General features: G+C 40.4%; 1 protein-coding gene across 1 annotated transcript; it reads left to right on the forward strand.

The window, feature by feature from the left end:
• The first annotated feature begins 5,129 nt into the window (after positions 1-5,129).
• TTC6 (tetratricopeptide repeat domain 6) lies at positions 5,130-115,243 on the forward strand. The gene is made up of 33 exons (XM_075193637.1): positions 5,130-5,309; positions 10,399-11,502; positions 13,045-13,137; positions 14,671-14,769; positions 15,908-16,108; positions 19,494-19,609; positions 29,275-29,490; positions 33,564-33,723; positions 34,500-34,604; positions 36,595-36,699; positions 39,246-39,320; positions 40,580-40,974; positions 43,913-44,387; positions 47,250-47,379; positions 48,901-49,076; positions 54,103-54,239; positions 58,075-58,244; positions 58,685-58,805; positions 61,767-61,917; positions 63,227-63,309; positions 67,580-67,656; positions 72,163-72,314; positions 75,746-75,877; positions 77,158-77,307; positions 80,150-80,290; positions 82,719-82,832; positions 85,099-85,218; positions 88,278-88,351; positions 94,026-94,236; positions 100,999-101,151; positions 109,196-109,366; positions 111,510-111,735; positions 114,502-115,243. Exons 2-33 carry the CDS (start codon positions 10,414-10,416, stop codon positions 114,636-114,638), a joined length of 5,955 nt encoding a protein of 1,984 aa, XP_075049738.1. The 5' UTR covers positions 5,130-5,309; positions 10,399-10,413; the 3' UTR covers positions 114,639-115,243.
• The last annotated feature ends 6,653 nt before the right edge of the window (positions 115,244-121,896 follow it).

Below are 121,896 nucleotides of genomic sequence, written 5' to 3' on the forward strand. Positions count from 1 at the left end.
GCACTAACTTTATAGCCAAGCTGAGCGACATCACTGAAGCCCTTATCAGGGGCGTAGGAACGAATATTTTTATGGGGGGGGTGGGACTACTATAGGGCTTGGAGACCCTTTTTCTCGTGTTTGGTATCTTGTTTTAACTACAGTTGTGACTGCAGATATACAAAGACTCCCAAACCTATGTTAATTTTTGTCAGTGTTTCAGGGGTTGGCCAATCCCAGTTTATTTTACTGTTAAAAAGTATTTATACATTATTACATAATTATAATTAATATTAATTACCAGTTAGTACAATAGCTGATAGAAAGATAGATACATTCAAATGTCCATCTTAAAAATGTACATTTTTCATAGTCATTAACCTAGTTTTTATTCAGATTTCTTTGACAGCCTAATCTCATTTTGATTGGGAGTATTTTTAAATCTATAGTCCCTGCCTCACTGGTTATGGTACGTGCTATAAATTTAAATTGCTTTATCTCATGTTTGTTATTAGACACACTGCATGAAATTCAGGGTAAAAGTAAACTAAATAGTTGTTTATCATCAGTACAGGTTAATTATTAAATGTTTATGAACGGAACACTTAGAGATTTTTTAAATAACAAATCAATCAATCTGTATTAAATCTATACTAAGGAAATCTATATTGAAGAACATTTGGTAGTTATACTAAGATAATCTATCATTTAAAAAAAGTTTCACAAGTTAGAACAGAGTCTATGACTTCAGAAAGTAGTGTGAAGGCTTTTGTGTAGAAGTTCATGGATGGGGAGGGTGGCACAGTCTTGGTCCATCCAGCAGAAATCATGGGGGGCATCTGCCCAGCCCCCCCCCCCGCTTCACCCACCCTAGGTTCCTGTACCCCAGGATGTAAACCAGTGACATGTTCAGCCTAGTCACAGCTGTTCAAAAAACCAGACTAAAACTCTCAGCCTGATTCATTACAGAAAGTTAAGTAAAACAATTGAGTAAGTAGTCTCCTGGACAAAACCATGTTACAATGCAAGGGGTGCAAATTAGTATTCTGTTTTGCACATAAGTTAAATACTGTCTGTTTTTTCAAGCAGCACACAAATACTTGGTAGCTTATTTGTACACTGATATAATATCAGTGTACAAATAAGCTATCAAGTATTTGTGTGCTGCATGAAAAAACAGACAGTATTTAACTTATGTGCAAAACAGAATACTAATTTGCACCCCTTGCATTGTAACATGGTTTTGTCCAGGAGACTACTCACTCATCTTACTTATGTTTAAAAGTCTCTTGCTATAAACAGGCAGTAGTGTTGTTGATGCCTCTCTTCTCTCCTCCCAAAGATTGGTCATAAGCAGGAAGGAGCTGGGGGCCACAGGTTAGGGCCACATGTAGCCCATCACAAAGTTAAGCACTTCTAAACTATACTCATCTGCTTTTCATAACCGGTTCATCTTTTCTGATTTGATCATGCTGCTTATTTTGGGGGATATCACTTTTTAACAAAAGTAAATGTATAACTTACAGTTTTCTGACATGGGACATAATCCTAAACCTGTCTTGCAAAATTACAACATTACACTAAATTTATAACCTCTTGCTTTGTGTTAACCTACATGTTTTACAAGCTGCAAAAATGTGAAACTGATTTCAGGCTGATGATACCAGTTGGCTGCAGATTTTTTAAAACATGTCCAGACTCTGTGGATTTCAAAATGAATTTGAAGTTTGCACACTTTAAACTGGCTGGACCACTTCTCGTGCTATAAATGGCATTTCAAGGAGAGGCTCGGCCTGTTTATAATTTTAAATCTTACTACCCAATTTTAAAAGCGTAGCCTGGCTGAAGCAGTTCTGTTTATTTGCAGCCAGGTGGAAACATTAAACTTGATCCTGTCATTTCATAAAGTCTCCCTGTGCCGACTTCATGTAAGAACACAATGGCCCTATTCAATATCTAAAGAGTCAGAAATCATAAAAATAATATTTTGCGTAAGTTAGCAAATTCCGCTTGTACATGGTGACTCTCTAATCATCAGCTTCATACAAATGTCTCATCTGGGGAGATTTTAACTATATGTGTTTTATATTTTCTGAATCTGCAAAGGAATAATTTCATGCCAGTCATACTAGTGGGCAGACATTTTTAGTGAGTATGTTCAGACCGTTGTCAACGGTCCCCAATTTTTAGGGACAGTGACTGGGTTTAAAGGTTTGTCCCTGAAAATGACCCTATTTTGTTTTTACTGTTGACCAACTACACAATAAAATTCATGTATTTCTGCATGATAAATGCAATTCTAGCCATCTACTCATATTCTCTATAAATGTTTATTGAAGAGGAGTATTTAAAACACAAAAAGCATCTTCTAATCAATTTCAGTAAATGTGTCACGATTGGATTTGTAGTGCTCCAAGGCCCACCAAGAGGGTGTCTAGCGTAGCATGCTTAGACTTACAGGGCCTGAGTCATTAAGGAAAGCTAAGCAAAAACAAGGAGTAACTTTGCACCTGGACAAACCATGTTACAATGCAAAGGGGGCAAATTAGTTTATTATTTTGCACAAAGTTAAATACTTGCAACACTTATAACACTTGCAGAGGTTATACCAAATACAGGTAATTTAGATCAGAAGAGACGTTTCTAGTTGAATACAGGTCTAAGTATGCACTGCCTGTATGGCACTAGACACAACACACTACACGATACTCAGAATGTGTGTGTGTGTGTGTGTATAATGACATTGTATTCAAATACATATAATTTAATACGGAGTTGGTCACCCTTTTGCAGCGATAGCAGCTTCCACTCCTATTGGATGGCTTTCCACAAAATGTTGGAGTGTTTCTGTGGGAATTTGTACCCATTCAGTCTGTAGAGCATTTATGAGGTCAGGCACTGATGTTGGACGAGAAGACCTGGCTCGCAATCTCCATTCCAGTGCGTCCCAAAGGTGTTTGGGGTTGAGGTCAGGGCTCTGTGCGGGCCAGTCAAGTTCATCCACACCGAACTCATCAAACCATGTCTTTGTAGTCCTTGTTTTGTGCACTGGGGCACAGTCTTGTTGGAATAGAAAAGGGCCTTCCCCAAACTGTTGCCACAAAGTTGGAAGCATAGTATTGTCCAAAATGACTTTGTATGCTGAAACATTAAGATTGCTCTTTACTAGAGATAAGGGGCTTAGCCCAAACCCTGAAAATTAGCCCCATACCATTATTCATCCTCCACCAAATTTCATAGTTGGCATAATGCAATCAGGCAGGTAATGTTCTCCCGGCATCCGCCAAACCCAGACTCGCCCATCTGACTGCCAAACAGAGGCGTGATTTGTCAGTCCACAAAACATGTTTCTACTGCTCCACAGTCCACTGTCGTTGTGCTTTACACCACTCCATCTAACGCAGGATTTGTAGAGGGGGGTTTCCACACCACGCCGCCAGTGGGCGTGACCAGCATGCATGGGGACGTGGCTGTAATTTTAGACAGTGTTTGGCTGCTCTCCAACTCTTCCTATCCCCATAATATACATGGGCAACGCTGCGTGGACTACTGTTAGGTACATGCAGCTCTCCCTTTTCAAGCAGAGCCGTGTGAAGCTGGGGCAGGGTCTAGCCACCTCAATTATACAGTGCCCCAGGTTTGGAGGGGGGTTTCCGGGCACTCGAAAAACCCCCTCGGTTTGCCTATGTTAAACGCTTGGCATTGGTCTTGCATGCAGCTGCTTGGCCATGGAAACCCATTCCATTAAACTCCTCCCACACAGTTTTTGTGCTTACATTAATGCCTGTGGGAGTACGGAACTCTTGAGCTATAGAATCAGCAGAGTGTTAGCGACTTTTACGCACCATAAGCCTTAGCAGTCGTTGACACCGCTCTGTGATTTTACGTGGTCTTCCGCTTCGTGGCTGAGTTGCTGTTGTTCCTAAATACTTCCACTTTCTAAAGATATCATTTACAGTTGACCAAGGAATATTCAGCAGGGATGAAATTTTACGAACCGTTTTATTGCAAAGGTGGCATCTTATCACAGTACTACGCTTGAAGTCACTGAACTCGTTAGAACGACTCATTTTGTATCACAAATGTCTGCAAATGGAGACTGCATAGCTAGGTGCTGATTTTATACACCTCTGGCAACGGGTCTGATTGAAACACCTCAATTCAATAATTAACAGGTGTGTCCCAATACTTTTGTCCATTTAGTGTATATAATACTTTTAAAAAATGTTTTATTTTTTCGTTTTAGTTTCCATTAAATACATATATCTGGATGTTATTAATGCCTACTATACATAAAATAAAGTTTTACAGTTGCTCTTAATTGCAAACACATGTTCTGGCATGCGTATGCGACCGTCATCTATAGGCTCTTACATCTGCCCTGTTGCTGGTAGCAGTCATACAGCTAAAAATGACGTACTTGAGAGAGACCCAAAGCTTGAATCGGACGGATGTGCGTGCGCTGAACCTTGGCATGCCCTTAATGTACATTGACTACGTGCACATGCCCCTTCCCTCCCCCGCTCCGCCCTTGAAATATTAGGCTGTCGGAAGTGTCCTTTGCGTTCAAAGATGAAATGGATGCACTTGCGTTCACTGGCGTATAGTCTTTTTCTGGGCATGTGCAGAGCAATTTTACACACACAATACAGCATATATCGACATTTACGCTCCTTAATGAATCAGGCCCAAAATGTGTAAGCACACTGGGCTCATGGGGCATACGCAGTTTTACTGAGCATGCTCACAAAGAAAAGTGTACGCCTACTCTTTTTCACATTGCGCAAATACTTTTATAGATCTGTCTTGCACCACTTATGTGTGTATTCATCTCCCAATAATGTTTTGGAATTAAACATACATTGTGACAGCAGCAAAAATGTTTCAACACATTTCCCTGTTTGTTTCCTAATATTGGCCAAATATTTACATTTGTTTAACCTGGGCCAGGCAACCTGAGGCTCTCCAGCTGCTATGGAACTACAACTCCCAGCATGCTCTGTCAGCCTTACTGCCCCTGGTTTATTTCCACAGCATCTGTCCACGGGTCTGCCCCTCACTAGGGTGGGACAGGGAGCACGGTGTACACAGCGGGCAGCGCTTGTTGCCATGGTGATGAGAGCTGTAGCCAGGCACACAGGAGAGAGTGTACTTGGTTGCTAAGCGATAAAGTTTGTGGTCGAAATGGTCCCGGACGTTGCTAGGGAACGGGACGACTTGCACCGGGGAGGCGCGTGACTGGGATACCGGACCCGGAGACATAGCTGCGGGCCTGAGCACGGCACTAAGTGTGTAACTCTGTCTGCTCGCCCAAAGCAGTGTCAAACTAGGTACAACTTTGTTGTGTTGTTGCAATGTGAAGCAGAACTCAGTGGGAAGTTTTGGAATGCAGCCTGTATCTGTCCCTTCACTTCATTTCTGTGTCTTTGTACACGCTGCCTGCATTTAATTTATTTAAGATTTTAGTTTTTTTGCAAAATGCTCATAATTATGCGGGAGTTTTAATGCAGGAAAGGCTGTACCACATTAAATGTTTTCTTTGTCATTTACTTAGTTAAAATATGTTTCCACGAATTGCATTTATTTACAGTACTTTTAGTACTTGGATATTAGATGACATCGTTGACAACTATCCATAATTTGTAGGGACAGGCATTCCCCCCCCCCCATTGAGCTGGATGCAGTGTTTGTCCTTATTTTCTGTACTGTATACACCAAAATATATATTTAAGGACAGTAAATATGAGTTTAATAGAATGAAATGATGATCATGTGCATTGGTTTGATCATGCTTAGTTGGAAACAGTCCAAAAGTTAGAATTGTCTCTAAAATTTCTTGTTCTTCATAGTGTGTTTGATTTATAATATCACCCAATTGCACAGGTTTGCCTTTCTTGTTTTGATTGGTCAGTGCAATACTCATTATTCTTTCTTATGCTGTATAGATAAGAGCTACTGTATAGTATTATTAGCCTCCTAAATAGTGAGACGTGCAGATGTATTGCTAAAACACAAACTTTGAAGAATGAGAAGACAACCGTACATGGCTAATGTAACACTGTATAACATTCAGCACCAGGGGAGGGGTGGCAAATTTCAGCTCAGGGGCAAGACTCGACTCTAGCAGCTTATTTTAAAGGAAAAAATGCAGGTGGCCCGGTGATCCAGCCCATGGTAGCCCATTATGGGTCCGACCTGGGGGGCAGATGTCCCGCAGCCCAGCCTGCCCCTTTTCAGCACATAAGGCTAATTAACAGCCTATCCAGGAAATCCCAGAAGGTGAAGACAGTGATATACAGTTTAGGAGGCTAATTCCAAGACTGAAGGGGCAAACGCAGGATTTTTAGAGGGGGGTTTCCACACCACACAGCCAATGGGTGTGACCAGCATGCATGGAGGCGTGGCTATAATTTTAGACGTTGCTTGGCTGCTCTCCAACTCTTCCTATCCCCATAATAAAAAAGGGGAAATGCTGCGTGCACTACTGTTAGGTGCACACAGCTCTCCCTTTTCAAGCAGAGCCGTGTGAAGTGGGAGCAGAGTCCAGCCACCTAAATTATACAGTGCCCCAGGCTTGGGGGGGGGGGGGGTTTCCAGGCACAAGGAAACTCCCCTCGGTTTGCCTATGGACTGCTCCCACACAACATTGCCCCACCACTCTTCACATGCAGTCCAGATATTGTCCCACACCAACCTACTTTCATCCCATATTGAGACACTTCAGACCAGACAGCCTCCGTCTGTTCCCCACCATCCTCTCCTCGTCCCAGTTGGTTTTGTGCAGTTTGGTTTACTGTAGTGTCTATGTAATGTGACTTCAATGGGATATGTGCATTGTGTCTGGCAATAGGATTTCTGCATTGTCTCTTTCAAAAAAGTCTGTGCAAAATATCCTGTACAACAGTGGTCAGGGAACAGGGGTAAATTACCCCAAATGGGGTAAAAATGAAATTCCTGAGGGTAATGCTGCCGATTCACATGCTGTCAGTTGGATTGTAGACCCCTTTAAATGTGAAACTGCTGTTGTACCAGAAGAGCCTCAAGGGTTGGCAGAGGCAGTTCTTGAGCTTTGATGCAATAATGAAGACCCCCTATTGCATTTGAAAACAAATCAGATATGTCATATTTTTGGATGTCAACAGCTGCAAAGGCATTCAAAATTGCACATGAGGAGGCAGTCAAAAAGTTGCTGCCTTCTGCAACAACCTACCTTTGCGAACAAGGATTTTCCACTCTAACGAACATAAAAACAAATCAGAGAAATCGATTGGACGCTGAAGACGGTACCCAAATTGCTCTGACACCAAAATGCCCCAATATTGATGCTCTCGTATCAAAAATGAAGCACCATCATTTCTCCAAAACCTGAAATTTTGAAGTAGAAGCTTTCAAAGAAATTTTGAATAGATTCAATAAAATTTTGAATTGAATAATTAACAATATATGATTTCCTTCCTTTCAAATCAAGGGGGTAATGTCGGTGTATTTAAATATATTTGGGGGTAAAGGGTAAAAAAGTTCCCTGACCCCTGCTGTACAATATAGCTCCCAATGTGGTCTGTGCAAATTTGCCTAGTGCAACATGGTTGGCAATAAAATCTGTGCAAATTGGACTATTCAATTTGGATGGCAGTGGGGTCTGTTCATGCTGGCTGGTGGCAATGTTTGTCTCCAATGCAGATGTCAATGGGAACTGCAAAGTTGTTGCCAAAGGAGCCAGCACAGCAGAGTCTAGTTATGTGTCTGTCAACGGGGTTTGTGCAATGTGACTGACTGAGGAATGTGTATTGAGGCAGAATATAGGGTCTGATTAAGCAGTAAACAGTTATAGCAGTGGAACACTGGACTTGCGAACAATCTATACAATGCAGGTTATGGGTTTATGTGTCTGTGGGCTTGTGTCTGTTTGCTTAACATAAAATAAAGCAAATTTGTACTGTTCATGCCCATAAAGAGATCTGTCCATTTGTAGATCTGACAATTGTGCCCCCTTATGCTTGGAGATGAGGAATGGGCGAGGGGAGAGGCAACCACAGTCTAGGTACAGTAAAGGCGTGTTTGTATAATTGCGAATTAAGGCAGACCTGCATGGAGACGCAGATATACCATACCTCTTGTGGTTGCCTGAGGACTGGTGCAGATACACACCGATAATTATGATGGTCAGCAGAACTAGCTAGATGCTGCTGATTGCAGCTTCACCTCTGCAGCTTTCTTCTTTGCCCGTGCTTATATTATATGACTTTGTGTGTGTATTTTAGAATTATTGTTTTGCTACTTTCATTTGTACACGAGAAGGAAGATTATCCCTCTTGTATTATAGAGAGGTTTTTTTTAGTTTTAAATTTAAATCAACCTAATGGCAAATGTGTTTTTGTGTATGTGTTATCAAAACTAATGTTAAAACACTTTAATGTTCTTTATCACCTGGTTGGGTGTAAGTGTATCTGGGTGTAAGTATATGTTAATGGTACATAGTTGGATGCATCTTGAGATGTCTTAGAATGAGCGTAAATACACAATTTTTACATGTTGCTCTTTAGTTCCTTTATTTCTTTATATGCAGGCGGGGCTAGAAACTTTTGGCCAGCACCACCCACAAATTGGCATGGTTTGAGCAGTCTACTAACTTTGCAGCCACAGTTCATGAAGGTGCCTGGTGGAGAGACAAGCAGAAAATGCTCCGCTTCTGGTCCGCTGCTGTTTACTATAAAGCACACATCCGGAACGGGTGTGGGAGCATCTTTACCTGCCCCTCTGCCAGGTGCAGCCATGAACTGTGCAGATTGGCCCAAAATAGTACAAACTGCACAGGCTGGAGGCAGATGCCCTTCTGTCCCCTGGACCAGCCTGCCCCTGTGTGTATGTCAACAATGATCAACTTTTATTATTAGAATGATAGGGTTGGTGACCATGACATGTACAGATTTGCCCATTGAACATGCCGTCCTGATTTAAGCGGAACCATCCTCATCGGGGCAGATTTGGCAGAGCAGCGGTGAGCGGGTGCGCACACGGCTAAGAAGGGCTTGGAGGGGAGGTCAGAATGGGGCAGCCTAGCGACGTCCCCATCCCACTGCCAGAGGGACAAACTTGGGATGTATGATAGGATGACCACAGATCTGCAGCGTACATGATAACATTGTTCCTTCTAGTAGTGCTTAGCAGTTTTTCAGCATTAATGCGGCTGCAGCCACTTATACTTAGCTGTGGCTGCCACGTTTTTTTGTCATTAAAAAAATTAGCAATTTGGACATTTAGCTGCCAATGTGGTTATTATTAAAACTAGATCTCTTAAGAAGAAACATGTATTTTCGGCTTAGTCGTCTATTGAGACTGGTCAGGGCTGGGAATTTTTAAGATACCATTTTCTATTCTAATTTCAGTGGTCCATTAGTAAAAAAAAGGTAGAGCATGCTGTTGTCATTTTAAAGTTTCAAAAACAGCATTTTATAAGCAACTCTTTTAGTCATAGTTGCCTAGTCCAAACTAGGACGAGACCTTCTGGATTCCTCTCCCTGAAGTGCGGTTATCTACCTACAAGGTGTGTGGGGATGTGACATCATATTGCACATTGTGTCATCAAGATATACCCACCTCGGTTAACATAAAGTGGACAGGGTTGTAATGATGCAATTAGTGTCATCATACACTGATCCTCACGCACTTAATGGTGCAACGTCATCATCAAGTCACGTCCATCTTTTCTTTTCATACTTCTCCACCACATCTCCCGTAAGCGAGGTGTGAAGAATAGGCAAGTATTCCTTTAACAGGCGATCCTATGTTTTGGTCCTCACAGGACAACCTGTCCATGTATAAAGCACCCTTCTTCTTTGCAGTTCTGGAACTAAGGGGTATATTTACTCAACTGCGGGTTTGAAAAAGTGCAGATGTTGTCTATAGCAACCAATCAGATTCTAGCTATCATTTTGCAGAATTGCACTAGATAAATGATAACTAGAATCTGATTGGTTGCTATAGGCAATAGCTCCACTTTTTCAAACCCGCAATTTAGTAAATCTAGCCCTAAGAGTCCCACTTTTGGGATGTTCTGCAGTAAATGTATTTGGAATTACAGAAATGCTGCTATCTTCAGCTAAATCATATTTTCAAAACCCACACACACCAGGGATAAGGCTGTTAAAATAATTCACAAACAGTGAAATAAGATTGACCTGCTAAATTGAGAAATCTGTGACTGGAATTAATGTAGGATGAATAGGATTATCCCATCAGGGCAAGTTCCTATGAGATGATAAGCAGTAACTGCAAGGAAAATTAGATTTAACAGTGCATTAAATTGCGTATTTAGGAAGCATCGACCAGTAGATTATTTCCAAATACCGAGTCATGCTTCTGAAAATGAAAAGCAGTGCTGGTGGAAAAAACTAATGCTCTTGTTAATTTATTATACAGGCAACCACAGAAGAGATGTCAGACAGAAGAGACCATTTGCATTTTAGACTCAATTATGCAGAGGAGCTCAGAATCAGGAAAGAGCTGGAAAGATTGCTTAAGCTTCCTCAGAGAGCTGTCAGGCATGATACCGTGGAATCCAGGTCCAGCAGTAGCTCACCCATATCTCTGAAGCAAGACCCTAATGCCCCCCAATCAAATCAGTGCAATTCTCTCTCACTTCCAAAGTCTGGGGTTACAAGTAGGCTGTCTCCACATGCTCGTCAATCGGCTCCTGGTTCTGCTCTGTCAAAGAGAGACCCTGTTTATGACAATATAGAGAAAGAACATACAAATATAGTCAGTATATTATCAAAAGGTGCCATATCTTCTAGAGAGTTCACAGAAGAGTCAAGAGTCCAGCAACATGACCAGGTGATCATAGATGCAAACGTCACGGGGACTGACCCCGATATAAAGAGGCCTGCCATCGCATCAATGGTTGGGACAACCAAGCCCATTTCCGTTTTCATACGACCAGAACCACCTTCGAAGCCTAGATCTTACATGCCACAGGGATCAGTCAAGACGCGTATTTCTACGAAGCCTCCTGCAGCGCAGAAGAAGGTGACAAAAATGCAAAAGGGGACAAGAGCACCTTCCTCCATGATACGGAAAGGTGTTAAAGTTAGGGCTACTGAAGTCAGTGAGGACAGTAGCTCTTCCTCTAGTTGTTATTCACAGGATAGCGATGACTCAAGCAAAAGAGCAAAAAGTACTAAGAAGAAAAAGAAAAGGCATTTAAAGACCACACGGGCCTTGACTACACCAGAGCAAGAGAAAGTTATGTGTGTTGATCATGTAACCCCTGCAACTCAACGAGAATTATTTGAAGTTGCTGATATATCTGCTTCTCTTTCAAACAATGAACACGATAACAGCACTTGGGGAACCATGGTGGGAGCAAATGCTGCTCCTCCGATGCCACCTATGAAGGCCACTGCTAGGACGGTAGAGGAGATAATAGCCTCACTGCAGTCTCCAGAGTCACTCACAGCCTCTGACTTGATGATAAAACAGTTAATGGAAAGTGTACTGGGCTTGAACTATAACGTAACATTTGGGGTAAGTCAATTTCAGAATCTCTGATGTATTATCTAATATAGACATACACATTATTCTAATATTGGTACAATTTATTAGAATTTTTTCTAAATAAAATATTTGGTAAAAATGTCTAAATTACCATGGAGAATAGAAGTAAAAAAAAGGTATTTAAATGTTTTCTTTTAGATATGTTTCCAGAACAATTTTCTATTTTTTTTAATGTTTTAAATGCATAATGCAGTTTTACAAAATCCCTGATTTCAGCTATGATTTTCCTTGATTGCTCCATTCAGCTCCATCTTTACCTTTTCAGCTAATAAATGTTAAGATTAACCTCTCCAAGGTATTGTTGACCATACGCACTGCAGCGTCACATGTCATATTGAGCAATTGGCCTTATACCGCCGTGTGATTGGCCCGAAATGAGAACAATGTCCAATAATATAAAAATAATGATCCTATCAAAATGAATAGGATTATTACTGGGCTTATTGACAAGGACAGCTGGAAGCTGGCTGGTATGTCATCATCCTACATGTGTACTATCATACCCCAGTGAAACCGGAAGTACAACTGCTCAGCACAAGTGATCGAAATGGACAGAGCTCAGACCAGTGGCTGTATCAACCCATGGGTGGCCTTTGGTACATTTACCCTCATACTCTTGTTTACTGTTAACTGGTAAACATGACATGACTCAGTGCTTGTACTCACATGCAGTTTGATATCCACTTGTGGTAGGGGTGTCCTACACTGGTATGGGAAAGCTCCCCAGCTGTGGAACGATCTTCCATGTTCCATCAGGTTAGCATCCACTCTCAAAGTTTTCAAGCGTGCCCTTAAGACTCATTTCTTTATTCAAGTCCATCAGTCCTCCTCCTAACTCTCTCCCCCAGTCAGTACCACCCAATTTGTGTATTCCCCTTTCCTTTAGGATATAAGCTCTCAGGAGCAGGGCTCTCTATCCTTGTGTGCTCCTTCTATTATTCCATCACCCTCTGTACCTCTTGGCCTGCTTCCCTAGCCCTGTTTTCTTAAGCTTCGGCCTACTTCTCGCTGATTTCTACCATCACTTTCACTCATTGTCCCAGTAATAATTTGATTTGCATTACCATGTTACCTGTGTCTGTGTATATATTTTTGTTCATTTTTGTTCTTTCTGTATCATGTTGTGTCATGGCTCACTGTTTTTGGTATGTTATGTACGGCGCTGAGAACCCTTTGTGGCGCCTTATAAATTAAAGATAATAATAATAAAAATAATAAGTGTAAGCGGACCTTAGAATAGTAATCTGTTGATCACTATAAGGAGTGCTTTGTTTATACTCCCTGCATGATAGATCCCGATCAGATGTTGAATAGTATTATGGTGCTTTTTGCTCCCACCCAGGCTATAATTTGTGGCCACTAATTAGCCTAAGTGGCCACAAGAATCTCTATATTTATTGTCAAGAAAAAAAAAGCAATCAACCATATTACAGGCAGACTACTACACACTTCTGCTGTGAATTGCACAAGTGAAAATAAAAATAAATTGTAATGAATAACTTATTATTTCAGGAAATTGCAGAAGAGAAATGTGAAGTACAAGAGGAAGAGAGACAGCTGAAATATCAGGAATCATCATCTGCAGAACTTCTATCTCCAGATCAGGTCATCATCAGCTACTTACTGTATTGGTGTAATGGACCCTCACTATAACTAGGAGGTGTCTCTTTATATTAGGTAAAACATATAGCATAGTGTCATCTGCACAGAGAGATACATTTCTTTGCATATTCTCACTTATTAGAGTGAATCTGCCATATTAATTCCTCTGGTATAAATTCCAAAAGGGAAGAGCCTATCCTCTGAGTGACATGATAAGTTTATTTCTCCTGCTCTCCTGGAGTAGGAATCGGCAAATACAACGCACTAAATGACAAGTGAGGCTTTTTAGGTCAACGCACTTAAAGAGTGCCAGGATTTGTAACAGAACGAACACTTACACTTAAGGGTTAACATCAGGGTGGGGCCCGACCAATGGTAACTCTGGTGGGAGGGTCCTGGTTTGATATAGCTGACTGCATTTCCTGGTTTTCTTCACTCTTCAGCACGAGATCCCACCCACCCGCTCCTTAGTTATGGTTACGTTAAACATTTTTGCGGTAGGAAGGCACTGCGTTCAGCGGCTGATTAGTGAGCGCTAACGGTAGTTTGCCGCAGGTCACTGTCCCCGTAGTGGCACAAGTAATTCCTTGGTCCTTCGGTGAGGAGGGTCCCCTGTCTGGCTTGGTGAGGGAGGGCAGCATGAGTTTAGAAGGGGTACAGTCACTCTGACGCCAATTCAGAGCATGGTAGTTTTTGGATGAGATCCCCTTGTTTGTGGATGTACGGCAGTTTCGCCAGTTCCCACGTTATCTGGTTATCTGCTTGGGAGCTGTCCTGCAGTGCCCTTTCTCCGCCACCATAGGTTAGTTAAATGTAACTAATTAATAAATATGTCCTTCATTTTTCGCAACTTAAACATGACTCTGTGTGTTTATTTTATATAAGTGGTTAAGTCATAAAGGTGTTGTGAAGGTGAGGGGGACATATCCGGAGAGCCCTTTATAAATGGAAACACTCAGTGACCACTTTACTAGATGCACCTTTCTAATACTGGGTAGGACGCCCCGTTGCCCTCAGAGTAGCCTGAATTCTTCCCGGCATGGATTTATTAAGGTGCCGGAAACATCCCTTAGAGGTTCTGGTGCATGTTGACATGACAGCATCAATCAGTTGTTGCAGATTTACGGGCTGCACTTTCATGCTGCCAATCTCCCATACCACCACGTCCCACGTATTGCAAGTCGCTGAATATCGGCGATTTGCAGAAATCACTCCTTAATACATTTACCCCCAACAATCATTCCATGGTCAAAGTCACTTAGATCACATTACTTCCACATTCTGGTGTTTGGTCTGAACAACAGTTGACCATGTCTGCCTGCTTGTATGGATTGAGGTGCTGCCATTTGATTGGCTGATTTATTACAGATATTTGCATTTAATGAGCAGGTGTACAGGTGTACCTAAATAATGTGACCACTAAGTGTATTTATGACTTTAGGCTAAATTGGACATCTCACTTCTGTTTATTTTTGCAAAAGCGGGGCATTACACTAGCCCAAAAAATAAATTGTAATGAAAAACTTATTATTTCAGAAAATTTCAGAAGAGAAATGTGAGGTACAAGAGGAAGAGACACAGCAGGCAAGGCTGAAATATCAGGAATCCTCATCTGAACTTTTATCTCCAGATCAGGTCATCATCAGCTACTTACTATATTGGTGTAATGTACCCTCACTATAACTAAGGGCTAGATTTACTAAACTGCGGGTTTGAAAAAGTGGAGATGTTGCCTATAGCAACCAATCAGATTCTAGCTGTCATTTTGTAGAATGTACTAAATAAATGACAGCTAGAATCTGATTGGTTGCTATAGGCAGCATCTCCACTTTTTCAAACCTGCAGTTTGATAAATTTACTCCTAAGAGTTTTTTCTTTATATTCGGTAAAACATAGAGCATAGCGTAATCTGCGCTCAGAGTCTCATTTCTTTGTATATTTTCATTTGTTAGAGTGAATCTGTCGTATTGATTCCTCTGGGAGGGTAAAATGCTGCCATTGCTCCAGAAGCACAATGGCAACTAATAGCCAAGTTACAATGCAGTACATAGATGAGTGTCATTCCTTCGTAATTTCTCTTTCAGAGAATGTTATTAACACAACCAATGTTTACTCTGAGAATTTTGCTGAAATACCAGCAAATCATTCACATTTCCCCTGTAATTTTGGCTTATTACACTGAAGTGAATGAAACTGCTAAGTTGTGAAATAAAAATTTGTCACTTGTATTTTGGAGTATTTCAGTAGTATACCTGTGTCTTGGGATCAAGAAACTTTAGACTTTAGGATAAATTAAACCTATCAATTCTATTTTTTTTTTGTATAACTTCATAGCACATTCCCTTTTAATAAATTGCAATAATTAAAACGAGATGAAGGATAATAACACACTTTACATTTGTTTAGAGAAAGCAAAACGTTTTGGAGGTGAGGGACAGTGATGGATGAGGATTTCATTTCAAGGAGTCACCTAGTTTCGACAGATGATGGAATAGAACAATACAAAGGCACTTTATAGAGCCTAATGTGTGTTTTTACATGTAATTGTCACCATGAAGTTACATTTTCACAAAGGTTCATCCCTGTCTTTAACAAACACTCAACTAGACAAATCTTTATTTGTGATTTTAAAGACACTGGAGTATTTTTGTGGGGAAGGCAGATCCCATCGAACCAATAAAATTGTGGGACGTATTTATAATACACTCTGTTATATTATAACTTACTGGTGCATGTTAGATTTTGATGTCATTTTATCCATTAAATTCCGCAGGGCCTACATATTCCAGGCATAGATGACACACTGACTGATGAGAAGCAGTCTCTAGGATTCTATTCTCCGTCCATAGAGAAATATGAGGGAACATCACATAAGCACGTGTCCATTTCAGCACAGGAGGAATCCATCGCAGCACTACAGGAGGAAGAAATGACAGAAGAGGAAGCTAAAGAAGTCCTGAAATCTGCTGCCCAGGTATTACCATCCGCAGCCTGAGGCTGGCCCTATATATGCAGTTGTTTTGCCATATACCAGAGAGCCAGAATCTCACATCTGCCCATTTTGCTGTTGGGCCCCATTCATCCTGGTCAGCTCATCTGCCTAATCTAGCATGATCACAATTCCCATGGCAGATTTGATTTCACTTTTGTTCTATAAATGCACATTAAAACATATATATGCACTGATCAGCCACAACATTTTACCACTGACAAGTGATGTGAATGACATTGATTATCTCGTTACAATTACACCCATTATGCAGTAGTTAGTAACTACCAAAGTGGTCCAAGAAGGGTGAACCAGCGACAGGGTCATGGGCGCCCATTGTTCATTGATGTGCGTGGGGAGAGAAGGTTTCAGTCCCACAGAATAGTTACTGTAGCACAAGGTGCTGATAAAGTTAATGGATCACAGCTGTTTGGTGGCACGAGCTGGACCTACACAGTATCAGACAGGTGGTTTTAATACTGTGACTGATTGGTGTATATATCATAAATACTCCATTTGCTTCTTTTAACAAGAGTAGGAACTGTCAAATTTTTCCTTTTGTGGTAGTTGTGATATATGTGCCATAGATATATATGTGTGATATATATTGCCCGTATTCAATAGGTGGTGACACCGTATTCAATAGGTGGTGACAAACCTGAAGCGTGTGGGGGGTGTGAGAGCGCTGTTGTGGGGCGATTGTGTGTAGTAGAGAGGGACTAGAGGGAGAGAGGTGGAGGGGGGGGGCAGTTGGGTGTTATCTGCATGGAGGTGGTACTGGAGGCAGAACAAGCGTATGAGCTTGCAGAGTGAGGAGGTGTAGAGAGGGAAGAGCAGAGGAAGACTCAGAAATTAAGACACCGAAGAAGCAACTGGAGAGGTAGGAGGCGACAGAAACCAGTGGAGTGAAGGGTGTCAGAGATGAGTGATCGACAGTGTTGAAAGTGGTGGAGAGTTCAAGGAGTATGGCAAATGAGAAGTGGCGCTTTGACTTAGCAAAGAGTAGGTCATTGGTCACTTTGTTGAGGATTGTTTCGGTTGAGTCAAAAATGTGGAAGCCAGATTGAAGAGGGTTGAGTAGAGAGTAGGAGGAGAGAAAGTGTGTCAGTTGGTTTAAGTCAAGTAATTTTGGAAACAAAGAGGAGCAAAGAAATTGGGCGGGAGTTGGAGAGAGAGTAAGGATCAGGAGACTGTTTCTTGAGTATAGGGGAGATAAAAGCATGCTTGAAGGTGAAGGGGGAGACACCGGTGGCGAGGGAAAGGTTCTAGAGGTGAGAGAGGTGTCTGCAAGCCTTGGGGGAGACTGAGTAGGGTAAAGAGACAGGCTGAAGAAGGAAGATACATACACATATTGGGCCTGATTCATTATGGAAAGTAAGGCAAAAAATGAGTTTTCTCCTGGACAAAACCATGTTACAATGCATGGGGTACATACTAGTTTATTATTTTGCACATAAGTTAATTACTAGGTGTTTTTCATGTAGCACACAAATAGTTGATAGCTTTATTTTTACACTGAAATTTAAAGTTGATCTAGGATATGCACTTCCCAAACTATAAATCTGTCCCCACATTTTAAATTTAGCTCCCCCTTCAATGCAACATGGTTTTTCCAAGATGCAAAGTTTTTTTGCTTTACTTTCCTTAAAAAATCAGGCCCATTATCTTCCTTAAGACCATTAATTAATAGGGTAATTGGTTGGGTGGTATGCAGATTTTTTTATCGGTTAAACAGTTGTGGAAGGATCGATCAGAACTATTATTTTAGCCAAATGAACATTTCCTGCACACCGCTACATTATGACCATGAAACTCTACGGACATTATTGTGAAATAATTATTTTGCAAAATAGTTTATGAATTCCTCTTATTATGTATCTTGTTGCGACACAAGGTTGTGTTTCTTTTTCCAGCCTATATTACATTTTGGGCAGCAACAAAGCTCTCTCCCTCTGGTACCATACATCTATGCAGAATGTGTAATTCTCTCCGTATAATGCAGTGAAATTAGAGATTTGTCTCACCTGTGAAGCCTTTCCCTTACGTTGCATACAGAGATCATGCACACTGTTCATACTACTTGTGGGAGGGCTTAGGCAACTAAGTTAACAAGGGATCAGTTTGTGGACCAAAGGCAAAATTAGTTATTTTAGCATGTTTGCCAACCATGGCAAAATAGCATTATTTTACTAATAAGTGTTACTAGCCACGGCGGTGTCCATAGCCGCCGCGACTCGCTCTCTTCACTGCCTGCCATCCCGGCCCTCTCCTTGATGACTGGGACGTTACTTCCGGTTCCGGCCCGGCCGTACAGGACAGGGCAGCCAGACGCATGCGCGGTAAATTAAAACAACCTGCGGGTAATGAACTTTTGTATTTATTAATTAGGCAGTGCCTGGGGCTGGTTTCAGGGCAAGGCCCTGATTGGCTATCTTCAGGCTTAGCCTCCCTGCCGGTTATAGCGTTCCAGTCCTGTGCTGTGCTGACCTGCTCTTGGATATCTATTTGCCTGATCTGCTATTGTGACCCTTGCCTGTACCTTGGACCTTGCATGTTTGCCTGTGACCCTGTCCTTTTGGCTTGTATTCTGAACTTCGCTGTTTTGCTACAGACCTCTGACCTCGGCCTGCCTCTGACCGCCTACTCCAGTCTGGGCCAACAGCCCCGGTTCCATCTGCGCTGCGGCCATCTTGGATGAGCTTTTACTACTCTGAGCCTAACTCTTGGGGGCATCTGAGTACCTGTGAGCACATAAAGCTCTACATAAGCTCTACAGTAAATGCGGCTTCTAAAGGTGAAGATCTCTACACTACTGTTCTAAAAGCTCATCCTGGTGGTCGTAGGCCATTACAATAAGCCCCTGTTGTTTTCAAAACATTGCTGTTTTATCATTTACAGTATTTTAATAATTAAATATAAAGTATATAGTTCTGATTATATTTCTATAAAAGTCTGTTTTCTTCGTAAATATTTCTTATTGAATAAAGATGCCTGATAAAATGATTCTACAAATGTTATGACAAGTTAAATATATCCCCGAAGGATCTAAAGTTAATCTTGCAGGTACAACACTATCTTAGATCAAACTTATATATGAGTCATAGCTGCATGTGATCATATTTAGCTATAACCATTACAGTCCATCTGTGCCCCATGATAATCAGAGTATGTACTAAACATGCACTAAGAGTCTGATCGCTATTGTGATCAGTGGCGACTGCCTGGCTGTGTTCTCAGGGAGGGGCACGGGTGAGATATCACCAGGCGTTGACAGGACAACTGTTTGTGTTTTTACTGACTGGAAAACTCTTGTTTTTCCCTTTTCAAACCCCTGAAACGTTTTGTCTTGGTTTTTTTTGTTTTTCTCCAGCTCACCATCTCGGACATCATTCACGTTAAAGGAGACACAGCGCCACTGACAAGACGGGAGCCAGCAAAGACACGCCCTCCCGCAGCGCTTCTCGCCACCTGGAAACCAAGAACCGAGTAATTATTACAAGAGTGACAAAAATCAAGGGATAAGTAGATCCACTGACCCCTTATGCCTAAACTGTGTTTAGTGGTATTATATTGTTATCTAAAATAGTGTTTGCACAGTTGACATTTTTTAAGAGTATATAAAAAGCATTGCATGTTCATGTACACATGTATGTCACTACATGCATACCTCCATAAGACGTCAGTAATTTGTTTTGCTTTTAAAAAAAAAAAAAGAAGTTACATGTTGTACAAGCCTGACAGGATTGAGTGCTGGGTCTTTATTTTGGACAGTCCCAAAAATATGCAAACACCTTCCCAGCAGTCTTCAATAACCAGGGTATTCATGGGTATTTTAAAATAAAATCAATGATGAGTGTATTTTTAGGTTCATTTTCATGGCCGGTGATGTGCATTAGGTGTAGCCTAGCATAGAAGAAGCAATAGTTTTATTTTTAGGTTTATTTAGGATAACTTTCTCTGCTGGTAATTATTATTATGTATTCTTATGGTTGATGTGCCCTAGGAGTGAGCATTGGAAGCAGTATGAGCAAAGACATTTAATTTCCCTATAAACTAATTAAAGAGGAACCCCACCTTCAGTGCAGTCTATTGCCCAGGCAGATTAATACATTTTGTTGTTTTCCTTAGATATAGTGTATGTTAGGGAATGTAGACTGTAAGCTCCAATGGGGCAGGGACTGATGTGAGTGAGTTCTCTGTACAGCGCTGTGGAATTAGTGGCGCTATATAAATAAATGATGATGATGATCTACTGTGTAGATATAGTTGTGATAAATGCATAGACCTGAGATTATCTATTGTTGTGTTCAGAGGCATGTAGAATAGAATCCTTTGAAAGTGGAGATTCCCTTTAAATGTCGTTGCTGGTGGCTTTACATAAGAAAGATTAATCGGTCACTCTTCATGTTCTTGAACAGATATAAACAGCAATCTTTCAAGACGACTTTGGTCTATTTCCAACTTAAATTCCATTTCCTTCCCTTAGTTTTATCCAGAGTCAAATAGGTTCAATTAAAGTAGTAACGCCTGCCTTACCTAATCCGCCTCATTCTGTAGGCCGGTTTGGCAATAATGTGGATTGTTTAGGTGCTTAGTGAGAATGCAATGCTGCCATCTGCTCATCCGCTTCCAGGTTGAGCAATGTCCCCAATACACGCGACTATGGGAGTCCGTAAAGACTGAGATTGTTGAACTGGTTTATTTGTGGTATGTTGGTATTATTAGTTTGGCACTTTTACATGCACTTACTTTTAGTATTTACATATACAGGTAATGGACTTTTTTTATCATTCTCCAGGAAATTCAACGAGAAAGAAAGTAAATTTGCTGCTCAGTGATTGTGTCTTGCACAGAGATTTGATAACGGAGCTCTTCTTATAGTCATTACGTGCAGGGTTTGGAACTCTCCCCTCCGCAGGGACAGTGGGGGGTAGTTTTTGACTATAATTTAGTATATTTTGGGTGTGATAAAGCTTCTATACAAGAAAATCCCACACATTACTAATAAAAGAGTCCCTACCTGTATATTAACATAAGTATTATGATTTGTTTTGCGTTTAGTTCTGGTTAAAGATTCCCATATCATTAATTTAAAAAAAGAAATTAGTTTTATTGTATTATTAGCTGGTACGGGGTCAATTGCAAATATGTCCTGACTCAAACAGAATAATATTTTTGAGCTATAGGTATTTGACCTTTATGGACCAATAAACTGCTTATATGATGTAATTCCGAGGCTGCTTCACAAAAAGAGCCCTGATTTTGAAAAGCAATCACCTTGGCATTTTGGTGACCTCATACATGTCCTTACTTATTTGCAGTCCCCCCAGAGCTTCTTCAGCCAGGCGAGCTTATCCATTAGAACAAATAGCAGTAGGAGACAAAGGGAGCCCCCTCCCTTCAATAAACACTTACTGTCAGATTACAAATGGCACAGAAATGCGCTGACATTTTCTTGCCTCCATTCCACACTCACAAAGCAAAAAAAAAAAGATTTTTTTTCGCTGTGCATTAGGCAGACGTTGGCCACACACGGAGCTTCAACACCCCTCTGTCTCCCCACATAAAGAATGATAAATAGCTGGAGTAAGGAGGAGACGTGAGGCTATAATAACATGCACCTTTTTACCTGCAACATGCCAAAGACAACTTGTTTCTGCTGATAGACTTCTGGGAATGTTTGCCAATGAGGAAAGTTCCCGGGGCAGCTGTCAGGAACGATCGTGCCAAACATTGGCTTTCTTGCATGTTCATTAAGAGAAAGGACTGCAGTGACAGGGTGACATCCCTGCAGAGGTCAGGTACATGTTTTGTAATCTAGTAAAAACACTAGACATTAGTGGAATGCTTCAAGGTCTGTAAATTCTACTCACCATTGAGCTTTAGAGCTTTGCTTGTTTGTGTGCAGGGCACCGTGCCTTTTACTGGCCATCTTAATGGTCTCAGTCCTAGGGCCTGATTCAATAAGGCCAGCAAAGCAAAAAAAAAAAGAAGATTTGCACCCTGGCTAAACCATGTTGCATTGGAGGGGGGAGGTAAATTTAAAATGCGGGGACAGATTAATATTTGGGGTAGGGCATGTCCTATATCAACTTTAAATTCCAGTGTAAAATAAAGCTATCAAGTATTTGTGTGCTAGATGGAAAGGCAGCCAGTATTTTCCTTGCGTGCAAAATCATAAACTAATTTGCACCCCTTGCATTGTAATATGGTTTGTCCAGTAGCAAATTTACTCATTTTTTTGCATTGCTTGCCTTAATGAATCAGGCCCATTATGTTTATTGCCTGAAAATGGCGCATTGTAGCCTAAAAAGTTAATTGGCCTTGTTTATAACTACCACAGAATAGATATTTATCCAAAATTCATACATAATAGAGGAGTACAGAAAATCTATTTAGTCTGTACCACTAAATATTTATTTTTATACAACACAGGTAAGCTGCTAGCCCAGCTTTGTATAAATATACACAGAAAGCCTCATACTCACAATATGTTTTTCACAAAACAGCAGGAATGTGAGTGAGGAAAGTCTGAGTCCCCTCGCAGCCTTGGACCATATCACAAGCACCCAAAACGCAGATGGTATAGTTAATCCACTGTCACAAGGATGCTAGTAAACTAACGTAGTACGTGGGTCATACTTACAGGACTGCATGTATATAAGATCGTGACCAGGTTTAAAATGATTTAAAATCTAAATTTTAGCTACATTTTTAACATTTATAACATTTGCAAACAAATATATAATTTTTATAATACGCTAATGTACAATCCCTTTTCTTTATATTATTGATAAGTGATTGGATAATAAAGTTCCGAACCAACAACCCACAAGTGCTTACTAACATGCCATTTAGGTGCAACAATTGCAGTAAACTACTTCAGCCTTTCTCTTGCATCATATAAATTCCCCTAGGTGGGAGCAAGGGATTTTTCCTGATCATCATCATCGCCATCACCATTTATTTACATAGCGCCACTGATTCCGCAGCGCTGTACAGAGAACTCGCTCACATCAGTCCCTGCCCCTTTGGAGCTTACAGTCTAAATTCCCTAACACACACACACACACACACACACATACACAGGATCCATTACAAGTGAGCACAATACAGCCAATTCTGGCTTGCCAGAACTAGGGCCGTTTCTGTAGAGAAAGTTTTATGCCACACAGTCATTACACCCACTATTATGGGTCCACGCATACTTTCTATTGAGTACGTTCATGGTACATCTATATCATCATATTTTTAAAGGTGAGGTTCGAAAAACCTTTGTAAAACCTCACGACTAAGCACTGCTTATTATTACACTTTAGATTTTCTTGCAATATACTACATGACCAACATTTATGTTTAGTTTTATAATACAAGAGGACATCAGAACTTCACTTGCTACAGGTGCCAAATTTTTCATTTGCATTTTTCTTAAAATAATTTTTTAAAAACATAATAAAATGATCCGTACATTTCTGGGGTTTGAGTATTTATGACGGCACTATTTACACACTGGTATTGTGTTTTAGAAGTAGAGTGTTACTTCTTATTACAAATCATATAGCTTTTTACAGCTTTTATGTGACAGACTAGATCATTTTACATTACATCAATTGGCCTGGATTTCAGCAGCTTTTTAGATCTGCTAGGTGAGGATGCTACACGTAAAAAAGGCAGAACCCATAGATCAGCGCTGGCAACAGGCTGCCTGGCGAGCTTTTACTTGTGAGCCCACAGCCGGCAGCTTCAGATCTTATCAGAACGAGGGCACAGTGCAGGGAGGTAACGTGGCATACCTGACGGAAAAGGGAGTGCACTCTGCCCTCCCCTCTACCTCTATGCGGCCCTCCAGCTATTCCATGTTGCCCCTCACTGCCATAGACTGTTGTGGCATAAATTAACAACACAAATCTGCTGCTTTTTTGTCACATAAAACACTGCTTCCAAGAATTATAAATAATCCATAAATAATATCAAGAGCTTCCTAATTATTTGTTTCCATTGATGAATTATAGATACAACCTGCTGATAGTGTCAGTCAGGTTTACTGTAAACCTGAAGAGTGGGTATTAGACATCTAGCACAAAGCGCTATCACTGCTTGAGTGAACTTGTGGTGTAATTACTAAGCAGTGAGATGACCCTGCTGCTGTGTGACCTGATCTGTCTGCTGACACAGTGTAGGACTGTGCAGATCACAAACCATTCTCACTGGTCTAACCCCTGAACATTAATGTGAGAACCCTTCTGCTGTATTGTCTGCTCGATTTGCTGACAGTACAGGGATGAGATTTAACTTATGTGCAAATAATAAACTAATTTGCACCCTGTAAAGGGGGGGCTACGGTGTGCGCACGTGTGCCGACTGCAAGTGACTCGCGCATGCACAGTACATACACTGCTCATGCCGATCTCGGCGTGTGCATGGTCACTCCTACTGCACAAGCGCTGTCACACCAAGGAGGCCCACTGTGTGTGCCGACACGCACACAGTGGGGAAAGACACCAGGGATGATGACATTTTCACCCCTGGCCGACACACACAGCGTCCACATGTGTGTGGTGAATTGCCACACATACACACGTTGTCGCTGGGGAGGCTGGGAGTTTCCGGGTCTGGACTATAAAAGTCAGACCCTGGACTTCCCCTCGTTCTCTCTGCTACCTGCCTGCCCCTGGCCAATGAGCATACACTACACTACAGAAAAGAGTATACTATAGAAATGCACTATTCTATAGGGATAAACTACACTACCGAAAATATATAGTATACTACAGAAAAGGCAATATAGTTTAGTAATACACTTTTCTATAGGGATACACTACACTACAGAAAAGGACTCTATACTACAGGAACGTTCCCTACATTGCAGACAAAGAATTGGATTCAGGATACAAGGCTTTGATAAGTATCATTGATAATAATATATATCTATAAAGCTATGTGTTTGTAATGTTGGTTTAACTATTTATATACATATAACGGTTAGTTATTGTTTGATATATATAATAGTTAAATCTATATTATAAATGCTAATTATTATTAAAGATACACATGTAAAGAAAATAGTGCAAGGATAGTGTAAGGAATAAAGGTGGTGAACCTAGGGTTAATTTTATATTGATATACTACGTTCTGTTGAACAATGTTATGATATATGTGTGAACTGTGAATGAAGGGTTTTCTGTGTTATCAGTAAAGTACTTTGATTTGAAATCATACATATGTTGTGAGTATTGATTATTTATAGCAATTTTGCAGCTCAGTGGCCTAGTGGTTAGCACTTCAGCCTCACAGCGCTGGGGTCATGAGTTTGATTCTCGATCATGGCCTTATCTGTGTGGCGTTTGTATGTTCTCCCCGTGTTTGTGTGGGTTTCCTCTGGGTGCTCCGGTTTCCCCCCACACTCCAAAAACATACTGGTAGGTGAATTGGCTGCTATCAAAATTGACCCTAGTCTCTGTGTGTGTGTGTGTGTGTGTGTGTGTGTGTGTATGTTAGGGTATTTAGACTGTAAGCTCTAATGGTGCAGGGACTGTACAGTGCTGCGGAATTAGTGGCGCTATATAAATAATTGAAGATGATGATGTTGAAATATATATTGTGAAGTACTGCTGAGATACAGTGGTTATTAGATAAATAATTCTGTAAAGCTTAAGTGTTATTTAGTGTGGTCAAAAGACTGAGTAAGGCAACATTGTTTAAGGAAAAGTCCATAAAAGTTTTATCTCAAGTGTATCTGAGAACAGAATAAGAGGATAGAGTGCGCATTTAGGGCATAACCACTGGTCCTTTTACACACTCCTTGCACTGTAACATGCTTTGTCCTGGAGAACATTTACTCCTTTTTTTACCTTACTTTCCTTAATGACTCCGACCCCAGTATGTCTAGGAAGTAGAAGTAGTGTGAGACCACTGCGGCTGTGTGGTATAGGATCATTACTGACAAAGTAGTGTGACTCCAGTCCTATGCAATAACTCATATCTAGGAAGTATAATGAAGCGCTGTAAATGGAGATGAGCTGTTGCAGTCTAACCAGTAATTAACTCTCAATTAAAATTAGTTGTGGTTTTAAAGCTTTTGACTATTCCTGCACTTTGCACCATTTTTTTCATAGCTCGGTGAAAATCAATGTCATTGATTTTTTGCAAATTAATTCTTTATATATCTGTGCACGATTTCCCCTTCAGTATTGTTAGGAGTGTTGCTGTAGTGTTTGCATATTACTACTAAACGCAGGGGGGGTTTCTGGTTCTCCAGAACCCCCCCCTTCTTCCGCTAACTAAGTGCCCACCATAGTGGCACTGTCCTATACAGCAGCTGCTGTATAGGACAGCGCTGCCGAAACGGAGCTGCTGTGCATGGGCGGACGCATGCGCAGCAGCTCTCTCGTGGGTTATTTTTTGGTTCAGGGGGGAAACTGACAATCCTGCGTGCGCCCCTGCTAAACTTCTAGTTATGAAGGTGGGTCTGATATATTTTTACTTAATTAACATTTGTTGTGCTTTCTTCCTTTACAATACAAATTTATATTTTACAATTATAGGAAGATATTGTTAATGTAAATTAACTTTACTGAAGTTTACATAGATTTATTTTTTGTTATAACTTATCATCATCATCATCATTTATTTTTATAGCGCCACTGATTCCGCAGCGCTGTACAGAGAACTCATTCACATCAGTCCCTGCCCCACTGGAGCTTACAGTCTAAATTCCCTAACACACACATACACACACACACACACACACACACACACACACACACACACACACAATTAACCTACTAGTATGTTTTTGGAGTGTGGGAGGAAACCAGAGCACCCGGAGGAAACCCACGCAAACACGGGGAGAACATACAACCTCCACACAGATAAGGCCATGGTTGGGAATTGAACTCACGACCCCAGCGCTTAACGCGTTTTGTCTCAAAAATAGTAATGGTGATAAATAGTGGAAAAGTGCTGTACTGATAAATGATCATCATAGTCACTTATTACACCGAGCTTATACTATTTGCAAGAATTTGGGGACTACAAAGTTGCAAATTGTTCTGTTTACTGCTCTTTGTGGGTTTAACTCCAAAGCTGATATATGTAAGAAAAACAATCTCGGCAGAAATCTGCAGCCAAAATGATGTATTAATGTGTAGAAATAGTGAGTGTCTTACATTCATCTTCCAGTTGTCACTGTAACTATGACTACACTCACCTAAAATAATACTGCTTACCCCAGTTGTTATGTCAATAACCTGTTTTCTACCACTGGATTTATACTCATTGCCTGAAGCATTTTGAGTCATGTTAAAATGTGCAGTTTAGCTTGCAGCTTCCCATTGGATCACGGGATCCAAAACACCTCTGGCTGACATATGCGGCTACTTTTAATTAACCAAATAAGCATTAACGGTTTCACAGACACGGTAGAGCCCCAGGCAGAACTGCTTGAGTGTGCAGTTTCTAGGCCTAGGCTAATGGGAAGGGAATGTGTATGAATGGAGTTGGAGGGTTGGCAAAGCTCGTTAGACACTAGACACACCCCTCTGTGAATTTAGCCACGCCCCTGCAGTGGGATAGTTTATGCCCAACTATGGATATCCCACAGAACCTCGCAGCTGCAAAAGCCCTAGGTGTGGTTATACATGTTTGAGAGGAGATCAAATACCCCTCCCAGTTGAACGTCAGGCTGTATAGACATTATTCCAATATTCGGAATAGATTTTTAAGGCTAAATAATTTAGAACTTATTTAGAAGCTGTCACGTCGCAAATTTGTGTCTCGGTATAAATTAGAACACATCCCTAGATATTCCTTATTTTAAAACACCATGTATGGATAAATATATTACCGTAAAGTGGGCAGTACAGTTCTGTACATACAGAGAGAAAGACATTTATGTAATCTTGGAAATGCATTGCTTCTAATCCTTTTTGGTTTTTAAAACAAAATGTACACACTGCAAACAGAGCAGACCAGCGAGTAGCAAATCCCATCGGGAAATATGTAAAATTCTTACTTAAACACTTGAAAGGTGTTATAATGGAAGTAAGAGGTGGGACCTGTGAATGTTATTAATAGTTTTCCTTGTCAACCAGTAGTATATAAATTTCCCTAGGATGAGTGGCTATATAGTATATTGCACACTATTGGTCTGCTTTATAATTAGATTATTATTATTAATTTTTATTTATAGGGCGCCACTAGGTATCCGTAGCGCCGTACAGGGACAAACAAAATTACAATACAAAGGTGAGACAGCACGATACAGTAAACAAAACGCACAGTAACTCAGTGAGCTCAAAGCACAGCTAGAGGGGCGGGGGAGGGGAGAGGGGAAGGTCCCGCATATGGCGGAGCCCAAGAGGGCACGGATGGCAGGGAAACCCCCAGAGTGGAGAGGAGGGAGCAAGAGGGAACGGGGAGAAGAAGGTATTAGAGGAGGAGGGCAAGGTAGCTGGAGAGCAGAATTAAAAGTGGTGAAAACAGGAGGAGAGATGACCCTGCTCAAAGGAGCGTACAATCTAGTCTGTCTAGATGTTAGTCTGTTTTTGCCATGCAAAAAGGAAACCGTCACACTGTGCATGCACACAACTTGCATCTGTATTTGGGCTGTGGGATCTTGCATTTGCAGACGCTTTGCCCTGATGTGGTTGATCAGAGACATTCCGTACAGTTGGTGGCGTGGAGAAGCAAGACACTCGCGCCCCCTTAGTGATGCGTCTGGTTTTGACTTAGACGGACCTTTAATCTTTGAACATTCCATAGGCCTGATGTAGTTTTGTTAGTTGATGATAATGATGGTCGCATGTTTGTCACAAGCACATGTATATGCTGTCATTAAAGTTGCCTATATTTTAAGATATGTGTGACTCAATATACAGATAGATGCATATTTACACCTTAGCAACAGTTTTATGCTCATCTGTAAATTAGACATTGTATCTTCTGCTGGATCAGTCTTCTCTTTACTCTCATCTACATAAAAATATGTTTGTTGTATTTTGTTTGGACGGGGCAGGAAGGATGTGATGGACCTATTTAGTGAAGTGGTCACGATTCTGCAGCCTTCATATTAATCTGGCCCTGGATGTAAAAAAAAAGAAGAAAAAAGTGTCTGACTCATCAAGTAGTTTGTTTTATTTTATTTTTTCCAGATTTGGTGCACAACCAATCACCCAAACAATCCACCATCTCTGCACAGTGTCCCCCAGCCATGTATTACCAAGCTATCTACAGCTGTCTTCACGGTTGCATCACACAGTGGACAGAAAAGGCCATATGCCACATCTTACCATCATGCAGGAAGAAGACTATGCAGAGGACGCCAAACTGGAAAGCGTATTGCTGGATGATGGCGAAGACCAAATGGGGTAATCCTGTTTTATTTCTTGATCCACTGCTGGGGGGGCTCTGCAGTATTGCTAGTTTGGGAGTCGGAGGTTTATTGCAGTTTTTCTTTTAATAGAACTTTTTAAAACAATATCTTAGTACCCTCTTCAGGGGCGCACGCAGGGGCGGTTTCTGGGTCTCCAGAAACCCCTCCCCTCCGCTAACAAAGAGCTCCCACATAGCGGCACTGTACTATATAGCAGCCGCGGTGCTGTCAAAGAAGCGTCTGCGCCGGTGCTGTATTGTATGCAGCACCGTCGCGGACGCCTCTGCGCGGGCGCATGCGCAGCAGCTCTCTCACCCCCTAAAAATCCTGCGTGCGCCCCTGCTCTTCTTTCATTCTTTTTTGACACTTTCATTCCCATGATCACCACCACCTGTAGTGCACTAACACTCTATATATACATTGGCTGCTCAACTCACTGGGGCATATTCAATTAGCTTTTGGATTCACGGTAATGCGCCGGAACAGCCGCGAAACGTAATACACGGTACCGCAATAACGTGGATTTTCGTTCGCAGCCCATAGGGTTGCGAACGAAAATCCGCGTTAATGCGGTACCGTAATACCCGCAAGAACGCGAAAGCTAATTGAATATGCCCCTCTATGTCAAGTTTCGCAATGCCAGCACTTGCACACTTTAGCTTCAGCACTCCCCAGCCACACTGCAGGATCACCCAGCCCAGGCCCCTACAGCGAGTAGTTTAGCGAGCAGTGTTGAAGACAGGTGTAATTGGTTGACAATCATTATCTCTCCTGTTGGAATGTGGCCTCTCTTAAGAAATCACTTATCCATGACAGCCCCTCCCACATGCACAAAGAGCCCATTACAGAAAGCGTGTGTGCAGGGGATGCTCCGTTCCCAGTGTGTCAAGAACGGCCATCAGTCTTCATCAAGCTGGCCCACACATGTCAGCCGTCCAGTGACTGATGCCTGTTTACTCTCGTCAGTCACTGTATCCAGCCTGGAGCCCTCAGTAACTTTCACAGCAAATGAAAAAGATGGAACATTAGGAATGAATTTCTACTCACCTGCTGCTCATCAATACCTGTTCATACCAATCTGCAGAATACATGCACTTTATTGCAGTTATAGACCTGACTATCATATTAATAAAATAATACATTTGATTTTATGTTGTACTGCAATCAGAGATGAAATTGGCAGGTCGTTTATGATTTATAATATATTGTTAAGCGCCCAGACCGAAGGGGGTTAATTTAAAGTAGCAATTTTGGAAAAGTACAGAGTCCAGTGTCGCTCCCTGTCTTGGGGCTGCCAATCCTTAAAAACAACCAAGTATCAAAAATACATGGACAGGTGCGCCATAGGACTGAATAGATATTAATGCAAGAAAACAAACATGCTTTAAAGGTGTTTGAGTGCTTTACCTTGTTTTCCATGTATTGCTATTTTACCAATACAATCATTTATGCTGGTAGTGCACATTAATGCATGAAAACAGCTAACGCTGCATTCTAAACTTTTGAGAGCAGCAAAATTGTGGAACACAGTGGTGGAAACAACACCATGGACACAAATAGGTGTGAACGAACCTTCTGCGTTTACATACGTTAGGGCAGTTTAAGCAAGAAACTTTTTAATGTACTATAATTATTATTTACTGAGTCTGTTGAAAATCTTGTAAAACTGCCCTATTGAAAATAGGGGTTTGCCCCAGTTCCGGTCTGGCGCTAAATATAAGACATTTTACCCAAAAGCACACATTGTAGCTTGCCGTGTGTCCACCCTGTATGCTCCTTATACATTAGTCAATATACATGAGAAACCAGTGCTGGAGCTAGCATTGGTGCAGCAGGTGCGGTGCATCGGGGCCAATTAAAATAATGGGGCCCGCTGTATGTGGAACTAGCGGGCTGTGGCCTCCGATTCCCTCCTCCCCGCTTCCCTGCACCGGGGCCCACAGCTCGCTAGTTCCACCTCTGTAGGAAACCATCCAGAGCAGTCCGGCATGACCCTGTAGAGGTTTCCATTTTGCTTTTGAAAGCCATGTACAGTTGCGCAAAAGTAGGTTTGTAACATCACAGTAATGAAACCCCTATATCTATAAGGATCAGTTGACCACTAACCTGTCTGAAAAAAGAAAGTTGTAGCCTGTTGGTAATTTGTCAGGGCTGATGCAATGTACACCTGCACTACATCAGAGGGTCCCAGTTAAAGTACTCCAAAAGACAGGCTTTAATTACACTTGTGCCTGAGTATCAGTCACAATGTCTGTGTCCACAGTGCAAACCGCTAGAACAATGGTTTTCAATTACAATCTTCAGTGACCCTTAACCCGTCCAGGTTTTATTGGTATCTCTATCCAAATAAGGAGCAATCCAAGCTGACACTGCTTTACTTATCTATGGATATTATCCAAACTACCAGATCAATGGTTTCCAGTTACCAGCCTCAACGGTCAATAACAGGCCAATGTCTGAACGACTACAAGAGATAAACTATAACGGGAAGATCCGCTGTGTATTTTTCAATTCACATTTCATGGAATGGATAGTTTTTGAATAGAGCTGTGTCATTGACAGTCACCTCATTCTGCTGTGAGCTGTGGTTGGGAACACTTAAGGCCAAATTCCACTGGCGGAATGTACAGAATTTCATGGACAAATATGGAATGAAGGATATATTTCATGGAGGAGTTAAAAAAAAGTATCTCATCTCTAATGACTGCTTTGCCCAATTAAAAAGAGGATAGAGGGTGATGACTATGATAGTTTAATTGGACTTTCAAATATATAGAATGAGTTTTATATTGGTTCTTTATGACAAACATTAGCTATGGACCAAACTGATATGGTAATCTTTGTGATTTACTATTAAAGATATATATATTTTTCCATATTCAGTTGTCGTACATTTTAGATACGTAGGATGAGCTTTGTTTTATATAGATGTGCATTTGACACCACAATCTGCCATTGATTGTAGTCTCGCATCACTGCTCTGATACACCCCTGCGTCTTCCCCTACCTCTCAGTCTTTGTCTTCCTCCTTCCATTTCTCTCTTCACGTCATGATACTACATTGATCTTAGGTGTGTGTGTGTGTGTGTGTGTGTGTTAGGGAATTTAGACTGTAGATTGGAATGAACGTCAAGAGGTGGAGGCTGTGGGAGCCATTCTTGGTTTAGTCTGTGTCTATGAAGCATTTTATTATCCCTGCAAAATTACTTTATATTCTACTTCCTCCAAGGTGGCGGCAATGGGTTGTCTGCCGCTCTTTTAGGCACGTTTGATGCAAGAAAGCGCATATAAGCCAATGTACATACATTAAACTACAAACATCTATGTCCCCTTACTCTTATGACTTAATTAAGGCATGAATGAGGCTTGAACAAGCAGTTTTTAAGAGAAGAAAAGGAAGTGTTGTAATTAATTAAGAGGGAGGCCTAAAAATGAGGCTAAGGAAATACTGTAAAGTGACTTTGTACCATTTGCCTTCATACTCATTCCCATCACGGTCGCTCAAATGAACTATACTTACTCACTTAAACACTTGGAATGGGGGCACCCATGTATATATGCGCACAGCAGACCGATAAGTGTATTTACATAATTAGCATGCTCCATGTATGCACATTGTTCAGTTACCGAAGTGCACAACTAAGGGATAAAAGAGATAGAGAGAAGCAATCATATCTTTTACAACTTTAGACAATTTGTTAAAATGACAACAAATTGCCGCTTAGATTTTGTAGAGGTACAGAGATGCTAAAATGCATGGATACTGTGTATCTCCTGAGCACTGAAGACTTTGTGTAGCGGTTTCCAGGATGTTCCTTAAAAAGTGTCCAATATGAGGACAGTATCTAGCCATGTAAAGAGATTTGGGGTCCATAAAAAGCTTCATATATTTGCCATAAAGTGCACTGCCAGTGGAAAGTTAGAACATGGGGGGATGGAGCAATAAACAGTTTAGAAACAGTTTAAAATTACGCCCCCCCCCCCCCCAAAAAAAAAAACCCCACAACATATATGCACACATACAACACATATGTTTGCTATCTTAACTAATCTACCTGTATATTACAGAATTCTGCAAGATGGAGTCCCGACCTCAACATTGCAGTCTCAGCCCCAGAGGGGCAGCGTTGTTACTCTGCCTCCCCGCAGTACTCGGAGCTTAGATTGGTGGCAGAAGATTGCAGAATATTATGTGGAAGGAACACGAATGGAACTGGTTGGAGACAAGGTAGCATAGCTTTCAACATTCAAAAGGCTAAAGTGAATGGGCTTGTTCAAACAGATGGTCTTACACATCATGATATGCCCTTGGATGACCTTTTAAACACTGACCAAAAATACAATGTAAATAGCTAAAAACAGCGCTAGCGGCCACAAGCCCAAGCAGAGCCTATATCACTTTCTTGAAGGGCACATTTTTTATTTATTTATCTATTTATTTTTAATATACATTATTAATTAGATGATGATAACTGGTCTCTCTTGTGTGCAGCCACACCAAGATAACGCATTTATTGATGCGCTTTACACATATGTAGCACATTATGCTGAGTTGATTGTATCTTAAGATATATGCAACTCAATATAACCATGTAAAAATTATTTTTGGGGCACGTATTTTTTATGTACGTTTTGGACACAAATGCGTACAACTCTGCTGTACATGAGGCCTTAGTGTTGGTAGTAAATCCAGTTAGAAAGTGCAATTTTGCACCTTGGCCAAAGCATGTTGAGCTATGGGGAGGGGGAGAATTAAAGTGTACAGGGGGATGTGTCCTAATTGCCCAGTATTTGAGTCCATTTAAAGAAAAGTGCATTTATTTCCCTTGCATCGCAGCACGGTCTGTCCAGGTGCAAATTTGTACCCTGTAGCTGAATTCCCTTCTAAGTCTAAATGGGGCCCTATCTGCTATAGAGTGCATATTTTACTGAGATTAATAGACATTATTACATAGAAACACTTTTAGCCATTCACGGTTATATTTTTCTGTTGTTATTTCACAGGCATCTCTGAACCCAGGGCCCCTAAAGATGTTCTGGGCCCCGGCTCCTCCTAAATTCTCTGCCCCCCTGTCACTTATGCAGAAAACCCTATTCTCAAAGTACGAGGTAATGCTATTGGTGGTAAAAATTCTAAGAGGTTTTACCGCCTTTTTATATACTATGAACTGTGATATCACACTGACTGTAGTTATGACAAAATGATATATGATTGAAAATGAATTATTCATTATATAATTGATATATTGTATCCACATTCAAATGTGCTACTACGTTAAATATTGATTTTACAGTTCTTTATTTTAGTTCCATTTGACACTGTGATGCTCAAACTGTGTGAAGGCCTAGTGCTAAGGGGGGTAGGTGGTCTAGGGTGCCATTGGTGGGGTCTTGGAAGGATGTATAATTACTTCTTGCACCTCAATCATGCATGTTTGAGAGTGTAAGAACCTCTTATTTATACTCATCCTTTGTACGGAGTTGGAATTTTAGCTATTTATAAAAAAAAGTATAATAACAGTCTACTATTTGAATGTAAGAGAGTGATTTGAATACATTAATATTGTTAGACACACAATTCCTATAGTGGTACTGCCAGTAAATGTTTACATTATTATTTTTACAGTTGCTCTGTTGAGAACATCTTTTTAAATGCAGTACCAGCAATGTCCATATGATGTCATAACTGCAGTAAAGTTTAGTGTGCAGGACAACTGTCCTGTCAGTTACTGTCAGTGAAAATTTAAACGTGCACAAAACATTGGAACACTTGGGTATATGAGCAATGCCAAAAATACTAAAAAAAACGAGGCTTTTCATGCCAGAATGTTTTGGGAAATTATGTTATTCAGCTCTGTTTATATATAGTTAATGTCTGCTGAAAATTCAATTAGGAAACATAATAATCACGCTGGTCATTACACGGGTGATTCCATTTTTTTTGCTTTTTACTTTCCAGTAAATTATTCGATGTGCTGGTCCAGTGACTTTGATCAGTTCTGTTTCTTTTGGTCCAGTTTGGTCCCTAGTAGGGGCGTTTTATTATTTTCTTAAACTGATTTAAAGCTATTTATTCTGTATTCCTAAACTTTCATGGAAACTCGGCAGTAGCAAAACTGCAATGAACAGAAATGTCCTTTGTTAGTAGTGTCATTTGCAGCTTGCATCCCCTGGGCTGTCTGATATGCATTTATACCTGTGTATATTAGAATAGGGATCAATGATATGATTGCTGCAGTTAGGTCAGTTTAGCCTGTTGGTCTGATATTGAGTTGTATGCGGGTGCATTTGTACAGCTTTACCATGTGCATGTGAACAGATTTCGGGAACGTATTCAGCCGCACATATCCGACACTTCAAAGCAATAGGTGGAATTTACATGCGAGCTGAGAACTGTAAGGCAGTATACACACACTTACACTCACTAAGCCCTTTGAAATGTGTCAGTATTTGGGTTATATGCAGGGCTGGATTAAGGGAAGGGAGGCCCCCGGGCTAAGGGTACTGTGAGGGCCCCCCCCGCCCACTCATGAGGCCCCAGCCCGTGACCTTACCTCCGTCCGTTGTTCCACTCCCTTTAGTGCTTCTACGGCATGCTGTAATCTCCTTACTAAGGAGATTACTGCATGCTGCGTAAAGCTGGGTACACACTACAGAAATTTCGACCAACTTTTTATGCCGAGCAATTTTACATGCGATCGATGGTCCGATCGCTCGGTCCATGGACAACATACACACTAGCCTTGTTTAGGACGATAAAGGGAAGAGCGGACGTCCCTTTAGCGACTTTTTACAGCCATGTTGTCGTGAGCAATGACTGTAATTTCGTACTCACTGTTGTGGATCGGTCGGAAGTTTATACACACTACACAAGATTGGAGCGAAAATATTAAAAGGTACGACCAACCAAATGAGGCGACAATCGTCCATCTGGGCAGACTTTTTTTTCTTTGGGTCGGAGGGGGGGGGGGGGGGGGGAAATGCCAATGATGGACTTCCCCTTTAAATCCTTATTTCGTGTAGATTCACCTTTGCTCACCATAGTGTCACTCGCCATTGATGTTACTATGTGTTAAGTTCTTTTTCTAATGTCTTGCAGAGCTGCTTAGATGAACAGTATGAAGCAGAGGGATTATCGTCAATGGAGGTTGATAGTCAATCATCAGATGAGGAGCATGTAGACCCGGAAGACCTAGCAATGCTGGTAAATTCAAGATTATGCAAATTTAGATGCTTCCAAATTAATATACATATTTAAATGGGTACATCAATATCTTTAAAAAATATTGGAGGTCAAGAGCACAGTCAGTGATGTGTGATTATCCATTCAAATGTAAAAAACGAATTAAGATTTTAGGTACCTCTATAGGACATTGCACCATTTGTATGCATTCTACATCTCCTGTGCATTCATCTGTACCCAGTTTTGAAATAGGCTGGGCTAGAACAACCTGTATCCAGATATCAGACTTTTCATAGCAGCACACATTATTTCAGGAGATGAATGTGCTGATCATTGTGGAGGCAATGGCTCATTCACTTGTGTTATTATGTTAGTGAGGACAGATTTGCCTGTGACGGGGGAAGTGTCATGATCTGAGGAAGGGAATGGGGGCAGACTAGAAGCTGCAGAGTAAGTTATATAGTTGAAGCAGCAGTGTGAGGCACCTGTCAGGTGTGGGAAGATTGGGGCGTCAAATACATCTGTATATGAAACAAACTTTAATCTGGTCTTTGTTTTATATCCTGTATATGTCAGGAATTCCACAACTGAGTTGTAGGGCCTGATTCATTATAGAAAGGAAAGCAAAAAAAGGAAGTAACTGTTTATCTTGGCAAAAACCATGTTGCAGTGGAGGGGGAGCTACATTTGTAATGTGGGGTCAGGTTTATAGGGATACGGAATATCCTAGATCAACTTTGAATATCAGTGTAAAAATAAAGCTATCAAGTATTTGTGTGCTACATGAACAATCAGCAATTTTCCTTATGTGCAATATAATAAACTAATTTGCACCCCTTGCATTGTAACATGGTTTGTCCAGCAGACCATTTGCTCCTTTTTTTTGTCTTACTTTCCTTAATGATTTAGGGCCGTAGAATTTAATTAATGTTCCTCTGCTGATTTTAAAATCATACTTTGATTATTGCATCCTTTTCCAATGAGAGTGGACCTCATTACGAAGGGCAAAATGGTGCTCCGCACTCCTGCACCTAGATTCCTGCCAGAGTATATTGGTTTGCAGAGCAAAATGATGCATTTGCAGAGGGGGAGAAGTTTTCACCGACCAATAGCAGGAGATTGGTATGAGCGATGACATTCCATGCTATGTACAGATTGTTAAAATTAGATGAAGGGATGGAGAGGGACATTTTCAGGGGACTCTATGACTTTCTCTCTATTTTCATTTTGCAAAAACATTTAATTTTTTAACCAGCTCTGAGCTGCCGTACATCAGGTATTGTATTATATTTACAATAAGTCATACTTGCCAACTCTCCCTGAATGTCAGGGAGACTCCCTGAAATAGGGGTGATCTCTCTCACTCCCTGAAGAGTCTGGCATTCTCCCTGATGCTGAGTCACTACAAGACGTGGTTGGCTTCACCATCTGTGTCATGATGACACAGTTCAGAAATGGTGTCCTATGTCCATGTATTGATGCCTATGGAGGTGGCCATTTTCATGGAGACCAAGATTTAATCAAAGACTGACAGGTAAGACAACATGACTTCAGTAATGGAGACAGAAATGTAAAAGACACTTCAGTCTCTAGAGATTCATTAGCTGCTTTTCTTTAACGTATAGTTGCCTACTTTCCCGGAATGTCCGGGAGACTCCCGCATTTCTGGGAGACCTCCCGGGAGAGCAGGGCAACCTCTCGGTTCTCGCCCCCGCAGTAGATAAGTGGCGGGGCTTATTGACGCAAATATTGTGTCATATTAGCCCCGCCCCCTGCTGTAATTGGCCAAACTTGTGACAATCATTTAGTGGGTGGTGACAAAATTATGTGATTGGTCAAGCCCTGCCCCCGCACGCCCACCTCCCCCGGGATCTCCCTGAAGCCAACAAGGAAAAGTTGGCAAGTATGCAATAAGTTGAATGTTACACCTCCCAGTAGCTCTTAAGCTAATGAGCAAAAAAATGTACATTTTTAATTTTGCAGAGTGGAAATGGTTATGCCCCCTCCAGACAGCAAGGAATGCCCCAAAAATATGTACTCTGCCTCTCATTTCACTAACCAGGTACGCCTACCCCATACATCGCAAGAATTGGCCTCACTCTGCTGATCTCCTCCCATTGGCTGGTGCTAACTTCCGCTCTTCCACAACTGCTGCCATCTTGCACTATAAGTGGCGGAAATTAATTGCTATGTATGACCTTTGTGGCCGTTTTTCCATTTGGTAAATTAGGCCCACAAAAGTGTTACATGTAATAAGACAGCTCACTATCAAGATTAATTAGAACTACATATGAGGCAGTACTGAGGAGCATTTTAGGACAAAAGCTGAAAGGTTTGATTTAATGAAGGGGGTGATTACGAAGTGATAGGAGGTTAGGTTTTGATGTGACGCTTACACTTTGTACAGTGCATTCTTGCAGATTTTTACACCCCCCCCCCTCAAAGACTTAGGTGCACTTCTAGGGCCATGTAGGGCATTGGTGCCAAACCTGTGCACTTCATAAGAGAGGTTCAGTGTCTAGAAGTCATGTGAAACATTTTTGTTGTATATTCCTTTCTGCCCATAGGACAGAGTTTTATCTCGGAGACATACTTCTTTGGCAGACATCACTTGTTCATCTTCATCAATTGAACCACTCAAGGTAAATCAAAGTGTTCATTTGTTTACTTTATACCTAACAGTTTAACCATGTTGGAGCCAAGGTGATGTCATATTGCAAACATTTCTGTGACATCATCAGGGTTGACATCACAAGTGAATGAAAGAAGTGCTTAAAAGCTCAAAAATGTCAAAAACGGAAGAATTTGAAACACATTTAGAAATGCTGACAGATTGTATTTCTAAAAAATCATTCTTTGTATCAATAACTTCTCCATATGTCATTTAAATATGTTAAATACAGATATTTACCGCTGGAGACAGAAAAATGGACATTACACAAACATCATTCGTTCCTATCAGCATTTAAAAGTATAGAAATTCCCCAAAGAGATTTTTTTTTTTACAAAGCTGTGCAGAAGTAAATAATGAAAAAATGTGTATGAGCGTCACAATCTGATTGCACAAGTAGAACTCAGCCAAGGAGATAGACACCAATGGCTGATACCCCCTGTAACTTTATGCAGCGCCAGCATGAAGAATGCGCCCACTAGTGGTCTTAATGTAGAATGCAGAACAAATAGTAATGTGTAAAAGAACAATTGTATAGTTCAGTAGTGTGAGTTCATGCAGTTAACTGTAACACAGCAATTCCGGTAGCAAATAGTAGCCGTGGGCGCAGTATGTACTAGTTAGATTCACAGCAGGTCTCTGGTTCACAAGCGCGGTTGAGTAGTAGTGAGAATATAACGCCAAGGTCTGATACTCAGGAGACACAGTATTAGTTAGACTTTCAGCTAAGGCCGGTACTTCAAGCAAGGAATTGGCAACGGTAAAACTCACATCCAGTATCCAGTTTACAGGCAGGAATAAGCAGCAGTCAGAATGCAAAGCGTTTATCTAGCCAATGATCATAGATAGAGTAGGGGTTCTATTTAGAACATAAAATAAAAGTCCCCCGAGGTGTATTTATCCTTTAAAGATAACTGATTCTAACTTCTTTGTAGTATATGTAGCAAGTTTACCATGTGATATTGCTTCATTTTAGAGACAAATGTCTGGAGAGTTATGAAACATTGGGTGCTCATGGCTGTAGAACAATAGGGGTAACAATTTTGGACACTTACTGTTCTGGTAGTTGGGGTAATATTTTCCCTTTAAAAAGTGTATTTTCTGTGTAAATGAAGTAATGCCCTTTAAATCAATGAAAGGCTACATACACACCACAAATGTACAGCAAAATAGACAAGTATTGTGAAGGTTTTTTATTTTTATATATATTATTTTGTTTATCACCCCCAGAAAACACTGTCAACCTCTGCTCCAGACTTATCTGTCCACATGGACACTACATATCATCTTTCAGCTGACTTTCAAACAAGTATGAAAGAGCTTGAAATGTGGAATCGGCAGAATCACAAGTCAGTAAAACCCCTAGCAGTAAGTCTTGATGTGCACATCGAAGCGGCTGACGTAAAAATCCCCAACACTCTGTCAGAAGACTCTGCAAGGACGACCTTGCTGATTGAGAAAGGCAAACAATTATCTCCGTCAGAGTCTGGAGTTGTCCCAAAAACATTCTTGAATCATGTCATTCCTTATAAGAAGAATGCTAAGAGCAGAAAACGACTCTTAGATCCACAGGAGCTGCAGATTATATTGCAGGAGCTGAACCAACCACCTCGGGCTATTAAAAGGTTAGTTATTATAATGTTGTGCTTTTATGTCTCAGAATGGGGCTCAGGGATGAATGTTTTGTTCCTGAGATAAACTATTGCAACACAGAACATTCTATTGTGTTATCCCACTTGAAGTAAAGAGATAAGGTACTTGCCCAAAGCCCAAGGTCACAAGAAATTTACTAACTTCAGCAGAGTTCCCATTACATGACACTTTCTGTGCCGCTTAACTGTTTATTTACTAGGACTGACAGTTAAGTTGCTCATACAGACAGCAGTTTGGACTAGGCTATGTGTGGGCACAAAAGGACTAGCATCCAGATCACATCTGGGGGTGAATTTATCAAGCTGCAGGTTGGAAACAGTGGAGATGTTGCCTATAGCGGCCAATCAGATTCTAGTGATCATTTATTTAGTACATTCTACAAAAATACAGCTAGAATCTGATTGGTTGCTATAGGCAACATCTCCACTTTTTCAAACCCGCAGCCTGATAAATTTACCTCTTGATGTGCATTAATCAGATTTTAGTTGGGACTGCTGGAAAAAAAAGTTTGCAGATGAGCATGATCTGCCTGTATGCATTCATTGCATGATTGCACTTAAAGCACATGAGTGATACAGTCGGTCAGCCTGAGTGCCCAAGTGGATCCATCCAATTTGGGCACAATATGGAAGGCTAAATTGGATGAATCAGTTGCTCTGCTTTCAGGCTCAGTGTGGATCTTTTTCTATATGCGCTATTCCCGTAATTTCAGAGATCCATGTCCGCTGTGATAAACTCCATGCAACGTAGTTTTAGAAAATGTTGAACTGACCAGAAAAAATGGTATAAGCAGCATTTATGGTCTGTGGAACATTTTCTAAAAATTTCATAATCTCTGTAAAAGCGTTTAATATAGTCATCAATTTACCCTACTTTTACAGGCGGTCACGTTGTTGTCATGATGCACAGTACACCATGGGCAGAGAGTGTGTTGCGTGTAAGGCCTTATACTGTTTTCTGAGATTGATTCACCTTTGCTAGCATTGATATAAAACGTAATATAGACAAAATTAACTTATTTTAAAATGTTTGTGTAAGAGTGTGAGATCTAGTCATAATCTAGTCTCTTGTCAGAGAGGCTAGCAGGCCCCCATACCTGAGGCATGTAAACGGACACCGCCCACATATTACCCATAACTCACCTGGACACTTTTAAGAAATAATAAATACACTGCAAACGGTCAGAACATAAATTATAACTAATTCCCAATCTTCATCCAGCGCAAACACATTGTCAACCCATTGAATTGGTAGTGATGTACAGCGCAATTGTGCAGAGGGTATATAGTCCATGGCAGAGCTGGATTAAAGTTTTGGGGGGCCTGGGCCCTTAAGAAAGGAGGGCCCTGTGGTCTAAAATTAAGAGCACAGTGCCGTCATTCAGGGTGAGAGTACTTACTAAACCAATCTGAAGTCACACAGTTCTCAAGATACTACACTATTAGGCCCTTTGATGATCTAAATGAATAATGGTGCCCTCCTTATGATAGAAATAAATAATAGTGCCCCCTTAATGATTGTAATTAATAATAGTGCCCCCATGATGCTATAAATTAGTAACAGTGCCCCATGATTATCTAAATTAATAATAGTGCCCTCTTTATGATAGAAATAAATAATAGTGCCCCCTTGATGATTGTAATTAATAATAAAGCCCATTTAATGATCGTAATTGATAATAGTGCCCCCTTAATGATTGTAATTAATAATAGTGCCCCCATGATGCTATAAATTAGTAACAGTGCCCCCTGATTATCTAAATTACTAATAGTGCCCCCTTGGTGTTTGAAATGAATAAGAGTGCCCTGTTAATGATCTAATTTGTAATAGTGTCCCCTTGATGATTTTAATAATAGTAGTGCCCATTTGAGTGTAATTAATATTAGTGCCCCCTCGATGAGTGTAATTAATAATAGTACCCCCTTTATGATCTTATCTAGTAATATTGCCCCTTTGAGTGTAATTGATAATAGTCCCCCTTGATAATTGTAATTAATAATAGCCCCCCTTGATGATATATTTTTCTTAGGGCTTCTTCTTTCTTCTCTTGCCTCTGCTCACATTGCGGCCGTGATGTGACAGCACCTGCTCCCGGACAGGTTCACCCCTGGCCGGAGGGCCCCATGGGAGAGGTGTCTCCCCTTAATCCATCTTTGACTTATTGCCCACAGGCCCCAGGGGAGAGAGAGGTCACTAGCGGGTTATTCTCTTTCTGTTCTACAGCTCATGATTTCCCTACATAAAACCGTTTTCTCTTATTTTTTTTCCCTTCGCAAACATTTCCTAACTTTTATATTCATCATGGCTGGCCTTTATATCCTAATGGCTGTATTGAATAGTCTTAAAGTATGTGTCCGTGTTTAGTGTATATATCCATCATTTTGTCTACTTATTACATGTATATATCTTTAATAGTAGCTTTTTCATAGGAGGACCGTAAATATGATGTCTGATGGTGCTATAAAAACAATAATGTAATCTTTACCAGTAATAGATTGTTCACCCTTACAAGAGAGTGTTTTCTTCATCAGCATTTATATTATTACCAAATATTCCAGTCTGTTACTGTTTAAAAATATGGCACAGTAACATACTGTCATAGCGAGATGCCAACAGTGCTACAATACATCCCACTCTTCATCAAATAATTTACCTTACTGTGAGAACAATACAGACATAAGGTAAATGTGACCTGTCTGTAGTTGTTTTGTAAATGAGGTTTTAGTCACACAATTCCCAAAATCATGCAGGTGATCAAGAGTGATGACCATTGTACTCCATCAATAGCTATGGACAGTGCTGGGCACCCTAGTTGTGTAATGGATAATCATTTATTATAACTTTATAATATGCCCACTTAAATGTGTATTTGTAATTATTATTAAATACAACTATTTCATTCATGTATAGATCTATATCACTTGTAAGATCACCAGTCCGTTTGAGTTCCTCTCAGCACTTACGAAGCGCGAGCCTCCCACGCCAACCAGACTTTTCAAGCTTCTTGAACACACATGGTGGTAACCAGACTGGTCAGAATGTTCGTGAGCGGGTGAGAGACGTATGGAATCAGTGGTTTGATGAGGTTTTTCCTCCGAGTCGGGCTTCAGTGGAAGATGAAGTGCAGTACTTTCATAGGAATGACACCATCCATGCTGAGCAAACTACAAAGAAGGAAGTATCCTGGGCAGTAGGCTTGGATTCAATACCCCCAGTGCTGGTAGAGGACCCAACAGCATCAGTGCAAGATGTGGAGAGAGAAATCTTATGTCTGAGCACTCTAATAGAGGAACAAGAGACACCTTCTGCATTTCACTACTGCAGAAGAGGTGCACTCAACAGAAAGCTTGGAAATATAACACTTGCCCTCCAAGATTTAGATTTGGTGAGAAGACACAATATTGTCTAAGTAGTCTCTCTCTCTCAAATGCTGAAAAACCTGTCGTCCTATCAACCTTTCCAGGGGCTCACGGAGGATTTTTATGGGGAGGTTCCCCTCCACCCCCAAAAAAAACAAAACGCGAGAGAGCTGCCGCGCTTGCGCGGGTGCATGCGCAGCAGCTCTGTTTTGGCAGCACTGTACTATACAGCAGCCGCCGCGCTGTCAAAGAAATGTCTTTGACAGCGCCGCGGCTGCTGTATAGTACAGTGCCGCTATGTAGGGCACTTTTTTAGCGGAGGGGAGGGGTTTCTGGAGACCCAGAGACCCCCCCTGCGTGCACCCCTGCTTTCTGCGAAACAGTTCTTCCTTATGTAACCTTTTAGTCTTCCTTCTTCATTTTCTTAACCTTTCCTGAACTCTATTAATACCTTTCAGACAATGCATTGCTACTATAACATCACCTCTGTCCGTTCTGCCCTCTAAGCTGTACATGTTCAGCCCTTGAAGTCTTCTGAGGAGTTTGTTATGTAGCCCATATACCATTTTAGAAGCATTCTCTGAATTATTTCTATTTTATTAATGGCTTTTTGGACATAGGGCAGAACTGTATATACTACTGACAGATCACAAGTAATATCATTAATGGATCTGTAAAACCAAACAGGAAGCAGGGTTGATCCAAGTGATATTCCACTGGTTACCAGCCCTTCCTCTGAGCTTACACCATTCACACTCGACACGAGTAACGCGCCCCGCACACTATTACCATTAGTAAGGTCATTTTAGCGTGGATTTCTGCTTGTGGCTCTCTAGGCTGCGAGCAAAAATTAGCGTTGAAGTTACTGTATTAACTGTAATAATGCGCATTACTGTAGTAACAGTATTAGTGTGCGGGCCTCGTTACTCTCACGACGATCAATTGAATTCCCCCCTCTGTCTCAGATTCCATAGACAAACTTTTATCCATTTCACTATCTTTTGGATAAATTCAAGGATTTTCTGTTTCTGAATCAAATCATTGTTGGATATCTTATTGAATGCTTTTCTAAAATCTTAATGATTTTACAGTAGCAGAGCCTCGGATCTTGTAATTTGTTTGACTTTGGATAGTTAACAATTCATTGTTTTTTATTTTAAATTAATGGAATAATTTTTTTTTATTGATTCAATTAATTTCCCCACTATTGATGATGCCAGGCGCACAGGTCTGTAGTTATCCCTACTGCCCCTTATTGTGTAATGGAACTACAATTTGCCATTCTAGAATTATCTTGAATAATACCTGTCATTAAACCTTATGTTTGCTTAATAATACAGCAAGCGCTGCTCCTTTAATGCTGAAGGATATAATTCACCCATTGTCTTAACTACTTTTAATTTGAAAAAATCAACTAATACCTCTTCTGTAGTAAATATATTGGAAAGTACAGTATTTCTTTCCCCTCTATTGTTGGTGACTCGTTTTGATTATTTAACATTATCTATAAAGCAAACATAGTTATTTAGGCAGTTCGGAATTTCTTTGCCTAATCCATATGTTTCTAAAGAATGTTTTGTTGCCTTTTACTGACTGCACAATTTTTTTGCTGTTTGCTCGTTAACATGCTTTGTTCTGTGTTTAGTCTCTTAGGTTTATATTCTTTTGTTATCATCCTTTGATTAAGTCTGTTTATATTGTCTATATGATTTTAAATATACTTTATATTTCTTAGTACTTATTGTAACAACTGCCACTTCCACCATATTTTTTCTTTTACTAACATAGCACAAAGCTATCTTGCATTTCATGTTTCCGTAGTTCTAGCACTCCACCGATCAATTCCTCCTATCAGAGATTCACATAAATTATTCCTCATTTAGCTAATGTCAGTCTCTCTAATACCAAAAACCTTATTTTGTTGCGGTTCTGCTTTACTGATGACTAAATCTAGGTTTGCTTCCTTGAGAGAGCAAACAATCCAGAATGCCACTAATTTTGGCTAGTTTAGTAATTGGCAGATTCAAGTTCACATCATGCATATTGAAATAGCCCATAATTATTACCTCACCCCTCATTCACATCTATTAATATATTATTCCATTGCTCATATTTCCCTGGTGGTCTATAAATAGTTCTTACTCAATAAATGTCAATCACCACTTTCTAGCCCACTTGACTACACACGTTCGATGGAAGGTACCATCAGGGGCGGATCCAGACTTTTGCTATACCCCGGGCGATTTTAGGGGGGGGGGGGCGATTTAGGCCCCGCCCCCTTTCTAATTTCCAAGGCTGCCGGCGGCTGCACAGTATGTGCAGGTCCGCTCGGCAGTGACAGTGTGCTGCCCCGCTGCTCTGATTGTGTTTAAAACACAATCAGAGCAGCCGGGCAGCACACTGTCACTGCTGAACGGACCTGCACAGTGTGCAGCCGCCGGCAGCAAGCCCCTGCTAGGGGGGGCGATCGCCCCGATCGCCCCCCCCCCCCCCCCCCCCCCCCCCCTGGATCCGCCACTGGGTACCATCCACCCTAGTGAGAATAGCGCTTTCATGCAAGATCTGACACCACCTGGCAGAGCAGTGTTGGGGGCTGTTCTCAAGAAATGTGCCCCCCAAACTCTAATCTTTAAACAACGAGGTCTGGAGAATTTTGCAGGCAGTGTAATTTTGATCTAGTAAAATTAAACAGTTCACCCTTTGCAAAATAGCTCAAACAGCCTCACTAGTGTTCTGGTTTCTGTATGAACTAAAACTTTTTATGTTTGTGTGCTTGGACAGTGTGTGTTGATGACTGTCCACATCAACACACACTGTAAGGATAAAGAGTATATAACAAATTCGTCGTATATTATCTGTGATATAACATCACCTGTTCTTCTCTGCAGGTTATAAAACTTGAGCCGCAACTACTGGATGCGTATTGGCACAGACATTTAATTTACCTTCTGCAAGGGAAGACAAATGAGGCTTTGGATAACTTGAATTTTATTATTAAATATAATAAAACACATACAGGTAAGATAGTTCATCATCAGTGTTACTGTTCTAGGGGAAATAACCCTTGGATCCCCTAACTTAACTGGTGAACTTTTAAGGCTTTGATAGTAAAGCACATTGCTAACTATCTTTTAGCTGAATTTTGCCTACGTTTGAGCTCTGCACACACTTAGGTTTGTCCCCCATCATGCAATAGAAATATCAATTTATTCAGATGTTTTGGACATTGTGCTCTACCCTTCTGTGCACAAATGGCAAGATGAAAAAGTCAGATTAAAGTACTTTATATTACCTTTCCAAACTCCACTAATTAAATCAAACTTTTTTTAAGTTTCTTCCTATTGACTGCTCATTTAATTCTCATACAGCGATTAACCTATTATGGAAAGTAAGGGGACATTGGAGCTGTCTTTAATTCAGTTGTCCTATTTGGAAATATGTAGAAATATTAAATCCAATGGCACGATATGACTGTACTGTGGACAGTGAGCATCTTTGTGCCTAAGATGAGCAAACTGCCTGAATAGGAAGTGAAACTTATGCGACCTTGAATTCGCATTAAAGATAAAACTGTTTCCTCATAGAAGAAACACCGTAGGGTGAATATCTTCTATACCATCCCTTATAGCTTAAAATATATGAATGTGAGGTGGACACAGATATATTTTGCAATGTATTGCAACACTGGGTGCATATAGGTCAATAGACTTAGTTAACAATCACCATTATTATCATCACCATTTATTTATATAGCGCCACTAATTCTGCAGCGCTGTACAGAGAACTCACTCACATCAGTCCCTGCCCCATTGGGGCTTACAGTCTAAATCCCCTAACACACACAGACAGACATAGACGGACGCAGACAGACAGGCACACACAGACCAGGGTAAATTTGTTAGCAGCCAATTAACCTACTAGTATATTTTTAAAGTGTGTGGGAGGAAACCGGAGCACCCGGAGGAAACCCATGCAAACATGGGGAGAACATACAAACTCCACACAGATAAGACCATGGTTGGGAATTGAACTCATGACCCCAGTGCTGTGAGGCAGAAGTGCTAACCACGTTGCCACCGTGCTGCTCCTGAGAAATTCTGTACGACAAAAGCCAACTGGTCTCACAAATCCATGACCAGCTTCTCCAAAGTGGGTGCAGAATTATGCAAAGATACAGTAGAACTCTTGTTTCTTTCACCAAGCAATAACCTTTATACAGTCTTTTTACATACCCCTAGTTTACTCTACAAGAACAGATTTACATAGTATATATAGTTTTCCAAGACCTCTGCCCTCTATTCACTGGTTAAAAAAATACAAATGAAATGCAGAGTGGGTGAAGTAAAAGCACCCATGTATACTGTCTGTTTAGGTGGACACAGAGTATCAGACCTCTTTGGAAAATTGGTACTTGCTGCTGAATTTTGGTACAAATGGTAGTTCCAACAGTGCTACCAAGGTGATGTAGTCTAGAATGGTAGGGAAGCAGACAAGAGACAAGGATTGAGTAGAGAATAAGAAGTTTTCTGTACGTTACAGATGCCTACCTGTCCAAAGCGGAGATATACAAGCAGAGGAATGACTACACTATGTCTATTGTGAATTACACACAAGCTCTTAAATCCCGACCAACTGATGATGACATATATTTCCGCAGAGCACAGATGTACGAGGCTCAGGATGAGCTTATAATAGCTATGGATGACTATGCAAAGGTATTAACAGCTATATGTTCATTGGAAGTCTGATTCCAGGTTACGTGTCTTTTTAATATCAGAGATATTGCACTACTTACGACACCAGGCTGGTCAGTGTGGGCCTGGAACCCCTACTGGGGGAGGTGTACCCTTTCCCTCCCATGCTGAATATGAAACAGGTTCTTCCCAGTACCCCAGGGCAGTGGGTACTAGGGTAATGGAAGACGATCAGGACTTCTGGAGGGGTTCCAGTATAATGGGATCGGAGACGCCAAGAATTTTCCACCACTGTATACTCATAGAGTGCAAATAGGTAAATAATACACTGAGGGTTAATTTTTTTACTTCCTGGAAGCCCCCATTCTTCAATTTATTATAAAATAAAATCTTATTTCTTCTGTCTCATCGCAGCACAATGGGAAAGTTATAATCCAGTGGGAAATAAAATGAAAAACCAAGATGAATATATGAGGCTGCTCCACTCGGAGCTCCACTGCTGATTGTCTGTGAACTGGAATGACACTGAGAATTCTTTGCTACTCAGTCAATCACCAGCTTTTTGCCATATGCCAACCAATCACAAGCAGCTAGTATGGGAACTGTTAGTGATTGGCTTTACATCTGTTGACCCTCCCGTTCAATTAAAGGCACAGTCATTTCTGCATTGGAGCTCCAAAAGAAGCAGATGCCATTGTGTAATAATGGTTTTATTTGAATAACACTGGATGGTCAAGGGAAAATTCCCATTGGACTACATCAAGAAAGAACATTTTTATCATCATCATTATCAACATTTATTTATATAGCGCCAGCAAATTCCGTAGCGCTTTACAATTGGGAACAAACATTAATAAGACAATACTGGGTAATACATACAGACAGAGAGGTTAGAGAACCCTACTCGCAAGTTTACAATCTATAGAATTTTTATGTTTTAATAAAGTGGTGAAAGAGGGGTTCCAAGGATTTTTCTTTCCGTTAAAGTCTTTTTTTAGAACGTATCAGTGTTTTTACTTATTAATTCTATATTCGTATAATGGGAAAGAGCTCCCGATGACCCATTCCCATTATCCCAATAGGGCCAATGAGGTGGCAAAGTTTCCACTACAGGGTCAAAATTTTTTCCCTATTACCTTGGCCCAGGAGTGCCAGTGCTTTTCAGTGCAGGATTATTAGTCTTTTGATGGGAAGGAGACACTTGTTTTTCCTGGCCCCACTCCTGCCCAAGAAAATAAAGACCCACATTGACCAGGCTGATGGTGGATCTCACTGTAACGGAGGTCAAATGCTGCCAGTTTTTCGGTTATAGTGTGACCGGACCACCTTGTCTACCCTGGTGGTGGATTCCAATTTTTGCAGGTGGAACCCGTGCTCTTTGTCATACTCAGGCTCGTCATTTTACAGCGGGGGCAGGGCCAAAATGCTGCTCTAATTCTGCCCACTTCACTAAGTAGTGGGCAGATGCGGGAGGTTGACCTACTTTCCTGGGAGTACAGGAGTTAGGGAGTCTCCCGGACATTCACGGAGAGTTAACAATTATGGACTCTGGAGAGCCTTTGGGTCATGTCACAACCAGTTTCCCCCAGGACAGGGGGTAGCTCCCTGGTACTTACAAATTCTTCCATTAATGGGAGAGAGCAGGGGCAATCTTACAGCCGACGTTACATGGGAGATGCGATATGATCATCATAAGAAGCGCCACTTGCGGGTCTTACACTGGTGTAAACGGCGATAAATTTGATTTCGTGCTGCAACATCAGTGACGGTGTGTTACAGGGGAATTGACTGGACCTTTCCCAAAAAGGCTAAAAAGCACAGAATCGCCATTAGTTATTGTGCTATTATAGTTTTTTTTAGAGGAGAGCGTTAGATAGTTATACTGTTAGTACTTTTATGGACCCTGTGGATAAGAAGAAGGTCTGCAACCTACTGATTACTCGTCAGTGATTGTCAATGATTTTGTTGTCAGTGACTTGGATCTCTGCTGGAAGTTAGGACCATTACTCTCTTCTAATTCTCCTGGATCTCTCTGTTGCATTTGACACTGTTGAACAGTCTCTTCTCATACAAATGCTACAATCCCTAGGTCTTCAAGACATTGTCCCTTCCTGGTTCTCATGCCATGCAATCGCTCCTTTAGTGTTAGTTTCTCTGGACCCACCTCTTCTCTCTTATTAGTTGTAGTACCACAAGGCTCACTACTAGGTCCTATGCTCTTCTCCATCTATACCACTTCTCTTGGAAAACTAATAAGCTCCTTTGGATTTTAGTATCATCTCTATACGGATGATACACTAATTTTTCTATCCTCTCCGGATCTCTCGTCATCTGCCTTGTCCCACTTTACTGACTTTCTGCCATTTCATATTGGATATCCTCTCGCAAACTAAAACTCAGTCTTTCAAAAACAGAGTTAATGATAATCCCACCCGCCAACAGAAGTTACCTTGTAAGTTTGGAAAGCAATTATACATTTTCAACTTCTCTTATACTAACGCGCCTCTCAATATTATCTCATATTATGAATTCTGGACTGGTCCATCAGCTATGCATATTGCCAGTAAAAGCAACATAGTAGCATATTTTCTCAGCTATTGTCAGGTACATCCCTGATACAAAGATTTGGTTTACCACAAATATATTTAATGGCATCAGCTCAGAATATCAAGCAGAGTCATTTTTTTTTACCTGAAACAATAATTCCAGAGTTTAGAGAACAGATGCTGGAATTTTCATCTGGGATAGATATTTCCTCCCTTCCCTCTCATTCCGCAAACTTTGAAAAAGATCAGGAAGGAAGCAGTAGAGGTAATAGCAGCTCCCCCTTTCTGGCTTCGGCGACCATTGTTTGTCATAGCTTGGGAAATGCTTCTAAAGCCACCGTGGCCTCTAACACTATGTCCGGATCTCCTGTACCCGAGGCCACCAGATCCTGAATACACTCTCTTTAATAGGGTGGAAATTGAATGGCTATAATTTAGGAGAAAAAGAGTCTCTAGTCTAGTAATTGAAGTTTTGTTGCAAGCTGGAAAACAAAATTATTCAACAATTTATTGCAGAATTTGAAAAAGGTTTATCTGCTGGTGCAAACAGAAATCAATTAGACTGATGGCAGCAGGTATCCCACAAGTATTGGATTTTCTGCAAAAAGTTTTAAACAAAGGTTTGGCTCTTAAAACTCTGTTTTTTCAGCATTAAGCATTCTTTTGGATACAAGGTGGTGTTGAATAGCTCAGTATTACATTTTTTACAAGCAGGAGAATTTGTCTGCACAGTAGCCCTTTTGTAGCCCCATGGGATTTTAATCCCGTATGGGACTTAGTCCCTTTGAACCTTTACATGAAATGTCTCTCACATGGTTCACTCTTAAAGTTATTTTCCTGGTGGTAATTGTTAGAAAAATAGGAGCAATACATGCGCTATGGTGCTAGGCACCATTGCTGAATATTTTTCCAAATAGAGTTATATTAAGGACAAATCTCCTGGCTAAAGCTGAGTACACACTGAAGAATTGTTCCGACCGACGTGCTATCTCAAACGATTATACCTATGACTGAAGGTCCGATCAGTCTGGCGATTCATGCATACACACTGACACGATTTACCTTCAGATCTGTGTCCTTCATCTGGTCCTCTAGTCTGGAGAATGACAGCACAATATTCATTCATTCACTACTGTCACACTGATTAAAACCGCCTTGTTATAGCTATCCACATGTCCTTACGAATTTCGTTAGCTTCTGTGACTCTGAAACAAAATATTCTGTCTCAGAACGAACAAATGAATTATTCCTTCTACAGCACTCTCTACATTTATTCACTCTGACATTCAGTGCTAACATCGGCTGAAAAGAGCCCGACTCTGTAAACTCTATGGATCGTCAGCATGAGTCCATACACACTACATGATCATTAGGTGATTGATCAGAAAATATTGAACAGTACGACCAAAAAAATGAGGCGATAATCGCCTATTTGGGCAGACTTTCGACCATCGTGACACTACACACACTGACCCGACTTTTGAACGAGCGGTCGTATGTCGGCTGGTTGAGCCGATTATTGGACAAAAACCCTGTAGTGTGTATCCAGCTTAAGGTAGTGTCTAATTTCGACATAACTCAACGAAATTACAAGCGTTTTTCTTACAAGCAGAGAAGGAAGAGGAGAAGAGTCTAAATACACTACATGCGGTGAGTGCAAACTCCATATATCGTCAAAGAAACTTAGAAAGTCTGATCAGCCCTTTATCATGCCCCGTCAACAGATAACCCTTTGCTAAATGGATCCTTGCGGTCATCACACAGTCATTTAAGGAAAAAGGGTCTAAAAGTGTCTAAAATTATAAAGACATTCAATAGAAGCAGTGGCAACTTCTTGGGTATGAAGGGTGCAAGTACCGTCAAGTGAAATGGGAGTGACGCCAGTAAACGAAGCTCAGTTCGGTAGGAGGATCTTTCAGTCTCAAGATGAGGAAATAATTTATTTTGTGCATTCAATATGGTGTCACTAATTTTGTTCCACTGTATGTTATTACTGCTTGGGCCACTTGTCAGGGCTCCCAGGGAGTCCAAAGAGGAAATAAACAAAATTCTATTTACTCATTAACTTTGTATCGATCTAAGGACTCCATAGCTGCCCTGTTATTCCCACCCCTGTTTGTTATATTTTTCAAAAGCAACTTGGGAAGTTACTGAAAGACACAGAGGGAGAGGAGAGGCTGCATTATATAGGCTCAGAGGTATTTTCTCTCCTATCTATGTTCAGCGGAGTAGAATATAACCATGTTGTCAGGGCTGCCATGGTGTCCTTTGAGGAAACAAAATTAACAGTTAAACTTAATTTGTTTATTTTATGACAATGAAATATATGATATCATTATCCTCAACAAGCAGACCTGCACCAGACCGGACGCACATAAAATACAATGCCTAAAAGATGCATCTAAAGATGGCTTATAGAGTATATACAGCCCTGAGTGTAAGATGTTTTATTTTCATCCCTTTTATGTATAGTAACCACTGTTTATCGTCCTTCTGCCCAGTGCTATCTCCACAACCCCAGCCGCACTGATGCTCTTATGAAGCACGGTTTGTACTGTTTTGAGAACAGCAACTGGAGTGCAGCGGTGCAGAACTTTACTGCTGTCATCAAACAGGAGTTTGCCAATGTTCAGGCCAGGTAAGTTCCTGTGGTTGTAATATGATTGGTGTTAATTCCTATACATAACGTGGCAGATATAAACTTATGCTCATACCTTTTTATGTGAACCACTAACAGATTCCACCAGAGAGGAGAAGATTGCTTCAGACTGGCAGGTTTTTTAGGACGTTGACAATTATTGCTCTTATTCAGGGCTGCTTAAGGCTGACAGAGCATGCTGAGACTTGTAGTTCCACACTTGAAAAGCCAGACCTTACCTAAATCTGTCACATCTGTAATACAACCCTTGTGATGAACAAGCCTCACGTCTGTCACTGCCAGGGTGCACTTTCTGTGCTGCTTGGATTTTACAGGCGGTGGGTCCGCCTTGATAAGAGAACATAAGCACTGGATTTAGATGCATTTTTTAAATGTAATAAAAACACAAAACAAATGGAAACGTGTTTTGATTTGAGTTTTCCAATGCATGGAAATACTGAAACACATGGAAATGGAGCAAGTACGGTTTTCGAAATCAATGAAAACACAAATAGTCATGGTCACACCAGGAACAATGATCGCTAGTGTTAGATCCATTAACACGCATTTTACGGACTTTAAAGCACATGCAAAGTGCTAATACCCTACAGCTCACTTGATGATAAGTCTAATTGAACAACATTATGAATACAATTCTGTGTAAACGTTGTTAGGGCAGACACTGGTCCTGGTGGCCGCAAACAATATGACCTATTTCTATGGGTCATAAATTAGAAAGTAACTCCCCAGCTTTAACTGGGATCCATCTGACTGCTTGAGAAACCTGAACCAAGAAGTAGAGCATGCTGATTTCACTGGGTGCTATGATCCAGCTACTGAAGGAACCATCCAATACACAGAGCAGGATGACTCTGTCCTACACAACAACTTAGCTGAGCAACGTTCTACTACTATTTTAAAAGCAGAGGCCAGGAACACATTTAGTACACTTCAACATCATCATCATCATCATCATCTATTTATATAGCGCCACTGATTCCACAGCGCTGTACAGAGAACTCATTCACATCCCTGCCCCATTGGAGCTTACAGTCTAAATTCCCTAACATACACACACAGACAGACAGAGAGAGAGAGACTAGGGTCAATTTTGCTAGCAGTCAATTAACTTACTAGTATGTTTTTGGAGTGTGGGAGGAAGCCGGAGCACCCAGAGGAAACCCACGCAAACATGGGGAGAACATACAAATTCGACACAAATAAGGTCATGGTCAGGGATTGAACTCATGACCCCAGCGCTGTAAGGCAGAAGTGCTAACCACTTAGCCACCATGCTGCAAAGTTACTTTCTGTAAAATACAAGATAAACATAAAGGAAAAGGCCGATAAGTGGAAAACACTATTAATGTAGGGTGTGGATGACATTGCAGACATTTGAAACATGAGGTATATTTACTAAACTGCGGGTTTGAAAAAGTGGAGATGTTGCCTATAGCAACCAATCAGATTCTAGTTATCATTTATGTAGTACATTCTTCAAAATGACAGTTCGAATCAGGTCAACTTTTTCAAACCCCCAGTTAAATATACTCCATGGAGTGTATTGTAATATTAGGTTTGAGAGTGAAGGGTCAGCATGTGATGTGTGGGGTTTAGGCGTGTATGTAGGGGCCTTAATGTGAAGAGTGGAAGACACAGTGTAATGTATTACTGTATACAATGGGGAATGTAGTGTTTGTTTTAGGTATACGGATAAGTGTATTACTGTAGACAGTGGGGAAGTTGGTGTAATGCAGCCTATGGGGTGTGATCGCACACCATTAACCCTCCAGGCTGCACCCTAAAGCCGGTGCTATGCACACAGCCTAGAAGGAATGTTGATCATTCAGAAAGTATTGGTCTGCGCAGACACATTACCAGGCGCGGGCTGACGGACGTCAGCCCGGGGGGCACACGCCGCACAGGCGGCCGCATCACAATTATATTACTTCCAGGGGGCGGCCGGCCCTAACAGCCGTGATTCTGAGCAGCCCGCCCCTGCACATTACATAGCTTACAATATAGCATGAATGAGTCCAGAGCCCCATCCACTGCCACTGTGATCAACACCGCTGGCCCCAGGTACTTTGTATCTGTCCTACGCTCCTCGGTGTGTGGAAGACTTAGGGCCTGAGTCATTATGGCAAGTAAGGCAAAACAAGGAGTAAATGTTCTCTGGGACAAATCATGTTACAATGCAAGGGGTGCAAATTAGTTTATTATTTTGCACATAAGTTAAATACTGACTGCTTTTTCATCTATCACACAAATACTTGATAGTTTACCTTTTACACTGAAATTTAAGGTTGATCTAGGACATGCCTTACCCCAACTATAAATCTGTCCCCACATTGACAGCCCCCCACCCCCCTGCAATGCAACATGGTTTTGCCCAGGTGCAAAGTGACTCCTTTTTTATGCTTTGCTCTCCTTAATGACTCAGGCCCTTAGTGTAGAGCAGGAGTGTCAGACTAGTGTTTTGGGGGCCACATTTGTTCCCTACACCCTTTTGAAGACTTTTAATTAAATGTATCTCCGGGCATTTCAGACTGTTCTGTATCACATTAAGGCTGAAGTTGATTACATTGCATTGTTATACAAGTTGTTTTGATGTTTTTATTTGTGTTTTTGCCAAGATTTCCTCCAATGTATTATGTGTAGCTTTCCATAGGTTTGATCTGGCCCTCACTGAGCCTTACCCACTCAATACCCTATATTTTTTGTGTTTGGCATTGATGGTGTACAAAGAGGGAGTCACAGTGTAGACTATGTGGGAAATGTGTGATACATGGGGTTTGATGATGTTAGTAACGGGTGCAGGTCTAGTGATCTGTGTGAATTAGTCACGATTGCCATCCTTTCCCTGCACTGACCCCATCACCACCCACCCCCCCCCCCCCCCCGGCAATCACCCCAACACACGCCCCACCATTGCACTCACCCGCTTACCAGTCCCCTCCTCGCACCTATGCCATCTCCAACCCTCTCCATTGGCAGCACAAGTAATGAAGTGGGTCTTGCCGTGAGACCCACAAGGGGGGTGTTTGTACAATGATATGACACCAGGATGTTTATTCTCACTACCTTGTTCCTAAAAACAGTTCAAAATTATATTAATAATTTACAAGATAAAATAATTCTCATATTATATAACAGTATAGTCACGACTCATGATCTGCAGGTGTATGGTGTTTATATAATAAATAATACAAAGATGCTTGAAAAAGAATGTATATTCAAAACATTGCAATAACCCGTATCCTGTGATACATTTAAATACAATAAAAGTAATTGTTTGTGGAAGAAAGACGTGCACCAGTTCCCATGTTATGCCTGGATCTACTGTGAAGCATTTTGCTGCCTTTGCTAATGTGATATAAGTGTATAATTCCTGCATAGATCTGGCACCTGATTGTCTATTTCTTGCATTTCAGCACTGTCTCGCTTGTTGCATTGCAGTTCTATTGCTATTAATGTATTTTCTCCTACTAAAATACTATTTGTTTGTTTTTATCAGAACTGATACACATTTTATCTATATCTATAGTGAACATGTTTTCTTTGCTCACTGATCTGCAGCATGCACCTGGTAATCAGCTTTTTTATATTTTTTGATGCGTTCTGTCTTTCAGTGAACATAGGAGATGTATTTACCATAGAAATGGTTATTCTCTATAATAACAGTTGCTCTAGGTGTGTTCAGCATGTGGAGGACACCACTACCTGCCCTAGAGGTAGAATTGTTTTGCCTAGTGTGTATGAGGCCTTTTTGACATTATGTTTGATGAAGCAGCAGTTCTAGTGGATTACAGTTAATGTTCTCATTGTCTAACAGAACGTACCGTGGAAGAGCCTACACTAAGCTAGCCCGCTACAATGAGGCAGCAGAAGATTTTTCATCTGTCATTCATTTGGATCCCAAAAACTGGATAGCTTTTTATTATCGGGGCTGCTTGCTGCGCAAATGCTATCCGCAGCACGCACTGAAAGACTTCAGTGTCTCTGGTAATGTATTTGTCTCATTTTAAGAATACAGTGTATAATGGACAGTTACAATGTAAATGAAAAACAATTTTATAATATAAAAATAAACAACCCAAAAAACAAGGTAGCATATGAAGCTTCAATGAAGTCTGTGTAACTGCTCATCTAAACAGTGAAATGTATTGTAAATATGAAGGATCATACCATACAGAAATTTTAATAAATTTGTCCAGGCACACCTTGGGGTATATTTACTAAATTGCGGTATGAAAAAATGGAGATGTTGCCTATAGCAACCAATCAGATTCCCGCTGTCATTTTGTGGAATGTACTAAATAAATGATAACTAGAATCTGATTGGTTGCTATAGGCAACATCAACCCAGGTGTCAATTCAATGCTTGCTACTTCTGTAGATCATTAATAATATTCTTTAATGATATCCTTTTTAATATTCTATAGTGCTTCTTCATGATGGATTTGAAAATCTGAGTGCCTTTCTTCACCGTGGTATTCTCTACACAGATCTTGGCCTATGGTCTGAGGCTGCATTTGACTTTGAACATGTCCTTGCTTGGGATAAGTACGTTAACACTTAACTAAAAACATGCAAACTAATATTCCCATATACAGGTTAAAGGTAATTTACTAAAGTGCATAATATGCAGGTATACAGAGCTTTTCACATTGCAAACCTAATTGTTTAGCTAGAACATTTCTAGGTGCACGCTAATATCCCAGGGTTTGGAGCTGCCCTAGATAATCAGTATTGCTTCTAATTTTACAGTATTGCGGATCCAACTAGAGATTACATGGTAGAATGAGTGAAATCGTTATTTCAACGTCCAGCCTACGACCATTTTAGTCCCACCAACTTCATTAATTTCCACTTTTCCATATTTCTTCTAAAATACCGCTAAAGTTTGTCTCATTTGTGTCTTAAACTATAAGGGAACGTTGACACTGTCTTTATTACATCTGTCTCTTTTGTGTGTGCGCAAATGTTTTTATTACATTTATTACAAGTTAAGTAAAAAATTGAGTAAGTAGTCTCCTGGACAAAACCATGTTACAATGCAAGGGGTGCAAACTAGTTTTTTATTTTACACATAAGTTAAATACTGTCTGTTTTTTCATGTAGCACACAAATATCAACTTTAAATTTCAGTGTGCAAATAAGTCATCAAGTATTTGTGTGCTATATGAAAAAATAGACAGAATTTAACTTATGTTCCAAATAGAAAACTAATTTTCACCCCTTGCATTGCAACATGGTTTTCTCCAGGAGACTACTTATTCAATTTTTTGCATAACTTTCCTTAATGAATCAGGCCCATAGAGTTTTTTTCGTTGACCTTGGATGCAGCACAGTTCTGCTCCATGCTGTATGCCAGTTTTGCAGAATGAGATGTTCTAGTGAATTTAAACTGGTGGAGAGTACTAATATAAGGAGGTGTTCCTGTTTTCCCAGTTGGCTGCAGAGCTTTTTTAAGGCATTTAAAACAGCCTTGTTTGTATGTCCTCTGACTTGGCAGAGAGGGCGCCAAACATTGCAATGAGACACGTTTGGCTTGATATAGGCACAACTTGGGAAAGTGCTTTTATATACACATATAAACCAGTGGATTTAAAACAGTAAAATGTAGAGACATGACATGTGAAATGAAGACATTCCTATGAGGTTCCACCATGCAATTATTTAGGGAAAATTCTTATTAATTAGGGAGGTGGGATACAGTGATATTTGGCAGTACTTTAAAGTAATGTTTTTACTTTAGCCAACTGTATATTCCATCCATGGACTGCAGTCCCTCAAAATGTCCTAAAAAGCATCTGTAGGCGTTTCAGAAAGCAGATTGGAGTGCGCTACTGTGTGTGCGCATAGCGGACTAAAAATCTGCATTCAACTCTTGCTCCAAAACAATAAATATAATCTTGGAAGGACCCTGAACTGAATCTTGGGCTTGTGTGAATGTGTCCATCTATAACACTTTCTGGTAACATTTATTTCAAGAGAGGAGATTGGGGGTTGTTTCGTATTGCAGTAAATATGGTAGATATATACTACACAAAGCACTGTGGGCCTGAGTCATTAAGGAGATCAAAGCAAAAAAAAAGAAGTAAGTTTGCACCTTGGCAAAACCTAGTTGTTTTGGAGGGGGAGGTATATTTAAAATGTTATGGCAGATTTATAGCTGGGGTAGGGCATGTCCTAGATCAACTTTAAATTTCAGTGTAAAAATAAAGCTATCAAATCTTTATGTGCTACATGGAAAACAGCCAGTGTTTTCCTTAACGTGCAAAATAATAAACTAATTTGCACCCCTTACATTGTAACATGGTTTGTCCAGGAGCAAATTTACTCCTTTTTTTGCCCTTGCTCTCCTTAACTACTCAGGCACTACACAATATATTTACAGTGTGCTTCTATCACATGTACATAGAAAGGTATTAAAGTACATTATAACCATCCTGTACACTACAGCTTTGGTGTCGCAAACTATTTGTTTGTTAAAGTACAGTGAAAGGTAAGTTATATTTACATAATAATATTAATTGTGCAGTGCAGCAAAAACAGACTCAGAATGGGATTTTTTCGTTTTTATTACCATTATCTATTTTTTGCTTTGTTAGTTTATTTTTTAATCATTTTTTAAGTCCTCATGAAAACAACCTAGTTTGGTTGCTAAACTTCCAAAAGAAGATTACTGTAATTTATGAAAACATTTTAGGGCTCCAGCTTAACGCCGATTACATGGAAGTTGTGCTTGTTTGCAACAAAAGACAGTTATTGTATGATAGCTCAGTAAATACAGTTGTATTCAATGTACACAGCAGAGGTGAGCTGTGCGGAAATCAAGGATAACTAAAATAAACTAACTCAGCCTCGGCAGTTATTGTATACAGACATATAGAGCAGGGCCGTCTCTCCCATTGGGCACAATGGGCAGGTGCCCGGGGGCCCTGCAGTCCAGGGGGCCCGTCAGAGGCAGCGCAAAAAAAAAAAACCCTGAAAAAAAAAGAAGAAGAAAATACTTGCCTTGCGGTCAGCTAGCGATCCGGCTCCCTCAATGCGGCGCTCGCAGTGCATATCGGGTGTGAGGTCATCACGCCCGCCCGACATCCATTGCGGAGCGCAGCACGGAGGAGGAGACCGGGGAGGGAGCTGGATCGCCAGCTGACCGCAAGGTAAGTATTTCCTTCTATTTTTTCAGGATTTTTTTTTTTGCACTGCCTCTGACGGGCCCCCCTGAGCTGCAGGGCCCATATATATAATCACTTTTTTTTTACGGAGATATATATATATATATATATATATATATATATATATATATATGGGCCCTGGTGCACTGCTTTGCCCGGGGGCCCTTAATGTTGTTAAGAGGGCCCTGATATAGAGACATACAGATGGAAGCCAATGTATTAAGTAAGCCGGTAACTTTAATTGTTTAATTGTCTCTGTGTAAAATAACACAAATAAGATCACATAGCTTAAATTGACAGATTGTGTATTTTTGTTACATTTGTTGCTGTCTCTCCTCAGAACTGTGCCTGTGGCGCATATGAATCTGGGTTTAATCAGTCTTCTACACCTAGACCAGTATCCCCAGGCGATTCGTCACTTCTCTGCAGCCATAAAAGTTGATCCTCTCTGTATTCGAGCATATCTCTGCAGGGCTCAGGCTCACAGACAGGTACCTTTACTTGTATTAAAAGGACAAAGGACACAAAGTATCAGGTCACACTGGCATTCAAACAGTGGTTAGATCATCATCATCATCATCATCATCTATTTATATAGCACCACTAATTCCGCAGAGCTGTACAGAAAGCTCACTCACATCAGTCCCTGCCCCATTGGGGCTTACAGTCTAAATTCCCTAACACACACAGACACATAGACTATGGTCAATTTGATAGCAGCCAATTAACCTACCAGTATGTTTTTGGATTGTGGGAGGAAACCGGAGCACCTGGAGGAAACCCACGCAAACACAGGGAGAACATACAAACTCCTCACAGATAAGGCCATGGTCAGGAATCAAACTCATGACCCCAGTTCTGTGAGACAGACTAATCCACCCTGCTGCCCCATATACCAGCATGTCTCAGTATCAGACGGTGACATTATTAAAAAACAATAAGGGACAGGTATGGAGAGCATAGAACTTTTTTTATGCACACATATGCCTGTTTGGTCATCAAGTGCATTTATAATTGTATATGCACATTCCAATTTTAGGGTCTGCAGCTGTAAAACACGGATGTAACTACTTTTGAAAGTTTTAGAGTGCGCATCAAAATGCACAAGGTAGAAATGTAAAAAAAAAAATCACTTAAAAGTCCTGTTTCCTAGCATTTTAGGACCATCCCCTTCATTAAATGAAAACCTTCTCCTAAATTCAAGTTTAATGAAGTATAAATGACCTGTTGCATGCATGACATTTAATAGACAAATGCACAGATCAGTATGACTGAGATTGATCATTTTGAGCATCTAAGCAGGACGTATCATCATCATCAGTTATTTATATAGCGCCACTAATACCACAGCGCTGTACAGAGAACTCACTCAAATCAGTCCCTGCCCCATTGGGGCTTACAATCTAAATTCCCTAATATACACACACATACAAAGACAGAGAGAGACTACGGTCAATTTTGCTAGCAGCCAATTAACCTACTAGTATGTTTTTGGAGTGTGGGAGGAAACCGGAGCACCCGGAGGAAACCCACGCAAACACAGGGAGAACATACAAACTTCTCACAGATAAGGCCATGGTCAGGAATTGAACTCATGACCCCAGCGCTGTGAGGCAGAAGTGCTAACCACTAAGCCACATAAAAGGTGATTAAAATATGTACACCATACATAATATAGTGATACCTTTCTTTATTAAATACTGTCATGTGTCACTCACTAATCCAGTATCTTCTGCTTCAAAATAAAAGATTGAGATCAGATACTGCATGGATAAGATATGTCTGTTTCACAACCCGCAGATGAAAGATTTACACAGTGCCTTGAAGGATATAACACGAGCCATACATCTGTGCCCTGACTCCACTGAACCTTATATAATTCGGTAAGTACCATGAAAATGAATGTAGGTAGCAATGTAGTTTTATATAGAAATAGATGCAGCAATAAAAACATATACCATACTCGTTTCTATTTATGCTCAGTAAAACATATGGAGAGATTTAAATCTTCCCAGGAAATCTGTCTATATTTATTTATTTTTTTTCTAAGATGAGCAGAATTGGAGCCTACCACAGCATTAGCTTGTCAAAGGTTAATAAGATAGCACGTATAAACACCAATTGGACATCCCCCTTCCCCCGGTGGCAAAGTTATCTTGAAGATATGACAGCTGTACTGAGCGATAACTTTTTTCCGTGTATGTACAAACAGTCATCATTATCATCATCATTTATTTATATAGCGCCACTAATTCCTCAGCGCTGTACAGAGAACTCACTCACATCAGTCCCTGTCCCATTGGGGCTTACAGTCTAAATTCCCTAACACACAGAGACAGACGGAGACTAGGTTCAATTTGATAGCAGCCAATTAACCTACTAGTATGTTTTTGGAGTGTGGGAGGAAACCGGAGCACTCGGAGGAAACCCACGCAAACACAGGGAGAACATACAAACTCCACACAGATAAGGCCATGGTCAGGAATTGAACTCATGACTCCAGTGCTGCAAGGTAGAAGTGCTAACCACTAAGTCACTGTGCTGCCCAACAGTCATAGCTGCCATTAGAAATAATATATAGTAAAAGGCAATACTGTCAAAATAAGCAGACACATACTTTTATAATTGAATACTTTTGTAATTTTTCTTTTGTATGCATATTTTGCTGCATTTTAATACATAATTGTTATGTGTGCCAATGAGCCTGTATAAAATTACATAAACAATTTTTAAAAGCTGCATCAGAGGTGACCTGTGGCTCTCTGACTTTGATAGAACTATAAGTCCCAGCATGAATCTTTCGTCCCAGCATAGAGACCTACGACTAGTCGTCATAATTCTGATTTTCATAAAATGTTACTGCTTTTAGGATAAGGAGGCGATGCAAAAGTTTTACTTCTTTGTCTGCAGTTATGTTAAATCACCACTAGGTGGTGACTGAGGACTGTTATTTATGTCCATTGGTTACTATTTGAATTTCAAGTAGGTTCATAGATCAGTGGATCCCAAACTTTGTCGGTTTGAGGCACCCTTAGAGTCTCCATTATTTTTTCAAGGCACCCATAAGCCAAAATAATTACCAAGTATTTGCCTGCCTTGTTTACCACCGGCCCTGGCCGCGGCACCCCTGGGAGATCGCTGCGGCGCACAGTTTGAGAACAACTGTTATAGATCATAGGAAACTCAGGCAATCCAGTTTGAACACGATGGGTGGATTTAGAGTTAAATGTAATAGTCATCTGTTTGTATTTGTGCAAATATACAGCAGCGCAGTTATATCTCCTTGTTTGTATTTTATGTTGCACACATCCTAAGATACATGCAACATTAATTAGCACATAGATGTGTCCAGATGAAATATATAGCAATCATCATCTGTTTGAAAACTGCACCCGTCTTGTGTAGGCACAGAGTTTGCACCTGCGGTACGAAATATGTTTCAAAGATACATTACATGTAACTTAAAATAAGACACTTCTCAAAGGGGCGAACTTATCTTGTGTCTGCACCCCCTTACTGTACTGAATGCCTCTGATCATCCTCTCCAAGCACAGGGACTGCAACTCAAAATACTGTCAAAATAATTAGGTTATATAATGGTAATAAGGACCCTGTTTATATAAACGTTATATTCTATAACATATTGTGGTTAGAATTTGCTTTCTGAAGTTCACCAGGGAACTGGAGAGAGTAGTAGTAAATTCTTCACTGCTGTAAACTAACCGGCATGAATAGAACTTGGTCATTAAGGTTATCCAGTGCGGAGATTCCTGTGTTAAATACAATGTCAGCCACCATATTCATTCCCCTTCATTGCTGTTATTTATTATGTGTTTATGAACTTTATATAAAGTACCCCAAAAATTGTTATTGAATGGGAGTAATCAGTAAAATATAAATATATTATTTTTGGGTAATTTGCCATCATTTGCAAGACTATGACATTATTTTGCATGTATCAGCATTGTTTTGTTAAATGTTTCTACTGTACATTTTTGTTTTCTCATTTTAAGGCAGCTGAGGTTATGATCTTTAATTTAGACACCATATAGGTCATGAACGTAGCTATATATTCACAATTGTGCGGTTTGGGTCTGCACATACACAGATCCACTCTCCCATTGAACAAGCTCATAAGTTTCCAATGTGTATGTGATCAGGGAAGTAAGTAGACGCTGCTGGGTCCTAGCAGAATTATGGAGGGGCCCATCCCTTTCTGCTATTTAAGTACTGTGGCAATTGACCTCTACTAGATTACTTTATGCAGAGAAACTCCATGGGCAGTTCTTTAAAACCGAGTGCATAGTCCACAAATGCTCTCTCATGACATCAGTGGTGCTTGGGGGCTCTTCCACTGCACCTACAGCTTAGAAATAACCCTTAATGTACTTTTTAGACAGTCCAATATGTTTTGAAATGTTAAATTACGATCAAAATCGAAAAATATGTATTTAAGCCATAATCGCCTACTTTTCATGCCTGCCCTCCAGCAGATACAGAGGGCGGGTTTGGAAAGAAGAGAGAGACTTCATGATGCCATACGTGTGATCCAATTTGGGAAGTGTTAACAGTGACGCTAATTGCTGTTCGCTGAGGTGCCTGTGATTTGTTTATGCCGTTTGCAGATCCTCACCTTGAAGCCTAGCAGGAGAATTACCTGTTCTCTCAAGAAGTCTAAGGGCTAGATTTACTAAACTGCGGGTTTGAAAAAGTGGAGATGTTGCCTATAGCAACCAATCAGATTCTAGCTGTCATTTATCTATTGTTTTCTACAAAATGACAGCTAGAATCTGATTGATTGCTATAGGCAACATCTCCACTTTTTAAAACCTGCAGTTTAGTAAATATATCCCTAACATTAATAGTAAAGACCGAGTAAAATCTTAATTGCATTGTGGATGTAGTAATACAATCTGATTTTAGGGCGACCTCCAGGACTCATAGGAGAGAGGTGACAAGCTCCCAGCAGGGCTCTCACCAACACGCAATGTGATGCGTTTGCATCATCAAGTCACGCCCACCTCTTTTAAGACCTGGCCTCTGCATGATTAATACACATATCCATCGTGAGAAACATTAGCTTTAAAACTGTGTCCCTCCCTCTGTGTAATAAATGTTCGTGTGACACTACATTCGGGGCCTATTCATGTAGGAGCTCATTTTAAAGTAGCATCTCTTTATTGCCGATGATCAGAGTGATGAGAGATGCATTTTCAGCCCGTCTGATAAGAAGCTGCTCCAGCGAAGACCTTTCCGATGAGAATACAAACGTTTTCTCATTCTGTCCCCTGGCTGAGATAACTGTGCATGCACCAATCACAGTGCACACTGTACTGGCATATGCGGTACAGTGCCGATAGACTTCAACTGTTAGCACCATTTTCATATGGCCGTTAGCAACTGACTACATCCTCCGAAAACCTAAGCTTTTTGGAGCTTGGTAAATTGACTGCAGTTCACAGTCCCCATAAAAAACTATATGGATGCTGGTACTGGGCGTTAGTTTGGATATAGCAGGAGATAAATACGATATCTCCTGCTTTAGCCTATAGTTAAACATCCCCAAAACTGTAACCCCCAACTAAAACACCTTTGGCAACATCAGTCTGGCTCTTATTTTAGTTATGCTTTAATATTAAGGTTTTGTTGTTAAACAAATAGGACATTCATGAAAACATTCTGTATCCCCCAGCAACCAAGCAGATTCTAATTGTCATTTTTATCGTATATCGTTTTATTAATATAGTTGAGAAAAAATAAAGCAAGCATCTGAATTGTTGCTGCAGTTAAAGAAACTCTTTCTCCTGCCTCAGTTTTTTCGTAAATGTTTCCAGGGACATACGGCATTAACTTACGCATCCATAATGAATTAGGAAGTTGATTATTTTTTTAAAGCACAAGGAAATTGTGCCAGGACGGATATGCTTTGTTAGGAATGTGGCTCAAATGTAAACTCTATCTACATAAACAATTTTTTCACTGTATCACATAAAAAACAATAATCTGTTCCCCATATATGTTTTCTTTTAATGAGAGCCACAGGGTACAGCCAACATAATCAGTTCATGAAGGTCACATTTCATTATAATGCTCATCATTAGCAGATAAAAGGTCATGTTGACCATTAGTGAATATATTGTCTGTCTCCTGCAGGGGGCAGTATCTGTATGAGATGAAGAGATATGACCTTGCCAGCTTCTGTATTCACCACGCAGCCAAGATGACTGAAGGTATGGAGCAGTATCCTATATAGTGTCTACAGCAGTCTAATGATGTATGTGTTGGTTATTACATTACATAATTGGTACTGCAGCAAACATCCATAGAGGGGCATATTATGTTTCCCAGCCAATCCCTTATACCTCTTATTTAATACATCAAATATGGCACCACAGTGGAGAAATATAAAAGGAGCAGAATAGCATATGGTATCACGGAGCAGATAGGAAGGCAACAAGGTATGATTGTGCCCAGTAAAGGTGAACTTGATAGCAGTCATGTAAGGCCCTGGCACTTATTGCTCAGTAACCTTGCCCTCTCCATTAAACACATTTTTAGCAGAACTGTGAGAAGCCTTCCATTGCCTGTTGTTGTGATTGCAAATTTTAAGAATGAATATGGATTGTGGACTAAATTATTGCATACTACTTATTCTTTCTATAGAATGCCGTAGTTCCCAAAATGTGAATACAATTTCCATATTTTAATATACACATACAACATGAACAGAGCACTGGGGTTGTGACTTCAATTCCCGTACCATGGCCTTATCTGTATGGAGTTTGTATGTTCTCCCCATGTTTGCGGGGGTTTCCTCCAGGTGCTCTGGTTTCTTCCCACACTTCAAAAACATACTGGTAGGTTAATTTGCTGCTAACAAATTGACCCTAGTCTGTGTGTGTGTGTGTGTGTGTGTGTGTGTGTGTGTGTGTGTGTGTGTGTGTGTTAGGGAATTTAAACTGTAAGCCCCAATGGGGCAGGGTCTTATGTGAGTGAGTCCTCTGTACAGCGCTGCGGAATTAGTGGCGCTATATAAATAAATGGTGATAATAATAATAATAATTGAAACACAACTTCAGCTAGTCTTCCGTTACTGAGAAATTCATTCAGAACAAGAGAAGTCATATTGCTCACTTTGTCATTATTAGAGGGGACAACTTCATGGATAAATATTCCAAACCACTGGATGTGCCGTCTAACTGGATAACTATTAGATGGAAGTTTCTACCATTTTTGGATTTTACTCTCAGATTTGATATTAGAAACAAATCAGACACAGATTTCGTTCTTACTGGTTTCCAAGGGTTTTAAGGACCCATTCTCACAGCCATTTGTCATGAGAACTCCACGCTTTGCATCAACCATAGCACTTTTATGGTTTACCGAAAAGTCTGTTTACCTGGTGTGCTGTAGACCTGTTCATCTATAGTCAAAGTGAGGACAGCACATGCATTACATGAGACCTATGTAAGTAACAGCCACCATACGCAAACTTAACTCAAAGTTAACCCAAACTTACCCCAGTGAGCATGCCCTAAAATAGGTCAACCAAAATATACTTTGAAGTTATTTTGTGATTATTTTGTAAGTGTTTTCACATCCCATTTAAATAGTGCTTGAATCCTGCAGAGTCAAGAGTTTTCTGGAAGATTATAGAACACGGTGTGATCCATTGGTAATGTTTGGGAAGCTGAGATCTATCACCTCAGTGTCAGCAGGTCTCCCTAGCTTATTCTCCTGCACAGGTCATTAAATACAAACTTCTGTAGCCAGAGACCATGAGGGTTTTAATGCTTATACACATCATTTAAATGTATTTAGTTGGCTTGTTTTTTCTAATCTATTTCCCTAGAAAACACCCAATAATTAAAAAGCATTGGTAACATACCTAACTACCATTTTTGGGGCAATTACTACACCCCTCCAGGCTACCATGCATGCTGGTTTCCCAGATCAGTCATGACATTTCCAGCTGTAAATGTATAGCATTGAACTGTCATATTCTTAGAATTGACATTCATGATGCAATCAGATTAGTAGAGTTAATGGTAATAACTCATTATCGTTGTCTTCATCGCCACGCAGAAAGAAGCATTGGATTGTTTTTTAAGTACTGAGCAAATGTCAGGTCACATGGGTGTCCCATTTTAATGTTTCAGAATTAAATTGTGCTGGCAAGGAACTGGATGCATGAAATGTCCTGTCACCTGTTTCTGAACTGCCAATTTTTGTTCACAGTAAGCGACTTCCCTTATTCCTTCAGTGACAGTCTCAGAATATAATTCACATTCTGTGAACATCACAGATAATGTGCCTACTGCAGTGCTTCCCAACCTTGTTCAGTTTGCGGCACCTTAGGGTCTCCATAATTTTTTCAAGGCACCCCTCCAAAATCATTACCGAGCAGTCCTGTTTTATAAGTAGTTGGGTCAAAATAATGTATTATTATAATAAGTAATATTTAGGTCAGGACAGAAATACTTATTAAGTTGTTTTAAAAAATAATACACATAAATCCAAGGGAAAATTATATTTTTATATATTTTTTTTCAATTATATTTCTGTCAAAGAATATACAGCTATTATTTAGAGGAATAAGATCAGTCAAAATAAAACAACAATTTGTACAGAAATCATCACACTGCCCCTTCACCATTACACTGTGCCCCTTCACCCTCACACTGTGCTCCTTCACCCTCACACTGTGCCCCTTCACCCTCACACTGTGCCCCTTCACCTTCACACTGTGCTCCTTCACCTTCACACTGTGCTCCTTCACCCTCACACTGTGCCCCTTCACCCTCACACTGTGCCTCTTCACCCTCACACTGTGCCTCTTCACCCTCACACTGTGCCTCTTCACCCTCACACTGTTCCCCTTCACGCTCACACTGTGCCCCTTCACCCTCACACTGTTCCCCTTCACGCTCATACTGTGCCCCTTTACCCTCACACTGTGCCCCTTCAAGCTCACACTGTGCCCCTTCACCCTCACACTGTTCCCCTTCACGCTCACACTGTGCCCCTTCACCATTACACTGTGCCCCTTCACCCTCACACTGTGCCCCTTCACCCTCACACTGTGCCCCTTCACCCTCACACTGTGCCCCTTCACCTTCACACTGTGCCCCTTCACCCTCACACTGTGCCCCTTCACCCTCACACTGTGCCCCTTCACCCTCACACTGTGCCCCTTCACCCTCACACTGTGCCCCTTCAAGCTCACACTGTGCCCCTTCACCCTCACACTGTTCCCCTTCACGCTCACACTGTGCCCCTTCACCATTACACTGTGCCCCTTCACCCTCACACTGTGCCCCTTCACCCTCACACTGTGCCCCTTCACCTTCACACTGTGCCCCTTCAAGCTCACACTGTGCCCCTTCACCCTCACACTGTGCCCCTTCACCCTCACACTGTGAAGAAACAGCGGCGGCACCCGGCTGCCGCTGCACCTCTCTCCCACTTCTCTCCGCTGACTAGATCAGAGGCAGCGGCGCCCTGCAAATCCCGGCGCCCTAGGCAACTGCCTAAGGTTGTCTAATGGGAGCGCCGTTCCTGGATAAAACCCACCCTTTTTCTAGCCATCCTTTTTACATTTTTTGTCCCTGTAGTCTTTTCTCCAATTTTTGGCTTCGCTTTGCAAATCTAAAGGTTACTTCCTGTAGTGCCAAGAGTTAGGCGTCAGCGTTAAGCTTATATCCATGTATCATCGTAGTTCCCAGAGGTCAAGGTGTTGACATTATGGTCCTCAGAGAAAATAATTTGCCAGTACATAAAGTAAAATAACACACTTTTTTACAAGTGTATGATTTCCACATTTCGGGGTATATTTACTAAACTGTGGGTTTGAAAAAGTGGAGATGTTGCCTATAGCAACCAATTAGAGTCTAGTTATAATTTTATAGTACATTTATCATTTATTTAGTACATTCTCCAAAATGACAGAATCTGATTGGTTGCTATCGGCAACATCGCCACTTTTTCAAACCCGCAGTTTAGTAAATATACCCCTTGGTGTCAGCATTTGATTAGAACACAGTCTATAATCAAACTAAAGAGTATTAGGGATTTAGTTGAGTCATTATGTAGTCCGCATCTCCTTGAGTACAAAATGCTTGTGTCTCTCTATCTCTATGCCCTGTATGTATCACCACAGCAACACTCTATGCAGCTCATGCTACCTGCATGCAGGGCTACACATTTGGAATTGACATATGACAATCCAATATTTGCTATAGCAATCCATGATGGATAAGAAGGGAAACTATGTAACACATAAATATATAAAAATGTGCCTGTTACCTTCAGCTCCACACAACAAACGTTCTCTTGCTCAGAACACACAGATTTAACAGCTGCCTTGAAAAACATATAAAGTCAAGCTCATGTATGTATTTTGCATTATGTGTGTTTATTAAGTATAATTGCAGCATTTTCTGTAGCATCACAACTTCAGCCACATTTTTCAAATAATGGCAAAAATGAGACGTGTCCCAAATTATTTATAAAATGTCTGGGAATGCAAAATGTTTATAATAGAAAGAGCAAGACCTATGTCCTCATAATGTCATGAGATACAGGAGGAACATAACTCCTGGTTAATCGCAGATTGTATGTGTGGGCGAGGAAGGTCATAGAGGACAGGCCAAAGAACGAATCAAAGAAAGTTCGTTTTATACATTCCCAAACCATGCATAAACACAAGGTGGTAACATAGGTTATATACTCACCAGGTTCCTCACCAGTGCAGCAGGCCTTGGTCCAGTCCTTTCACCAGCAATACAACAGTGCAATTGAATGTTTGGTTTCTGCCATTGAGGTAAAACCTCTACCAGCCTTGATGATCCTCTTAGGAAAAATTCAAATGAAGGCAAAGAAAAACAAGGTGAGATGTGGTATGACTGGGCACAGTTAATGTATGAAAATCCAAAAAAGATGTCTATCTTAAATAAAAAATGCTTTTCCTATTGTAGCAATATAATAGCATTTGTCATTAGTTCTATGTACATAATTCCAGCTGTTTTGCCATTTTACATCTGTGAAACTATCCCACATGGAGGGCTGGCCGCTAGCATGAAGGAAAGACAGTGAGCGCTTTCTTATGATGTCACAGCCAAGCCCTTAACTCCTGGTCTGAGGAGCAGAGGATGCCACTCCTCTGCAGAACGCCTGGGGGAAGCGGTTACCACCCATGGTCCCCCCAAGGCTTCCGATGACCCCGAGGATCTAGATGTGCTATGTTCTGTATGAATTAAACGCAAGTGTGAAAAGTTGATAAACTATATTGCGGTTTGCTAGACTGAGTTAATTAACTGAGCTGGTTAGGTTGGAGAAGGAGCATTTAAGGAGGTATTGACAGTTTTGTAGGTGGGCACACAGTATATTTCTTCCCTGTAAAAAGACCAGACTTTTCTACCTGATTATAATGATGTAGTCACATACATTTGATGTAACACGTTTTGTACTTTCCATTTGCACTGTTGCAGAAAAGTGCATTTCTAGGTGTAATAAAAACCATCAAACATACAAATGCGCGAGATGTAATAAGGGCAGTCCTGATGGTTCATTTAAGGCAGACGTGAGACTAAACCAAGCTTCATTTAGGAGAAGAATGTAAGAGTTGGAATGAATGAACAGTGTGGTCATAAAGTGGGAATAGGTTAGACTTTAATGTAATGTTTTTACTATTTCCATCATTTTGGAGCTTCCTCAAATGTAGCTGAATCCCTTTGTTAGAATGGAAGGTGGATTTTCACTTTTAAAATGCACTTGGCAGACATATAGGTGCAATTTTGCAAAGAAAAAAGTAGTGTTAATCAATACTTTTGTTAATGAGCCTTATCATCTACTGCCCATTTCCTTGCTGTTTATATGCCTGGTCCTCTGGTTGTCGGTCTGAGTTATTTGCAAACTTAACAGCAGAGAGAGTCTGGTGCTTGACACCAAAGAAGTGTGTGTTTGTGAAGTTGTTGCAATCAAGATATAATACATTGAAACTTGTGTAAAGTGTGATATACAGTAGACTCTGGTAGTGCAAGAAAGAATTGAAATGTATAGAGAGAAAAGAGTAAAACATTATTTGAATTAAAACCACATTCAAGACAGTAATAAAAATAAAGAGTATTCATAGTAAATGGTGCAGTTATAGTGAATAATAAATACTATTATCTACTATATAAATCCTAGTGGCGTGTGTGGAAAAAAAAAAACCCAAACTGCAGCGCCACCTGTTGGGCAGAGTTATACACTGACCTATATATTTCTTGAAGGAGAAGTGACAGTTGGGAGTGGTTGCCGGGGGTGACAGTGGGGAGTTTTTAACACCTTAAGTAGCTTGATGAAGGATGTGGCGATGAAGATGAAGGATGAGGTGATGGAGAAAAATGAGGAGGTGGTGACATGTGGACAAAACCACGTTAAAAAAGGGCGCTTGCGTCGGGAAGTAACGCTCTTCCCCTGAGGAGGCCTGGGCTAGGCCCAAATGCATGACAAGAACCTTTTTATTACCCTAAGTAGCTTGACTTGACTAGAATGCATGAGTATCATGCACGGGTTAACTTGTAATATATAATGATTTAATATATAATGTAGTTTGCATCTATAAGAAAGTGCTTGTATCTAGTCCTGGGAAGTGACCAATGATGTCCAGGATTCTTATGGTAGACTCCGTTTGGGATCTGGATGCTGTGCATTTAATTGATAAAGATGATCCCTTCTCCTTCCCACTATGTATATGTACATAAGCATAAAGCAGTGTGTAAATAAATTATTACATTAATTAGATTGAAACAAATTAAAATTTACAGTTAAGTCTCTAAATTGGTCAGTTAATAGTAATTGAGGCTTCACCCTTTGAGATGAACACTGCTTAATTTATTTTACAATGAGCCCCCGTAAGAACAACTACTGGTCTAATGGTTAGTTAAACCCATGGCTTTGGATAGTATTCGTGCTGCCACTTACCAAAAGTTGGATGTCATTGGGCAAAGGCTTCAATCATTTTAAAAAGTACTAAGATACCTAAATCCTGAGATCCATGTGTATCAGTGCTGGTGGGATTTTTTTCTAAGCTGTTCAGCAGTCAAGTAGCACCTACATGATCGTGAGTGCTCTCTTATGTATAGTGAAGGGGGAATTATAAAAAACCTCTCTCCTAATTAATGACCACTCCATCTCTGAAAGCTCGTGTTGCAAAACCACCTCCCATGCAACTTGGTTTATACACCTTTGAAAGGAGCTTTTTACTGAATGCCTCAGCTGGAGGTATGGCAGTCTGTCAGATTTGCGGATAGAGTGGTTTATCAGGATGTGCTGAAAAGGTACAATTTGGGCGTTTGAAGTATAATAATCCCAGTTGTGAGTCTAGCAAAGAACCAGTTAGTAATGGACCATCAAGTCGTGTAGTACGTGCTAGCTGGTTGCAGAGATAAGTGGCCTTTTGTGTGGCCAGATAAGAGCATAGACATTCATCTGTGAATGTGTGAAGTGCAGGCTGGCACTTGGATAAGGAACATGTGAACAAGATACATCAATCTAGTGACGAATGTTGTTTTGAGCACAGTTACAAACCCCGGGGGATGGTATGATAACTATCTCATACTGACAGTTATTTTAAGCTATGCAATCACAGGGGGTCTATAGAGGAAGTATAGTTGGAAACATATAATGCCTAAAGTGTCCGGTTTATTCCCAATAATAGAAGTTTGTGTTGGGCCCAAAAATAGATAAAACTTCACCAAATGGGAAAAAGGAGATGTTCAGTGCTTGTGGCTTATATGTGAACACAAAAGCCCATTGTCCTACCAAAACGCTTTAAAAGAATTTATTAATTTGTGAGAGACATTAAGTGACAAGTTGACGTGAGTCCTGCAACTCTAATGTCTAGTCCCTCCAAGTATCTCAAACACTGTAGAAGGATGGCCCACAAAGCTATCCTAATAGGTTGGTGTTTATAAAGAAATATGGTGGTCTGAATGAAGGTGGAGACTGAGCCAAAAAGTTTGCAAGCCCTCAAAAAGGTGCAAGTGGTTTACCCCATCCCCATGCTTTCTGAGCATCTAATGGGTAACATAGAAGTGACTATCTGTTTTTGGTAATTAATCACAGATTGTTTGCAATATGTTATCGGAGTCCTGCCTGCCATGAATAAAGACAACTTGATCTTTATTGATTAAGCTAGTCTGCAAAGAAGCTAACACAGAATTTTTGTGAACAAGCTCTGTATTAATAAGACAAATGGGCCTGTAACTTATTTTTTATTAAGTGTAGTTTTACATTTATTGTTTGATTCATAATACTGTATTCATTATTTAATAGGACGCTTCTAAAAGCTTCAGACAGGCTCTGGACATATTGAGCCAATCAGATGAGAGGTCATCTAACTCTGACAAGGCAGAAGTTTACTACCTACTGGGACTATGTTACATGGAACAGTTTAAATTCTTACAGGTGGGTGGATTACAAAAACACTTCAATATTTTATGCTTGTGTCTCTCTTCCTTTTATAATAAGGCAGTATTGAGGTTACATAGCTGCATAAGTCACACATTCACTGTGAAGCATAGCACTTACATTATTACACTTAGAACTTGAGGTTTTTTTTTGGAACACATTAACTCTGCAAACAAAAGTTGTTAAAAACTAAGAACTTCAGTCTGTAAAAATGTAACCCATTCATAGCCGGAGATTTGGGAACATTTTCTTACTAACTAGGCTAAGCCGATTTTCAGGATTTTGAAACACATCAGTTTACGCAACATTCCTGTGAACACAGTCCTTCACACACCCTCATCCAGAACTAATTTAGTGTTCGGATCAAATCCAGCTAAAGTGTGCAGATACGCACTTGGACAAACCATGTTGTACTGGAAGGGGTGCAAATGCAATATTTTTTTGTATACATGGAAAATACTGCCTGATTCGGCGTGGAGCATACAAAGACTGTGTATCTTTAATTTAACACTACAATTTAGAGTTGAGTTTGGATGACCCCTCACTCCTAACTCTAAATCTGTCAGCATATTTTAAATTGGACCCCCATGCAGTGCTTGCCAAGGTGCGACATTGTTCCTTCTAGTTGAAGTGAGTGCTGACTTTAAATGATGGGTTGGGGGAAGGTAGAGTTTCTAACTCTACATCCAGACTACACATGGAGCTAACCGCTTAATTACTGCCCCATGTATGTACTCTGGTGACCTGTTGGGAGAGCAGAAGTGCCATCATAGAATTTATATGGAGCGTCACTGTAAGTTAATTGGCAATATTACTAGTGCAGAGGGAAAACTTGGCAACAGTATCAATGTTTACCTGTGAAAGTTCCTTTGTACTACATACATTGATGGGCAATCCATGCACAAAGTTTGAGTTCAGACTTATTTCAGCACCGTGTAAAGCACGGTAGACTTTTTTTTTATATTATCCACAGTTCCAAAGGTTTTTGGGGAACAATCAAATGTAAAACTTTAAATGAGTGCTTTGTGCTTTGCTAATAGATGTAATGATGATCAAAGTGGTTATGTCGCTCTTAAAATGTTCACTACTCGTATATAATTTACATTTGTTGTTGTAGGGGGAAATTTCAGTTGCTTACTCAGGCAGTAGTCATACACCTGACCACATCACATATATTCATTGTACTTGTACATTGAGATAACTCCTTCTGGAAGACAGGTGTTTGTACACTCATGCAGTACTTCCTCGCTATTGACATAAACCTTGTATGTTTCTAGGCTGTGGAGGTTCTGACGTCTGCAGTGAAAGTCCGCTCTGGGTTCTGTGATGCTTATTTTCAGCGTGGGCTGTGCCGTATGCATCTCCAGCAAGCTAAGTGTCTGCTGGATTTCAACAAAGCGCTTGAGATCAACCCTGAACATTTACAGGTATTCTAGATATTATTTAACAAGCAACTATTGCAGTATGGGTGTGGAGAATAAAGTTAAACATTGTGGTTCTTCTTCCTTTGAACTGTTTATATTTTTTTAAGCATATGATTACCAAGAACTGAGGGAGGAATATACCTTAGAGAGAAACTGGCCTTGCACCGTTCTGCGTGCTATGATTATTTTATTTATCCAACAGGGATAAAGAGTTACATTGATAAGCAAAGGAATATAATGCCCCTGGGCCCTGGCACAGAATCTGAATCAGTCCCCCGTTGTCCCTGAGAGCAACACCCTATCCCCCAACCCTAATAGCATAACACAAGCAAAGCATACGTTTCCACAATCTATCTTCCCCTTTTCAGGTCCCTCATCACCAGCTGGGCTGGGGGGCATCTGCCCCCTAGGTCGGTCCTATATTGGCTAACTTGGGCTGGGTCACTCGGCCGCCTGCATTTTTTTCCCTTTAAAATAGAATGCTGAGTCGAGTCCTGCCCCCCGGGCTGAAATTTGCCAGCCCTCCCCTGCTCATCGCCTTTACTCTATTCTAAAGTTACTCATCCTCAATCTTTCCCCAATATCCAACACTGCAGAAATTTCGTACATCTGCACCAGTCTGACACAGGTGAGACACTACATTTAAATCTCTTATCCTCAGTGGCTGACTGAGTATATCTATATAGATTCAGACTGAGGCGGTCCATAGATTCAATGAGCGAGGGATTGCTGTGGACCCAGGGCATGCTTTATGGCTAGGATCCATAGTATGGTCTATAGTAGTGCTTGGACTACACTTACACTTACAGTTAGATAATTTACAAAAACACTTGTCATGAAAAAATCATGGTTATTGGCGAAAAAGTGTAATTCACAGATTTTTGACTTGAGATATCAATACCTATACAATAAACACATATTGCTTTTTATTCATAGAATACGTATTGATCACCCTTGTTCTTGAAAGTGTTGAGAGTATTGTGTAGATTAATACATTTTCAGGTAACGGATGTTAGAAATGTTCAAGACTGAAGAATTTTTCTAGCTATTGACATATTTCTCCAGTTACAGATATTATCCAATAGGCTGACTAGGCTGCAGCATAGGGCACAAGGCTTTTGGGGATGCAAAACTGTGACAGGAAGGGGTATAAACTGAAATTAATTTTAAAATATAAGAGAACAGTTGTTCTTCAAAGTTAAAAGAAAACATGAAATAAAAATGGTAAAGGCAAAAGACAATAAGTCATCTTTGGGCGGTTGCTTGACCCTTTTAAAAATCCAAGTGGAGCTGAGTTTCGAAAACACGGGAACATAAACATTTTGCCAGATGAGGAAGGCAAGGGGGTGCTACCAGCATATTAGCCTAGGGCGGCCTGAACCCTTTATCAAGCCCTGCATAAGTCCGTAATTTGCAACACTGCAAAGTATATACAAGCTAGATTATATATATATATATATATTTAAATTAAGAACCCTGACACTTTAGAATGGAAATCCACATATTTGATTTATTTTACTACTGTCATTCATTTGATAGTGAGATTTTATTTTACAAAGACTAGATGATCTTTCATGCCTTCACGCCTTCACTTTCCACTGTTTCTCCTCTATACAACCATGCCACCAATGTCTGCTTAATATTGGTTGCTGATAATACACATACTTTCCCCACCAACAGCTACAATTGTTATTCTACTACCTTATTAATCAATTGCTTTCCATAACTCTTAGATAGTAAGCTCTTTTGGGCAGGGCCATCTTTACCTTCTCTTTTATGTCATTTTAATAGTAATTTGTTTATATTATGACTGTGTAAAATATATCAACACTTTATAAATAAGCTATAATAATTAAACTAAGATGATATACACTTTATCAATAACTTTTCTGTTCCCTTCTGGTTGAAGAGAAATCATGTATTAAAGTGGATTCTAAACTTTTTATTTGGGCATCAAGTGAGTTTTAAAGGTGTGCATCTCTCTCTTCCATTTTCATTACAACAGAACCTAACAAGTAATCCTGTTCATTTTTTACTTTATTGAAATGTTGTGTCATAGAGCTGTAAAACGGTTAACATTTTACCCACCGGCGTCAAAATACATACATGTGCTTGTCTTGCAGCGGCAGGTTTTGGGCACTGCATGCTTAATTTACTTGAGTTTGCTGCAGGTGAGCACATGGTTTACAATAGAGAAGTGATGGCTAACCTGTGACACTCCAGGTGTTGTGAGACTACAAGCCCCAGCATGCTTTGCCAGCTATCAGCTAGTTATCTACTGGCAAAGCATGCTGGGGCTCGTAGTTTCACAACACCTGGAGTGTCACAGATTAGCCATCACTGCAATAGAGTCTCCTCTATTTACCCCCTCAAGTCCCAGACAGAAAGTGCAGTTTAAATACCAGTATTAAATCTGCCTTAATTTTACAGGGAATCTGAGTTTCAACTACACAACAACAAAAAATGAAAGTCAGAGATGATCTTGAGGAGAAGGGAACATTCAGGCTTGAGAAACCCGCTCCAGTTTGCTAAAATGCACAAAAAGACCATTTAAAGTGTTGTCTTAGAGTTAGTCCGTTGTGAAAAAACTTGTCTTACCCGTGAAAACAGTGTCAAACTTTTGTAAATCATCTTTTATCAATTAGAGGATATGAGCTAAATAATATTGAGTGACATCTGCTTTAATGTAGGATATCTGTAAGTTTTGTGCACATGTTGTGTGTGTTCTGTACATTAGGTTTGTGAGTAGTTGCTGCACAGTATTTGTCTGCTGATAAGTGCTTAGTTCAGCTGTTCCTGTACAATCTACTCATCCATACCTTGATAATGTGTCTTTCTAATGCAGGCCTATTTGTGCCGAGCAGCTTTCTACGGATTTAGAAAGAGATACTCCAAAGCCATCATGAATTGCAATGCTGCAGTCAAAGTACAGCCAAACAGTGTAAGAGCTTATCTGTACAGAGGAGCATTAAAGTACTACATAAAGGTGAGACCCTGTATCTTTGCAACATCCTTTTAACCACTCTAAAACCATGAAGCTTTTCTCTGTAAGTAATTGTGACTCGAGAGGATTTTAATTCATGTTAGTATTTGCTGTATGTGCACATAGGTACCATAGACTTTGTTCATGTAATCTGAGTTCTTAAATAGCCAGTAAACCATCCAAGCCATTACTGTTATCAAAGGACACTTTTCTGGGCTTTACTTATTTACCCAGGTAGACCATAATGGTCATACTTTATAATTGAGACTCCTAACTAGTTTCATTAGTTAATGAAATAGAACACTTTTTCTAGTACAGTCTATCTCATGCAAAGTTTCTTAACTGCAGTCATCACGCACCCCCACAACAGTTTATGTTTTGAGAATTCCTGTCTATGGAAACCAGTAGGATAATTGCTGACCCAATGTGCGTGTGTATGTTATTTGTACACAGCTATTTGTACACAGCTTAACAGTGCATTAAAACTTGTGTTTATTATATTATTGGGTTCATAATGTTGAATGTAAAAGTGCCATTGCCCTATTTGAACACAAACACAAGCACCTAATGTTTGTGTATCATCATCATCATCATCATCTATTTATATAGTGCCACTAATTCCGCAGCGCTGTACAGATAACTCATTCACATCAGTCCCTGCCCCTTTGGAGCTTACAGTCTAGATTCCCTAACATACACACACACAGACAGAGAGAGAGACTAGGGTCAATTTTGATAGCAGCCAATTAACCTACTAGTATGTTTTTGGTGTATCCTATGCTTCTGTCATGCGTACATACACACACTGGTATGCTTGACATACACTTGACTCAACAGACTTCTTACCCATGCAGCTAACAGTATTTATCACCTAATATCTATTTCCAGAAGTATAGTAATGGAACGTAAATTCAGTAAGTAATCTGCACACTCTGCCTTTTCCATCTTTTATTATTATTATTATCTTTGACTTATAAGGCGCCACAAAGGGTCCGCAGCGCCGTACATTACATATACAGAAAACAGAACCAAGACACAACATGATACACAAATATATACAAACACAGGTGACAGGGTAAAGCAAATCAGATTATATCTGACAGATAGTGAAAGAGATGGTAGAAATCAGCAAGAAGAAGGCCGAAGCTTAATAAAACAGGGAAAACAGGGCTAGCGAAGCAGGCCAAGAGGTACAGAGGGTGAAGGAAAAGTAGAAGGAGCACACAAGGAAAGAGGGCCCTGCTCATGAGAGCTTACAACCTAAAGGGAAGACGGAGACACATAAAGGGTGGTACTAACTGGGGGAGAGAGCCAGGACAAGAAAGTTAGGAGGACTGATAGACTTGAATAAAGAAATGAGTCTTAAGGGCACGCTTGAAGCCTTTGAGAGTAGATGCTAACCTGATGGAACGTGGAAGATTGTTCCACAGCAGGGGAGCAGCCAGGGCAAAGTCCTGAAGACGAGAGTGAGAGGAGGTGATCAGTGAAGTAGTGAGGCGGCGGTCAGAGGCAGAGCGGAGGGGGCGGGTAGGAGTGTAGGTAGAGATGAGATTGGAGATGTAGGGAGGGGAAGATTGACTAAGAGCTTTAAAGGTGAGGGTGAGGAGTTTAAATTTAATTCTGTAGGGTATGGGGAGCCAATGTAGTGACTGTTGGAGGGAGACCGCAGAGATAGAGCGGCGGGAGAGAAAAATGAGGCGGGCAGTAGTATTGAGGACAGACTTGAGAAAATCAAGGCGAGAATCAGGTAGGCCAGAGAGAAGAAGATTACAGTAGTCAAGGCGAGAGATAATAAGCGAATGAACAAGGGTTTTGTGGCTTCCATGGTGAGAAAGGGACGTATCTTAGATATATTCCGAAGGTGGAAGTAGCAGGATTTTGAGAGGGACAGAATGTTAGGCTTAAATGAGAGGGAGGAATCAAGGATGACCCCAAGGCATCGGACTTGGGGGGCAGAAACGAGGGTAGTGTTATTAACAGAAATAGAGAGGGGGGGGAGGTGGGAGAGTCCTGCCAGGGGGGAAGACTATAAGCTCGGTCTTGGAAATATTGAGTTTAAAGAAGCGTTGGGACATCCAAGATGAGATGGCCGAGAGACAGGAGGAGACACGAGACAGAAGGGAAGGGGAGAGGTCAGGGGATGAAAGATAGATCTTCTGGAACAAATTACCAAAGGCATTAAAATCTTCCACCTCTCTCAGATACTATAACAATTCTGCCTTTCAGCTGTATAAATATGTTTGTAATTGTAATGCTTAATGCTTTAGTTACAACTGTATATGATGTATCCAGAACATACTTTAAACAAGATGTATTTCTGCATATTTCTTACTCCTAAAATACTTTATAAATATATAAATTACACAAGAGTTTCATATTTGTGAATTGGGAGCCATTACACAGGACTTAATCAATATTTTGTTCATTCCAGGCATATAAATTGTCAATTCAGGATTTAACAAAAGCTACCGAGTTGGATCCGTCATGCTCTCTGGTATATTACAACAGAGGAGTTTGCTACCATGAGATCAAGATGTATGAAGAGGTAAGAAGATGGAGGTCACCTGGGATAAAACCCTGGATTAGAAAAATCTTTAAGCAAGGAACTTATTCATGGAAAGCTTCTTTGATTGAATGAAACTGCCCCTAGGGATATTCCTGTACAATTTGAAAATAAACATTTGAACAACAGCTCTGGGTTCTATTGTGTGAAAAAAGATGAATAAAAATAGACATTTATATGCACGTAACTAGAAAGAAGATGTTAAAAGCAGATGTATGGATATTTGTGCAATTCACAATTTCAGGGCAGGACATAGTCTAAAATATCTCCCACTAAAGGCTCTTTCACTCAAGCAGCAAAACATTTTTTGTCTAAAATACTGCCCTGATTAGCCTCCTTTATGTCGTACATGAATTATACATGTGTTGTTTTTTTTGTGCTTTGCTCTATTCTTTATTACTTTGGGCAAAGTGTGCCTAGAAATGTACTTATCTACTTAAGAGCAATTGGAAGGTAAAAAATGTTATTAAATAAGCATAATACAAGAGAATTGAGAATTATAATGGCTGTCATCCTTTCTGTAGAAGCTTGGACTGCCTCAAGAAATGTGCCCTCTCCATCCCATTACCTAACTTTGATAAGTTTGCTCCACAAATTAAATCTCATTTTTAATGCTCTGCAAACCTAGGAGCACTGGTGCCAGGGGCAAATGCAGGATTTCTAGAGAGTGGTTTCGATAGCACACCATCAGATGAGCATGACTATTATGCAAGGGCTGTGGCTATCATTTAATCCAGTGCAAGACCGCTCTCCAACCCCTTCCTATTCACTTCAAAGAAACGGTCAAGGTTGTGTACAGTGTTGTTAGGTACTCGTAACTCCCCTTTCACAAGGAGAGCAGTGTGAAACGGGATATATCTCCCAACTGTCTTTGTAGTAAGGACAAAGTTCAGACTGGGCAGGACAATCACCCAAAATCAGGACTGCCCCACCACAAATAGGGCAGTTGGCATACTGTTCTGGTCTTTCCTATCTGTTCTTGCAGATTTCACTACTTACTGCTGCTTGTGTCTTCAGCTAAGTTGCTGCTCGCCTGGAGACTGGAATGTTGGGGCCCTGTTTGGAAAAAGGGATAGATACATGAAATATGGAAAGCCTAGCAGTGAGTGAACCCTCTAGGCCTCCCTCCCCATACAACATTGATGTTAAATCAAGCACTGATATTTAATAATTAGGACATCTTACCAGTTACTAAACAACACAATACATTAATAGTATTCACATTTAAGAAATACATCTATTTTCCCCCCAAACAGCCAGGACAGTAAATAATTAGTTAAAAAGCTAATTGATGCTGGCGCTTAGTTACTGTAAACCAGTATAAGAACAAAGAGATGGCAGCTGCCCTTTAAGTGCCCGTTGTTTGTTAGGTGTAATAAACTGTGAACAATAGAAAACAAGTAGGCACCTGGTAGTGCAATATGTCAAGTTTATACCTATAGATTATAATTTGTTCAAATTTATATATGTAACTAATTAATACTGACGTAATAAATAGTCATATTGCCTCCAAAACTGGTTTAAAAAAACCCAATTAGTATTCACATTTAATAACCCTCTTTCTCCCCAAACTCAGTCCCACATTCAATTAATAGCCCCCAAACAACAGCATCTTTAAGTAAGTAGTCCCATCACCCACCTTAAATTAATAGGCACAACCATGCCCCCACTATTCATTTCCTCCCCCTACCAATAAATTAATTTATCCCACTCACTATTGAATGATTATCACCCACTCTTACCCTTAAATTAGGCAAGCCCCTACCCCAATTACATTAAAAGCATTCCCTCCTCCCACACTTACCTTCTTCCATACTGCGCTATGTATTTCAGAGGCATACTCCTCTGTCTTCTTCTCTTGCTTCCTGCACACTTGGGCTGACACACCTCCGTTGGTGACACGTCAGTGGAGGAGAGAGGAGTATGCACATACAGTGAAGTAGGGTGGAGAGGCACGGACCTGTAGATCTACAGATCCATACAGATACAGTATCTTCCTGTTTCAGAATTCTATCCCATTTCATATAATCTATTTTAAATTATACCCAACATGTTTTTTTTGTTATTAACTTTATTATCTAAGCAGCATCTTTGTTCTTTGTCTAGTACCTAACATGACTTTTTACGAAAACAAGAACTTAAAAACGTAAACGCATTTAATGCGTCTCCCAGATAACTTTTCTAAATAAGCAATGTATTTGTTAGCAATGGTTTCTGTTTGGTTGACCTTTCCTGTATATTTTTTCAGGCACTAAAAGATTATGCCATTGTTCTTCTTCTGGGAGGATGGAAGGAAGTAGACATTAAAGTTCTTGTAAACCGTGGATTGCTGTACCTTGAACTTCATGATTATGCCAATGCTCTGGAGGTACTTAGTCCTATAGGTTTGATGCCAAATAATTAGTGTCATGTATTACCTATAAAACATACACAGCGCAGTTCATCTACACCTGTCCAATTGTGCCTACTTTACGGGTTTGCGCACTCAAAAGTACAACCCATTTACAGTTTACTATAGTTTAAGTTATTTTATGTGTCAAATATATAAACTTTGTGTAATGAAATTAATTGGTGTACTTGCTCTCACTTTTGCAGATTCCATACTTATGCATGTTGGGGATATTTAAATCAGGAGTTATACAAACGTTTTAATGGAAAATGTTTAGGCCCAGTCACAGGTCTGTAAAGTCAGGCATATCTCCCTCTAGCTCATATAAACCAGATCTGGCATATTAATGTGCATTTTACACTTCCCTCAAATGAAGTCCGATGATCAGATGTGCACATTCTGAAATAGCTGGTGCCTTAACATACAGATAAATGCATGTTCCTGCCATAAGAGCATTTGCCACGCCATCAGAGTGGGCATGACCATTATGCAAGGGGTGCTGTTATCATTGTAGGCAGTGCTAGGCTGCTCTTCAACCCATCCCCTTCAAATAGACAGGCAATGCTGCGTACACTAGCGTTAAATACACTCCGCTCCCGTTTCACCAGCAGAGCAGTGTGAAGCATGACATATCTTCCGACTGTCCCTGCAGATAGGACAAAGTCCTGACTGAGCGGGACTCTAAACCAAAATCAGGACACCCCATCGGAACCATTACAGTTGGCAGACTCCCCTTTTCTAATGTACCTGTTCTTGCAGCTTTCACTACCTCCTACTGCTTGTGTCTTAAGCTCGGTAGCTACTTGTCTGGATCCTGGAATGTTGGGGCCTTATTGGAAAAAGGATAGGTACATGAGATATGTAAAGCCTAGTAATGAGTGATCACTCTAGGCCCCCTATTAGCAGCCCCAACATTAAATTAATAGCATTCACATTTATTAATTAAATATATGTCCCCCAACTAGCTCCAACATTAAATTATTAGTATCTCCATTTAATAAATAAAACGATTCCCTTACAAGCCACCCAACGCATTCAGTAAATGGACCTTCTTCCCAAGCTCAGCCCCATGTTCAATTAATAGACCGCAAAACACCCCATTTTAAATTAAGAGGCCCCTCCATAACCCCAGTATTAAATTAATCCCCACCATCAAATAATTGTCCCTCGATAATAAATTAGTAGCTTCCACTCACCTTTAAATTATTAGCCACCACCCTCACTCTACCATTAAACTAATAGCTCACGGCCCATCTGCACTACATAAAAAGCACATTCCCACCCTCCCAACACACCTGCACAAAGCCCTGGTCAAAAACGGATGCACTGGGCTTGTGATTTGTCCTCCTTCCCCCTCCCCCTCCCGGCAGAACAATTTAAAGACATTTACAAATGGTTAACAAAATTAATTTAACACAGAGGTCCTCATTAATCAATAAATGCAAAATGAACGTAATATGCGTTTTAAAAATAAAAATGCATGTATATCGGGCATACGTCTGTCCGTGTTCAACAAGGGGCGGATCTGAAGATACGTCTTTTGCTGAATACAGGTCTAGGTCCGCTGTGCTCTAGCAGACAAGACACTACAGGATATGTCCAATACATATGGGGAATATCAAGGCACACAAAAAAACTATCCAATTATTGTCACCTGGTAATCATATAGTCATTAATGACAAAACATTAAACAATAAAAAAAAGTGTTTTTATTTTTTTTCCTCATAAAATAAATTTATTAGTATGTTATTTATGTTTACTGTACATAAAATAAATTTTTACAGTAGCTCCTGATTGCAAACACATGTTATAGCATGCATACACATCACTAGTAAACGGCAGGTCTTGTGGGGTGTTCCCGTTATGCAGTGGTTAGTACCAACCAAAAGTAGGAAGGACAACCGGTGAACCGGCATCAAGGTTACAGGTGCCCAAGGCTCATTGATGTGGTGGGGAGGGAAGGCTAGCCTGTCTGGTCCAATCCCACAGAAGAGCTACTGTAGCACAAATTGCTGCAAAAAGTTAATGCTGACTATGATAGAGTGGTGTCAGTACACATAGCGCATCGCAGCTTTCTGCGTAGCTGCAGATAAAGTGCCCATGCTGACCCCTGTCCACCTCTGAAAGCACCTACAATGGGCATGTGAGCACCAGAACTGGACTATGGAGCAATTGAAGAAGATGGCCTGGTCTGATGAATCACGTTTTCTTTTGCATCATATGGATGGCCGGGTGCTTTGTGTCATTTACCTGGGGAAGAGATGGCCCCAGGATGTACTATGGGAAGAAGGCAAGCTGACAGAGGCAGTGTGATGCTCTGTGCAATGTTCTGCTGGGAAACCTGTGTCCTGGCATTCATATGGATGTTACTTTCACACGTACCACCTACCTCAACATTGTTGCAGACCAAGTACACCCCTTCATGGCAAACGGTATTCCCTGATGGCAGTGGCCTCTTTCAACAGGATAATGCGCTACACAGCAAAAATGGATCAGGAATGGTTTGAGGAACACGACAAATAGTTCAAGGTGTTGACTTGGCCTCCAAATTCCTCAGATCTCAATCTGATCAAGCATCTGTGGGATGTGCTGGAAATACAAGTTTGAGTCTTGGAAGTCGCACCTCGCAGCTGACAGGACTAAATGGAACTGCTGCTAACGTCTTGGTACCAGATACCACAGGACACCTTCAGAGGTCTTGTGGAGTCCATGCCTCGACGAGTCAGAGTTGTTTTGGTGGCATGAGGGGCACCTACACAATATTAGGCAGGTGGTTTTAATGTTGTGGCTGATTGGTGTACATATGTTTTTATTTCTTCTATAACTTTTGTTATACTTAAGAGTACATGGTAAAGAATGTCATTAGCTTATCTTTTCTGCCCTACCTACCAAAAAAGGGAGACATTCAAAAGACAGGCAGGAAAAATTACAGACCATCCCATAGAGATACCAGATATCGGGATTAGGTTACAGGGTTATGAATGATAATGACTTTATAATAAATTGTATGGCCTACTAACCAGCACTTCTTGTAATAGGACTTTATAGCTGTGGCTATGAAAACTCCTGGAGATGTAAAGATCCATCAGATGATCGGCAATTGTCATCAGAGGTAATTATATCTATATAGAACTTGTTCAACATGTGAAGGCCCACTGTAAAAACCTTCCAACATGACCTGTGTCACCTGGTAGAAAATTGTTTGCTACCGTTCTTGGAAAGTGTGTTCTTCAACAGTACTACATTTGCAGAAGTACTATATTAACTACTTGAACTATTTGTGCACCGAAATGAATACATTATTCTCTCCTACACACATATTATTATCTTATATTAACCTTGTATAAGCCACATTAGTTTAAAATAACTTGAAACCTTTAATAAAAATAACAATGTTAAAAAAAAAACCTTAGGACCTTTAATAAAAATAATAATGTTATAAATAAAAATACAGAAAATTCCTAGAATGAAGACAGAATTGTTTCAGTAGAAGGGGGAATGTTTCAGCACAACAGTCAGTACGCACAGCAGTTTCATTACCATAAGGCCACTTTATCAAAGATCTTGACAGTTTTACTGTGTGGTCACTGATCATTTAACTGGCACACTGCACTAATTTTGGGTGCCAGTAATATCACCTCACAAATGTTTGTGTGTACTTTCATGGATATATAATGGATACATAATAAACAAGATTTTGAATTTAAGTTTAGCTGTTCATTATAAAGTCTTTTTATTATTATTATAGTATTAAAAGTAGTAGCAGCTTTGTAAGAAAAAGGTGCCAGAACTCACATCACGTAGTCAATCACTGTATACACACAAACACACACACGTCAGTTGTGTAATGGAACACAACGGTCACTGCCCACAGTAAGCACTCAGCACGCGACCACACGACCAATCACAAGCTGAGCAGTGCCACAAGCCGAGCAGTGCCATCACAACCAGCGCGGATGATGTACGCATGCATCGGACTCGACACACAAGCAGCCCGCATGCACCGTTTTGCTGCCGACCTGCTACGCTCAACAGGGAGATTCAAGTCCAGGTGGACCAGACATCAAATGTTCAAAAGTTACTTTTAAAACTTGGAAAATCTGTTGTAAAAAGGTGCCGTAACTCAGTTCTGTGAGTTCTATGACAAAAAAGCACTGAGTAGTAGTAATGTCACATAATATCTGATGTTTGTCTCAACTGGAAAACAATAGCCCGCAAGATTTAATTATATCCCTCATAGTAATAAATGTGAACATAATTATGTCTATTATTATTCTCTGAATTACATATTAGTCTAACCAGAATGATTGCTGTGATAGGTTATGTATCTATGTACAGAGGTAACATTTATGTGAGAGGTTCATAGTTAGCCATAAAGATGCACTAACCGTAATGAAAAATATATATATTTTAGCAGATCATCTTGGACATTAAACAGGGCCCTACTGAAATCACCCAGTTCAATGATATAATTAATACCAAACTCCGAGATGGCAGAATCCATCAGTGCTCATCACAAATCCACTCCATAGCCAAGTGCACACATTTACTTATTTATAAGTCCTTGGACAACTGAGCAAACTGGGAGGGGAACTCTGCTAGCTGTGAGAACAGTAAGGAGCATTGGCTACCTTAAGGAAAGTTTTCTGAAAAAGGAAACAGAGTAGATATCCGATTGACTAAACTAATTGGGAGCTAAAGAGCATCACAAGCAACTTTAACACAAGCAAAAATAACAACCTACTTTTAGACTGTTGAACAAAACATTTAAATATTTCTATGAAAAACTTTGGAATCTAGAAACCTCATGAGACTTAAACTCACAAATATGTAAAATCTTACAAGACTTAGCGATGTGTAATCTACCCACAATCAGTGCACCACAGCCCAAAAGCTTAACTTAAAATAAAATTAACCTGGAGATTGCAAAAACCTCAAAGTCTCCTGGCCCAGACAGATACCCAATGGTCTACTATAAAATGTTTGTGCAAAAATAAACCTCAATTTTTCAATGACATCCTACACGGTAGTAATTCTGTATCTAGCAGATCAAGTATAGTAGTGATCCCAAAGCCTGATAAAAACCATACCATTTACTACTAGACAGGCCCCAGACAACACTCGCAAAAAATCAAGCTAATCTATTACATAAAAGAACTCCCCTTGGTCATATTAGCATTAGATACAGAAAAAACCTTTGACCGCATCTCTTGGCCCTTTATGCTCACTACACTAAATACTTTTCGATTTTGAGAACCTTTGCGCCCTGCTATTCAAGCAGTATACTACAACCCCACTACAGTAGTCATGACAAATAGCCTCAGCTCAGTCTCATTCAGATTGGACAGTGGCACAAGACAACTGTCCAATCTAAAATTAGAGCAAATCGGGATATAAAAGGAATACCCCTAAGCAACCAGCAATGCAGTATTTCCCTTTTAGCTGATGATGTCCTCCTAGCCTTGTCAATCCCCTAGATCTTAAGTCCTAATTTGGTAGAAGAACTTAATCACTATGGGGCCCTTTCAGACTATAATATAATGGACTCTAACTAAGTTGGAAGCATTTGAGCTTAATATCCCTCTCTACAACCTGGACTAGTAACCACATTCAAATTTCAATGTTGGCCCTCAGCAGCCTGTTATTTAGGAGTCAAATAATGTGCTCCTAATGATTTCAATCTAATTACTTGTTCCTACTGTACACAATACATCGGGATCTCTCCAAACAGAAATCCCCGTTTATAACTTGCTTTGCTAGATAAACGTCATAAAGATAAACCTTTTCCCCAGATTAATTTGTATATTTCAGACTGTCCTATTTCAATCCCTGCCCCCTCTCTGGCATTGTTACAAATGCAATGTAACAAGTTGTTCTAAGGAGGGAAGAAACCTAGAATCAGGAGGAGTGAAATGGAAATATCAATCACAGAGGATGGTCTAGGGCTCCCCATCTTCCAGAATTACTACCATGCCCCCGAACTTAACCACATAGTATCCTGACACTCCAAGCCGGGTCTCCAAAAATGGGTGAATATGGATAATGCTTTACTTCATGAGGACAATGAGAGCTGTCCCCTTGGTGACAAAAATTCCACAGACTCTCCATTCTGATCAACCTCTCCATTTGTTATAAAACCGATAGCAAATTCAAGATGGTAAATTATCCCTCTCCCCTAACTCCAATTTGGAGGCACCCACTGTTCCTAATAGGCTTCACCAAGAAAATCGCACCACCATGGGATAACATAAGAAAAAGTGATTGATTTATGCACATCCTGGGAGAATTTGCTCCCACCTCTTTCACTGACATACAGGAAAAGTACCACATACTGTGGTATTTAGTGAGAGGAGGGCTTGAATAATTTGAAGAGTTCTTTCATGCACTCTGTAGGATTGTTGCGCTATAATATCTGTTATATACCACACAGTTCTAGTCTCTGTATCACCCACTTGTGAACCTGAATAAGCTTGAATAAGCTTGGTAGAGGAATTTAGGGATTTCTGTGGACAATGAGGGATAGTCTACTTTTAGGAGACAGACAGCCAAGGCATCCATAAACGTGGCTATTTTGGTAAACACTTTTAAGTTATATACAAGGTGGTACCTGGTTCCCGATTGCATAGCATTTTCCCCACATCATCTAATGAATGGAAATTACCACATTCCTCAATGTGTGGTGGGATTGCCCTGTCATACTACAGTTTTGGATTACCATTACAATCTTTGCTCGAACAAATCAATGAAATTAGCATCTAAAATGACCTAATGGTATTCCTCTTGAACAATCCAATATAATCTCTGACTAAGCCGACAGGGTAATAATGCACATATACAACACAGCCAATTCCTTATCACAAGATCCCACTGCCCCCTTGAGAACAGCTCTCCTCAACAGCATATGGTTCATTTCGTACATCGAATACATCTCAGGGTTATTAAACATCACTCTTACTAAATTCCGTAAAACTTAGAACCCTGGTATCAATTCAACAATCGCTGGTTATTTCCCCATGGGCCTTAGCAATCACACTAACTCCTTGGACTTGGGTATGCGCTGTCCCGAACGCCTTCTCAAACACCCCACCCTCTACTCCCAAATCAATCAAAAAACAAAACAAAATTGTAGCATAAAACTGTTTTATATGAGCATCCATCTCCTTCCTACTAACCATTGCACTCATTTAATAGGGTTCCAAACTGTACTGTTCGAACATTGGGCTTCTGTTTTGTTCTGTTCCATTTACAGATTTATAGTGTTGATGATGTTATCTTTGTGATTGTAAGCTCCATTGAGGTGTCTCTGTATGCTCCAATGGCTCCCGTTGGCTCCCAATGGCTCCCAAGCACAGATCAATAAGTCAATACATATTTCACTTTATAATAATTAAGATGATGTTTCCGGGTTTCGTTTCTGTTAATCCCATAAGAATTGCCTGCATCCGGCCCTTCCTTTCTCATGAAGCAACCAAAACTATTATGCACGCGCTTATCATTTCCCGGCTGGACTACTGTAACCTTCTCCTCACCGGCCTCCCCCGCTCTCGCCTTGCCCCCCTTCCTTCTATACTCAATGCGGCTGTGAGGCTTATCTTCCTTTCTCGCCGCTCCTCTTCTGCCTCCTTTCTCTGCCTTGCCCTACACTGGCTCCCCTTCCCTTACAGAATTCCTTTTAAACTTCTTACCCTCATCTACAAGGCTCTCTCCCACTCTACTGCCCCTTATATCTCTATAATCTGCTCTCCATCCACACTCCCGCCCGGTCCCTGCGATCGGCAAATGACCGTCGCCTCTCCTCCAATCTGATCACCTCATCCCACTCCAGAATTCAAGACTTCTCCCGAGCTGCCCCCCTGCACTGGAATGACCTCCCACGCTCCATCCGTTTCTCCCCTAACCTGTGCTCCTTCAAACGGGCACTCAAAACTCATCTCTTCCGCAAAGCCTACCAGCCTTCCACCTAACCCTCTCTCCATGCTCACTCTCTTCACCTCTCTCCTCAGAAGAGGGGAGCCCTTGCTCCTCTCCTCCAACTCCCTTTGAGCCTGCCTTCTGTCTACCCTCCCTATAGGATGTAAGCTCGTATGGGCAGGGACCTCCTCCCTCCTGTCTCTCTACCTTCTCTTCTGCTCCAACTTCAATATATTTACCTTGCCTGGAGCCTCTGAAGTCTTGGTACTACTCGTTTATTGTTCTGTACTGTTATTCCCTGTACTGTCCATTGTTTGTACTGTGTACGCCGCTGCGGAAACCTTGTGGCGCCTTATAAATAAACTATAATAATAATAAGAACAAAACAATTCATCTTCATTTTATTGCACTCTCCCTTTTTCAGGCGTTAGATGAATAGAACATTAACAGCAGATAATTTTGAACGAGCCTTGAGGGTCCATTCATCCTAGCAGTTTCTTATAGTGCATTCAAGATATGAGAAACCTATGGGGTAAAATACACCAGTCTTAACATCATTTCATGTCTTTGTTGTGTCACATATGCTGTACACAAAGACAGCAATTAAAATGTATGGAGGAGAGCGTAAGAAACTGATGTCTGCATTATTCTCTTTTGTTCCTATCAGTGCCACCTATTGCATCGCTGTCTGTGTAAACATAGAGAGATCAATTAATTGCTAGGCACTGAATGTTATCCCATAAATGAGTTACATACATATGTAGTTGACAGGTGGCTATTATTGCTTTATGCATGCTGATATGAACAAACAGAAAGCATTATATTGCTACATTGCCTTATTATGATTCTCCTTCTCTACCCTTCTCTTCTCTCAGGTTACAGCACTATGAGGAAGCCGTACAAGCATTTAACCAGGTGTTGCATTTAAGCCCCCTGTCTCCTGAGGGATACATTGGCCGTGGAAACGCATACATGGAATACGGCCATGAAAATGGCATTAAGCGAGCTCAAGCGGATTTTGTGAAGGCCCTTCACCTGCACCCCACATGTCTTGCAGCTCGGATCTGTCTGGGCTATAATTTACAGGTGAATAATGTCTGTATTGCTTACAGTGTGCAATCACATGTGATCTAAGACTGACAGGTTATGTATTCATAGTTCTCTAATGTGTCTCATAAACTAGATCTACTCAATGAATAATACATGTTGGTTTAGAAGGAGGGGTGGACACACGTGACGGAGTGAGGGTTGTTACAGTCTCTGGTGTCATAGAGGAGGACATATTTCATATTATAATTTGTACCAATGGAAACACATTAAAAACAAACACATTTCCCTTGTATTACTCTGGAGAAAACATGATGCATTCTAAATTTGGTATACAGTTATAAACAGGCGGAACTAGCAAGCTGTGGGCCCGGTGCAAGTAGGCGGGGAGGAGGGAACCGGGACCCCCCGACCCTTTGCATCTGCCATGCAGCGGGCCCCATTATATTTCCATGGGCCCCGGTGCACGGCACCGGCTGCACCAATGGTAGTTCTGCCACTGGTTGTAAGTTTATTCTTGTATTTCGCACACTTGCAGGTCCTGATTTTTTAAGGCACACAATAATTACACTATTTAAAACGCACGTAATTTGGGCATGCTTGCGTCTGTTCAATAAGGAACGGATCTGAAGAAACGTCTCTTGTTTAATACGGATCTAGGTACGCTCCGCTTTGACAGACACAATACACAGCTGGATACGTCCAATACATATGTGGATTATAAAGTCCCATCAGAACATATAGGGAAAAAAAAATAGTATTCAATGATTGTCACCTGTTAGTAGTATTCTCATTCATGAAACCCCCACCTCCCCCAAAAAATATACATTTATTAGGATGTTCTTAATGGCTACTGTACATAAAATGCATTTTTACAGTTGCTTCTGATTGCAAACACATGTTGTAGCATACACCTACCCTGGAGCTGTAGCAAGTGATACAACAGAAAAACATGTACCATTGAGATGCCCAAAGCTTGAATCGTGTGCTCTCGATCGTGGCACGCCCTTAATGTACATTGACTATGTGCATACACCCCTTCCCTTCCCTAATCCGCCCATAAAATCATAGCATGATATAAGGGTCCTTAGCGCTGAATTGGATGTTGTTGCGTTCACTGGTGTTTAGTCTGGTTCTGGTCTTGTGGAGAGCGATTTTGCGCAAAATACGGCATGTACCAGCATTTACCTTCCTTTGCGACTCATACTGTTTTAAAGTAGTTCTGAACAATAGGTTATTCAATACAGAGCCATAACTCAAAGTTTTAGTGCCCTGCTCGAGAGATCAGCACTGTCCCACTGCCCCCCAACCTACCTTCCCCATATCTTGGTGTGAGAAGATGCTGCCTTCCAGTGGCAGCACTTAGCCCTTTACAATCTCTAGACCGTTCTCCAACCCTGTGCTGCTCCTTCCTACCAATTCTTGCAACTTTGTCTACCTGATGTGGCTGCCACTGTCTTAAGCTCAAAATGTTGTGGCCCTGTTTGGAAAAGAGATGGTTATATTCACCTCCTGAAAAGCAGAGCAATGAGTAAACACTAGGCCACTCTTCAACCAACCAGCCTGAGATTAATTTAATAGAATTTTTGGTTAATAAATGAGCCTGCTTCCCCAACCAGCCCTAAAATTAAAGTAATTGCATTCACATTTTATAAATAGGCCTATTTCCCCCAACCAGCCTGACATTAAATTGAAAGCTGTCACATTAATAAATTGCCCTTCTAATCCCCCAACTTGCCCCCTACCCACCATTAAATAATAGTACCCACCCTCACCTCACCCCACCCTTAGATTAATAGCCCATGTCCCTCACCCACCAACACCATCCACATTACACTGAGATCCCAGACACAACCAGACACAATTACCTTCCTCCGTGCAGTCTCCTGATGTTGCCTGCACATGTGGGATAACGTGCTCATGTCATGTGATATGCAGTACCATGTGTGACTGGCTGAGAAGGGTTAAGGTTGTCGTGCTGAGAGGGAGGTCACACATTGAGAGGATATAGGGGGTCAGTCACAGGCTGTGGGGTGGGAGGAAGGCATGTCACAGGCTTCGGGGATGGAGTGAGGGGTGTTTCAGTCTCTAGTGAAGGAGGGAGGACTGTCACATGCTGATTGGACGAACGGTGAGGCAGTCACACGCTGATTGGAGGGGTGTCAAACTCTGATTGGAGGAAGTGGGGTAGAGGCTTTCACTCGTAGAGGGCTGGGGAGGTGGAGAGCCTGGGAGAGAAAGAAGGGGCAGCAGTCACATGGGGATGGAGGGTTGAAACAAAAAGGGAGGCTGCTACATACAGATTAAAGGCTGTCACACAATTTGAGAGACAGAGAAGAGCAATAGATCAGATTGATCCAGGTGGCATATTCAATTCAGTGGCTGGTCGCGGAAGTTTAGCATTGTTTGGGCTCCTGGGAGCATGAAACAGATGCCTCCAGGGCAGACGTGTTTGACTGGAGCAAATAGCAGCCGTGGAACCCCCGACCTTGGGCAGCTTCACTGGTCGCACTGCCCTTGTTACGGCCCTGATCCAATAAATAGTGGGTGTCAAAACAGACAATTGCTTTTTCTTACTGCATCAACTAATGGTCATAGATAGATATTTGCAAAGTAAGACCGATACAGTGTAAATAAGTGTATCAGCGTGTCACTTTGAATCTCAACGTCTAACACATTACCAGGCAGACATTTTCATTTTGTAATATTTAATAGCTCCAGGGTACGTTTCCCTCCACAGCTTTATATTTCCACATCATTTAAACTACCTTCTGCTTGAGAGCTTTCATTACATTAACTAATACTTATTGACAAGTGTTTCATAGACTCAGCGAGTGACATCCGATCTAATGTAATGTATATTCCAAAACGATAGCACTTCAGTGAATGCATATTAATTAGAGTAACTATCGTTTAAAATAGCATGACCATCAAATTTAAATATTCACTTATCCTTTAATTCATATAAGTAAGATATATGTATATATTTTTATCAAACAGCCATATGAATATTTTGCTTATTTTGACATAGATTATCTAATTGGTTATAGCAACACTTAATATGTGGCTGTATATATTCTTGTTTAGAACTCGCTTGGATATATAATATTTTTTTCTTGGCGTTAGAATCAAGAAGCGGTCTAAGGTTTATTAAACCACCGATTGCCTATTCTGACAAATGATGTGAAGCTTATTCTATTTGGAACTCATCGTTTCCCAGCAGAGGGAGGAATATGGAGTTATAGGCTTTACGTTTCCACTTGTTTCTAATTTTATACCAAAACTGACCATGTAGGCATTATTAAAGAGTTCTCTATAGTTTCTAGTGGTATATCTCCCTGATGGAGAAAATAAGTTAGGTTCATATTTGGTACAAATTGTTCCAATGAAGGGGTGGCATATATATCTTCATCTAGTAATCCAATGTTTTGACCATCAATAGAAAGCTGATTGGTTATATAGAGTTCTATCTGGAAAGCTTATACTTTCTTCCATTTGTTTTATTTTCTGTTGTATTTTAAGACTTTTTTTTTTTTTTTTTTTACTGTTCCACATGAAATATCTAAAAGCTGCAATGATCAGTATTTTGTCCTTATTCATTAGCGTCATAGGTAATACCTGTAGTGGGTACAAAGATTTAGGAAAGGTGACCATTTTTATAATGTGCTTTACCCACGTACGATAATTGTAAGTGTTGCCATTTGTTGAGTTCTGCCACTGATTTGTCAAGTATTGATGTAATGTTATACAAGTTGTATATGTTTTTGAGGTGTTGGATGCCAAGATACGGGATTCGTTCTTTCACCCAAGTGACTTACCACAGGGTGGTTTTGTTCTATTGCCTAAAGCCAGGGCTGTAGATTTACCAATATTTACTGTAAATTCAGATATTTCACCAAACTTTTTTTTCCATAATAGGCTACATTCTTGATTTGCTATATACTGTGTAGCATCAGCTCATCCACAAAACCTGTTATTGGTATTACCGCCTCGGACGTCGCTGGGGGTTTCATGTGAATGATGGCCTCCCCAGCCTAGTTAACAAATAATGTTGTACTTAGTATATTATAATAATATTTAACAAGTTTAGTGAAGAGTGACCCAAACACCTCTTTTTCAAATCTGCTTTGTAGATATTTTATTGAACGCTTTTCCAACATCCAAACTCAACATCATGTTTTTAGTTATATGCCCTTATTCCTCGCACCGATTGACACCCATGTGTAAAACCTATTTGATGTGTGGTTAGTAGAGTTGTGGCAGCATTCCTTGTGGCCTTGTGATTATTATTTTGGCTAATAATTTAATATCCTGGTTTAATAGTGTTATAGGTCTGTATGAGATAGTTAGTTTGGTGTTCTTATTTGGCTGAGGTATAAGAATTGTGAATACTTCATTGAAGCTGGACTAGGTGTGTCAGAGTTGCAGCTATAGATACTCTGGATAGGAGGAAGGGGAACGCAGTCACACCATCTACTTGATAAGGAATAAAGCAGCTGCAACTGCCAGTGGGGAACTCCCATTCCCCGCCATAGTGTAATCTCAGTATATAAAGAGTGCTGAAAGAGGAAGAGCACTGACAATACATCAAGTCTGTTCACGATTTAGTAAAAATTAGAATTAGGAATCTCACTTACAGACTCCATAATAAAACAAGCATGTAGTTAACCCTCTGTGTCCTCCTGCTACATATTGTGATAGTTTCCTTCAACAGGCATTTGGAGATCACTCTATCTCGGCCGGAAGTACAAGGGCAATTTTAATAGAATACAAACAAATGATTCAATTAGCATAATGAGGTGCTAATAATGTATACAGATAAAAAAATAGATTAAATACATCATAATAGGGCACAAATGTTCATAAATATGCTCATAGAGGACCTTATGTAGAGTTGAACGCAACTTGGGTGTAATTAAAGGACCTAACATGCACAAATAGCGTATTTCAGCCCATGTGCTGAGCTGGATGCATTTCAGCATGCGTCCACTTCTGCAACTATAGCATATGCGCCATGTTAATGGCAGGTGTAAAGAACTAGAACTAGGTTGTCGTGCAATAAAGGTTTGTAAACATGTGTTTTTATAGGGAAAGCACATTTGCTATAAGGCTCCATATAATACAACAGATACAGACTCGCATATTAAAGTAAGAAAAAAAATAGCTTTTTTCAATACACAAACTAAAACCTATACTATATGCACAACCAATATAGAAAGTAGTCAGAGGTGAAACAACAAGCAGCCAATCAGAAGCATTGCAACAAATAGATTACATAAGAGGACTGGAAGGTTATATTTCCTTTTATACAAAAGGTATAACCTATACTTTGTGATATAAAACTGTCCAATTTATCACATCCATAAAAGCACATTGTACATTTTCCACAGGTCACCCAACCATTTGAACTGTTGGTAGTCTGATTTTTTTTCCTGGAAAAGATGGAGTCAATCTTGACTTAAAACTAGGGGTCCTAGTATATATAAACGTGGGTTTCACTGTTAATGTAGACCCAAGCAGGGGATCTTGTTTCAGAGTCCGCCATTTTTTCATGATAATTTATTCCATTTTTTTATAATCAAATCTCTTTATCTCACTGTATGTGTAAAAATTATGTTGACTTTATTACTATTCAAATAATTGATAAATCTTTCCTGATTGATCATGGTACCGTCCCAAATGAAGATAAGGGGCCTGATTCATTAAGGAAATTAAAGCAAAAAAATTGAGTAACTTTGAACCTTGGCAAAAGCCATGTTGCATTGGAGGGGGAGCTAAATTTAAAATGTGAGACCAGATTTATAGTTGGGGTAGGACATGTTCAGTGTACAAATAAAGCTATCAAGTACTTGTGTTCTACATGGAAAAACAGACAGTTTATATCTTATGTGCAAAATAATAACCTAACTTGCACTCCTTGGATTGTGACATGTTTTGTCCAGGAGAAACTTACTAATTTTTTGCCTTACTTTCCTTAATGACTCAGGCCCTATATGTTTTAGAAATTATTTTATGTATTTGGAAAGATTGGACCTAAAAGATTGTATCCCCGAAATATTGTGTCTCCTAGTGGTTTCTGGTAATCGTCTATTAATCTTGAGCAACTAATGAAAAGTTGGTATAACAGACCTTTAACAGAAAACAGATTTCACCTGTGTGATTATATAATATCACAGACCTTTTTCTAAGTGTCTTCTTTATTGCCCATTAAAAACTTCCTTTTTTAAAGTTGGAACTATGTAATTATTTAAGGAAGTGATTCAGTTAGGAGCGTGTTACCTTGTACAATATTTTTCTGAGCCCCTTAAGAGTTTATGATAATTTCTGTTGAACCCATCTGTCCCTGGTGATTTATGTAAATTTAGAAACTTAATAGCTGATGTAACCTCATCCTCCTTAATGTCTTTATTTAGTTCTTCCCTCTCCTGGGTTGTGAGTTTCAGAAGTGCAGCTTCTCTTTATAATGATTGAGCCAAATAATACTTTGACTGGCGATTAGAGGGTGGCATAATATGAATCAGATTGTGCAGCAATTCTACTAGTGACGTTTAGTGGTTCCTTATAATTGGGTTAATCTGCTTATATTCTGTTTTTTTTCTTTTGTTGTTTGGCCATATATGCCAGCTCTCCCCGCCTTGTCCCTTGTCTATAGACATTATTCTTGGTAAATTTTATTCTTGTATGAGAAATGTCTCTAAAAAGAAAGAATGTTCGCATTGTGATATAATAATGTGGGGTCATATGTACTGTTGTCACACAGTGGCTATGCTGCATAACACCATCTCTTTCTGTTCTCTTCAGGCCCAGGGATTCTTTCAGCGATCATGGAACCAGTTTACTGTGGCACTGGACATCAATGCACACAGCATGCTGGGGTTTGAAGGACGTGCTATTGTGAACTTGCAGATGGGAGACACATTTGCTGCTCTCCAGGACATGAATGCAGCATTAAAGGTAATTATATTTGTCTATCATTCTTGTTCTCACATTGTTTCTGTGTACAATAGTTTTATTATCTTCATTATTAGGAACATATCCGTGTGCATTATTTGTCAATGTTTAAATTATATCCACTAACTACAATAACTGTATCCAACACGTAGTCCAGATAAGTGGAATCGAAAGGGTAATTTTTAATCTCCAAAGCAATTTTTACAGTGAATTATACTGTAAATCTGTCATTTCTGGTAGAGCGCTTATTACTTTATAAAGGTCACCTTTACCAGAGAGGTGTTCCATGAACTGATAAAAACAAGGGCATGTAATAATGAATGCCATAATGTTACATTTTTATGGGACAAGGTCTATTTGCAGAAGACAAATTGTCAGCTTGAAGCTGGTTTATAAATGCCCAGTTACGTACTTAACACTGATTTTGACCACCTATAACTGCTGCATATTAGCATATGTATCAACAGTCCCTATGCTTGTGGCAGACTGGTCTCCTCACACTCTTGGCAGTGGTCAAAGCGGCGGTATGGAAAATGTAAGTGGATGGAATTTGATTGTTTTACAATCAAAGCAATAGGAGAAGTGGCGGTATAGAATACCACCGTATACCCACCCACTTCCACCACTGAGTCTTGGGGCTAGATTTACTAAACTGCAGGTTTGAAAAAGTGGACATATTGCCTATAGCAACCAATCAGATTCTAGTTATCATTTATTTAGTACATTCTGCAAAATTACAGCTAGAATCTGATTGGTTGCTACAGGCAACATCTCCACATTTTCAAACCCGCAGTTTAGTAAATATACCCCTTGGTATCTTCCAGGAGAGGCTAAGTGAAATAGAACTAGAGATGATCTGGATTAACTTCGGGTTTTGTTTTTGGTTTTGGCAAAACCGCCCTTGCGTTCTTTGGTTTTGTTTGGTTTTGTTTTGCAATTTTGTTTAAAAAACAATTTTTTGGGGGGCTAAGTTAACCTAATTTAGTGCTTCACCTGTTTCTTGGATAAGTAAGGTAATTCTAAAGCTAATAAATTAGGAAAAAAACAGTTTAATCCTTGGTAGGCCGTCCTTAATTCTGCACACAAACCTGATTGTCTTCCTCTCCATCTTAGCCTATTGGCAATGCAGCCATCGTCTTTGGGTGTATATTACACCCTACAGTTATAGTTAAATATAAAAAAAATGAACAAAGGAAGTTTGGTTTCTGTCTGTATAGCCCCCCCCCCCCTGCACTTGTAGTCAAATAGAAAAAAAGCAGCCTGCATAAACTGTACAATAAAAGTAGAAATGGACAAAGGTAGTTTGGTGACTGTCTATATCAGCCCCCCCTCCACTTGTAGTTAAATAGAAAAGAATCAGCCTGCATAGACTGTACAATATAAAAAGAAATGGACAAAGGCAGTTTGGTGTCTGTCTATTAGCCCCCCCTCCACTTGTACTTAAATAGAAAAGAAGCAGCCTGCATAGACTGTACAATATAAAATCAATATAAAAAGAAATGGACAAAGGCAGTTTGGTGGCTGTCTATCAGCCCCCCTTCCACTTGTACTTAAATAGAAAAAAAGCAGCCTGCATAGACTGTACAATATAAAAAGAAATGGACAAAGGCAGTTTGGTAGCTGACTATTAACCCCCTCCCCCCTCCACTTGTAGTGAAATAGAAAAGAAGCAGCCTGCATAGACTGTACAAAAACAGCCGGTATAGACTGTACAATAAAAATAGAAATGGACAAAGGCAGTTTGGTGTCAGTCTGTATCAGACCCCACCTCCACTTGTAGTTAAATAGAAAAAATTCAGCCGGTATAGACTGTACAATATAAATAGAAATGGACAAAGGCAGTTTGGTGTCTGTCTGTGTATAACACCCTACCCTTATCGTGAAATTGACAAAACAGCAACCTTTCAAGACTGTACGTGATATAGAAATGCCCCAAGTCCCTTTCCTATTTGGGGGTAGATTACACCCTACACTTATATAGAAAGTTTTAAAAAGATGTTATCGTCATCATCTGGATCTTCATCCTCACCCTCATCAGTGTGCACATCATCATTACAGACTATCAATTCATCTCTGCTTGAATCCGCCATTAGAGAACAGTCAGTGCTTGGATGTCTTTGATGGTGAAGGCCTTCCTCGTGGAAGATGTAGATCATTTTTATAAACATCATTTTCTCCACATTTTTTGGAAGTAACCTTCTACGGCGATCACTGACTAAGTTCCCGGCTGTGCTGAACACTCATTCAGAGTACACACTGGAGCGTGGGCAGCTTAAGTATTGCAAAGCAAGTTTGTACATGGTTTTCCAAATGGCCTGCTTTTCTTCTCAGTAAGGAAAGGGACTGTTTGACATTTCCATATCAATTACCTCTTGCAAATAATCCTCCACCATCCTTTGCATGTTAATACTCGGATTGGATGGAGTTATGGGCAAGGTCACACATTTTTTTGAAAAATCTTTCAAACCAGCCCAGATGTTAAATTGTTCTGGTCTGCCCCCTGTGTCATCCCTGCTTCGCTTTCAAAAATTTAATTTCTTACGAGCAGCAGCAGCTTGAGAAAGGGAAGGAGGACACGTTGTCAAGCCGAGGCCCAGTTCAGCGGACAACTTGCTGAGCAATAGCTCCTTGCAAAGGTTCACATCTCGCTCATTTTGAAGCAATGAATCAATGTAGGTCAATGTAACCTTGGATCAAGCACAGTGGCCAAAACATAGTGATCCGAGTTCAAGATCTTAATAACTCGAGGATCATTGCGAAGCGAATTAAGTACTTGATCGACAAGGCCAACATACTTTGCTGAATTGCTTTCTTTCATCTCCTCCTTCAGTTTCTCAAGCTGCTTTTCCAATAGTCTAAATAAAGGAATGACTTGGCTCAAACTAGCAGAATCTGCACTAGTTTCACACGTCACAACTTCAAATGGTTTCAGCACCTTGGACAACACAGAAAGGATTCCCCACTGTGCAAGAGTGAAATACATCCCCCCTCCTTTCCCAATGTTATGGCTTGTTCAATATGCTTGGATGGCTTTGCGCTGTTCCTCCATCCTCTGAAGCATGTACAGGGTGGAATTCCACCTAGTTACCACCTCTTGCTTAAGTTGGTGGGAGGGCAAGTTAAATTGTTCTTGGAGCTGCTGCAATCTTCTACATGCTGTGGCAGAATGACGGAAATGTCCCGTATTGTACGGGCCACCGAAAGCATCTCCTGCACCTCACGGTTATTTCTTAGGAAGCTCTGCACCACCAAGTTTATGGTGTGAGCAAAACAGGGAATGTGATGGAATTCACCCAGCTGTAATGCTCGCACAATATTGTTGCCGTTATCAGAAATGACATATCCTGGGGAGAGTCCAAGTGGTATAAGCCATGTTTCAATCACATCTCTTAGTTTTCGTAACAAATTGTCAGCTGTATGCCTGTTAGTGAAGCCGATGATACAAAGAGTGGCCTGCCTGTGACAAATGTTACGTAGTGGTGTACATGCTACTGCTGTTCCTGCTGGTGAAGGCGAATGACCAACCCAGTGGGCTGTCACAGTCATATAGTCTTTGTTTGCCCACTTCCACTTGTCCACATATCTGTGGTTAATTGGACAGTGAGCAGAATGGCATTTTTCAGCGCAATCACTACATTTTTACACACTTTTTGGTATAGTTGTGGAATAGCTTTATGGGAAAAATGGTGTTGCGATGGAATTTTGTAATGCGGACACAAAACCTCAATTAACTGTGAAAAAACCAGCTGCATTTATTGTGGATATTGGACGCAGATCTAACACTAACATGGCAGCCATGGCGTCTGTGATTCGCTTGGCGACTGGGTGACTGCTGTCATATTTGCTTCTACTAGCAAATGATTGTTTCACAGTTAATTGTTGTAATGTAGGACTGCTCTTTTTCTTGCCCTTCTTCTGGGATGAAGATTCACCCCCAGCAGCAGCAACAGCAGCAGCAGTGGGACTCTTTCTTCAGAGGAATCAATTATAGTGCAGGAGTCATCCAGCCTTACTAAGTGGGATGCAGGGCTAACGCTGAGCGCTACTGAGGATATTGATGAGGATGGTGTTGTGGGTGTATTTTGTAGCCGTCGGGATGTAGGTGACAGAAGTGTCCTAGCTGATGGTGGAGTGCTTGTAATTTTTTGGGAAGAACTTTCACCTTTTCCCAACACCTTGCCAAGAACTCTCGTCAAATGGCGTAACATGGATGAGGTTCCAAGATGGTTAAGGTCCCTCCCTCGACTGACTGTGGCTTGACATACAGTACAAATGGCTATACAACTGTTGTCAGGATTTAGCTAGAAATAATTCCACACATAAGAAGTGTATTTTTTTTGTTTTATGCCCAGGCATGACAATGGCCTTTTTCTTGTCACGTGCCAGAACTGCTGCCACTGGTGCAGGACTTACACAAACAACCTCATCCTCATTAACATCCTCATTAGCGCCCTCGTCGCCTACACAAATCTCCCCCTCATCCTCTTCTAATTCCAAAGTGGCATCCTCAATTGGTGTATCACCGGCTACACTCGGGCTGTTCAGGCACACATCAGCAGAACTGCTGAAAGGGCCCTTCTTTATGGGTACACTATCAGAATGCTCACGATTACACATACCACTGGTGGATGGACTCTCCACAGTGATTGGTGTCATTTCTGATTCTGAGCATATATTTTCCTCTACTGCCTTACTGTTTTCTTGCAGCTCGGATTTCACGCGTAACAGTAGTTGTGCACCACTTTTGGACTGCAAATTACTTGGTCTTGCTTGGTCACGAGTGGCCGTACAAGAAGAAGGCTCAGTAACATTTTTTGATCTGGCATTAATAGAGAAAGGCGAAGGCCTCATTCCTTCTTTGCCACTGCGTGTGTAGAATGGCATGTTGGCAATTTTTTTTTTATCGGCAGTTAACTTTTCCTCAGTTACAGGTTTTTTTCGCTTCAACATGGCAAAATTTTTTTGAGGTTGTGTTTTTTTCCCTGATTTAAAAAGACTATGTACTTTTACATAGGCTTTACCAGATGACGTACTGGGAATACTACCATCAGGACTGGTGCCAGCACCTGCTTGCGGATCCTGCTCATATGTGGACTGCTTTGAATCCATTTTAATGAGCCCAAAGCACTTGTAGTGCAAAATATTAAATAGATAGTGCTGCTAGATAAGACTTTCTGCAGCCAGAAAATAGTTTCTGTAGGAGGGAAAATCATACCTCAAACAGTTGGTAATGTTTGCAAAAATGCCTCCTCTAGCCTCCTCTCTTCCTGCTATAACAATTGCTAGAAGAATTGGTAGAAGAATTTCAAGAATAATTGCAAGAATAATGTATAGAATAATTGCTCTCTCCCTGCTCTAATATTGCCTGCGACCTAACCCTGCTCTCTCTCTCTGTCATATGGCGATGGATTGCTGTGGAGGCTGGTATTTATGGATTTCAAATATCGCGAGAACCGAGCTCCAAGATCCGACGACGTCACAATGACGTTTTGCCTCGATTTCAATTGGCGCCAGAGTACAGAGCCTGCTCGGCTCGGTACTCAGATAGGTGAAGTTTGAGCGGGTTCGGTTCTCGGGGAACCGAGCCCGCCCATCTCTAAATAGAACACACATAGTATAAATATGCAGTGTAAACATAACTTTTAAAACAATGTACATTTCAGACATCTAGGGGGGTATTCAATTGTTGCTCCGGGCGCCGCCGGAACGAGCGCGTTAAAACTATTACCGTTTATACGGTAATATTGCGCGTAATTACCGTTCATACGGTAATTTACTCGCTCAATTTCAGCTCGCTGCTCAGGGAGCTGCAAACTGAAATTGAGCGAGTAATTACCGTATAAACGGTAATAGTTTTAACGCGCTCGTTCCGGCGGCGCCCGGAGCAACAATTGAATACCCCCCTTAGAACAATATATATAACAATATATCTAGCTGTTTTTATTATTTTGCTCTAATTTTTATTCCTCCATGGGGGGGATTCAATTCCCTGCGTTGTTCTGCACTATTACAGTTACTATGGTAATTGCTGCGCATTATTACCGTTACTACAGTAATTTCAATGCTGATTTTTGCTCGCAGCTCTGTGAGCTAAATAACAACGCGGGAATTGAGTCTGCCCCTGTATGTCCTAGTACTACTTCATAAATGCACGCTACACTTAGGGGCATATTCAATTGTCCCAAAGTTCGAGCGCTCAAAAAATATTACCATTAAAACGGTAATCTCTCGCTGGATTTCAGCTCGCAGCTGAAATCCAGCCAGTAAATGACCGTATTAATGGTTTTTACGCACAGGATTACCGGTAATAACGGTAATCCTGTGCGGTCCGCGGGATTTTCGGCAATCCCGTGGACAATTCAATATGCCCCTTAGAGTCTTTACCTTTAAATCTGATTGTTCTTGCAAAGAAGTATGAGCCAAAAGTGGCATCAAGATGAATTAATGTAATCTCTTGGTAATGTAATTTGTTAAAGAAAATATTTTTGTTCAAGGTGAATTGCTTGGGGCAAAGCCAAAAAGCACATGGATAAAATACTAATCTTCTAAACCTACATTAAGATTTATACAGAAAAATGGATGACATGGACATTAACTTTTCTTCCTGTGTAGGCTGTAAAAAATGGTCAAGCAGCATAAATTCCCAGCTTTGCTTAAAATAGCCTGAAAGAGTCAAATCTACTGTGTCTGTTCTAAATGCATTCATGCTTAGATTATAGTGAATGATTTGTAAGTTTCACTGCTCGGGTGATATTCATGCAGCATAAAAATGTATTAATATTATAGGACACTGCTGTGTATAATGAACAGATCTCAAGGACTGTGTTAAACTATAGATCTATAAAATGGTTAGACCCCCAGGCTCATTTACTTAATGATAGATGTACACAACTCCTGTGTTTTGGCAGTTGCTCTGTCTATGAGATAATGTCTAATATCTCCCACCCCCTTCTCCCTGATTTCTGTTTATTCATAATGCTGGGGAAAACTGAAAAGAGACCAGCACTTACCACCACCACATCACAAGACTTAAACTCACACTGCAAATAGCTTTCTGCATTCATAAACCCTAGTTGCTAACTTTCTAATTATATTTCCTGCTACACTTTCCCGGTAAGCAGGTGTTCTTATTGTCAAAATGTGTCATACTGCAAGAAAAAGTAAATCATCATCATCAGCTATTTGTATAGCGCCAATAATTCCGCAGCGCTGTACAGAGAACTCACTCACACCAGTCCCTGCTCCATTGGAACTTACAGTCTAAATTCCCTAACACACACACACACACACACACACACACACACACACTTAGATAGCAGCCAATTAACCTACAAGTATGTTTTTGGAGTGTGGGAGGAAACCGGAGCACCCGGAGGAAACCCACGCAAACACGGGGAGAACATACAAACGCTACACAGATAAGGCCATGGTTGGGAATCGAACTCATGACCCCAGCGCTGTGAGGCAGAAGTGCTAACCACTGAGCCACTGTGGTGCCGCAATCTATATGAATTATATTGCTCCTAATTAGTCATCACAGTGTGAACAGTTCTCTACTTCTCTAATGAGTAAAGAGTCAAAGAGAAATACTTATTCATTTGTAACAGCATGCACATATTTTATTGCATCCTTTGATGAATTAGTTCAATTAGGAAATATTGATGTCCAAAGACTGTAAAGTAAAGGAATAAAAACTGACACTCTAGAGATCCAATAGCATTAACTAAAGTTCAATGCGTTAATGTTAGAAGTTTTTCTTTATATGTAAAATAGTAATGTACTGTCTATGTTGGGTGACAGTAGATATTTAATAGCTCTGGTATTAGATGGCAATCTTCTTCCATTTTCTGTGCATTTTAGAATTTGGGCAGATTATACACTACATTATTTCTGCATTTAGAAGTAACTGAAAATAAAGTCATATCCTTTACTGGCTAACTGAATAGATTTGCAAGTCAGGTCCCTCTGACATGTCATCAGGTACAAGTGAAATAACATGTGTTGCTGACATCCTGTGCATTCTACTATCTCTTACTTGTGTTCGCAGCTTGGCGTGACGGCACAATTACTAACTAACCGCGGGGTCATCCACCAGTTCATGGGGAAGTTGCCTAATGCAATGAGAGATTATCAGTCCGCAATTGCAGCCGACACCAAGTACTCCCTGGCTTACTTCAATGCAGCAAATCTTTATCTCCATAACCGTCAGTTCTCGCAGGTAATCTCACAATGTAATGTTTCTAAATGTTTGTATCAATGCACCTGCAGCTTATTTGCAAAGAGCAGTTCTTATCAGAATTGTATTGAAGGATTATATTAGTGGTATATCGGTGCTGGACATTATTAATGGAAGACAACAAGGGGTACAATATGTACAGGAGGTGAGAAGGGTGAAAGGGAGAATCAGTTGCTATAAAACCTTCTTTACTTGTGGTATAAGTGCTCTGATATTTATTTTGGGCATTTGACTTCCTTCCAAGGCCTTTTGTAGGAAATTTACTGAAACTTAACAAGCACAGAGAAGGGTGGTAGACAGAAAGCTGGAGGGATGGTCACATTTGTAACAGATGGTCACAAGCTCTATAGTGATCTACATGGGGCATGTAGGCAGGAGTAGAGCATACTTACCAACTTTCTAAAGTTGACTTCCGGGAGCCTGCCGGGGGAGGTGGGCGTGATGGGTGGCGGGGCTCCAAAATTTGCATCATTTTGGAACTGCCCCCTGGTGTAAAATGACACGTTTACGTCATTACGTCACTGCCAAATTCCGCGAGTCCCGGTGAATCGCGGCGTTTTGATCCTAATTCTGCCCACTTCACTAGAAAGTATGCAGATCCGGGAGATTGCCACACTCTCCCGGGAGTCTGTGAGACTCTCCCGAAATGCGGGAGTCTCCCGGACATTCCGGGAGAGTTATCAAGCATGGAGTAGAGGTCAGGAACTGGATCAGGATTTTTTGTAGAACAAAGTCAGGAATAGGCCTGGGATGAGGTCAGAATGTAAGGAACAAAGCACCCAGTTTCTGATTAGTGAGACCTGTATTGCAGAGGAAGCACTGGTCTTAAAGGAACGTTAAACTACAACTTGCTTTGTTTTGAATATGTTCTATTCCTGTATTTCCATCTGCTCTGCCGCCGAGTGCAAGCTATAGTTCTACTATGAGTCATTTCAGGCGAGAGACCCGCTGACTATCCTTAAAGAAGATACAGTGAATAACATTGTCATCCATTTCATCATAACATTGCTCAGACGTTCTTATTGGAACATTTACTTGAAAGAAATTCATATTATTGTTTATTTATGTGCTATAACGGTTACCTGGTTGAAACCAGAAGGGTCAGTGCATATGGTGGGAGAGGGAGCGGCATTAATCCGAGATACCCCTCTGTGTTTCAAAAGTGAGAAAATGGTCAGTTACCACTCTCAAGACCTCTGTCAGCTGTTAATATATTCGCTTATTTTGTAATAGTGCTGTATGTGTGTATCAAAGCATTATATAGGGGAAAAGGCTTCCATAGCATACACTGCCGGGGGCAAACGCAGGATTTGTAGAGGGGGGTTTCCACACTTCGCAGCCAGTGGGCGTGACCAGCATGCATGGGGGCGTGGCTATAATTTTAGACAGTGCTTGGCATAATATACATGGGCAATGCTGCGTGCACTACTGTTAGGTGCACGCAGCTCTCCCTTTTCAAGCAGAGCCGTGTGAAGTGGGAGCAGGGTCCAACCACCTCAATTATGCAGTGCCCAAGGTTGGGGGGGGGGGGTTTCCAGGCACTAGGAAACCCCCCTTCGGTTTGCCTATGACTGTATGGTAGTAGAGTGCACTATTGCCCAAGGAATAATGGTAGCAGCTGCCCTTCCTGCACCTCTGCAAACAATCACCAGATAGACTGCCCAACGACTGGGTGTTAATTGGCAGGGGGCTGTATTGTCCTCTTTTGTGGGAAACATAATCAGCATCATCACATGAGGGTAAAGCTGTGAGACAACCTTCCAGCAAAATGCAGACATTTCCATTTTTAATCCACTGTGATTTTTTCATTATTATATTTATTGTTTCACCACAAGCATTTGTGATTACTTTCATTAGTGAATTCCTGTTTGAGTGTTTGATGGTTATACAGAATTCCTTAGCACAGTTCATATTTTAGCATACATTTTGCTTTGTCATTCAGTGATACTAGGTTTGAAAGATACTGTGTTTGCCCACACACATCTGTTCCACTTCATTGTAAATTCAAATATTTTTTTTATGTTTTCGTTTGAATAATTTATCAACGACTAAATCCTCTATCACTCGTCCACGTCTCATTAGCAGTGTAAATCCAAGACAAAGGATGGTTTTGTATATTTTGCAGGCTAGAGAATACTACTCACAGGCCATAGAATTTGATCCTGGGAATGAATCGGCTGTTCTCAACCGAGGTATCGCAAATATGCTGTTAAAAGATGTCCCAGGAGCACTTCTGGACTTCCACAGAGTCCTAGATCTCTGCCCAGTGTCCTCTGCTGCATACTTCAATCGTGCCAGCTTACATAACACTTTACAGCAGTACCAGCAAGCTGAAAGTGACATATCTCAAGGTAAGTGTATTTCAATTAAATACTAAAGCCAGTGGGCCTGATGCTGAGCGAGTACTAGACCAGTTTGCATAAAATATGTTGCGTAAAATTGGCCTGCGCATTTATATAATAATGTGTGCATGCAAATTTGATTGATTCTTATGATAGGCTTTACTTGGGTAGGCGGGATGGGGGTCAGGGGCGGGCTGGGCAGGGGGGCACCGCCCCCCCGGGCCGCTCAGTCTGACGGCTTTTCGGGCCGGCCGCCCCCCCCCCCCCCGGAGATACAATATTTTCTAAATATTACCGGCTGCCGCTTCACAATATACGTGATACAGCCGCGTCAGCGCACAGGCGGCCGCATCACGTGACACGCGATCATCAATGACACGGCCGCATCGCGTATCACGTGATGCGGCCGCCTGTGCACCCCCCGTGCTGATCATTGCCAGCCCGCGCCTGATGGGGGTGTTCTAATGTAGGCTGAATACAGTGATGGTGTACTGGGATACAGGCGCTTATGGGCCTGTAAAAAACATATTCATTGCGGGTGGTCAAGGGAAGGTGCAAATAGAGAATTAAAATGATGATGGTCGCCAGCAAAAGCAAACCGCTTGTGATTGGCTGTTTGTGAATGCTCTGCTAGAGCTGGTCGAGCATGCAGTGTCACTCACTTATATTATGCTTTGTTGTGTGTGTTTAAGCCACACACAAGATGGCCAGTTGTTTCTGCTGTTTTACAGGTTTTTGAAGTCACATTGATGCATGATAGCAATTTCATTTGTTGCACATACAATAAATGGTTACAGACATGGGTGTAAGTGTATGTGACAGATGCCTGGCGTAAGCCAGACGAAAATGCCACTGGTACCAACTGGCATGTATCTTAAGAAAGTTGCAGTTTGCGTCTGCTTTGTGGCAGGCAATTTCATCCAAATCTGCATCAGCCCCAGTGTCTTCTATCTGCCTGCAAAGTGATGTTACATGGTCAGTAAAGTGTTTAAACTAAACAGGAACATATCTGTTCAAATGCTTTGGGTATATTAAAAGGCAAATATTAATAGTGAAGCCTCTATATTATACTACAAGTAGTATAAATGCTTTCAATTTATTAATTCTCAGACACGGGCTTTGTGATATTTTTCTCTTATGTGGATTTATAACAACGATAAGCTTATTCTTTACATTGGTTGAGCGTGTCTGCAAATATTTTGTCATTTTAGGTATGTTTCATTAGGATATAAATAGCTACTATTGTGTTTCTTTTTCTATCCCATGTCCGTGTGCAAGCTAAACCTTATTGGGTAAGACTAGGCCAACCTCTAGCCAATTAGAGTATTACAATGTGCATAAAACAAACTTGCAACGTGTGAGAGTATTAAAATTTTTGGCAAAAAAAATGTAAAAAAAATTTGAAAGCAGAGCAAGCAGAAGTGTGGAAGCCCCTAAATGCACAGGTTCCAAAATCCCTCCAGTGGTTACCTTAAATAAATAATCCAATGTTAAAGAATCTCCCTGAACCTACAAGGAACTCATAGGAGGTTTATTACAAACCCGCAACAATACACAAATATGCTGTTCATTTTGCGCAAATATGCCAACAGTCATATGTACCTAGAAGAGAAGAAGAGATATGACAGCGCTTTGAATGTTGCAAAAATAACCTATATATAATAAATCAAACAAAAACATATTATATACATTAAAAAAATCAACAAATCCTCCCATCTAAAGCCATTTACTCTAATTGCCCACGGTTTTCAGCTTTGTAAGTGACCCATAGGGTGATTACATAAATTTGACTCAATGAACAGTTTGTACAATGTGTGAAATGGGTCTTGTTTTGAAACCATGCTCATACATCCAACTTCTTTCACTCTTAGTTCAATAGATCCTAAAACGCAGAAGAATGGTATTCCATTCACACTAACAAATATCAATATGTAGAAAAATAAACTTCTGTATGATCACTAGCCACAACTTTTATTGCCCATTTATATGAAAGGAAAATAATAGAAATGAAGAAATAGGGTATTTATTCAATTTGGAAAAGATCGTTATCTTCAAGAATTGGAGGAAAGATGCTCTTTCCTAATAAAGAATACAAGGGTTGGTGCAACCCCTCCAAAGCTTCAGGCGGACTCTTAAAACCCACCTATTCATCAAAGCCTATCAGCTCTCCTCCTAACTCACCCCTATTCCCCTTGTCTCACCCTCTCTGTGTCACCCCCCATTCGTTTGTCCCTCCCTTTAGAGTGTATACTCTAACGTGCAGGGCCCTCGTCCCTCGTGTCCTCCTTCCTCCACTTTCGTTACCACCAGCGTGCCTATGCCTTCCCTGCCTTTCTCTATCAAGGACTCTGATCCTGTTTGCTGCGCCCACTATACTGGGTACACGCACAGCTAATGCTGGTTTACTCCCTTATATTTCCCCCTCTTCCCATGCCTTATGCTTTTGGGAGAGGTTATCGCCCCTACCTACCTCCTCATTGCTAGTTATTTTGTTCTGTCCATATTGTAGTGCTGTGCCTTTAATATCATTCTACTGTTTTGTCCTGTTCTTCCATCTTATGCCGTCCTTTATATTCTCTGTGTGGCTCTGCGCATGCCTTATAAATAAAGGATGATAATAATAATAATAATATACAAACAGCAGGCAAATCAGCATTTATCAAAAAATATGCAGTGCACGTCTGCATTCTTTCCTGCTCATAAATTATCCTCCTGTGTGCTTTTCATCAACCTGTGTTTGTGTCTTGTTTTATTATCATGTTTTTGCTGTTACAGCTTTGATTCTTCAACCTGGAGATCCCCTAATGTACAAATTGAGGGCTGACATCAGAGGAAGAATGGGACTGGCCAAAGAAGCTATTGAGGACTATGAGCAAGCTATAAGACTACTGCAGCAGTCTGCCCAGATATAGTGAAACCATCACAGTATGTTAAAGTGTCTCTGTCACCTACACACAGTGGGGCATCTATTAACCAATATTAGCATATTTATTCACAAGGACCCATTATGCATTCTCATGTTGGTTCAGCACACAAAGTTGCTACCTCCATTATATGTAAGCAACAGGTTCACTTTAAAGCATGATCAGGCTGACCGTACCATTCACATACTGATCATTGCAAGCCAATTTTATAATATAAGCTGGCTCTTTCCAAGGCCAGATCTGCACCCCGAAAATCCCTTTCTTGTGATCAGCAGCATATAACAATAATAGTTGTGATGTTTTAAAGCTGCACTACCACCTACAGAAACGATTTCCCTGCTATCCAGAGCCCCAGGGACAGCTACAAGCAGCTATATTTTTTCCAAGGCTCTGCTGGTTCTGTAATAAAGCCCTTTAAATGGTGCAAGCGGGGCTGTGAGCAAGAGGACCAAAGCTGGCTGCAACATCTCACCCCTGGCTTTCAGCCATGACTGTGGACGGAACGGAGGGGCCCAGGTAAAAACGGCTACGGCTTGAAGAATGGGCAACTTAGTAAAATATTTTACAAGGTGGCAATGCATATTTAAAGTGAGTCATAGGGCCTGAGTCATTAAGGAGAGCAAAGCATAAAAAAGTAGTAACATTTGCACCTGGGTAAAACCATGTTGTATTGGAGGGGGAGGTAAATTTAAAATGTGAGGACAGATTTATAGTTTGGTTAGGGCATGTTCTAGATCAACTTTAAATTTCACTGTAATAATAAAGCTATTAAGTATTTGTGTGTTAGATGAAAAAACAGCCAGTATTTAACTTATGTGCAAAATAATAAACTAATTTGCACCCCTTACATTGTAACATGGTTTGTCCCAGAGAACATTTACTCCTTTTTTGCCTTAATGACTCAGGCCCATAGTTTTTAAGGAACATTAAGTATTATAAATGTATTTATTAACTTTTAAAACTCCAATCTGCCAATGTTCCAGATGTGCAATGTTTATTGACACAGATATATACCTTTTTATCAGAGTGTGGGTATTACAGCCACTTATAGGAACGTTTACCTTTAAAAAAAATACTTTTTTATTGTTTTAAAATTGCATTTTGCATGATCCTTGCCATTAAATAAATAAAGGTTTCCCTGTGTCTAAAAGATACTTTGTTGAAAAGCTATTTGGCTAATGAATAGCAGTCTCTACAGCCAACCTTCCTGAGCCTAATAAAGGAGAGAACTCCAAGGAACAAGGAAATAGGAGGTGAACTACGGGGCGTGTAGTACTTATCAAGAACAGGGGATTGTGCATACACAAAATGATTTATTCACACCAAAAGATTATAAAAGTAAAGGTTAGCATTTGCATATACAGAAAATATAAGTTTTTTTCTAACTGTGGTACAAAATTATAGATATCTTGTTCTGTCTAGATCCATGGGAATATATAACCAGGCAGGAAAGGTGCATGTAAAAGAATAAATATGCTTGACAATAAACCCTGAAATATATAGCAATGGTAGTCGTACCTTGTAGTAAATTGCAGAGAAACAAAGGGCCTGAGTCATTCAGAAGAGCAAGGCGAAAAAATTGATCCTGGACAAACCATGTTACAATGCAGGGGGTGCAAATTAGTTATTATTTTGCACATGAAGAAAATATTTGCCTTTTTTGTCATGTAGCACACAAATACTTGATAGCTTTATTTTTACACAGAAATTTAAAGTTGATCTAGGACATACCCTACCCCAAATATAAATCTGTCCCCACATTTACCTCCCCCTACAATGCAACATGGTTTTGCCAAGGTGCAAAGTTACTCCTTTTTTTTTACTTTGCTCACCTTAATGACTCAGGCCCAAAGTGTGTCCTTATAAATGCACAACGGTCGATAATTTAGGCACAGCTAAAAGAAAAATGGTAAAGGAAGCTTAATATACAATGTATTTTAGCTACAGCTGGAGCCTAAAAAGATTTTATCTTTCAGTAAATCCATAAAAGGGCGAAAACATTGTCGAACGTAGTGAGATTCAGAATAAGTATATGTAATAATGGAACAGTGGAACTGACACTGCAAACTCATAGGGGTGGAAGCCGTAATGATCATTAGCATAGTCTTTAACGAGAACACTTATATTCACAGCCTTCACCAGGGAGTCTTCTAAATAGAACCATTTTTATCTCTTCAGAACAGGCGGAAGCCTGTGCTTAAAGTTATCCAGAAACTCTCCATCATTGTATGTTGATGTTATATGGCTGCAGGTAGGCAAAGTATTAAGTGTCTCCAGCAGTAGCTGTATTGGGATCGCTCTACTTATACAGTGTAGATGTGTGCGATTATGTAGAGAACCGCAGTGGTGTCACTCATGCTTTTACAGTGAAGATTATGAATCGAGCTCTAGTCCAATCAGCGGTTGCTTAAAGTGTAAGCAAAGTGGGCAGTATTCCCTAATGCGTTTCACACGGGAACGCAGCCAGGCTTCTTCAGGGATATAGTGTACTGGTGGCTTTGTGGTTACCCAGGAAGCTCTTGACAACTGCACCAGGCAGAAGCTTCAACACCATTCATACATTTTGTGAAATTAGACTCCTTGATAAGTTTGAGTATTTGAGGGCCATCAAAGATTCCAGCTTTTAGTTTTTTCATACTTAGTCCAGGGAACAATCTATAAATGTATTTGAAGCAATCATCATCTTTGTTCAAGGCCTTAAAATTGTGTAGTAAGTCCCAGCTTGATATGGAGCGGTGGTTTTCATTAATTGACTTTATTCTTACTTGAAACACTCTGTATATACAAATTGTCACTACAACCACTCCGTATACAACTTGACCTATTTACACTAATTACATGTATACAAATATTTTACATGGACGAGAAACAAGAAAAACACAAAAGACAAGTGAACCACTCAACTGCCAACTGACTGCTGGTTGGGTGACCGACTGCTTATATACAGAGGAGAATATTCTAGAATGATCGCAGATTGAACACCTAGAATATTCACATGTTTCCCCTTCTAGAATGGTCTGGTGGATTCCCATAGGCACGTGTTATGTCTGACTTCCCTATTAATTGAGGGTATCCATTTTGTCAAGATCTAGAGCCAATTCGAAAAAAGCACTTGAATTTTTCAATTCAGTAACCACAGAAAATCCTTTTTCCGTTGGGCTGTGTAATGCATACATTATAATAAAGCTTTGCATTCATCACGCCCTCCCAAGCATTCATGCCATCCCCAAGTCACATCACACCACTCCCAGACAGATCACGCCAGACACATTTACAACACCCCCACCACAGACACATCACGACATCCCCTCCCTAGACATATCGAGACACCCCCAATATCCAAGGTCTATATAAAGATTTATCTTTATGAACTTTTGGTACCAAGAACCATATACAAAGCAAAGTCATCAGTTCTAAATGGATGAAAAACGGTTTCACCTTCAGCATAGGAAGAGGCTATTTACTGTAAAGGTGGTGAAGCTGTGAATCTATTACATCTCTTAGAATGGAAAAATTAATTGCATGCATTTCTTACATATAATGGGTATCTGCAGTTATAATTAGTAGAATACAGTATAGGGTGGGATTGATTCAGAGAATTCATCAAATTGGGGTCAGGGAAGGATTTTGTATTGGCAAATACTTCACAGAGGGTTTTTCTTTTCTCCCTCTAGGTCAACACAATTAGAATCTATATAAAGGGGGGGGGGTGTATTTTTTTACCACTGTTAACTTTGTTTGAACGTTGCATTTTAGCTCCATATTTTTCATATATGGAATTTTAAATTTATATGTTACGCAATCCTTAAAGCATGGTTAATAACCTCATTTAGCATGTTGGATCAGTAATAATTTTCAATTTTGTATTAGAACAACTAGTGAATACTGTAAACATTTTTACCAATCTGCATGCATCTGTGGCACAATGGTACAACAATGATAAACTATATCTATAACACTTTAATTAAATATAGTAGCTTAAGTAGTTTTGTTACTGGTCAAAAGTTAATGATTATTATTTGCAATGTGTTACAATTAAGACTGTTAAGTCTACGTTGAACTGTTTTTCAAATAGGACAAATTAAAGCACCAAAATGTTAGAGATAATCATTAGAAATTTGAAGCCATAGGCACAATTGTTTTTTGCAGCTTAAATGTCTATATTAAATAAATATAGATAGAAACAGTTATGTCATCACTTTGAGAACAATCTTTGGAACATTCTGTCCCTCAGGAAAGGTTTTTAATTTGACTGAAGTTAATGACACTGTAGCATTCGTCTGTGGAAAGGAACAGTTGTACCTATGGAGATTTCAAATAAATTTAGCAAAACTGCTGATCTGACATATGGAAACTAACACGGCAAATGGGGTTCCTGAGAATGTGACCATTAGCACTGCAGTATATCTGTTAATTTTCAGATAGCCAATCACATCTTCTTTTGACAGAAGGTTGTAATCTGTTAACCACAAGATAATGTTTCTTGATGTGTGTGAGACTGCAAAGTACTATAGAGGGTTTTAACTGTGCTTGTACTATAACAACATAGACAAGTAAAATAGAACTGTTGTGAATTGTGGCATCTGTATCTGACACAGCATAAACCAGATGTGTATGACACAAAGCCATCAAAAGGGGCTACTTGTGGAATTTACCCTCTTAAAGGCGACTAAACAACAGTGCAAGTTAGATGATTTGTTACAGGCAAATGGAAATGTTCCAATACCTTGACATTTCGTGAGAGGTCTATCATTGTGTTTATATTTGTTGTTTAGTAGAGTGGAAACTATTAGTTGTTTGTAGACATTTTATATGACTAAAGTCTCCCTGCACTGTCCTTCTATAACTATAAACTACTCACTTATGCTTCACTTTAATCATCTAATCAGTTCGGTTTCATACAGTTTGTTAGTAATAAAAACGATCTAACCTGGCCAAGCAAAATTATACACAAATGTCAGGTTGGTAATTGGCAATCTACCGCCTTTGCTGAACAATCGTATCAGTTTGTTCATACTTTATCAGACAATATAAATCATCATAATAGTTAACACTCCTAAAAAAAGGGAGTGTATTGTTCTCAGAATATAGAAAATTTAAATCTTGCAAAATGTTCAAATTTTTATAAACATAAAAAGGTGTATATATTTATTTCACATTTTTATATATTAAGTATGCGAGTAATCTTTCATAAAAGACAGTAATTATTAATTAGCCATCTGTAATGTATCCTAAACATATGTCAGTAGTTGATATTTAATAATACAACAGCTAATGAAACAAGCTGGCAGTAAATTAATTTGCCAGATTTGTCATTAAACTAATTCAAAGTATTGATAATAATCTAAAACAGAGGAATCTAACAAAGTGTTTGTTTGGCTCTAAAAACACAATGACAGAGCAGAACTTATAAATACTGTTATTTTTAAAAAGTGCCTTGAACTAAGCAGAGATCATGCTCAGATTTGGGGAAAGGCTATGGGCCTATGGCGGCAGGGGTTCAAGGTTAGCATTAATAATGTATTATTTAGAAACATTTCAATGGTGTGTCATTAAGATATAAAAAGACCTATTAACATTGTGATATTCAAGCTAATCTTGTCAGCAGATGACATGACAGTGAGTATGGGCATTTCTGCATGTCTTTATTTAGTCTCCTGTACCTGCATCCATTAGATGCACTCTGCTAGAAAATGTGGGTCTGATTCATTAAAGAACGCAAAGTGAAAGCAGTTTGTGTTTTTTGAAACGGACAGATACTGCAAGCAGGTACACCCATATTCAAGAAGAAGAGGATCTCAAGAAAATTCTCTGGTTGAATACGGGTCTAAAGTGCACTCTGCCTATATGGCCCTCTCTATATGCAGACACACACAGTGCACAATGCATGAATATTTAAAGTCCCATCAGAACGTACAGATTAAAAAAAGTATTACTAAATACATTAACATCTGTTAATATAGTGATTAATGAAAAAACAATTTAAAATAATGAATTTAGTTTTTCTTTTTAATGAAATACTTTTATCAGGATGTTATTAATGTCTACTGTACATAAAATGCCTTTTTACAGTTGCCCTTGTTTGCAGACACATGTTATAGCATGCCTATGTGCCCGTCATCACTATCACTTGGCACTTACATCTGCCCTCTAGTTGGTGCAAGTGATACGGCTGAAAATCATGTACCTTAGAGATGCCCACAGTCTGAATTGGACGGATGTGTGTGCGCTCAACCTTAGCACGTCCTTACTGTGCATTGACTATGTGCATACACCCATTCCACCCATGAAATCATAGGCTGTTGGAAGTGTCATTTGTGTTCAAAGATGAATTTGATGTATTTATATTCACAGGCGTATAGTTCTTTTCTGAGCTTGCAGTGTAATTGTACGCAAAATACGGTATGCGTCGGCATTTACGTTCCTTAATGAATCAGGCCCTGTATGTCACCATGGGGCAAGTTAGTAGCGAGGTGCATTTGCAAAATGGACTATATGAGTTCATTACATCTACTTGCTAAGAAAAAAAAAGTCTGGAAAAGTGGACATGTCATTTAAAGTATTAATTATTATTATTATCTTTTATTTATAAAGCACCACAAGGCTTTTGCAGCATCATATATAGGCGGTTAGAAAATACAACAAAATTCCGTAAGTACATATAGATAAGAACAATGGGTACAGATAAGCATAATAGGAAATGTATGAATGCAATTAAGCAGTGTACATCTGCACCCTACCACCACCAGAGGGGGCCTGATCAACCTACTTTGGAGAGCCTTTATAAGCACTATATTGACTTCCATCCCTGTGCTGCTCTCTCCTACCCTTTCTTGCAACTCTGACTACCCAGTGCTGCTGGTGTCTTAAGCTTACTTGCTGTATGGCTGGATCCTGGACTTTGGGGTTCTGTTTGGCAAAGAGATAGGTACTATTCACCTCCTGGAAAGCCAAGCAATGAGTGAATACTCTATCCCCCCCCCTTCCCCCGACTAGCGCTACATAAAAAGTAGCACCTACATTTAATAATTACTTCTCTTTCTGCCCCCAACCAGCCCCAAAATTAAACAGCATTTAATAAATATGCCTATTTCCCCACAACCATCCCCAGACATAATAGCACCCACAGACCCGGCGCTCCCATTAGGCAAGGTTAGGCAATTGCCTAGGGCGCCGGGCTCTGCAGGGCGTCGGGCTCTGCAGGGCGCCTTAAAATTAAAAAAAAATGACTGGCCATTTAAAACTG

Source organism: Mixophyes fleayi, chromosome 12, assembly GCF_038048845.1.
Source record: "Mixophyes fleayi isolate aMixFle1 chromosome 12, aMixFle1.hap1, whole genome shotgun sequence".
Taxonomy (NCBI): domain Eukaryota; kingdom Metazoa; phylum Chordata; class Amphibia; order Anura; family Limnodynastidae; genus Mixophyes; species Mixophyes fleayi.

Bases quoted from the DNA above. Each gene is read 5' to 3' on its own strand.
- TTC6 (XM_075193637.1), top strand. From the start codon at position 10,414: ATGTCAGACAGAAGAGACCATTTGCATTTTAGACTCAATTATGCAGAG. The intron at 14,770-15,907 runs GTCATCATCAGC...TAAATTCCGCAG, and splicing joins AACTTTTATCTCCAGATCAG to GGCCTACATATTCCAGGCAT. The intron at 33,724-34,499 runs GTAGCATAGCTT...GTTATTTCACAG, and splicing joins TGGAACTGGTTGGAGACAAG to GCATCTCTGAACCCAGGGCC.